This window comes from Dermochelys coriacea, chromosome 17, assembly GCF_009764565.3.
Source record: "Dermochelys coriacea isolate rDerCor1 chromosome 17, rDerCor1.pri.v4, whole genome shotgun sequence".
Taxonomy (NCBI): domain Eukaryota; kingdom Metazoa; phylum Chordata; order Testudines; family Dermochelyidae; genus Dermochelys; species Dermochelys coriacea.
In genome coordinates, this window is record NC_050084.1 from 741,436 (window position 1) to 882,765 (window position 141,330).

Here is a 141,330-nt window from a genome sequence, read left to right on the forward strand (position 1 = left end):
AGAGCACTTGGTTGACAAAGGATGTAATACACAATGGAATTGCCTTCTAGAGGCAACATGTACATCTTAGAGAGAAAAGATACTAAAAATACAATTATGGTTTTAGACCAGGCATAGTCTGTTCTAATATAATTCATCTCAGAATCCTTGGTGCCTGCCGCACCCAAATCATTTACAAATCATTAGCATCTCTTATGCTGACATTTCTCTCCAATATAATAGGAGTTACACGGAGACTTACAAAAAATTAATAAAGTTCTTCTCTTCTTCATTCTCCCACTGAGAGCTTTGATTTCCAGCGTATGAAACGAAATAACCAACATAACAACATTCTGAGACTTCTAAGGGACAGTGCCAGATGCATTCAGCTGCTATTGGTTATAGTGTGTAGGACGTGAGGGAGCTATTTCAGTTCACAGATTATTTGTTCTGGCTGCATTGGACATCCCTTTAGTGGAGGTTTAGAGCCCTGTAGACAGAAAAGTTTGGATAGGAGTTGGAACAGAGAGGACTAGATGAGTAACCTATTTTTACCTCTTTCTGGGACTGTTCCTGTCATTACCCAGGAACTTTGTTCTAAAAAATATATGCTCAAGCCCCCCTCCCTCCCTCCTTGAAAGGTATCCCAGCTCCTTTGCCTCTTCAATGTGTGAGGCAAGCAGGAGACTCTGCACTTGTTTATTAAATCTCTAGATGCCTGACTTCAAGACTGAATGGTGAATCCTTGGAACTGCATAGACTTTTTTTTCTCCCAGAACAATTTGATTCAGGGGTTTCTCTTTCCAGTTCCAGGGACGTCTATGAACATCTCTACCCAAAAGGGACCTACTATATTTAATAGGAAGTTCTCACTACTGAAGTGTAAATAGCCCCCCCCCCCACACACACACACACACTCTCGCACCAAACATCTCAGGTGGAGGGCAGGCTGATCATAACTGGGTACCTTGCAGTAAGATGCCTCCAGAAGGATAGATATGGAACATGAGTTATCCCTAGTAGGCTAACGATTTAGAGAACAGGAATTTTCCTGAGGTTTCAGTGAGTCAGTGCATCCTTGCTCAACCAGTTGGTTACATGCTAGAAAATGAGCTGTTTCCTTAGCACTGTTGTCTGGCTCCAAACATCAGCTACAGGCCAGACATGTGTCACTGCAGCTGGAGTATTGTTAGGAAATGAAAAACAGGCTTTGCTTGTCCAAGATAATTTTATTTTCCTCTTTTCATTAACTTCAGTGTTAGTTTCTTCTCACATATCCACTCTGACAGGGAATTAATGTGTGCTGTTTGTGTTACATCTAGACATCATCTCTGGCCAATAACACTGCCATCTCCACCATATACCAGCCTGAACCAGACCAGAACACATGACCCCCTTCCCCAGCACTCCAGCTTCAGGGTTACTGCCAGTGGGTCAGGACAGAGGTTAGATGGGCAGGCAGACCTGCTCCTTCTACCCCTCCCTTCCACAGCTCCCTTTGTATGGCTGCCTTATACATTTTTTCTATCATGGATGAAAGTCCTGGGCACTCTGTTCCTTACAGGCGCTTATCAGATTCCCAGTTAATTGTTTGCATCCCCTTTCTGAGTCTCCCATGATATCTGTTCCTTTTTAAGGAGCACCACTTCCCAGGTTGTCAGGACTATCTCTGGAGTCCCTACACTACTCCACCACTTGAGTGAAAACCTTAGGCCAGCTATAAAGGTCCTCACACGGCTAACACTGTTGGGAACTGCTTCTCACTCTTGCTAGAAACATCTGCTCTGGCCTCATGGTGCTTTCTAGGAGTCAAAGCTGTATAGCTGTGTATGTTTGGTCTGAATGTTTCTAATTAATCCCTTTCTTCCTGGCATGTGCCAGGTTAGAAATTAGGTCACAAGAGTGAGTTTTGACTCTTCAGATATGGATTTTGTTACATTGCATACAAAAAATCCCCCCAAATCTAGTGCTCTAAATTGCTAAGAACATTGGTCCATTGTGGTTCCCCCAACACACACTGAGCCTGATGGATGACAGCCCTTCATCTATGGGCACTGCTGCCAGTTGTTTTCTAGAGAAAATCATATGCTGTTCTTCTGCTATAAATGCAACAATACAATCCTTAAATCTGAAGATATAGTTTCCATATAGTTTATAAACATAAGACATACATATGGATAATTGAGGGGAAGGGATCCTGTGCATTTGTTTATTTTATATGTGAACACAGTTACAAAAAACGCACCTTCTGTAGGAATCTTATTTTTTTTAAGTTTTAATATCCACCTCTAATAAGTCTTTCCTTTGGTAGTTGGCTACTCCTAGCCTAGCAGGCAAGCCCTGTTCTGCTATGTGCCTGAGATATACAGGGTTTTGAGATTGTCTTCCAAGAGAATTCTGGCCAGCTTTGGCCTGTGGGTTTGGAGCCAAAAGGGCTAAAGTGTGGGCGAACCAATGTCCTTATTATACATTTTGTAAGTGTCTTTGCACACCGTTTCAGATAAATGGTGTAGGCTTAATTGGTGATCATTTTTACAGCAATTATGTTCCCTTCAGTAATCACAGGGTCTTTCAGAGCTCTCTCAAATTAACAGGATTTCACACAGAGCACAGCTACTGTCCGTGTTTGTCCAGTTGTTACTAATGAAGGCTTAGCTCCTTTTTCGTTATGTTGGCTTTTCTGTAGGTGCTCAGTTGGGGCTGTTTGTGACAAGCATGTGATAATGCCTTTAATCCACTCCTGCTGTGCGCATTCTGTACAGTTCATGTTTATAATCCACTCGTCCATGTATGGAGACCATCGAAATCCTAAACAACATTCTTTCCTTCACAAGGCAAATCCTCCATGTACGAAAAAAGAAGAAGAAAAGAAACTCTGGTCCTTTGTAGATTGGTGGCAGTGCAGACACTATCAGTCACAGCCAGCTCAGCGTATTATGACCACTAATACCATTATAAAAACTAGACGAGAGGCCCTGATCACCGAGCTCCCAGCTGCCTGCTGTACTCCACTGGGGGGTCTGATGGGTGTCCGCCGGGTGCACTTACCCTTCCGCTTGGGTGGTGCTGAAGGCATCATGCCAAAGCTGAATTTGTGCTGGTAATCAGGCACATAGTCCTGAGCTTCATGAATGCTTTTCCGTGGCCCCAGAGACACTGGCTTAGAGGTTCGGTTGCGGCTTTTGTGGCTGGTGCAGTTCTTGCTCGGCTTTCTGTAACCTGGACGTGAACCGGGAGGTGCTGCTGGTTGACTGCTGTGTAAACTGTGCTCAACCCCTCTCTCTTTATCCTTCTCCTTGGAGGAGTGGTGTGGGTGGTGGTCTTTGGAGACTCCTCTGTCTGCTGTGGAGAAAGTGTGTGTTTTGATCTGATGGAGGGACTCAGACCCAGAACAGTTCCTGTAGTCCTCTGCTTTTAGCACCTTTAAGTCCTTGCCATGCATCTGCTCAGGAGACTCACAGATCACGCTGGAACTTGAACCTCTGAATCTGTGCAACCAATCCCAGAGTGACCTGGATTTGCAGTCACAGCTCCAAGGGTTGCCATTCAGCCTGAGAAACTCCAGGGCTCCCAGGTGGGCGAGACATTCACCCTGGAGCTCAGAGAGGCTGTTATTGAACAGGAAAAGGGTGGTCAATCTTCGGAGATCATGAAAAGCACGTCTGTGGACCCACTGGAGTTGATTTTGATGAATGAGTAACCTATCCAAGTTTATTAGTCCCCTAAATGTGTTCTGATGAAGGCTCCACAGCTTGTTTCCATGAAGAAAAAGATGGCTGAGGTTGACCAGGTCAACAAAAATATCATCCTGAAGGAACTCTATGTGGTTATCTTGTAGATAAAGATATTGTAGATTGTGGAGGCCACCAAATATCCCACTGGGTAAAGAGCTCAACCCACATTTGTACAGGTACAAGGCATGGAGCTTCACCAGCCCTTGGAAGGTCTCAGCTGCTAAAGCCCTTAAATAGCGATTATCCCCCAAATCCAGCTCTTCTAGATTAACAAACCCATCAAAGGTGTCTGGGTCTATGAAGGTGATGTTATTGGAATAGATCCACAAGGTGACCATTGATGGGCTAAAGTGACCTCGCAGAAGCAATGTGATTTGGTTGTTCTGGAGGAAAATCCTCTCGCTGTTTTCTGGTATCCCTTCTGGAATTGATGCAAAGTTGTGGGCTTGGCAGCTGACAGTCATAGGTGATGGGTAACATACACAGTCAATGGGGCAGCATGCAGTGAAGTGAATCTCAAGCCCCAACAGCATCAGGAGCAGCTCCACATAACCCCCTGTTCAAAAAAGCAAGAGAACAAGGTCAGTTGAATTATGATGTCTTGTAAATCATTCAAAATCACCTGCCTAGTAATTATAGCTGTGAGGATTATTCCTAGTGAAAAATGTATCCAATTAACTCAACCACTTTTTCTGTCCATAAATTATCCACAAACAATTGTGATGAGTAGGTTAGTTATTTGTAGTTGTCCAAACTTATTTCAGCCTATGGGGAGTTTGCCAACTGTTTTCTTTTTAATATTCCCTGGTGGTTGTTTGTGGTCTGAGACTGACCACCTTTATTACATGATGGTGTGGCTGCCCTCTGATTGGTCAACTGAAACTGTATAAATAGGGTAAAGACTTGGAGTGCAAAGAGCGAGTTCCTTGCTTTTTGTCAAAATGCAGCAGTATTTACCTGAAGCGCAATCATTCAAAATGTTCATATGCTTAAAGCCCTCTTGTAAGTTTGTGGCAAAGCAAACAGAAAGGATAGCAAGTGTGACAGAAGTGCTCACAAATAACTCTTCGCACTGTTCATCCAGCTCTTCTAGTCCTGATGAGAGACAGTGTCCGAGCCCCCTTCAGTTATACCAAGGGGAATGAGGGATTTCCCCAACTCAGGCTGCTTTGTACACACGAGGCATCTGATTTACAGAAGCACCGAGTGTTTGTATTTTCCACTGATTCAGCTGGAATTTGGGTGCTCAGCACCTTTAGAAACCAGGCCCTAAATCTCTTGAAAGGAAAGAACACTCTAATTAGAATAGTCCTTTTTTACTGAGTTGTAACAGTCAAGGTCTTTTAAACAGCAACATACATATTTAAAGAACAAGAGACTCGCAGGAAATATGATTTTATCAGCAGTCAGTGGAGAAGGTGCTGAGTTGAAAACTCAATTTGGAAGTGGGTGCTCAAACTTATTTAAATAGATCTCCTATGGTGTAACACATTACAGCTTCTGATATCACACAAAGTACTTCTGATCAGGGCTTATTACAGCAGAGAATAAAGGTGTTTTAAAAAAAAAGAGCAGTAACTATCATTCCCGGTGGTCAACCTTTGTATTGCTAGCCTCACCATCTTGTGCATTTCCTTCTCACACTCCTATCTTCCTGCTTTCTTTCAGGTCATCCCCTCTCAAACTCACTGCACAAAGCTCTCATTTCTCATTCAAATTCCACTTCTTCTGTTACATCCACAAACACTCACCCATGTCTAATGCATTCTGCACTGGACGTAACAGGAAACGGGCATCAGATCAGAGTAACATACATCTGCATGTGCCACCTGTCAATTAAACCCTAGCATGTCAGATGGATTATAATATTCCTAAAAAGACTGAAAAGAGAAGTTCACCAGTATTGGTGCCAGGCTATTACAAGACATCTGGTGACATTCAGGGCCATCTGGGCTTTTATGAGCCCCTTTTCCAGTACTCAGAAATGAATCAAGGGTTCAGTATTTAGACCACATGTCGGGAAGAGAGTAGAAACTTCCCTGTTTTTTATTCTGTTCCTTTAAAAGTGTAATTCTGCAGTTGGCTTCTCATGTAGTGTAGTGTGAGATATCACTACATAGCTAATTGTGAGTGACCTGTCCATCTGGTTCCATTCTTTGAATGCAAAGTTATAATTGCACCACAAAGACTGTCAATAAATCACCAGCAAAGGACACTTATATCTGAAAGCGCTGTTAATAAAAATTACTATGCCTTAAAGTAGTTTGGCCACACAGTCAGATTCCTGTATAATGAGGGTAGCAGAACTTCTGTTGAGCCATGCCCTTCAAAAGTTACAGGTTTGCATTTGCAGATGTGGGTGGTTTCCCATTTTTGCACCACTGCCAGAAAAGGGCCTTGTGTCAGGAATACCTAATATATAAAAAATGTATGATTACTGATGTTTGTTATTAGAAGCATTTTTGAAGTCACTAACATGACATCTGGCTTTGCTGTTGTGTGTTTGATTTCAAGAGGGAGAGGATTCTGGCCCCTTTAGACCTACTCATTGCAAGTCTCCTCACACTGACTTTGACTTCTTAGTGGTCCTTGCCCACTAAGGAACCATCTCCACAATCAGCAGTGGTAGCTGTGGTCTCAAAAACGCTGATACCCAAAAGTGCCAGTCACCAAGTCCTTCCAATTCCCAGCTGCGAACATGTAAAAAAAAAACAACACTTTGCACATGGTTATAAAAATAAGGTTGAGGACTTTTCATCCATGGATCAAAAAGCACTTTACATGTGTGTATCAGTATTATTAATCCCATTTTACAGATAGGGAAGCTAAAGTACAGAGATTGATACTTGTTAGCAAAATCTCCCCAGGCACAGATCACTGGGATGTTCCCTCTTTACATGAAGCCTGTTATCACAAATGCCTAAACAGAATGGCCTGAATCAATAAACCATCTCCCACTTCTGAGCAGCATAGAGGAAGTGTGCGCAGTGCCCACCACCAATAGTTCAACATACTGTTCCATGACCCATTCGTCACCATGATAACAGGATAGCTGATGAGAATGTGTAAGCTGGTAGAGGTCTTACGATTTGGGTGATTTACATGTACATGGTGATAATGACACAGGTTACTGTTATCAACACACAGTGACAATGGACACATTGGGCCTGCTTCTTCCCTGCTCTGCACAGATGCCGAATGGCAGTGTTTCACACTCACTCTGCAGAGGGTGAATGACTGCACAAGCTGCAGGGCATGGGAGAATCAGGCCCCTGCTTGTAATTAACAAACGCGTGAGTTAATGTTGTCTGACATTACTATCTGAAGGCGAAATTTGTGTCTCAGGCTGAAATGGAAGGTGGTTATGATATGGATTATTATTGTTGTGTTACCAGTTCAGCTTCCCAGGAATACAATGGTGAAATTGCCACAGTGAGGAGTTTCTGTCTTTGTTCTGATATCCAGGCATGAAGGGAATTTTGTGTGGGGTTGGCAATGAACACAGTATAAATACCAACCTAAATGAATATTTTGGGTGAGGGGATTGGTAAAGCAGAAGAAACTAGGCAACTCTCTAGTGACACCACACAATACTCTAGCCAAGGATGTGAGTAACTTCCGCCGATAAAATTTGCTGATTATCTACCACTTTGAGATGTTATGTTGAGGGATAGTCTCAGTTTTGGTCAGTTTGCAGGTTCTCTCTCATATACAGATCCAGAGGTGTGGATGGCCCAATACCACTGGAGCTGAAATTTAGAACAAAAGCCACTTAGTCTTATCAATACTGCCAGGCCGGGGTGACCTGCAGTATGACTCTATTTGTATCATGTAATCCTGAGCGTTTTAGTCCTCCTTGAGTTTGAAGGGGCATAGCTCAGCAAAACTGAGCCCCCCAGCCTTCCAAGAGCTTCTGTTTGGAAACCAGGGGTCCTCACTGGGGAACTGTGGGCCCAGCCTACTGTCCTCATTAGAGAGCCAGAAATTGATGAATGTGCTGAAAAATCTTATATTATCTCCAGCACAAAGCTTTCGATTTCATCCAGCCAAGGCTGGAGGCAGATGGAGTGTCATTGGTACATGTGTCAGAACTGACCAGGGAGGGAGAGTTTCAAAAGCTGAATAGAAAAATGCTGGTGAGAGCCTTTTAATTAATTGCGTTAAGAAGATACAACACTGTTGACATTTGGTAAAGATGCCAAGGATCCTGTTAGCGCTTCACACTCCTGTTATTACACATGGGTAAGGCATTGTTTCCTCCCTACCCTCCCTTCATGGGGTCATTCTGCATTCATTTGGTTTTCAATGTGTTCTTACTGACTGGAGTGAATTCACTGGGCTGTCCGAATTATTTCCCATGTAGCATCTTTCTAATTGGGCATTAATTAGACATTAGTTAATGCCTGCTTGAAATAATTTCTCTTTGGACGTGTCCAGCTTGCAGTGTTACTTATATCAGCATTATACTCATTATTAGACTAACATCATTATAAATGATCTTCATTACCTGCTAGTTTCCAACATATCAGCCTTGTTATTGGAAGTGAAAATCACTCCTCCTGAATGCATTATTAATGAATAAGGACTGTCTTTATGCAGCACAGGATTATTGTTATACACTATTACATCGTTAGTGTTAAGCCTGAACTAGTGCTGGAGCTGAAGCACTCAGAAGGATTTGGGTTCCAGGGGACAGAGTCTGTGCACTTACCCAGACAAAATGGATGTTTTCCTTCCTGTCCATTTTAGAACAGATTATCCCTGTGGTGGCACCAGCACAGGGATAGCATAGGGAAAAGGGAAAATCCCCCACCTTGACCCTCACCCCACGGCCACCCCCATCTTTGCTATAGGTTCTCATCTGGGCTAAACATCCAGAATCTGGATTTGGGACTGGTGAATCTAGGTGTACACCTTTTGTCGGCAGCAGGGCGAATGCTTAGGGCTCAAATGGGCGGAAGAATGCTAATATGGATCAAAAGCCATCAAGTGCCTGGCAGAGGACCCTTCTTGGACAACAGCAGGAGCCACATTGCCAAGTTAGCAGGCTCTGCAGGGCAGACGCAGCACCCTTCAACCATCGAGCCTCAGCTCTCCTTTGGGTAAAGATTGCAGCGTCCTAGAGCATGCACCCTGCTACTACACACCGCAGGTTGCACGTCAAACTATTCTGCACGGACAATCTAGGGCTGCAGGGGTCAGTGTGTCCCCCTGCGTTAGGGGGCTTTGTAGGGGTCAGGTCTGCCTGCAGCCATGCCCTGGATGCCCTTTGTGCTTGGGGTTACTGTAGAAGGTAGGGGAAGAGCAGGGAGAGCCAGTGCTGCACCAGGCCATGGGGGCTCCTGTGCCAAGATTTCCTTGCACATAAAGTAGGATATTTTAACTCTACTTCAGGAGATGGGCAGCAATATATTGATTTGGGAATGTGAATTACTATTGTTAGTTATGTTCATGAGACAGGCCACGTCCTGAAATTGAGTTTAGGGAAAAAGTTGTTTATGCAAGAAGAATGAATGTCCTTCTCAGTTGATCTGCAGTGTAGTTGTAGCTGTGTCGGTCCCAGGCTATTAGAGGGACCAGGTGAGGTAATATCTTCTATTAGCCCAGCTTCTGTTGGTGAGAGATCAGCTTTTGAGCCACACAGAGCTCTTCTTCAGCTCTGTGCAAACACAAAAGCTGGTCTCTCACCAATAGAAGTTGGTCCATTAGAAGATAGCTCCAACTGAGAGAGGTAATATCTGCATGGCTGTTCTGCTTGACTCCCATTTTGATTTTTACTGCTGTAAAACCCCCTGTATAGCTACTACATAATATAAATAATATTTAATCACAGCAGGATACAACTGGGAGCAAAAGCCCCTGGCCCCTGTTTGCCATCAGCATTATCAAGCAGGTAGAAGCTTGGTCATCACTCACTCCTGAGGCCAAATTCACACCTGGTCCAACTCCACAGACTGACTGTAATGGAGCTGCCCTAATAACACCCTGTTTCTATCAATCTAAGCTTCCTGCATCAAGCCCATGTGAGACAGAGGCACAAAGACAAAGCTAAAAACCCAGGGGGCATTTACTTTGAACCTTGGGAACTAACTCAGAATGTCACATTTGCACACTGGTAGATGGAAGTTGCTTTTTAGCAGGAAAAAACAATCTGTTACAGAACATTACAATTCCACATGCTATCCGAGAGGCCGCAAAGGGCAGACTGAGCGGCAGTGGCAACTTGTCTTGGGAAACAAGGAGTTACATTTCAGATCAGAGGTAGGATGTTTCAGCAAGTCAGTATCTCAGGTCACTAACCCCGGTCTATCTGTGCTGTGTAGAGGAGAAAGCAAACAAACCTGTGCTAGATCAGCACACAGACTACATTTCCCAGCAACCACTGCTTTGTGTTTGGCCTCCACAGAGCAGCAACAGATGCCTCTTTAGGATGAGAGCAAAGGAACAGCCTTGCACCACATAACCCCTATTTCTCAAGGGGTGTGAGGCCTGCAGCTGCTGCTAGAAGGCCAGCAGCCTCGGCTCATTCACTCCCTGCAGCCATCTGTTTTCAGTGCTTGGATGCCGGCGCCAATTCTGGGAGCGTGTGCTCTCTGTGTGGTGAGCCTGCTGCCGCTGCGATTCAGCCAGGGAGTGCCAGCCACCCATCCACCTTCATCATTTCCTGCAAACGGTGTTATAAATAATTGACAGATCCCAGCTGTTTAGAATTATGGTTTCTGATAGAGTGACAGCTGCTTCCTATTCCCTAGTAATCACTCCAGCAGTTCTGGAACATTTCAGGAACATAAAAATCATTGGAGATAATTTTGTTTTTGCCTAATTTGGTGAGGCAAGCTGTGATTTAATAGCTATTATGACCTCGAAGGCAGATGATGACCTGGAAGGCCACTGTCTCCACACAGCTTTGGGGGTATGGTGCCAGGGGGACCGTCAAAGCTATTCTGGGGGAAGGAGGGACAAGAGGAAACCCCTTTTACCAACTACTCAAAACTGCACATTTTAGCACTATTCTAACTGAGGTCCTTGTCCATTTACAAGTGAGAATTCTCTTCCCAGAGGCAGTAGCCCACAAGGGGATGCAGAAGGAACGTTGCTGTGGAAAACACTGGGAAGAAATGGTATAAAACAATGCATGTGGTGGAAGTACCTTCTACAGAAGTCAGGAGAAGAACTGGGGTCATGACAACAGTTGTAGCCTAGTAACCTCCAGGATCCCTCAGTAACACCCCTATTCCATTCTGGTAACACCTGTGAGTCTCCCTTCAGTGAGCTCTGATGCTGCTTCAGTAACACAATTAAATATATGTAAATAAAAAATACAACTCCCCAGATGTAACAAGCACAAGAGTGAATTGGTGCATGGGATCATTATCGCCTCTCTGCACACATACATGCTTCCTCCTTCTTTAGTGTTGTCTTGTGCCCTCCCACCGCACTGAGTTCCTCTGGCTCTAAAGTGAAATGCCTCCCATCCTGTGTTCCTGCAGCAGTCTCCTATGCACCCAGAGTTCCTGAGCCTGTTTATTTTCTTGCTTGCTTGCACCAGTGCCATGAATGCTTCTCCCTGCTGTAAGTGACAACAGCTAAGCCTTCTGGGGTGCATTACTGTTAGTCCAGTAAATGAAAAAGAAGCAGATTCAAGAGCTCTGAGGACATTAGTGGTGGTTCTGGCAGGAGGTTCAAATTCTACTGAACAGCAGGAGAGAGACTGACTTTGCTCATGGGTATGGGGCAGCTCAAACTGTATTGGGCACATACCCCCACCGCCTGTGTGTTTCCTTTGGGAATAGCCTGCTTGGAGTTTGCCTGAAGGTAAAACCATTTCGTCTGCAAATATTAATGTGGACAGACTCCTGTGATCAGCCGTATGCCTGGGACATGTAATCTAGGCATAAATTCCAGGGTCCCCCTGCATATGGGGTGGAGGAGGCATTTACCCTCCTCTCCCCTTCTCAGGGTCAAACCCAAGGTCATTGGGAAGTTTTTGGAACTTGTACATTTCCTCTTATTGCCGTTTTCAATCAGAGGCCTATAAATTTCTTAGTGTAATAATGCAAAAATCAATAGCTCTCTTTGGAACAATAGCTTTATCTTTCATTTCAGCAGGGCCCAATGCCTCCCCACAGACTCCATCCCTCTGAATCAGACACATTACTAACATGGGAGAGTTTGTGGGCTGCTGCCCCTCACCACATGTGGGGGCTTCTCAGTGATGTGGGACTTATTTATTTATTCCCAGTGCTGTAAAATTCTAAGACAATATAGGACAGATTCCTCTGTAGGGAGCGGTCTTATGCTCAGTCTCTTCTCTGACATTCATTCCAAACATGAATCCTTCAGGCTTTCTGTGCCAGCACAGGGGCTCCTAATAGCTCAGGAATCCCAGAGTCTCCACTCTGAACTCCCTGCCTTTAAAAAAGCACAGGTTGCACGTTACCGTGCCCCTCCAAGTGGCTTAGAGAAGTCAAGGAGAGGTGAGGCTGCCAATCTAGTGCCCATGAAAATGCCTTTTTGCCCTCCCGGTTCAAACACTCTGACCAGCAGTCTAACAATGAAATAGAAGTTATGTATTTGTATTGCAGTAACAGCTAGAGACCAGAGCTCCACTGTGCTAGATGCAGTACAAACAAATAACAAGGAGGTGGTCCCTGCCCCAATATTGCTTACATTCTCAGTTTAAAATTAGAGACAGCAGCTGGATATGACAAACAATGGCACAAGTTATCAGTGTAATCTTGCAAGAGTGCAAGAACAATTTCAATCAATGTGATAAGCAGCAGTCACAGCACAAGTGTAGTTGAAGCTTTTTCCTGCAAGATTTCAGTGCCACTGTATTCTGAATCCAGCTGAAATAAAATATAGCATCCTCAGCATACATAGCTAAAGCACTTTGAGCACAAAGATGCTAGTGGGAGGGAGCTCATACACTTGAGCCCTTCTGGGCACTACAAGGCCACTGCTGGGAGAAGGCTCACAGCTGTAATTCTTCTGGACATTGTCAAGGTGCTAACATAAAGAGCCCGCTGCCTCTAGACACATGGACAAAAAGATCAAAACATGCATTTCTGAAGGTGGGTGGCATAAATGTATCTGGTATGTAAATTAAAGTCCAGTGTCCCTGGCACTGATTCTTCACATTTGGCATACTGGACAGGAACATCTGGTCTCACTCACTGGTTTATTTTCCACTGTTTGCCATCACACTGGCTTGAAATATGCATTGAAAGGCAGGATTGTCTTTCACATGTTCCTGGATGTGTGATCCTCAGAAACAAATTAGAACCGATTCACTTCTATATAGAGTACAGCCATCAGGGAATCACTCCCAAATTCACAGTGAAAGAAAGCAATAATGCTTCCAGCACACTAATCCATTTGAAGAGCAGCTCCTGACCCTTCACCTCATGCTGGGGGCTCCATTAGGAATGACAAACTGCATTGAAAAATAATAAATAACTACAGAAATTGACAAGGTGGCTGGAGGTCCAAAGGATTTGTACCCAAATGTGGAACTCCCTGTTTAACTAGCGCTCCTCTCTGTCCATGTGGCTCTGGCTCTCTCTCTCTCACACTCTCTATTCAAGCTAAAGTAAATAGAAAAAAATAAACCCAATGGCAACAGCGGCTGTGGGATTGGAAACTCAGATATGGAAACTTATTTAAATACGTATATCAGTACTAATGTAAGCAGAGAATGGAGGGAATGCAAACTGTTTTTTCTTCATCTAGTCTGCTCTCTTCATTTAACCCCATTTTGGAATACACCTTAGAATCATAGAATCATAGAATCATAGAATATCAGGGTTGGAAGGGACCCCAGAAGGTCATCTAGTCCAACCCCCTGCTCAAAGCAGGACCAAGTCCCAGTTAAATCATCCCAGCCAGGGCTTTGTCAAGCCTGACCTTAAAAACCTCTAAGGAAGGAGATTCTACCACCTCCCTAGGTAACGCATTCCAGTGTTTCACCACCCTCTTAGTGAAAAAGTTTTTCCTAATATCCAATCTAAACCTCCCCCATTGCAACTTGAGACCATTACTCCTCGTTCTGTCATCTGCTACCATTGAGAACAGTCTAGAGCCATCCTCTTTGAAACCCCCTTTCAGGTAGTTGAAAGCAGCTATCAAATCCCCCCTCATTCTTCTCTTCTGCAGACTAAACAATCCCAGCTCCCTCAGCCTCTCCTCATAAGTCATGTGCTCTAGACCCCTAATCATTTTCGTTGCCCTTCGTTGTACTCTTTCCAATTTATCCACATCCTTCCTGTAGTGTGGGGCCCAAAACTGGACACAGTACTCCAGATGAGGCCTCACCAGTGTCGAATAGAGGGGAACGATCACGTCCCTCGATCTGCTCGCTATGCCCCTACTTATACATCCCAAAATGCCATTGGCCTTCTTGGCAACAAGGGCACACTGCTGACTCATATCCAGCTTCTCGTCCACTGTCACCCCTAGGTCCTTTTCCGCAGAAAAAGGACCTTCTGCTACAAGGGTGCACTTGTGAGAACACAGAAACTACTTCAGTCAATGCAGAGTTCAGATAGTGCCTACTCTACCCCTGGCTTCAACAGCAGCCCTAACAGCTTTACAGATAAAGGTTGGTGCTGACCAATCAGACTCCATCTGTATGAGAAGCTGGCCAGCTGGTTGGGGGCAGAATGGGACTGGGAGGCACATCTCCACCTGTGTTCACTCCAGTGAACGCCTTCCCCTGGAAAAGCTATGGGGGAGACCATTGCAGCTCTCAGACTCATCCCATCATTGGGGTAGGCAGTTGAAGATCCTCCTTGTCAAATGCTGTTTGGACTCTCTTGGAACAAAAGCACAGTGGAGGGATATGCAGAGTGTTTGGGGTTATGGACAGGCAGATCATTCCATCCTGACCTGACTGCAATCCTGTGTGCTTAGGAGGACAAAGCTGCTTCCTCATCACTTGCCCCACTGTCTCTGGTGAGGATGGCATTGCCAAGAGAATGCCCTGGGTCCTTCCTGCACGCTGCCCTTGCCTCTGTCTCCCTCTGTCTCTGTCTCCCTTTCCTGCAGGGTTAGGATTCCACATGAGAGCAGAGAGGTAGTCAGAAGGCAGGCGGTGAGCAATGCAGGCATCTGTGAGACTCAGAATGGGCTTGGTGACACCAGCGTGAATTGCAACCTGCTTTCAACCAGTTAAAGTAAAGCTCTTGATCCTTAGTGACTGGAGAGTCAAAGCAGAAGCCAATCCATAGCTGGGACAGCATCCAACTAGCAGATTGAACCGTAATTCAGATATGCTTCTCAACGTCCTAAATTAAGAAGCTTTGTAAAGTGCAGAGAGCAGCTAAGAAGGTTTTTCTTAATGGCATGAGGAAGGGACACATCCAGAGATATGGTCAACAGGAGACAATCCCAGCTCCACGGGAAAACAAACATTCTATATTAAGGTTTCAGAGTAGCAGCCGTGTTAGTCTGTATCCGCAAAAAGAAAAGGAATTCTAGTAAGCTACTTCTGGGCTTTTTGGCAGGTCTGAGTTAGTCTTTACCTGAGCACAACTGTGTAAGAGGAATTGACAACAAACATATTGTCTTTCTCCAGGTAGCATCTGCTGTGCAGAGCTGCCAAAATGCTGTGCAGATTCTAATGACACTTCACACACCCCCGGGAGAGGGCAATTATAATCATCCCCATTTTATAGATGGGAGAAACTGAGGCACAGCAGACATGTGACTCACCTAAAGTCAAACAGTGAGTCTGTGGCAGAACCAGAAATAGAACCCAGGAGTCCAGACGCCCAGTGTACAGCTCTAAGCATGCGCATACAAACCAGTGTTTCAGATGGTGACTTCCAAGCAGCTGGTGTTTGGGAGTCCTGGGCCATCGTGCTGGGAGGGCTGAGGTGGCCCAGTGTGTTCTGCCATAAGAGGAGGCAAAGTCCCGGTGTTTAGCAGCCCAACTTGCCAGCTGAGGCCAGAACAGACGGGGCCCAGGAGGCCCCGTTTACAGCCCTCAGCAGAAGAAAGTTCCCTGCAATGCTAGGTTGAGAATGAAGTAAAGGGAAATGGCTGAGGATGGGGAGATCCTCAGGTCCTCAAGGGAAGGCTAGAAATTATGATCCCCCTGCATGGGAGAGAAATATAGTAAGAAGACAAGTGTAATTGATCATCTGGATCGTCTGTCTGTCTCTTACAGTGAAATCATCAGATACTTTGATTCTCTTTTGTCCTGAGGTTACAAGTTCTTCCTGAGGTTTCAGAGTAGCAGCCATGTTAGTCTGTATCCGCAAAAAGAAAAGGAGTACTTGTGGCACCGTAGAGAGTAACAAATGTATTTGAGCGTAAGCTTTCGTGAGCTACAAGTCACTTATGCTCAAATACATTTGTTAGTCTCTAAGGTGCCACAAGTACTCCCTTTTTTTTTGTAAGTCCTTCCTCGCTATTCACAGAAATGCAAAGAAGTTCGTTCATAATAGCAATAATGATTTTTTTCTTTATAAAGCAACCATCCACCAAAGTCTCCCAAGCACTTTGCAGTAAACAATCACATATGAAATGACAAAAATCATCCAAGATTCACACAAGTCAGATCAATGTCAGGCACTGAATAAGCTAAGATGTGAAAAAAGCAGAGATTCACCAACTCATTTTTTGGACCAGACACTAGCTGGGGATTCCCAAATTTCTTCTGTTTGGTTAGAAACATTTTCAGAGTGGAAGAAAGCACAAGGTCTGAGAGCAAAGCTCCAGTCTCCTGTGTTTAAGAGTTGCATACACTGCTGTGCTCCTTGCACTATGAGCAGAGATCTTGCCATTGTAGCTCAGACCAGCGGACCACTGATTCTAGTATTCCATCTCAAACTGGCAAATGCTTCAGAAAACTGAACAAGTGTGGAATAACCTGCCGCCAAGTGAAGATTTTCCTAGTCCCATCTGTTAGTGAGTGACTTGTGCTCTGAAGCAGGAGCGTTTTAGTCCTTATACATGGGTTTTTAGCCTATTTAATGTAATTAATAATGAGATCATTATCTCAATAAATGTCTGATCCTGCAAAGGTCCTGACCTCAACAGTGTATTGTGTCAGGGAGTTCCACAGGGTAATTATATGCTGCATAAATATGCATTTGTTTTTTCTGCCTTTCAATTTTATTAAATATCCTTGTGTTAGTATGATGAGAAGGCAAATAGGAGAGTACAGTCTACCTTCTCCACCATTCAGCAGTGTCCAGCTCTGTCTACAATGAGGGTGAAGGAGAGTGGTGTGCTGGGCATCAAAGCATCAATCTTGGTTACATCTTCCTTCCTCAGAAAGAGCTTGTGTCATTTAGAGAGAATCTGTCAAGCTGTTAGCTCAGACTGGAATCCCAAGTCTCTTTCTCATCCAGGCCCTGAATGGATGGCACATTCTTTCCCCTACTCCTTTGGTCCACTTTGAATGGTAGTGTATGATGCCATAACAGAGTGCGAAACATGAGTCCATCTGGTCAATGAGAAGGAGCCAGCCCAGCACTGTACGACAGTTAGCAAATCCCATGGCAGAGAAGTGACAGTCTCAGACATCAGCAAAAGACCAGGCTGCAGCAGAGGTATTTGTTCACTCAGATAATTTTGTGTTAGAACCGTGAATCTTGGGTGGCCACTCCTGATCCTGACACCAGCTTTGGAGAAGGCGACAGGGTGTCCATCTTCATTTATACAGCACTTATCTCCACAGAATATAAGCACATGTATGAGGCCTCTGTTTGTATTGCACTCAACTTCAAAGCAAAAGGAAGTCTCAGAGAAGTGTTATGTTACAAAGCAAAGGGATACTAACAGCTGTCCCCTGTGCTCTTTCTGTGACCTACAGAATAGGGATAATACTCCTGAGCTCACAGGGCTGTTGTGAGGTTTAATTAACTAGTGCGAGCATGTAACGTGCTAGATGAGTGCTAAGTATCATTATGATTACTTGGTGCTGTGAGAAGTGGGCACGAGGAGACATGATGCCCTGTAGATAAATACCTGTATATTGCACAGCCAGTGGGATGTAAATTCGGTTCAAAATCCCTGAATTCTGTGATGGGCTAGAGATTCTGCAGCAGCTTTAGATAAATTAAAAAATGGAGGAGTATAGTGAATTAAATACGAAAATGATTAACATAATCAGTACAGTAATGCTGGTGTCAATATTAAATTCAGTTTTCAGAGTAGCAACCTTTTGTTACATTACACAAAGTAAAACTATTTCCCCATTTTATTTCTCCCCCCACCCCACCCCCCACTGTTACAGCCTTTTGTTACATTACACAAAGTAAAACTATTTCCCCATGTTATTTCTCCCTCCCATCCCACCCCCCACTGTTCCTCAGATGTTCTTGTTAACTGCTGGAAATGGCCTATCTTGCTCGTCACCATGAAAGGTTTTCATCCTTTCCCCACCCGCTGCTGGTGATTGCTCATCTTAAGTGATCACTCTCCTTACATTTGTGTATGATAAAACCCATTGTTTCATGTTCTCTGTATGTGTATATAAATCTCCCTACTGTATTTTCCACCAAATGCATCCGATGAAGTGAGCTGTAGCTCACGAAAGCTTATGCTCAAATAAATTTGTTTGTCTCTAAGGTACCACAAGTACTCCATTAAATTCAGTGTATTTTTTGTAGTGACTGATAGCTGCATCATAGCAGTAAGGAGAAGCTGGAGATTTGGCATCTGGGACTTTTGGCACCTGGGATCATGGGAGGCAGCTTGGGATAAGCACATTAGGAGACTGTTTCTGTTAAAATGATAAGCAGCAAAATGGTTAACAAGACTGAAATTTGTATTCGGGGCATTAGGTTTCAGAATGAACGAACCATTAAGATAGATAGTCACTTCATCCCTCTCAGAACTTTGGTTTCAGGCTGTCTGCAGACTCAAGCAGGCATCACTTTACACTCTATTCTCCATAGCCATATGGGCTTGACATTTCTTTTTTTTAAATGAAAGCGTAGGTTGTGGAGTACAGTTTGGAAGGGTGGGGATTTCCCAGCAAATTCTACAGACAAGGAATCTTGCGACACAGGGATCCTGCCTGTAGGCATTTAGGGCATAGTGCAGGGGTTCAACCCCGGGCAAATCTCCAGCTAGGTGCATACAGTAATAGGTAATGGCTCATTTTACAGCTAGAATTGTCCTACCTGTACAGTATAGAGTGTCTTTCTTAACCTCCACCCTCTGCATGAGTCCCAGAGCCTGGCTTTCTCACACCAGTTGTACAATGGTGAATTTCCTCTGACTTCTGATTGAGCCTGGTGGAAGTGAGAGGAGAATCAAGCCACCACCTTCATACAGAGCTTTGGGAGGGCAGCATGTACCAGGCAGCAAATTATCCAATGAGAAATTGGCACTTCTGATTGCTACATTAGAACTTTCAGCATTTCCCACCTAATGCTTCTGTCATGTGAGTGACTGTCATTATGCATCTCAGAAACTGTCACTTTCTTCTAGCACTGCACAAGGATCTATGGGACAGACACACAGTGACACTATGGCTATGTTTCACTGCCAAAAATGGTGTTTTTAACCAGGATAGCTAGCTAGTATACATTAGTTCACTGTAAAATCCTAGAGGCAAGAAACCACACGTAGCTTTTACCCCGATGTAAGTAGGAATGGGAGGTATAGTGTTGACCTTGCCTGGATACCCTCACGGTAAAAGCTACCTGTGCCTTATCTCCAGCATGGGCTAGATACCTGAGTAATTACCCAGGGTCCCGCATGGTCTTGTGTAGCCCGTGATGCCACCGTTTCACTGCCCTGGTACTTGAGCTACTTAGCTTAATCCTAGCTGGAGTACGTCCACACAAGGTCCAGTCACCCTGTGAGTGCACTGTGCACATATCCTGAGTTTCATTTGCGCTACCCTGGCAGTGTAATGAGGCTGTAAGTGGATGTATGGTGTAAATGAGAATCAGCCCTGTGTTAGAAAAAAGAATAGCGTTATCATTAAAACTACTCTGTGTCCCTGCTTGCCTGTGACCTTCCCCAGCCCTCTCCTGTCTGGCTTCCTGCTGCCATTCTAAAGAAGCCCCAAACAGAGGCCTTGTCTTTGTTAGGAGTCAGGTTGCCCCTTTCCACAGGGGTGCCTTTCCTGGAGGTGCCATGTATCCCCCAGGTTTCTCACACACACACACACAATTATGGCATGACATAGATGTGTAAAAAGGTAATAAAACCAGCCTGTTCTTTAACTTCCAAATCTATCACTGTCTCATGAGCTGCCTGCTGCTGTGAACCCTCTTCCCTGTGTTTAGGAGAACACACTGGCCTGTGGTTAAGTCACAGGTCAAGCTGTTAGGAGACCTGGGCTCAGTTCTCAGCTCTGTTTAAAAGCTTCCCATGTGGCTCTAGGTAAACCACTTCTTTCTGTGCCTGTTTTCTCAGCTGTGAAATGGGGATAATGCCACTTCCCTAACTCACTGGGACATTGAGGCTAAATTTGATTTAGTTGGGGTTGGTCCTGCTTTGAACAGGGGGTGGGACTAGATGACCTCCTGAGGTCCCTTCCAACCCTGAGATTCTATGATTCTGTGGTTCTATGAATTAATGAATGCTTGCAAATGGGGTGGAAATCCTGGGATTGTACCATTGTTATTTGTTGTTGTTATTGATGGTTGGGCAGCTGCTGTGCTGTGATACTGTTTATTGGGCTGTTCTGAATGGTCTCACTGGTAACTAAGGCTTTCCTGTCTCTGTTGCACCCACCTGCTGTCTCTCATCTCAGACTGTAAACTCTTTTGGGCAGGGATCGTCTTTTTATGTGCTTATACAGCACTCAGTACAATGGGGCCTCAGCCCCGGACCTCAGTGGGAGTAGGACTGGGCCCATAAACAAGGGCCTGCACTGAGAGAGACATCAGGGACCCAGGTGGTATGTAACCTCCTGGATGATGCGGAAAATGGCACTTTAGGCAGTTTTAACTAGGTAGAAAAGAGGGAGAAGGGGAACTTTTCCCAAACTTGCACAATCTGACATGCACTCCACAAAGAGAAGATAGCATTGCTCTGAATCAACAGCAGAAGGTTAAGAAAAGTATTAATATACTGAAGGGTCTGTACACAAATGAAGGTGCTAGAAATGACAGTGACCTAGTCGGCACCACCAAAGCCTGGACTGATGATTCTTATAGCTTGCAGCACCACTGAAAAGTACTCCTTGCAGTTTACGTACTGGCTGCCAAGGTGCTCCGGTGCCAAGATAGGGATATGGGTTCCGTCTATCGCCCCACCACAGTTAGGGAATCCCATTGCAGCAAAGCCAACCACTATGACCTGCACATTTCCCAGGGTCACTACCCTTGATAGCAGCAGCTCAGTGATTGCGTTGGCTACTTGGATCACAGCAGCCCACACAGTAGATTTGCCCACTCCAAATTGATTCCCAACTGATCGGTAGCTCTCTGGCGTTGAAAGCTTCCACAGAGCTATCGCCACTCGCTTGTGAACTGTGATGGCTGCTCTCAATTGGGTATTCTTGCACTTCAGGGTAGGGGAAAGCAAGTCACAAAGTTCCATGAAAGTGCCCTTACGCATGAGAAAGTTTTGCAGCCACTGGGAATCATCCCAGACCTGCAACACTATACGGTCCCAACAGTCTGTGCTTTTTTCCCGGGCCCAGAATCAGTGTTCCATGGCATGAGCCTGCCCCATTGCCACCAGGATGGCCAAATTGCTGAGACCCGTGCTTTGAGAAAAGTCTGTGTCCATGTCCTCATCACTCTCGTCACCGCGCTGCTGTTGCCTCCTTGCCTGCTTTTGCAGGTTCTGGTTCTGCACATACTGCAAGATAATGTGCAAGGTGTTTACAATGCTCATAACTGCAGCGGTGAGCTGAGCGGGCTCCATGCTTGCCATAGTACGGCGTCTGCAGGAGACGAGAGTTGCAGCGGAAGCAGTGGCTGATGACGGATGCCACGAGAATAGATATTTATAGAGAACGACAAGAGGACTTGCAAGGTGGATTAGTGAGAGCAGAGTTGCAGCAGAAGCGGTGGATGACGATGGTTAGCACCGCACACATTTTCCGAGGAATAACACACATACCCGGGAGCCCAGGACAGACAACATGGAGAAATTTGTTATTGAGACAATAGCAGCAGAGCAGAGTTCCAGGGGAAGCGATGGATGACGACGATGATGGTTAGCAGTCCTACTGCACCGTCTGCTGAAAGCAGTATGGCATCCGCACGGAAAAAAGGTGTGAAACAATTGTCTGCCGTTGCTTTCATGGAGGGAGGAGCGACTGACGACATGTATGCAAAACCACCCACAACAATGTTTTTGCCCCATCAGGCATTGGGAGCTTAACCTAGAATTCCAATGGGCAGCGTAGACTGCAGGAACTGTGGGATAGCTACCCACAGTACACCGCTCCGTAAGTCGATGCTAGCCAAGGTAGTGAGGATGCACTCCGCCAATTTAATGCGCTTAGTGTGGACATACGCAATCGACTGTATAAAATGGATTTATAAAAATCGACTTCTATAATATTGACCTAATTTTGTAGTGTAGACATACCCTTAGACACTGGCTGAATCCCTGAAATAGAAGGTTCCATGTCCTTTCCAAAATTGTATTAGCCTTAACTATTATAATCTGGGCTCTCTTGTTATCCATATAAATGTCCAATCCCTTTTTGAATATCACTGTGTTCTCTGAATATCTCAATGACTTCTTGTGGCAATGAGTTCCACAGTCTAATTACACATTGTGTGACAAAGTATTTTCTTTTATCAGTTTTGAATTTGCCACCTTTTAATTTCATTGAATGTCCCCTTGTTCTTGTGCTATGAGAGGGAGAATGGAAGTTCCTGATCTACCTTCTCTATCCCATTAATTATTTTATATACTTTTATCATGTTATCTCTTATTTATCTCCTTTCTAAGATGGCAATCCCCGTCTTTCAAGCTCTCTCTTTATATTAGAGCTTTCCAGGCTCTGGATCATTTTTGTTGCCCTTCTCTGAACCTCCTCCAGTTCTACAGTATCCCTTTGGAGATGGGGTGACTATCCACCAGGAAAAGGATCTCTCCATTTCAGCAATAATTAATTTCCCCAGGAAATGTAAGTGCTTGGGAAATGATGTTCAGCCTGTCTTCTCCCTAAAACAGAGGTGGGCAAACTACGGTCCGCGGGCCACATCCAGTCCGTGGGACTGTCCTGCCTGGCCTCTGAGCTCCCGGCCAGGGAGGCTAACCCCCAGCCCCTCCCCTGCTTTCCCCCCTCCCCTGCAGCCATGCCGCCACGTGGGCAGTGCTCTGGGCGGCGGAGCTGTGCCCTTCTGCCAGGCAGAGTGGCAGCGTGTCTAGCTCTGGCCCAGCAGCACGGCTGCCAGACATGCTGTTCTGAGTGGCATGATAAGAGGGCTGGGGCTGGGGGGGTTGGATAAGGGGCAGAGGGTCCTGGGGGGCAGTGAGGGGGACAGGGATCAGGGGGCGGTTGGATAGGGCAGAGGTTCTGGGGGGGCAGGGGATGGGGAACATGGTGGGGTTAGATGGGGGTGGGGTCCTGGGGGGCAGTTAGGGGCAGGGTCCCGGGAGGGGGCATTCGGGGAGAAGGAGCAAGGCGGGGGGTGGATGAGAGGGGCTTTTTGAGGGGGGCAGTCAGGGGGCAGGAAGTGGGAGGGGTCAGATAGGGGGTGGGGGCCAGGCTGTTTGGGGACATGTTCACAGCCTTCTCTACCTGGCCCTCCATACAGTTTTGCACCCCGACATGGACCCTGGGGCCAAAAGTTTGCCCACTCCTGCCCTAAAATCACAGCCCAGCACTGAACTCTGTGATTCCCATGCAGTCCCCCAGAACCCCTGCCCTGCGGTGGGACTGTCTGTGGACTAGATGGCTGAGGGCGAATCCTCTCCCTTCCCTGCTGTCTTGTTGCAGGACTGTGTGTGACTGAGAGCTAATGCCAGCCAACCTGATGTGCTGTCTGCCATGGCCGTGCCTGTCAGAGGGTTTGTGGTGCAGATTACAGAGTAGGCCTAATAGCCCTGCACTCCCCATCTAGTACCAACTGCAACAGAAGTATATTTATGGCAACAAGCAACACCCAACACCAGGGATATTTCACCCCCAACCTCCTCACCTCCTGGTGCTTAACTTCACATTTTACAAAGTTAAAACAAATTATAAACAGCAGAAATAGTTTATTTAAAAAAGAAAGGGAAAAAACTTGGCAAAAGCAAAAAGGAAAATAACTGAAATGCTCATTAAACTGAGGGGCTCTGTTTTCCTGTCCAAGTGGCCAGAGTATCTCCAGAGGCTCTTGGGAGCTTTGAAATGCCTTGTCAGACAAAGCTTTCATCCTACCTGATGTTGGCTGAATTCACGGACCCAGATATTTTTGCTGGAAACAGAAAAGAGGGAGCAGCTCCAGTCTAACTTTTCACTTTCCATCTGATCACTGTTGATACAATTTATTCTTATGACAGCATGTGCTGCTTTCATGGTGTTTTATTCTGAAGTACAACTTGTCTTTGTTAGTCCCATTTTCAGGTCTTTTATCATTTGAGTAACCACATAAAAGGCATTTAAACACTACTGCTTATAAACAGCCTTGGTGAGAGGAGCTGGGAGTGGAAAAGCTGTGAGCTCTTTAGCCAGCGTTCCTACACTATTCTCCAGAGTGTCTCCAGATAAGAGAGGCTGGGAACAGAGTAGCTGGGAGCTCTGTCAAAGCCCATTCTCTTTAGCACCTGCTCTTGGTGGTGGTTGATTCTGAAGGTGCTAGGATGGCCCTCATGATATTCCCTTCAGAAATTTGTGGCAGACTGTCTACGCTACAAGGATCCAATGAAAAAATAGAATCGTTTATTTGTTTTTGTCTGGCAAAGCAGTTTTGCAAGAACCCTCCTTCACACAAACACACAGAGCTCATTCACAGGGCTCCCCTGGAGTGGCCCTGCACCCTGCTCCCCTGATTCAGGTGCAGACTCCGTACATTTGTTAGCCAATTCTTCTGACACTCTGGGAGGTGCAAAGTCACTCAACCCTTGGTTGACCAGACAGCAAATGTGAAAAATCGAGACAGGGGTGGGGGGTAATAGAAGCCTATATAAGAAAAAGTCCCAAAAATCGAGACATCTGGTTATCCTACTCAGCCCTGCTGATTTGTGTTTGTTCACCTGTCCCGAGAATACACTTACTGGCTTTTTATCAGTAGCTCTTTTTGCAGGGGCTTCATTACTTCCTAATTAGCCAAACCTTCCTTCCTTTGGAAAATAAATCACATGTTGTTGCTGCTGTTCAAACTTCCAGGATGTTGTTAAACATCTAGGTCCATTAACCCCCACAGCTTATCTTTGGGCATCCTCTGCCTTTGGCTTGAGGAGACTTCTCAGCTTATTGGTACTTATCAGACCTGGAAGCTAATCAGTGCTTTATCCCCAATCAGTATTAACAGATCCCACCATGAAATGTTATCTGCTAATTTACTAAAGGCACTTGGTGGTTTACAGCTACCCACAGAGAGCTACTGAAATCTAATTATAGCACCATAGTATTGCTCTAGCATGGAAGCAAATGCATTTACATTTGTGTGGAGACATCCAGTGACATCACTAGTAACCAAATCCACCAGCTGAAGCTTTGATCCTTCCTTTGAAAAAGAAATGTCTTTCTAAGGTTGTGTTTTCCCTGCCACAACCAGTGGTCCTGCCCTAATCCCTGTTGTACCTGGTGCTGGGAGATGCTAGCACAGGTATAGTTGAGCATTCTCCACTGCCAGCTTTCCTACCTCTTCTCCCTAGAGAGGCTGGGGCTGGAAGAGCTGTGAGCTGCCTCCGATAATTCCCTGCTGTGACTCATGATTCTCCACAACTATAAGGATCCATTGAAAAATCAGAATTGTTTTCATAAAAGAAGTTTTGTGAAGCCTCTGTGCACAAGCCTGCTTCCTGATTTGAAGAATAAATATGTTTTAAAGTCATCTTGTGAACAATCTGAGAACCTCTGGGGTTCACATACACCACAGAACTCATTTCACATTTTGTAATCCACATTATCAGTGTGCTGGAGCCTGTGTCATGCTAGCAGTCTGGGAGTACAGCAGTGACTGATTCCCTTGGAAAGCAGTGGAGTGCACAGGTTTGCCCATTTACTCTCTATGCTTTTGTGCTTGTGTAAACATCCTTCCGGGCTCATAGTCAACACTGGTGATAGCCACAAGCAGACTAAACAATAGCTTAGGGCCCCAAGCAGTTCAAGGGGCCCCCAATTTAGTATTACAACTCAAAATACCGCTCATCTTATTTAACATGGATTCTTTAACAACTGTATTAGCATGTGCTATGCTGGCATTTTTTGGTTTGTGAAAAGACTGCAATTAGCATTTTTACAGGATGGGTAAAGGGTGAGGGGGGCCCCTAACAATACTCTTTCTTGGGGCCCCAATGGGACAATACCACCATTGCACAGAGTCAGTACATGGACCAGTGGCTGGTGGCCCTGTCCCTCTTTCGCTTTAAATCCCCCGTGATAGTCCTCACTCCAGTAAATATTGAGCCTCTGTTATTATCAGATATGTTTGGTTCTGGTGCAGTTAAAAAGATCTCTGATGGTGCCAGTTTCCCGGGAAGGTACAGAAGAGCCATTTCTTCTGTGTAAACACTATGGCTCATCAGCATAACATTCCGGCATCAGAGATGCCTTTAACAACATGTAACCTCCTATTTCTAGCCCACTGTCTCTGCTTTCTCCATTGTCTCCCTCCCTTTTTTCACATGCTGAATTGTGTGATCACCCAAGTCTTATCCCGCAAACTCCCAAAGAACCAATCTACACTGGAAAATGTGCTGCCTCTCATTGGAACAACCTTTCAGGTTTCGTTTAGAGCCTCTCTCTTCCCACTGAACATTCTCATCCGTGAATGCTTTACTAATTGCAACTTTTAATACATTGAACTGGGAGACCACAAGATCAAACACAGCTGCTGCCATGTTGCATGTCCTTTCACTCAGCTGCAATGTAACAAGCAGAAGATGGACCTACTAGGACAAAGAGTTCCCTTCTGCTCCTTTATCCTGCTCTTTGCTCATCGAACCCAAAGGCAGAGAGGACATTGTAATTTAAGACTTTTATGGGCCATAATAAAGATTGCATCAGGAGTAACTAATGTAATCATACCCATTCTGACCAGCTGCAGCCAATGCAAACATGAGGATCTCTCCAAGAGCATGTTCAGTTCTTGTGAGGGGCATGTCAAAAAGCCAGTGCTGACATCTTTCAGAAGGGAATGAGCAGAACACCAATTCAGATCCTATAGCAGGTCCCATCTGCACAAGCAAAGATGTCAAGGTTACCCTCTCAGCACCCAGACTTAAATTAGACATTGCCAGCTGGGGAGAAAGGCCAGAGATCCCGCTGGCTATCTGAGCATGTGGCCTGCCTAGTGCTCGAGTTCACCATCCAAGCCTCACACACAGCATGGACCAAAACTGCAGAATTGGAAGAGACAGACAGGGAGGTAGATTATAAACCTGTAATTCAATCAAGGGGGTTCAGATGATGTCACAGTGAGAATAACTGTTGTTATCAATACGTACATACTGGGTATACAGTTGCCTTTCCAATCAATTATCTCCTTCCAGCCACTCTTACTGATAATAACTAGAGATGATTTAATGGAGCTAAACACTGAACTGATACTTTACTAAAAATGCCAGGAAATGGCTGCATTTTGTGCATCGGTGTCCCGAGGAAAGACAATGGGTGGACACGTCAGCCTAGAGGGGAGAGGTGTGGCGAGCCAGAAGTGGAGAAGGAGTCCCAGGTTGGAACAGGAGTCCAAACAGTGGGGGCAGCTAGAAGGAGGGTTTGGAATATATGGAGCATTAGAATATTCTCTGTGGCCAGAAACTGCTTATGTGAAATGGTCTCCACTTAAACTGAAGTGGTTTTAATCTCCTATATTCAAAACTGACAGACCACATAAAGTGGGATTCAAACTGCCCTGCGAAAGAAGGAGAAAGGTTTTCAGTTAACACAAATAATCTGGTGTGTAGTTCCAGTGTTCAAAATAAACAGAAGATGGGCTCTGGAGGACGCAAGATGAAGATTATGAAGAGTCTTAATGTATCCAAGTGTTTTTACATAAATCTACGGAGCACAGAATACAAGCAACAAGAACATGAAGTGCTGTTTAATAATTGACATTATGATCTAGTGAGCATGACTAAAACTTGGGAGGATTCTCATAATGGGAACCTTCTTTTTTACTCTTGTAAGGTGTTCAGATACCATGGTGATGAGCCTGGCACAAAAACTTAGACAGCTATTTAGATAGATAAGTATGGATGGATACAATCAATTCAGAGAGATAGAGAGGAAGGAAAATGGAGGGCTAGGACTATATATAACACCATTTGCAAGGCCACCTCCAAAAACAAAGAGGCTGGTAGTGAAAGATTCCAGTTAAGAATGTGAAGGGTTGGGGAATAAGAAAGCATTGTGGCTAACTTACAGACTCCCAGGGGAGACGGAGCATGAGAACAGACAATCCCACAGCTGGTATGCAGTATCCAGGAAAGTCTTACCTTTGACATTAAGACAACCTTGTGCCCCAGACAGTCGACTCATAGCAGAGGAGAAGCCTGACTAAAAGGAATGGGACTAGATTGGCTGGTGCCACAACAGCAACAAATTCAGTAGTTCCAAATAATGAAATGGTACGAACAGTGGCAAAGGCGTAAAACTGTTCCTAGGGTTTCTGAATTTTAAATGGAGTGAGTCAAAATATATGGGGTTTTACAGCCTTTTACGTTGGACTAACCTTACCTGGAAAACACCAGCATGAGCATTAACTTGGGAAAATCATATAACATTTTGCATAATTTCAGGAAACCTCCTCACCCAGCCAATGAACTGAAACGTGACCCTATTGACCATCCTCAATCCAGGCCAAGGTTGCCTGTAACAGGATGATTTGCTCCTTTGGGGCTGGAGGGCTGGGACTAGCTAATTCTGATTGCAGAATGAGCCACACCTCGAAGAGGTCAGGGTAACTGCCCTATAAAGAGCAGCAGGAGGCTACAATGCAGGGGGAGGGGGGCAGCGGACATGCTTCACATGGAACCCCTTGAGTGAACACTAACTTCGCCTATGAGGAGGAAAGGAACAATATACTTGAGCCTGTACGACATCATCATGAGAGAATCCACTCATGGCATTATCTTTGTGCTATGGGATGCCAATGTCACGCTGGGAGCTGATGCTAGGACAGCTTCGCCGGAAAGTGTTGGGCACTTTTTTGTGGATGTGACCACAGACAGTTACAGTGAGCGACTGCTCGAGCTTTGTGCTACAACCAGACTCCATGGTTCTGACACTGATTTCCAGGAGAACAACATATACACATGGACTTGGTATTGAAATGAGGCATGACCTGCAAAGTACTAGATCACCCATTTCCAGAGAGCCCAGTCTCCTGCCAGACCTTAGTACAGACCAGTTCACAACTGGAGGTTATGCGACGTGACTTCCGCATAACAGCCCTGGAATATGCAGATGATATGGCTGTATTCCTATCCTCACAAACTAGTCTCATCAATGCCTGAATATACTTACAGAAAAAGCAAGTAAGCTTCATCTTCAAGTCAATTGGAAAAAACCCAAACTGATGGGAGTGTCCAATGGACCTCTACTCTACCCATTGTAACTGTGATGAGCAAGAAGTTAAATTCATCAACTCATTTGAGTGTCTTGGCTCCATTGTCCCCAAGGAGGGAGGTTGCCATGCTGACATGAAACATCGAATCAGGAAGATTATGGGTGTTATGCATGCTCTTTGGAAGCTCTGTGTCATCAACACCACATATCAGGTTGGACTCAGATGGGTATTTATCTGGATATGCTCTCTGCGCTCCACAAGCCAGAGAATTAATGAATGATGAATGAGGAGGCTGCAATGAAGGGGAGGGAAGCTCAGGAAATTGTAGAGAAACTGCAGCGAGGGTGAAGGTCTCCTGCAGGGAAAACCCTGACACCAGGGGAGCAGGAAGTTCCTGTGGGGAAACCCAGATGGGGTTTCAGCCTAGAAGTTTGAGGGGCTAGAGGCCAGTTCCAGTAGGCTGAGCTCCAGCTAGCAAGAGTTGGGAGGATGGGCTGTAAGAACAGACTGGGACAGATGAAGAGCTCTGGCTGTGAGGGAAAACACCAGAGCTAAATATGGACTTCCGTGTGGTGATAGACTTCTAATGTTGTGACCCCAAGGACTGTTACGAACCATTTCTGTCATTAAACTGGCCACATGTAGGGGTGGTGATAACCCAGAGAGCCCCTGTGTGCAGTCCTTAGGGGCCTCTGAAGAGGGGGAAGCAGAAGCAGGGTGCCGCAGAAGCACCCCTGGCTGCTAGGGAGGATTCAGGAGGCAGCCAACCCTGTTATGTTCCCCAAAGGGGAAGAGGAAACAGGGAAGGAGGCTATCTGTCATTCATTTACATTGATGGGTCTGGACCTCGGCAAAGGGAAGGGGCCTTCATGGGCCAAAATGACTTTGCTTGGTTCACCAAATGTTATTTATCTTTTTGGCCTTTCCTGTCCATATGCCTATCCTCCACTTCCTTATTTTCCCTAAGTACTAAAACCCACAGTGCATGGCGACACTGAAAAGCTGTGGAATGGAGTCTTTATACCTTATATTCACAGGTATTCAGATTCACAGGCAGAATACCAGTGCATCTGACAAGCTAGAGACTCTGTTCCACAGCTCTTAGGCATTTGGTTTTGGAAATGTTGCTGCCCATAATGAATTGAGTCTTGAAGCCACCTGCCTGGCCTCTGCTCAGAGAGTTCCATTCTGAGCTTCCGGACAAGAGAGAGATGCTGAACCCTGAAGAAACAAAGTAGAGAAGGAAAAATCCAGTTGTGCATCATACCACTGCTGCAGCTGCTATTAACCTGTCTATGAACTTCTGACTCTCCATTTCTTTCCCTTTGACAGCTGGGACTGCTCTGAGCATGCTTTGGCCATAGCATAAAGGGATTTGTTTCTTCTTGCTGCAGTGGCACACCATGGAGTGACTGAATTCTGCTGCAGGCATTTCTCTGATACTTTGCCCTGGCTCCAAAATGGAGAGCTAGCTAAACATATATCTTGGTGAACTGGATATCCACAGCATGGCTTAGCTTAGCAGGATAAACTGCCACTGTTGGAAAACAGCTAGAAGCAGCAGCTTCAGGCTCCTTCAAGAGTAACTGTATTAGCAAACAAGCATGCTGTGAGCTCCATTCCATTACAGCTCCAAACATCTCAGCATATCCTGACTCATTCAGGAGACTCACAGCCCTCCTCCTGCACATTCCAGATCAGAAAGTCTTTAAAATAAGGAATGAAGACAATGTAATGAGGACATCATGCTTCTCTGGGAGGATTATACAGCCAGATGCCAAAACAAGGATACAGAGAGCAAATCCAGTGCAGATGGAATTCAACAGATAGAACAGTGTCCATCAGGGAATCAGGGGGACAGAACAGCAGAGCAGACGTGGATTTTACATTTCATGACAGACCTTTAAATGCTCTTTTAAAGGCACTTTTCCACTCCAGGTACTACATTGTTTCTAAAGACCACAGGGATCTGTCTCAGAATAAGACTTTGTTGACAGAAGGCACCAGGCATGACTACTCAGGCTATCTTTCAGAGTAGCAGCCATGTAAGTCTGTATCTGCAAAAAGAAAAGGAGGTCTTGTGGCACCTTAGAGACTAACAAATTTATTTGAGCATAAGCTTTCGTGAACTACAAATGAAGCATCCGATGAAGTGAGCTGTAGCTCACGAAACTTAGGCTCAAATAAATTTGTTAGTCTCTAAGGTGCCACAAGTCCTCCTTTTCTTTTTACTCAGGCTATGACCTTCCTATGTTAGAGAAAGTTGCACCAGTGTAACTGCATCATTGCAGTTGTTTGTATAAATTGAACGTCAATTTAACTGAGTTAGAAGGGCAAGTTCTACTAGCCAGATAAAATTGACCTAAAGGTGATAACCTGCGTCTACATGAGAAAAAAGGTGGAGTGTAGGTGGGGCTTAAATAGCATGGTTAGCTAAACCTGACCTGACCTTGACCACTTGTCTGAGTCCTGGTCCACACTTGAAAATTAGATCAACCTAGCTATGTCACTTAGGGCTGTAAAAGGCTTAGTACCCTGAGAACCATAGTTAGGTCAAACTCACTCCTGCTCTAGATGAAGGAAGGTCAATGAAAGGATTCTGCCATCAGCCTAACTACTACCTCCCAGAAAGGTTGACTAACACCATCAACAGAGAAACCGCTTCTGTCGCTGTAAGAAATGTCTGCACTCCAGTGTTACAGTAGCGTACCTGCAGCACTGGAGCTGTGCCAATGTACTGCTTGAAGTCTAAACATAGCCTGAGTCAAGACCTGAGGGTTAGCACCAGTTTAGTTACATGGATGTGCTTATACCACGGCATATTTCCCTCGTATGGCAGGACCTGTGTCAGCAATGTGCACTGGCTCCTTATATGGTCTGAATGTGCTGGCACCAAGCGAGGTTCCCCTATACAGTAGGTCTGATTCTCCACTGTCTGGCACCCTCGTGCTGTCATTTGTGCCTGTGCAAAGTAAGCGTAAAATTTTACCAACTCAGAATTCTCCACAGGCTCACACTGGCAGTGGCATTCTACACCCACTCTGGACAGGTGTAAATGATGACACGGTGCAAGGAAGGGGAGAATCAGAGCTTTGCACCAGTTGAAAGAAATGCTGCAGAATGAGGGGGTGGAAGGAGGGCTTCCCCCCCACTCACAGTGCAGTTTAGTCTCTGGTGCTGGCCACTACAATGGGGGAGAGGAGTGGCTGCCAGCTCCTAGTCCCCTCAGGCGGTGCTTGCACAGCATGGCGTCTTTTATTGTTGCCTATTTGTTATTTTCAATCTCTATGTAGCACTAACTAAAAATCAAAGGCTTGACTGTTTCCTAATTTAGACAGACTAAGAAACCCAGCAAAGATGCTTCTAAATCTCCATCTGCAGTTCTGTCTAAGCAAACGAGCCCTACAGAAGAAACAAGACACTTCTCAGCATCTGCCAATGGGGTCATAGTCAAACATTTGTTTTTTTATGGAGCTTTTTAACCATCCTTGGAGCTATTGTGGGGGTGGGGCTATCCCTCCTCAACCACAGAGTAATTCTTACCCACTCCCACAAAGGGGGCAGGGTACCTTACCCAGTGTGGCCTTAGGGGATCTGTGCCAATCCCTTATCTGAACCTCAGCTGATACAGGGAACCTGAGCCATCTCCTTTTATAATAACACTTCATTCTTCTATACTGTTTCTCATCCAGGGATCTCTCGAAGCCCTTATAGAGGTGGGTAGATGTTGTCATTCCTATTTTACAGTTAGAAAATCTACAGCACAGAGAGGTTAAGGCCAACATTCAAAAAGTGACCATTGATTGGGGATGACTTAATTTTTGGGTGCTCAACCTGAGATCCAAAAGTCCTTATCAGCTTCACCCCTTCTTGTCAACTGTTGGGAATGGGTTATATCCACCCAAATTGAATTGGCCTTGTTATCACTGACCCCACACTTGGTAAGGCAACTCCCATCTTTTCATGTGCTGTATAGTTATACCTGCTTACTGTATTTTCCACTCCATGCATCTGATGAAGTGGGTTATAGCCCACGAAAGCTTATGCCCAAATAAATGTTAGTCTTTAAGGTGCCACTGGACTCCTCGTTGTTTTTACCGATACAGACTAACATGGCTACAACTCTGAAACCAGCCTCCAAAGTGATGCCTATGGCCTGGCTTTCAAGAGGGCTCAGCACCCATTGTGTACCAGCACACACAGGTGCTGGAACTAGGGATGCTGGAGGTGCTGCCGCATCCCCTGGCTTGATGTGGTTTCCATTATTTACAGGGTTCACAGTTTGATTCAATGGCTCTCAGTCCCTCCCCTACCCCCCACAGTACACATTGTTCTAGCACCCCTGCCAGTGCATTGAGCTCTTTTGAAAATCTAATCCTTGGAGTCTGGTTTTCAGAGGTGTTGAGCTTGTGGGAGCTGCAGGTGCTCAGCTCTCTGGAAATCAGGTCCGAGGGGTCTCAGGATGGGCTCCCAGAAAGGGAGCTGCCTGAAATTAGAGACTACATTTTAAAGCAATTCCATGTGACTGGGCTAGTGAGCCAGGATCATAACTGAGACTTCCTGACTCCCAGGCCTACCTAGTAGTCAATGGACCACACTGCTTCCCTTGGATGGGGCATAGGCCTTCCCTTATATTGCTGGGCTAACACATGCCGGAGAAAGTTAGAAAGCATCTCTGTGAAACTTAAAAAGACTAGATTGCAAAGCCTGATATCTGGGGATGTTTGGAGACTTTCTGGGTCAGACTGAGACAAGCAGCCCAAAGTGGAACACATGCAGAAATAGTATATTCCATTCCTAAAACTCTCCTAAGATGACAGAGCTGTCAAAGGGCAGGTGACTGTATAATCATAGCTGGTGCTGTTTAGCCTGCAGCCTCAAACAAACCACTTCTTGGGACAGGAAGTGGGAGGAGCAATCTGAGAAATCATGCCCTGAGAGAGAGGTGACTGTGGGGCTGCCTGTGTTATTGCTTGGTTTCAGAGTAGCAGCCGTGCTAGTCAGTATTCGCAAAAGAAAAGGAGTACTTGTGGTACCTTAGAGACTAACAAATTCTCTATGTATATAAATCTCCCCACTGTATTTTCCACTGAATGCATCCGATGAAGTGAGCTGTAGCTCACGAAAGCTTATGCTCAAATAAATTTGTTAGTCTCTAAGGTGCCACAAGTACTCCTGTTCTTTTGTGTTATTGCTTGTGACTCCTGCAGAAGTCACCTAGCACCAGAGATCCCTCATTGCTGTGGGAGAGGATTAAATTGAATTAACCTGACAGGGAAAGGAGGACAGAAGAGGAATGGGAGAAAGAGGAGAGGAAGAGTAACAAGCCCCATCAGTCACATCGTTTCTCTGCATTCCAACTCCGTTTGCAGATTTATTAAATCAAGAGCCAATTTCAACATCATTTCTTTCAAGCAGCTCCACCTCACAGGTGTGTGGAATTTATTTGAGATAAAGAAAACCATTACGGAGAGACGGCAATCTTCAAAGACCACCTCGGAGGCCTGAGAGAAATAAAAACACTAGCCCATGCAAATGTGCAATTAAGTTTCAAAATACTTGTGCTCCATGAAAAATGCTTTCCCTGCAGAGAACAGGCCTCTGAGGCAATTTTCCCAAACCCCATGCAGCATTCACTCAAAATGCCTTTTAAAAATAACATATGATTTTCCTCCCTCTCCGTCCAATACTCTCTCTCTCTCTCTCTCTCGCTTGCTCACTCTCTTCCAGATAGGAGATGGCTCCAGTGCAAGAAATGTATTCTCTCGTTTTGGTGGGAGATAGACTGCACTTCCAGAGGAAGAAACACAGGCCATTTAAAGGAGACGATGTGAATCAGACTCAATTCAGAATTCGATTAAGGCTTTCCAAGGCAAGAGTGCCAGCTCCAGAGACTCCCTGGGCACTATAGCCTGAGACGGAGTCTTGAGAAGGGCTTGGGGGAACAATTCACAACTAATAGTTTATTCAACTAATGTAGCCCCTTTTTCTGTTCATGAATTATCCACAGACTAGGATTTTTACGAGTGTGTTTGTCATTCAGTGACTGACTTGTGCCAATATAGTCCTGGCTGTGGACTGCTCACCCACTCTTCACAGTAATTGTAGCTTTGAATATGTTCTTCATTAGTCACTATTTGTGCCGTCCGACTAACCACAATGCAAAATTAACCTGTGGAACTCACTGCCACAGGGTATCATTGAGACCAAGAGTTTAGCAGGAGTCAAGAAAGGATTATACATTAATATGGATCATGAGAATATCTCCAGTTACTTTAGCCCAGATAAAATTACAGATAATAATTCTCATGTCAGGTCATGAGACAGCCTCTAACTGCTAGAAGCAAGGAAAATATTTCCCATTAGCCCATTATTCCATAATTATCTATTACAGGGTTTCTTCCTCTGAAGCATTATGACTGTCCACTCTCAGGGACAACACTGAACTATATGGACCCCTGCTGATCCATTTTAATAAGTCCTTTGCTCATCTAAGTCTCATGATATTATTTCTGCTCTCCAGTTGGATCATTCCCAAAACTGACAGAACTTCCAAGACAGCCATGTTCTAACCACCCCCTTTTGGTCTTAAATCCACCATTTCACGATTAGCACTAACTAATGTCTGTGCAACGCTTTGGAAATAGAATGTGCCGGTGTGCACAAGGGCAGAGGATTATCGTCATCATCTCTGAGACATTTTAAAAATCTCCAACCCTCATTCCGGTGTGACCCAGAGAGACACAATGTTGGTGCATCCCTTGCTGCTCAGCATCCCAGACACTGTCTCTGGTGTGGGCCATGGGGCTGAAGCAGGCCACTGGGCTCCTTCTGGAGTGGGAACCGCCTGGGAAAAGGGTACCATGTTTCCAAGTTGGGGAGAGGGTCACTGGAAGTGCAATGCTGTTGCTGAGCCTTGGAGGGGGGCAGCGCCAAGAGGGTATGAGACCCTCCGGTGCCTGGCTACCGCACTGTCACCATTGCCTGGCAACCCACAGGTGTAGCTATCCAGTAAAAAGGGCTCTAAGTGAGCCGACCAAAGCTACAAGCTGAGTGACTTGAGCCATCTCACCAAACTGGCCAGCTTCATTTATTCCAGGTCCTCCACCTGCCACTGCCCTCCCTGTCCTGGGCCCAGGGGTACTGGAACAATGTGTATAGTGGGGATGCTGAGAGCCATTAAACCAAACTGTAAACCCTGTATGTGATGGAAACTGCTTCCAGTCAGGGCATGCTGGAGCACCCCCGCACCCCTAGTTCCAGCACCTATGCCTGGTCCCTATTTGGTTAATCTCTCTCCAACCCCTGGCCTGCTCCCCAGGAGGGAGAAGCTGCACTGCTTCATCCTTAGCCTCCAGAGTGCGAATGGGGCCTGCTGGGCCGAGTTTAATCTCACTGTCACACTTTGCCTCTGCACGCTCTGGCCTGCTGTGAAATCAGTGGCCAACAGCACTGAATATTTTAAGAGCAGCAATACGGGAATGGCTGTGCAGCAGAGCGGTTTCTGCGAGCAGCAAAGGAGCCTGGGTATTGGGCTGCTCCCCCAGCCCCCCAAACAACCCATTAGCACAGTTCAGGGAAACCTAAAAAATTCAAGAGACACTGAAATATGCAGCATGTTGCTCTCTCTGGCAAATGACGCGCTCCGCTTCCCAGAGTAGGGGGTTGTAAATAAACGGCTTTATAGCACAGGAGGAGTTGCTATAAGGCTGCAGATTTCTGCATCATGAAGATTGACTCAACACTCCCAGTCCTGCCATCTCATGCGTTTGCTGCCCGGACCTCTCACAGGAAGGTTCAAGCAGTAGAGCGCTCAGCTCAGCTTGGGGACAGCCCAGTGTCAACGTGACATCACATCGCCAACCTGCATCCAGGCCATTAGCACATTTGCAAAGATAGCAGGGTGTCAAAGGAAGCTGAAAGAGGCAGCATGACCTTCCTCCCTTTCTTTCCTTTGGCCCTAGCTCACTTTCCCTGATCCCCTTCTCCCTACTTTCTCTCCCTTGCGTCCCTTTTCCCAGCTCTGTCTCCCTTCCCCCTCTTTGTCCCTGTTGCCCCTCCCCACAAACACATTCTCTCTCTCTCTACTCCCCCCGGCTTGGAAGCCACGCAGATGGCTTGTGTTCATGTACTGCAAGACCCTGCACAAATGTCCCTCTTCAGCACTTTTCCTATTTGGGGCACAACAGACCGGGAGCAGAAAGGAAGTGAAAATCCTCATTTGCATAAACCTCCTGAAAGCTCCAAGAGGCTGGCTCCTGTGTGGCCACTGCGGCTCAGCTGCTGTCACAAGGAGCAGCTGCCTGCAGGCCCCAGCAGCGCATGGGCAGCACCCTGTGAGAGGGAAGCGCCTTTGTGTTTCCTGTGTCCTTTTAGTCCCAGGCACTCTCTGGAAGGACAGTGGCATTTCTGGCAGTTCTTCCCAAGGAGAAGGGGCAGCAAAAGTGCCTGGAAGGTCCCTTACTGTGTCAGCCAAATCTATCAGCAGTTGTGTGTGTCTCTGGAGGGGACCTAATGCAAGACTCATCTGAGCACCTGACCTTGGAAAACCTGTGCCAAGCTTTCTGTCTTTCCCACTGGAATAATTGATCAGTTGCTGTCCAGTGGGATGCAGAACAAAGCCCCTCACCCCATCCCACCCCCGCCCCAGCTATGTCAGCACTGCACATTCAAATGGAAGACAGAGGGGAAACTGTCAAAGTCCTCTTAGCTAACAATTATCAGCTGCTGGGGTTAGAGGGTATCTTCAGTCAGTGTTCTCCATACCCAGGGATTCAAGCTCTTGGTGGGAAACCTCCTTCAGGAATTCCTGGGACTTCCCTGCCAAAGCAGGAGCATGGAACTGCCCTGCTCTGCCATTCATTCATCCCTCCCTTTCCTCTCTCATTCACCACTGTGTGCAATCACACCACAAATGTCCCTGCAAAGGAAGTACTGGGCACATACTGCAAGGAGACCTAAGAGCCTGAGTGTGGAACTCTGATCAGACTGGAGAGCAGTTACTCAGACCAGGATCCCTTGGAAGTCAGTGAGACTGCTCACGTGAGCATGTGCTCACCACTGTGAGTAAGGGCTCCAGAGTCCAGCCTTCAGGTATCTCATGCATAGACAGACTGCACCAAACCACTATAAATACAGCAGGTGGTGGTGGTAACACTGCGGAAGGAGAGGAGTATTTGAAAGTGGTGCCAAGGGGCGGAACTGGAGTAATTGGATGAAATTAAAAAAGGGAAAACTTTGGCTCAAAGCCAGGAGACCCTACCTGACAGTGAGAAGTATTGGACTATGCTCCCGTTTCCACAGGGAAGAGATGGAAGCCCCATTGCTGGAGACAACAAGACTTGACAATAGACTGAAGGGAACAATCCTGCCCTGCCACCTATGGTGTGAGTGAGAAGAGGAGGCCTCAGAGATTTCCCTCATTCTGACCTAGAATACCCTGCACTTTGTCACAACCCAGTCTGCTGGCAGGGCAGTGCTGCTGGCTCTGGTAGCCTTTTCACTTCAGAAACTTGTAGATAAATCTCTTTGTTAAAAAAATTAAACAGACAGCTCACAGCCACTGTTGGATCAGCTGTGTGAATTCTTGCCAGTGGGTTGGTGGAACGCCCTGGCTTGGAAGTGGAACTATAGGAATAGTTATATGAACCAGAGAGCATGTGGCAATGAGCACTGAACCACATTTGCATCCTCCCGATTCTGGGGCCATCCAGCCACTGGGCCAGTCTTTGGCATAAAGGAAAGCAGCCTCAGGGCTGCTCTGCTTTACACCTAGTTTCCTAGAGCCAACGAGGTCCATTCTAACAGCCAGAGATCACTGGAGCATTGTGATGTCCTGGCCATGCCCTTTTTCCCTCATAGCACCTCCTACACTGGGGGCAAAGAGCAGGGTCATTTCCACCCCAGAGGAATCCTTAAGAAGCTGGCTAAGTCAGATTCATGGCTGCTTTATGCTGGTACAGCAGGCCTGAGGATCAGCCCATTGTCTTCTATGTCCATGGTCTGTATTGCCCTACGCATCTCTGAAGAGCTACCCAGATCTATGTCTCTGCCAGGTGTAGCATCGATGATGCTCACCTTGTGGCTCACTCACATCTGTCTCAGACTTTAGACCCAACAGAAACATAAAGTGCCTGAAATTCAAGGCCAAATTCTGCTGTCAGTGACTTGGGTGTAAATCTGGAGTAACTGCTGAAGTCAGAGGGTTTACACTGGTGTAACAGAGTGTAGAATTTTCCCTTTGAGTGCAAGACCCTCAGCTGCCATGCTGATTGCTTTACTCCAGATTCCCAGAGTGACATTGCACAGGTTTGCATTCCAGTCTAAAAGGGCAGATTAATCGTCTTGTGCTGGTTCTGTCACATGCAGGGATATATTTTCTTGTTGGAATTTACAAGTAGTTCCATCTGAGAAATAAACAACCAGAGATAAAAATTACATTGTCACAGTGCAGGTGTGATAGATGTAAGCGACAAGCCATCCCAGTCTCCAAGGCAGCACCTGGCTGACAGACTCCGCTAAATGAGACCTGGAAGAGCCCCAGACCAGGGGAATGCGCTAGCTGCTGGTGGGATCTGCACAAGGAGAGCGTGGAAACTTGGCAATTGTCACTGAGTCACTGTAAAGCACAGAATGCTCTACGTGCCTGCCCCGCTCCTGAGGGAACCACACAGTGTGATCCCAGGCATACTACAGCCAGCTGAGAGGACAAGCACTGAGCCTAAGGCCCAGGGATGAATCGGGAGATGTGCTCACCTCTAGACTGGCCAGAGTGAATTAGCAGGAGAGGAAACCAGTGTGAGCAGAGACAGCTCCACCATCACCCCCTGAGAACCATGCCCTTGCTGGGCCTTCAGAGGAAAGATGGCACCTCCTCAGAGTTCACTGAGACGGAGCCTGGTGATCGGGTTATTGTGTCACTAGTTATATCATGACTGCATTTCAGATCTCACTTCCGACCTCAGATTTGACTGGAGAGATCGATGGGCAGTGGTGGAGTCACTACATTTCCCATCATTAAGCTCCATTGCACAGGGCGAGCTGACTTTATGACATGGAGTGGGCCAGGAAATGGAGTCTCACAGCCGGGACCCTCACGAGAGCAAGCAGGTGACAGAGCAAACGCTGCCTATACTTGTCACTCAGGTAGGGAAGAGAAGCCTGATCCCCCTGCCCTCTGGAAAGACAATGTCAAAGGAGCAGTCTTCATCCCCCTTCCTCTTAAGACATCCCTGCAGCTGGTGTTGGCAAACAAGACCCTGGAGACAAGGAAACAGACCCCACCCAGGTAATCTTTCCATAAGGCTCTGTGCTGCTGTGAAGGGTTCTCTTGCTCCCCAGCCTGGCAAAAGCTGCACACATACTCTGGGAGAGGAAAGAATTCCCACGGTGCTGGGGAGGCCAGGGACCCTCTGCCCTGGGACAGCAGGATCTAGTCTCTTATGAAACACTGTGTCTGGGTTCTGAGAGCTTGGAGCCACAAATGGTTCTAATCAGCCTCTGTCTTCTCATTCCATGTTTTCCTCTCTTTGTGGGACACTGACATGGTTGAGCATTGCATGCAACAGCCTGGCTAAGTCTTTGTAGGGCCCGGTATGTTCCTGGCAAGCCTTCTAGGCAAAGTGGTAAGAAGGATTAAGGTTATTTACCCTGGGCCCCTTCTCAGTTAGTTTACTCCTTCATCTTTATCTGTTTCCCCGACTCTGTTTTCCTTGGTGTGTCTGTATCACTGAGCAGATCTACAGACTGGGTCACTGCTGTTCATTGTGGAGGGACAGAAATTTAAAACTGTACTGAAACCTGTAAAAAAAAAAGGGGAGGGGGATCTAAAATGGCTGAATGGATTCTCCCACCTGCCCTCAGAATCCTACCAGCAGGATGTGGGTCGACAGGTGCTGCGGCAGTGCCATGCCTCCCTGAGGGTCACTTGAGGCCCCACACCAGGGCAGGTCTCATTACTCCACACTTTGAGGCTGACAGCAGCACCCCAAATTACTTTCAGTCTATTAATAAACCTGGAAGCAGCTGCTGGAGTCCCTTCTGTGCCAGTCAGGATTTATCCACATTGCTCTGCCTTATCAGGTCTGCTTTTCACAAGCACTTAAATTCATGGGGAAAGGAAAAAGTGAAATCAGATAGAAATGCGGGTCTGTTTGCTGTTTTCTTCAATGAAATGTTTCTGGGTAAACAGCAGATGCCTTTGATGAAATCCCAGCAGGATTAAACAATAAAGCTGGTTACAAACTCAATCTGGTGCAGATATCAGATCTGAAATTGTTTCAAAAAACATGTCAACATTTTCTAACGCTGCTGCAAAACTTCCTCAGAGCCCTGCCACAAACCTGCAGCTGTGGCTCAGGGCCTGCACTGCCATCCCCATGCCCATCCCTCAGCTGGTGTCCAGAATGAATTCCCACCAAAGAATCTTGTGCCCAGATTACTCGTCTTCTCTATCTGCACAGATAGCACCTGCAGTGCAAGACAGTGGCAAATATCATCTTGGAGAGACAAAGCAATCTCTTGAAGTTAGCAAGGATGACCTTGCCAAACTGTGGCATAACATGTGACCTCAGAAAGCAGCTATTCCTTTCCCAGCATGTTCTGCATTTCCTTACCTCTCACCTTAACCACCTTTACTTCCATTTTTAATAATCTCAGAACAAAGCCTCTTCTAGTGTTTCATGTACAGACCTCACTTGCATGCAACTACCAGGAGTGTAGTGCTGCTGGAGCGATCTGGAGTGTTGCTCTAGAACCTGAAATCCAGGGTAGAGAAGTGCTTTGGCACTTCACCTGGTGCATGAGGTTGCAGTGCCACTCAAATGTGGCCCAGCCGCCTCTCTGTTATAACTGAGGGGTGGCAGCCTGGGCCAAACCTGAGTGGCACTGCAACCCTGCATGCCAGGTCACAATGCCACTCATCACTCAAATTTGGCCCAACTGTGTGAGTGCAGGGTGGGTGATGTTAGCGAGGGAACTGTTGTCCTTGCCCAGGATGGGAGCAAAGTGCTGAGCTGGGGTGGGCAGGAAGATCCCAGAGGTGCTGAATGAGGGACTGTGGGTGAGTTGTTGATGGGCTATGGGGTGACTGGGGACTGTTGGTGGACTTGGAGTCTGGGGTTGCAGGATGTTGGGGAGCAGTAGGGTTGGGGGCCAGGATATTGGGGGTCATCATCAGCATAGCTTATCACTCCAACATGGCAGCCAAGACCTGGTGTTATCATTTCTCTCGAATAATTTCTTGGGAGTACAGGATGTTGAAAAGGGACACCATGTCAGTCTTACCTAGGCTCCCCACGTTCACATTTGGGGTTATTCCTCAGTTTCTACATGGTCATTTTGTCACCAGTCTTGGTCACCCCAGCTCCTGCTCAATCTAGAGTACACCAGTGTTTTCATTTGAGGTCAGTGACTAAAGGGAGTTGTTCTGAAGGAACCAGGTTTTCCAGGATCATCAGCATTTCCCACCATGTTGTTACTCTGTAGCCTTCCACAGTGGTATTTTGGGGTAAGAGATTTTCAGAGGCAAAGCTTTTTCTGAACTTCAGTGCCCTGGGTGGTGGAATGTGTCCCTGCTGTGTGTGTTTGGATCATGCACCTGTTTTTGTCTCTCATTTTTACTGAAAGTATCGCATCACTGAGGGAGGTGTGATCCTGGCCAGGCAGTCTAGCGACAGGTTGGGAGTCAGTTTCAAGGTCCCAGTGGTGATCCTTCAGGAGTGATTAAATTCAGTATCGATTTCGTATGCATGTTTTGAATGTGACCATACTAGGGCACAGCACTTCACGGTTGAGTACACAGCAAGATTGGTTGCTCAGAGTGTTTTGGGGTTAGCTCCCCATTTTGAGTTGGCCAGTTTCTTGAGTACACAATTCCTGGAGTTCAGTGTTCAATCTAATGTGATCCCAAGCTACACCAGATATTCATAATGTTCAAGGATTGTACCATCCCACAATATCTGGAGTTTTTGCTTGGCCTGACAGTGTTTGAGATGGAAGGGGCAAACTTGTATCTCACTGGGGTTGGCATTCAGGAAGCATGTGCGATAATATTCTCCGAGTATATTCAGGGAACCAGTTAGAATATGCTTCATGTCCTCAGATCTTTCTGACTGGATGTCAGTGCAAAGATCATCTGCATAAATGAATTTTTGCGTGTTGGGGAATTCTGGTTGGTCATTTGCATAGACATTAAACAGCAATTATGATAGCACTAAACCTTGGAACAATGCATTCTGTTGAGTACATCATCAACTTTTCTGATTGTTTGTCTTAACAAAGAAATGTTGATTTTCAAGCAAGGATTAGATGATTTGGACCATCTTGCTATTTCTCAAAATTCTTGCCAGTTTCAGAAGTGCATGATGGTAGAGTAACATAAGCAGCCAACAGATCAACAAACACATCCCCTATAATTTTGCAGGTTGCAAATCTCTCTTTGATGTACTGAGTTCAGTTTACAACTTGACCACATCATGAATGTCCTGGGAGGAAACCAGGCTGGTCATCAATCAGCTGCCCTTTCACTATTGGCGCTACTCGTTATCCCCTCATCTAGTTTGTAGCTTGAGCAGAGTAAGGATATTGGCTGGTAGCTCTTTGCAGAGTTAGGGTATTTATGTGGTTTGAGTAGTGCAACCACTTTGGCCTGTCTCAACTGCCTGGGTGTCTGCATTGTTTCCAGGCAAGAATTCAAGAAATTAAGTAGCCACTTTTGTGTTCTTGCCCAGAAGTGTAGCAATTGTTCATTACGTGTGCCTTCAAGTCCAGCTGCCTTTCCGCTTTCCAGGAGTTTCATGACTATTGTCAGCTCCTCCACATTAAGCTGCTCATTGTGGACTTTGCCATCCTGGGGAGTGAGCAAAGTTCCTGCTTAACTTGTTTTGTTTTGCACTTTGTGGACTGGTTTGCCATTGAGGATGAGTAGGCGTGCGACTTGGCTGGGACACACTGTGGCACTGTGCTTTGGATGTTGTCCATCAGGGTTCATCAGGCCCAGGCTTTTTTGCTATTGTGGCATAGGTTAGGTATTTCAATCCGCCCCTTTCTGTAGTCACATTGCTCATCTCTCTCATAAGCATTTCCCTGATCCAGTGATTCCTTCACTGAAGGGATGCAGGTCAAGCAGTTCTGAATAGCTCTTATATTGTTGGCTTGTCTGTTCTGAAAGCCCAAGTATATATAAGGTCTGACATCCCCTAGGGACATGCTTTGGGGCAGTCTTCCACACCAGAGATACATTCTCCATAGTGCTGTGTCAAAGCAATATTATGGATGGATTCATCCAATTCAGAGGTCAGGCCTTCCCACTCAGCCTTTCCGAAGTTGGATGTTGACAGGTGCTGTGTATTCTTGGGTTGTACTGCAGCCTGTACTGTCACTTGCACTGGCCTGCCCTGCAATTTGGGATTGCTGCCATGACCTCCCTCCTGACGTTGCCTGCATTTTCAGAGGTGACAAAGACTACCTCAGGGTTGTACCCCTTGCTCCATTGTGCACTTTGGAAGGTACATTTATCTTTGAAGACTCAGAGCAAGGTCAAGTTGTTTGCTGCCACCCTTTTCTCAACTTGTTCCCCATTGTTGTCATTGATGGGGTATCCCCAGATGGGTTGTGACTGTTGAAGTCACAAGGCAAGTTTTTTTTCTGGTCATGCAAATTGTTCACCTGGTGGTTTGTAAACAGGAACTACTGCCATTTGATCAAGTTCAGCCAGGATAGGTTCCATTGTACCATTGTGTTTCTAACCAATTGTTTGTTACGTACAGCTAACGGACTACCATAGGTGTTGCTTTCAATGTTCACATCAATATGCATGCCAGGGATGTTTGGTACTGTTGTCTCTCTGTGTGTTTCTTGCAGGCACATGATGTCTGCTTCATGCTAGACAGACCATTAGCCTTCTTTGCCAAGAATCCCTCCACTGCTGATTTAAAATACTGTACTGTCTTTGGCCAAGGCCCTACAAGGGGCCATTTGTGTCAATGTCTGTCTAGACTCTAGATCGTCTACTGTGGTCTCTGTGCATATGTTGTGGGTGAGTGGGGGATGTTGGAGGCTGTGGCCAGTGGGGCTGAGGTGTTGGGGGCTGTGGTGAGTGGCATGTATGTCAGGGTTGCTAGGATACTGTCAGGCTCATTGGGAGCAGGTGGAAAACCGTTGTCAACCTGGTCTGATCTGCCAGTTTAACTGGGTTTATGGAATGGCCCCAAAGTAGTTGGAGCATCCCAGTGAATCTTGCCCTTGTTTGAAGTTTGTAGGGAATATTAATGTTGTAAAAACAATATATTATGCACGGCTAATGGGCTTTTTGACTAACTACATGTGTGCTTTGGATGTGCCTTGCTACTTAGTTTAAAGTTTGGCATATAAAAGCTGAGTTATGCATGTTTTCTGTTGTATCAGGTACAATATGTGTATTTATTACTAACGTGCAAAGTATCATAATTGCTGTTGTGCAGCTTTTCAATTAGATAAATTGAAATGGTAAAATGTTAGCTGGGTTTTGAATATGAATGCTTCATCTCATGGTGACATCACACAGAAGATAGATTTTGGAGACTATCTCATGTGTTAATGAATTACTAACGTGAGATCTCTGTTATAGGGAGTAGTGCTACATCCCTGGCAGCTACGCCACCCTCACACACTCTAACACACACTCACGCCACACACCTCTCCTTGAAAGGCTTGCATCCATATTTACACTTGCCTCAGTGCAATGCCAGCTAAATGATGGAGGCTCCACTAGCACCTTCCTAGTTAAGGCTGTGTTAATATTTACATGTAAAGCAGGACTAAAATCCCTCTGTTTCACTTTCATTATTGTATTTGGTCTCCAGATTTGGCACAATCACTTCAGTGGACAACTGGCGTTTCCATGTACATTTTTGGAAAAATATTGACTAACTTTTGCAGAAGAAACATTTATAAATGCTCCTTTAGGAAATTTTACTTTGACAGTATCACAGTTTGAAGTTCCTCTAGGAAACAGACACAATCCCTACAAACTCCACACTTCACAACCACCCACTTGCAGTGTTAACTCTGGCCATCAGTACAATACACTATTGCACACACAGATGGAGAGTTCAGTTCTGTAACTTCTGTACAGAAATCAATGCCAAATTAAGAGCCATCACTAGCGACATAGCTCATCCATTCACATAATGCTTCCTAAACATTGCAGAAATACATCTTGCAGTGGCACTACCTCACTTATTTACATGGCCCAACACACAACCATGTAGAGAATTATGTGCCCTGTACAGTATAGAAACCACACCAACCTATGGTCATTACCAAAGCATGGGAAGATGTACCAAATGCTCATGTTGGAGTTCGAGGGTGCTTGCTGGTTCTTCGGAAGGGTGACAATACTTGTGCTGTGGCTGGGCATAAGAAGAATTGTTGTGTGGAGCACAGCTGGGGTGTGAACAGACTTGGGCTTTGTCTTGACTAGGAAGAGTGCATGAAGATAGGTCAGGGATAGCTAACAAGTACTAGCTAAACCCGACCTCAACTCCACCATTTGCCTACTGTAGAAGCAGTGTAAATCCTCTAGTTCAATTTTAACTGCTTATGTTATAGCCTAGGGTGTTCCCAGGCTTGGACACAACTAGCTAAAATGGAACTAGAGGTGTTACCCGGCCTCTACAGTTTGGAAACGGTGGGGCTTAGCTAGCATGGGTTAGCTAAACCTGACTTATCCTCACCCTCTCTTTCTAGTCATGACAAAGTCATAGCTACTATTTCCTTGCTTTGGACATTGTACGTTGGGGGGATATGCAGTCTGGCAATCTCCAGTTAACAAAGCTTTTTGTGTGAGAATATATATCAGTGAAGAGCAAATGCCCCAATATTTGGATTGGGGGTGGGAGGGGAAGTTATTTGCATTCAGAAAAACATTGTTTGGAAATAGGGTAAAATTACAACTAGAAACAGGCAGGCAGATTCTGAATGGTTGTGGTGTGGTTTCTGAGCTTCTGGAGACTGGTGTTTTGAGCACACTGTTTGGAAGCATTCAGTTTTCCAAATGAGGCTGGTATTCAGGCTCTTTGGACACTTATTATTATGGGTGGCACATCCCTAACATGGATACTGTAGGGGTGTGTGTGTGGAGATGCAACTGGAAGGGCTTTAATGCTTAACTCAAAGGGATGGTTTTCCTTGGTTTAATATTTTGCATGCACCATGTGCAGCTCTGGGTGCACACCCAGGAATTAAATGATACCACAGACTGCTCATTCAAGTGGCACAACCTGGCCCAGACCCGTGCTCTGGACAGACACAAGTCTGTTGTGAGTGGACACAACAACTGGATCCACAAGCTTCTAACACCCTAGGTCTGGGTAGTGGCTGGTCACTGTGCCTAGCTCAGGGTCTCTCAGGCACACTTGCAGGTTCAGACCAGGTGTCTGACACCCTTCTTGGGCAGTGGGACACCACAATCCAGCTGCCTCAATTCTGGATCAGTCCCGCTGCTCTCCCAAGCCCCCAGTCACGTAGACACATTTCCCCAGAATCCAGGAGCTCTGGTTTCTCATTAACCCCAACAACCCCAGGAAAACAAGGAGTGCAGAGGTATCAAGGGTTTTTCTTAACCAAAGACACTCTACTCTTGAAACAGCTCTGAAAAACAAAATCCTGGACACCCCCCCCCCCAGATCTAATCTCTGTCCTTCTCTGTGTCCTGGGGTTGACCAGCATCCACAGGCTAGGACCCTTCCTGCTTTCACCTGACCTTCTTGCACGTGGCAGTGGTCTGCCCTTCTTCACAGGGAGCTTTCCACCTTAAATATAGTCTCTGATCCCCTTTCTGCCCATGTGCTTCAGCCAGGGGAATTGCAGGCTCCAGTCCCACCCTTATCAGCTCTCATTGTCCCAGTAGGAAGGAATCATTCGATGCTGATGGCTCTTGATGGCTCTGTCACAGCTCCTAAGACACAGTCTTTCTACTAGTTACAAAATGGCTGTTCTTGTCACAAAAGAGGTTACAATACAAAGTAGAGACCCTGATACACAGTGGGGTTCACCATTAGAGCCAGGCATATCCCCAGCCTGTCACATCTCACCGCTATCAAAGATGAAAGGATCAGAGGCACCCCCTAAGCACCCTAGGGAAGTTCTCATATCTCCCTCTGTCCTGCCTGTATTTCTCTATTGCTCCCTATTGATTTAAACCCATATGTTCATACTGTGAACATCCTATCACCAAGCCAAGAGGCAGTATTCAGACATCATTACAGAGCAGCTCCCAATCCATTACCTTTCCACATTTAGATCACACTGAATGGGTACCTGGGGAGTTTCACATGCCCTCATCTGCCCCCGTGACCTCAAAGAATTGGAGGGGCTGAGGCTAGGACCTGACCCTGTCACTTCCTTCTCCCATTTGCCCACTAGGAAGTGAGGCAGGCAGTCGTACTGTGTGCTGCCAAGGCTGCACACTCCAGGTGGTGCGGTGAGAGCAGCACCCTCTTGAGTAGTTTGAGTGGTCAGGACAGGCCTGGCCCCCTGCAGAGCTGCTCTTATCCAAGCTGTAACTCCTGGGCTCTGGTTCCCAGTGTCGGGGAGAAAGGGATTCAGGCCCCCACTCTGGCATGCCTTCTCAGGGTGTCTTTCCCCACCCCAGCTTCAAGTGTCTGTGAGGAAACCATTTCCTTCTTTGGGGACATCCTTTGTCCCCTGTCCAGAGACAGATCCCTCTCTCTGCCTCTGTACAATATCAACAGGAATATCCTCTAACATTCCTGCCACCAGAACTCGTGAGCCCTTCTGGTCATAAAGTGTGGGGACAATAGCAAGCAGGGAGGGGCTGCAAATGCTTTGGGGACAGGATTAACATTCAAAATGATCTGGACAAACTGGAGAAATGGTCTGAGGTAAATAGGATGAAATTCAATAAGCACAAATGCAAAGTACTCCACTTAGGAAGAAACAGTCAGCTGCACACATACAAAATGGGAAATGACTGCTTAGGAAGGAGTACTGTGGAAAGGAATCTGGGGGTCATAGTGAATGACAAGTTAAATATGAGTCAACAGTGTAATGCTGTTGCAAAAAAAGCAAACATCATCTGGGATCAGAGTAGCAGTCGTGTTAGTCTATATTCGCAAAAAGAAAAGGAGTACCCGTGGCACCTTAGAGACTAACAAATTTATTAGAGCATAAGCTTTCGTGAGCTACAGCTCACTTCATCATCTGGGATGTATTAGCAGGAGTGTTGTAAGCAAGACACGAGGAGTAATTCTTCTGCTCTACTCTGCTCTGATTTGGCCTCAGCTGAAGTATTGTGTCAAGTTCTGGGCGCCACATTTCAGGGAAGATGTGGACAAATTGGAGAAAGTCCAGAGAAGAGCAACAAAATGATTAAAGGTCTAGAAACATGACGTATGAGGGAAGATTGAAAAAATTGGGTTTGTTTAGTTTGGAGAAGAGAAGACTGAGAGGGGACGTGATAATAGTTTTCAAGTACATAAAAGGTTGTTACAAGGTGGACGGAGAAAAGAGTTCTTGTTAACCTTTGAGGACAGGAAAAGAAGCAATGGGCTTGAATTGCAGCAAGGGCGGTTTAGCTTGGTCATTAGAAAAAATTTCCTAACTCTCAGGGTGGTTAAGCACTGGAATAAATTGCTGAGGTTGTGGAATCTCCATCATTGGAGATTTTAAAGAGCAAGTTAGACAAACACTTGTCAAGGATGGGGTAGATAATACTTAGTTCTGCCATGAGTGCAGGGAACTACACTAGACAACCCCTTGAAGCCCCTTCCAGTCCTATGAGTCTATGATTCCATGGCTTCAGTAATTCAGCGAGTGGTTAAGGGTCTATTACAGGAGAGGGTGGGTGAGGTTCTGTGGCCTATGATGTGCAGAAGGTCAGACTTGGCCAGTCCAGGCGCAAAAGGGGAACAGATCCTTAATTCAATGGATGCCTCCACTGAAATTCCTGGGAAATATGTGCTGGGGTAAGCAGGGAGGTGAGGGCAGGGCCGTCACTACCCATACGCAAAGTACGCAGCTGCGTAGGGCACCAGGAAATTTGGGGCACCACATTTCCTGATGCTCTGCGCAGCTGCGTGCTGCTCCAGCCCCTGCTTCGCCTCTTCTCCATGGCCCCGCCCCTGCTTTGCCCAGCCCCGCCTCTTCCCACCCCTGCTCAGCCCCACCCCCACCCCCACTCTGCTGAGGGCTCTAGCAGGGGTCGGGCCTGCACTCACCGGGCAGCAGGAAGTGGAGCAACCTGGCCCCAGCCTGCTCCACTCTGCTGGCATCCAGCTGTGCCACCGGCGAGTGCTGGGGGGCAGTTCCCCCCTGTACCCCAAAGCTGGGAGCCAGGGGAGCAGAGCGGAGTGGGCTGGGGCCGGGGGGTGATTTCCCCTCTGCCCCCCAGTTTCCTGCCACGGAGACCTGGAGTCACCCCCCTGCCACAAAGGCCTGGGGCCCCATACAGTGGGGGCTGCGTAGGGCACCAAAATGGTAAGGATGGCCCTGGGTGAGGGAGAGAGAAGGAGGGATAGAACCTGAGAGACGGCAACCAAGACAAAAGCAAACATAAGAACGGCCATACTGGGTCAGACTAGTGGTCCATCTAGCTCAGTATCCTGTCTTCTGACAGTAGCCAGTGCCAGACGCTTCAGGGGGAATGAACAGAACAATGCAATTATTGAGTGATCCATCCCTTGTCGTCTTCTCCCAGCTTCTGGCAGCCAGAGGTTTAGGGACACCCAGAGCATGGGGTTGCATTCCTGACCATCTTAGCTAATAGCCATTGATGTACCATCCTCCTTGAACGTATCTAATTCTTTTTTGAGCCCAGTTATACTTTTGACCTTCACAACATCCTCTGGCAACAAGTTCTACAGGTTGTGTGTTATGTGAAGAAATACTTCCTTCTGTTCGTTTTAAACCTGCTACCTATTAATTTCATTGGGTGACCCCTAGTTCTTGTCTTATGAGAAGGAGTAAACAACACTTCCCTATTCACTTGTTCCAAACCAGTCATGATTTTATAGACCTTTATTATATTCCTCCTTAGTCATCTCTTTCTAAGTGAACAGTCCCACTCCTTTTAATCTCTACTCATACAGAAGCTATTCCCTACCCCTAATCATTTTTGTTGCCCTTCTCTGAACCTTTTCCAATTCCAATAGATCTTTTTTGAGATGGAGTGACCACATCTGCACACAGTATGCAAGATGTGGGCGTATCATGTATTTATATAGAGGCAACATGATATTTTCTGTCTTATTTTCTATCCCTTTCTTAATGGTTCCCAACATTCTGTTTGCTTTTTTGATTGCCGCTGCACATTGAGCGGATGTTTTCAGAGAACTATCCATGAATAGAAGATAGAAAGCAAGAGAAGGGAGAAGAGAGCGAATGCAGGGAGAAGGAGCCAGACCCTGAGGGGAGAGACCCGGGGCCTTGTTGCCAGCTGACATATGCTGGTATCACTAGCTCCACTGACTCCTGGTGGGCACTGGTGCTAGGTGGACAAGGCAGTCCTAGGGGATGGAAGACTGCTAACTAGGAATGACAGTGAGAGAGAGGGGATGGTGAGCATGGGCTCCATCAGCAGGGCAGGTGCTGAGGACGTGGCAGGAGCTGACCCCTTCACTGACGTTGGGTTTGCTATCGATTCCCGCTGCACTCAGCCTCATTATCGCTGATGAGCTGCTGCGAGTGGCTGGCAGAGGAGACGGATGGGGAAACGGGGGAGTGTTCTCCTTGGCTCTCTTGGTCATATTAAATATTTACTGGGTTTGGTTTTGTTTTGTTTTGTTCCCTGGCGTATTGATCAGAGAGCTGGAGAGGAGATGCTGGGTAGGCCGGCTGGAGAGGAATAGCAGGGAAAAAATGCTGAGCAGCAACACAAAGTGCTGGGGATACTGCAGCTTTAAGGGCTCTCCCAGACTCTTCTGCCCACCCGCATTTACAGCTCTTGCATGTGAGTGAAGCCACCTCCCTGGGCCCCTTCTCTGCCCCCCTGGGACAAGTGCAGGGAGGGATGTCAGAGGAGCAGAGTTTACAGGCAGGGACTGAACTGGGCTGTGTCCAATTTCATTAGATGGGGCAATCAGGTGCTTCCATCCATCCCTGTTTGGCTCAGACAGGGCCCCCACCTGCAAGCACATTGGGCCCTGGCACAAAGCATGCAGGGAGGGAGGTGGCCACCCCAGCTCAGGGCTCACAGACCCATGGGAAGGGCCACATGCACAGGATCATGAGGGGCTCGCTGTGGCCTCTGTGTCTCTCCAGGGGAAAGGATGGGCAATGCCCCAGTGGACAGCTGGGCACAGGGGAGACTGGTGCAGCCAACTCAGTTTCTATTTAAAGAGATGCTCCACTGGAAAAGGAACAAAAGCTGAAAGAAGCTATAAATAGCATCCTCCTTCACACTGGCTCCTCTCACTCTAATACCCTGGCTCTGCTGCTGCTACCACTCTAGGCTGAGCAGCCGCACTCCCCTAGGAAGAGGCAGAGGCTCCTGCGCTAGCTGGGGTTGCCCCCCATGTGGCTATCACAGAGCTCTTCCTTACCAGACAGCTTCAAGGGTGTCTGTCGCAACAAGCAGCTCAGGTCTGTGTCAGAGAACACCTGAAGCAGAGAGCTGTCCAGACGGATCTGGCTGCAGATGGGGAATGAACAGCAAGAGCAGATGAGACTCTTGAGATCCTATTTTCATGCCGATGTCCGTAGGAGTAAAGAGCCGGGGAACAGAAAGTCCAGCAATATGTCCAGCCCGAACAGCTCTGTCTCTACACAGAATGTTTTTCCCCAAGAAAGTTTCCTCCGGGGACGAGCAGCTCTGAGGGTGCGCAGCCTGCGGCGCACATAGCGGGGATCCCTCTCTATACAGCTGCGGTAGGATGGGACAAAGGTTCACCAGAATGCAGCAGCTTTAAGCTTCCAGCTTCTGGAAACTGGACCAATTCACTGTTCCTGCATCACTTCCAAGGCCAGATGGGGCTGGGGGCCAGTAGTGCCCCCAGCACACTGTTCAGCAGTAAGCCTTCGAATCTGGCACAGATGTTTTTAGTACGTTTTATGGCAGAGGTGCGTGAATGAAACGATAAATCACGGAAAGAAGAGCAAGCCCACCCTTCACTTACTCCGCAGGGGGGTCCTGCTGCCGGGGGGGGGCGGGGGAGCTCCCTGCTCCAGGCCTGGCACACATGGTCACAGCAGAGGTGGAGATGGAGGGGTGGCCGGCCCAGACCTGAGTGCCCCTGGAATTACATGGGCCAGGTCACAGTGCCACTTGGTTTCATGGACTTTATTGAATAGCCCTACTCATCAACAATGAAAGCTCCACTCACCAGCAGAGAGCACCCTCCATGCCTCTGCAGGACGTTTCCAGTGCGCAGGTTGTATTATAATAACAATATTGACGCGGTTTCCCAGCACAGGGGTTTTATTAACTAGTATAATTCCCTCCTCTCCTGCCTCCAACTACTACCAGGTTCTTCCAACACAAGCAGCCAATCCCTGTGGGCAATCCCTGCCCTTTTTCAGTGCCGATTCAATGCGTCTCAACAAGTTGGCAGAGTGGCAGTGCATGGAAGAGAGAGGAGGCCCCACTTCATAATCCCCCCTACCCAGAGTGTGCTTTTCCCCTGCTTCAGGGGCTAGGCCCTGTCAGGAGTGAAGTCAGAGCAGCACCACTGCTGCAAAACTTGGTTGGGGGAGAACTGGGCCCAGATCTCTTCTCTCCCTCCATCTCTCCTTCTCTGTCTCCCCTCTCCTCTCTGCATCTCTCTCCGTCTCTGTCTGTCCTCCCATTTCTCTCCACTTCTTCCTACTCTGCAGTGGGGTTTCTGACACTTTGTGTGGGCCCCTCCCTTGCCCTGGAAGAGGATCACTGGATGCAAGAGGGAGTGAGCAGAGGAGTTTCAGGCAGACCTACTTTCAAGGCTTTAATCCTTTTTGCTTAAAGGATTTTGTTTTTTGCTCAGCAAAGATGCGGTCTGATCAGAGGAGAGACACAGAGAGCTGACAAGCTGCAGAAGGTGGAAAAAAAGGAGAAAGAAATACATATTTATTACCCTCAATTATTAAAAAAATAGAAAGCAGCAGATCTTAGGCCCTAGCAGAGGCACTGCAGAGTCATTTGTGTGAGAACTATTTTGTTTTTTAAAACCCATTGAAATTATAATATTATGGGCTTGATAGCAGAAACACCCAGCAAATTCTTGCAGAAAGAGGGACCGTGATGGAAGAAGTGTAGAACCCTGATACCCAGAGAATTACTGATCCCTCCAGATCCTGTTCTAGACAGTGGTAGGGAAAATCTACTGCCTTGTCCATCCACAGGGTGAAAGAGTGGACCGCTAGAAGTCCCATCCTGAATTCAGCAGGGGCTGCGAAACCAGCTTCTGCCACCCTCAGCCAAACAGAGAGCGAAGGACCTGTTCTGGGAAAAGAACTGATTTAGTCCGTCACAAAAGGGCAAAGATCGAAATGCTCAGACTCCAGGTGTGCTAACTTATACTGCACCCAGGCTGCTCATATAGGACAGACAGGGATATGCTCTATGAAGTCCCTGGAGTTACTCTGGATTTACACCAGGGACACTGAGCAGGATCTGCCCACAAGTAAACAAATCTCCAGACCTTGCTGCTGATTTGTGTCCTGCTACAAGAAGCTCTCATATTTCCAGGGTGAAGGTTTGTTCTATTAATTACCCTACTGATCTCACAGGTTCCCTCTTTCACTGCCTCCAGGGAGCTGCTGTGGCAAAAGACACAGGGAATTCCTAGCCCCTGGTGCAGAACTCAACCAGAAACCATTTTCTGGTTTGATGAGGTGAGGGCTAAAACCTGCCAAGGTGATTGTTGCCAATGGCAAATGCTGCATGGCTGTGGCAGAGCGGATAGGAGGTCTCCACACTCATCAGTGGCACCCTTAGAGCCACCAAGGAGAGCTCCCTCTTGTGGAGAAGTGAAAAAGGGACCCAGTATGCATGCAGATGGTGAAGGGGGAGTGACAAGAGGCTAAAGCTCAGACCTCTGTCCTCCAGAGACCTGGGCTTACATCTAAAAACCTCCTATAAGAGGCGAGTTTATGGACTCAGCCTATTCCCTAGTGCAGCGGCTGTTAATGTTCTCCTGGTGCGGGCCAGTTCTTAAGACAGAGACTTCCCGTTTCTGTAGTTTCCCTGTGGCATATCTAATGCTTGGTTACATAAAGTCATGTTAGGACAGATCAAAATAAACAGCCTCGCTGTGCTGAGTGCAGCTGGTTGGCTACGTGCCCCTGTTCTGGGTCTGAGCTGTTTATTTCCACTCCCTGGCTGCAGGTCCAAGTCTCCCCTCATTACTCGCAGCTCTTCCACTCGAGTCTCTCTGGGTCCTTTTGCAGTCGGGTTTTGCCACTTGTGTGTTTGCTACCTCCTCCACTTTGCAGTTGTCAGCAAATCTGATCAGTTAAATTTACACCAAAGAGATGCCCAATAAAGAAAGTGTCTCATTAACAGACTTCTATGCCTTTTCAGGAACCCAGACAGGCAGGGGAACACAAGGGAGTCCGGCAGGTGGGCAGGGAGCTCTGCCTGAAGACTGGCACATGCACAACTGAAATAGTCTAGCAGGGCAGGACTGTCTCTTGTTTCTATTGCACATGCTTCACCACTGTGACAAAGATAGCTAGAGTCCCACCACCACCACCACCAAGTGCTGCTCCACAGACCCCACACTGAGGTCCGCCAACCTACGGCATGGTTGTATTAATCACAGAATGACTGCACAGCTCAGCAAGAGCTGCTGCGCAGAATGGGATGGCCAGTTACAACCGGGGGTGTGGCAGTACAGAACTGGGGTGCGCTGACTGAGCAGTGCTAGGGAGCCAGAGAAGCTGCAGGTCATAATGGAGGTGATTAACAGAGCTGTGCATGGGGTTGCTCAGCATCTGCCTGAGGTCTGTCACTTCCATGAGTATCACAATTCACTCAATAATTATAAAACAAAGACACAAACCTGTGTGTCCGTGAAATCACGTGTCTCTCCTTTGCTAAGTTCAACAACAAGGGAACCTGCTCCCCTGAGCCAGTAGCACTGCAGTGAAGGGGAGTCCAAGCCTGCTCCAGTACCCAGGGTGCTTCTCCCTTGGTGTGATTGCCACCTGATAACCCCAGTGTGCAAGTTCACATTTTGCCTTGGGACCTACAGGTAGATTTATCTGGGTTTCTGGCTACACTTATCACCATGGTATCTCAGCGCTCACTCCCAAATAAGTGAGGAATTACTACAAGGTCCACAACACTGCCAGAGGCTTTCACCTTCCACTGGGTCGATGAAGTGAACTGGATTCTATAAAAATAAGACCAGCAAAACCAAAACTCCAAACTGACTTGCTATTTCTGCCACTAATACAGTCCTGGCCTGCTCAGGTGTCTAACAGTGCCGAAGTTCTTAAAGGTTTCAGAGTAGCAGCCATGTTAGTCTGTATTCACAAAAAGGAGTACTCGTAGCACCTTAGAGACTAACAAATTTATTTGAGCATAAGCTTTCGTGAGCTACAGCTCACTTCATCGGATGCATTCGGTGGAAAAAGTTCTCAAACTGCAGCCTATACAACACGTGTTGTGTACCCACAGAAAGGAGGCAGATCACATGGGTCTGGCTTCTCCTTCTTGTTTCCAAATGCTACTTCACATTAAAAGAAGCTAAAACTCTTTAAATACTTCCCTAATATTAACTTCCCATGTAAACTACTGCTGTAGTTGCCACAGGGATGTTATGACATCACGAATGGAGGCAAGTGGTCCATATACTTAAAGGTTTGAGAACCTCTAACTAGAGGCTTAAAAACAGTGTCTGGTTTAAGGGGATGAACTCGCCTACAGCTGCTGGACATTGTACCTGATGAGCATGCAGGACTCAGTTGGTATCGCCACTCTCTAAATACAAAGCAGTGCTGGAGAGATGCTATTCTTCCTAGAGTCCTTCCTTCAGACAGCCATTGCTGGCTGGGACAATGCCTGCACTACACACACTTATATGGACACGATCAGTGCCTCTGCACTGATAAACCTCCACTCTAGCACACAGAAGGAGTAGACAGGGTCTCCTAGTTGATGACCTGAACAAATGCCCCCTGCAGTCCGATGGCAGGAACCAAATAGGCCTCAAGGGTTTGTCTGCTCCATTTTAAAACCAACAAGCCTCTCTACTGCCCAACAGCCAAGCCTGCTCACCTACATTGAGCTCCCCATTGATGGACCAGTGATGCAGCCCCACGCTTACCCCCCTAACAGTGCTGGGAATCTGGTGGCAGGAGAACAGCCCTCCCAGCTTCATTGGCAAGAGTCATTAGAAGCTGCTTGTGAAGCCAAAGCAAGCTCAGAAACATCAGCTAGGCCAAGTAGACCATTTCCAGAGCCCGTGATGCAGATGCACAAACAGGGAAGCAAATAGAAAACAGCTGTAAGTGCTTAAAAATACAGGGAGCAAAAAAGAGGCTTTCTGCACCAAATGGAGCATTTTCTGTTTAATAACTTTTCAATCCTACTCTGCATAAAGAAGATTCTCTTCTAATATCTCCCTGCCACTGCTGCCCTGCATCTGCCACTCACGTCATACCCATCCATAAGCATTCTGCACCAGCACTGAGGACTGCCCAGATCAGCATTCTGCTGGCCTGGCCTCACCCTGCCGTCCACATGGGCAAGCCATCCCATGAACAGAACAAAACCCAGCTGCTTGGCAGAGCTATGCATACCCAGGACCAGGCTCCCGGCCTGGATCAGCAATGGAACCTCAGCTTCCTAGTCACTTGTGATCAGCGAATAGTATATTCTTGAGAGTGTCCATCTGACCCTAGGGGCATCACGCACAGGATGGTGAGTTTCCATGAAGACCTTCTTAACTGGGAATCTTGCTGGGGTGGTTCCTTTGGAGGCACAATCCAGCATGAAAATCCACATTTAGGCACCTTTCCAGCATGCACTGTGAGATCATGGCTACTCAGAGGCTCCCTCTCTGGAGTCATGTATGGAACAAACGGAGCTGTTACAAGAAGTGGTGCTAACCTGCCCTCTGAGCTTACCCTTAGTGATGTGGGCTGTCCAATACCACCGGGTTTGCATTTACTGTGACGTGTCAGTCTGCCTATTGTACATGCCTGTGAAAACCCTTGGCCAGTGCTCCAGCTATGTATACACATCCTTCTGCACAAGCTCAGTACATTGCAACAACTATGCTCGCAGTGGGTGTGTTACACTAGTATACCACTCTATGCAGACCTTTCCCATCAGCACCAAGGCACATGCACACTCACACACACTACGCCAAAATCCTTACTCAGCAGCTGTTTTTCTAAACAAACTATAACTTGGGTGGCTTCAGTTTCGCTTCTCCATGGACTCAGAGTGATTAGACAATAAAATCACCAGGCTGTGCAGTTTGCTTGTGCAGCTATTCCTATAACTGTTGCCCTCTTCCTCCCTCCCACGCTGATACACCCACTTGTTGCATCTTGTCTTAAATTAGACTGTAACCTTTTTAGGGCAGGGACTGTTTGTATTTGTGTTTCTAAAGCACCTAGCGCACCAGGGCCCCAATCCTCAATACAAATGAATACAATATAATAATGAACTGTGCACTCTATCACAGGTCCATCACTGCGCCAGTGCCATCCACTGATCGATCACACATCTGGAAAGAAAAAATCTCTAGTTGATAATCGTATATAGTTTCTAAATTTCAAGTTGACAACCCTAGTTGATTTATATGTTTAATAATATTAAACACTTTGTACAGCTCTTCACAAACACTGACAAATTCTCAGCTCCTTTGTGTGTCAGGTAAAGTAATTGTTACTATCCTTATTTCACAGAGGTGGCAAATGGAAGGTTCAGTGCTTTACCCAAGGCCCCCCATTAAATCAATGTCAGAGCTGGAACTAGAATTTTGGAGTTGCTGGCTCAGTGCAGTGCTCAGACCAATGGTGTTCATACCAGGTACCTCAGACAATGTGCTCCGACCATGGTGCCTGTTTACATTGGTAGAAATCAGAACTGGTTGAAACAATCAGTGCTTCCATAGGGCAAGACACAAACCAGTTACCATGTTATAAACACTGTGTAGAAACTCAGAATCCTGAGCAGGTAGGTCAGAATGATTATCCCCATTTTACAGACTAAGAGACGGGCATTAAGCGATTTGCCCAAGGTCACAGAGCAAGGGGGGCAAAGGCAGAATGAGAACTCAGGTACCCTGGCTCCCAGCAAAGTGCTCATTCCTACAGACTACACTGCTTGTTCCTTTGTTCAGTTTTTTATTTCATTCCCTTCTTTTAAAGAATTTTTTTTTCACTGTGATATTCAGGAGCAAGCTGTTTACACAGAGATAAGTCTCGTAACCTTGGGACACTAAACATGTAGTCTAGGCTGATGATTTCTTCCCACATTTCAGCTGAGTGCCTTGGGTGGGCACCCTATAGCTGGTTAGGCAGTGAAGGAGGATATCTAACAATCAAGTCTGCACACAGGATGGCTCAGGGGATTGATAATGGGTTATAGCTCCAGCTTTTTAACTCCAGCTTTTCAATTCCAGCTCTCTGCTTCAAATGTGGCTCAAGTTCTTAGCTGTCAAAAGCTGTTATCATTCAAAGGCTGTTCAGTGGCTTGTGTAAGAGGAAGTCCCAATGCAGTTCCTAGTGGACAAATGTCCACCTCAAAACTGGCACACTTCACAGAATCATAGCAATGTAGGAAGGGATCTCAAAAGATCATCAAGTCCAGACCCCTGCTCTGAGGCAGGATCAAATAAACCCAGACCTTCCCTGACAGGAGTCTGTCCAATCTTATTCTTAAAAACCTCCAGGGATGGTGATTCCATACCTCCTTTGGTAACCAATTCCAATATCTCACTACCCTTAGAGTTAGGAAGTTTTTCCTCAAATCTAACCTAAAACTCCCTTGCTGCAGATTAAGACCATTTCTTCTTGTCCTACCTTCAGTGGATATGGAGAACACGTAATCATTATCCTCTTTATAACAACACTTAGCTTATGTGAAGATTGGTATCAGGTCCCCCCTCCATCTTCTTGTCTCAAGACTAAACATCCCCAGATTTATGAACCTTTCCTCATCAGTCAGGTTTTGTAAACCTTAATCATTTGTGTTGCTCTCCTCTGGATTCTCTCCAATTTGTCTACATCTTTTCTAAAGTTTGGCACCCAAAATCGGACACAGGACACCAACTGAAGCCTCACCAGTGCCGAGTAGAGCGGAACAATTATCTCCCATGTCTTACATACGATACTCTTGTTAATACGGCTGAAAATTATATTAGCCTTGTTTGCAACTCATGTTCAATTTGTAATCCACTTTCCCCCCCCCGATTCTTTCCAACATATTATCACCTAGCTAGTTATTCCCAATTTTGTAATTGTGCATTTTATTTTTCCTTCCTAAGTGGAGTACTTTGCACTTGTCTTTATTGAATTTCATCTTGTTGATTTCAGACTAATTCTCTAATTTATCAAGGTCATTTTGAATTCTAGTTCAGTCCTCCAAAGTGCTCCTAACCCCTTCCAGCTTGGCGTCATCCTCAAATGTTATGAGAACGCTCTCCACTCCATTTTCCATGTCATGAATGAAAATATTGAATAGTACCAAACCCAGGACTGACCCTATAGGACCCCACCAGATACGTCCTCCCAGTTTGACTGCAAACCATTGCAACTACTCTTTGAGTATGGTCTTTCAACCAGTTGTGCATCCACCTAGCCACATCTCTGCAGAAGAGCTAGAGATTGAGTGGATCGGACAGAGACTATACTCCCTCGTACACCTGACAGGGCCATGAGGGAGGGTTGCTCCTCCAATACCCATGCTGTACCTACTCCATGGATAATAGGAGTTGATTCTCCAAGACCAGCATGCTAGGGAAAGGTGTATTGAAAATCACTTGGAAGCAAAGAGTAAAGCATACCTCTAAAAGAGAGAAGCAGTTCTCTGGCCTGGGGTGGGTTCTATTTTGATGTATTTTTAATGTAGCTCTTTGATCGCACTCAGAAGTTTGGAATGTTTGAAATAGTCTTGCAGTAATGGCTGAGTGGGCTGAGTGCAGGTGAAATGGCCGTGGGTACACACTCTGCATAATCTAGCAAATGGATCTTGCTGCAAAATAGGTGATCTACCGAGATACAGATACATTCGGTCTGCAGGACAGTGGGCCTTTGTTCCAAGCAGCCTATGCTCTGCAGGGCAAATGGCTGCAGATTCTTCTTAGTGTAAGGGCCGTGGTGGGAACCGGCTGGTGCCATGTACCACATCTAGGGAGGAGACACAAAATGCAGCTGAGGGACTACTTTTAGAATACAGGTATGCCTAGAAATGAGCAGAGTGTTGCTGCTGCCCTGTAGCACTAGCTATCCACATCCCAAGAGTCAATTCTCTGTTCTCTCTCATACTCACCTAAGCTCTACCCTTAAACTTCTTGGCCACTTCACAGTGATGATCCTCCACTCTGCACATTCTGACACCTCTAATGACTCCCACCTGACAAGCTTCAACCTGCATTGAACAAATAAAGCTGTGGCTTCCTCTCAACTCCCATCACAGAACTGACCTCTCCGAGGCAGAAAGATCTCTTAGATCTTTGGTACAGGAACCATATTTTAATAGCTGTTTTTCCAAGGCCCAGCTCAATGGGTCCCCGATCCCAAATGAGGCCTATGTTCTAATCTGATGAAAATGTTGTTATTAAATAAGGTCCCAGGCAAGAAAATAGCTCCTGATCTCAGCTCCGTCTCTCTCCCCTCCTTGAGGAAAACTACCCAGGATTACCCCTTTTCCTTCAGCATCAGTCTCTTTACACCTGAAGCTGGATGTAAAGAGAAACTGCCTAAAATGTCTGGTCCCTTCCCCTTTGCAGCCAGGCCCTCTGATGGAGAATGAACAAGGATTGATTCTAGTCAGTTTCTCTTTTCAAGTTATTAACAAAAAGAGCCTTCTGCAAAGGGAAATGGGCAGAAGTTCAGATTGGCCCCTTTATCTCCTTCCCTACCCCAGCAACTCCATCCTGCTTGTCTTCTTGGCTCCCTTCCAAGTACCAGCTGAGCAACAACATGAAATTAACTTAATGTCATTTTGCTGCTCATCTGGCGCATGAAGCTTTCAGCTAAGCAGAAGAGGCGCTAAAAAGACATGTCAGTGGACTGAACGAGCCACATGGACAACTTCAACCCCTAGACTCTGTTGTCCATGATCTTGGCATCCTCCTTGACCTTGAACTCACCTTCTCTTCCCCAATCTCCTAGTCTGCACATCTGACTATTGCCACCTCTGGAAGAACGCATGGGTACAGCATGGCTTTTGCTCCACTTCTCCTGACATGCTCATCCAGGCCTTCATTATTTTGTTACTATGATTGAGTCCTGCAGTGCCTAGCCCTTTACAGACTGATAAAGCTATCAATGTCCCTACTCCATAAAGCTCGCAAGCATTGGGACACCATGGTGAAGACAGCAGTGCAGATGCTCAGAGAGATTAGCTCTCCTCTTGCCATGACAATTGTAACTCCTTGCTCTGTAGCCTCCCCACATCCCAGCTCTGCAAGCTCTGGTCTGTGCAGAATGCTGCCACCCACTGGGGTGCTGGAACTAAGAGTGCAGGGGTGCTGCCCCTCCCCCACAAAGCTTGCAGTGGTTTCATCATACACAGGGTTGTCAGTTTGGTTCAATGGCTCTCAACACCCCCACTATACACACTGACCCACCTACTCATGTATGTGCAGTCACATGACATAGCATCCCTTCCTCAGATCTCTCCACTGGCTCCTGCTCACTGTAAGAGCCAGCTGAAAATCTCTCTTTGAGTGTTTAAAACCCTCCATAGGATTGTGTCAGCCCATCCCCTCACCCATCTCTCCCCTAGCATTGGCCTCCTCAGTGTCCCTGCCCACAGTCTGGCCAGCATGGGGAGAACCTTCTCTCTGCTCTTCCTGCTCCTGGTATCCCCTGTGTCTCTTCTGCTGCATCTCAGCTGGAAACCTTCATCCCTCCCCAGTCTGCCCCAGGCTGTTCTCAACAAGGCATCTGGGAGGTACAGTTTGTAATAGGACAGTCTGCACAGTAGTGCTAGACTGGGGGGCATTGCCATGGACTGGAATAAAGTCCCTCCCAGGGATTTCCACCCTGGCATCCCCATGGGACCCCAGCAGTGACAAACCAGCTCTAACATGATGGAGGCAAAACAAAAAGCCACAGTTTAATCCTCTTCACTCACAAGGGAAACTGCCCAAGCACATGTCTCCTGGCCCCTGAAATGGCCTCCAGAAACCTCTCTGCCCCTGGCCACAGCCTGCTGGCTGCTCCCTGAGACATCCCATGGAGTGGGTATGGGGAGCCCAGAGGAGGCCACAGCCCACACCAGTAGGAATTTCTCTAAGCTCCAAATTGCCATGTTCCTCTGACATGGAGCATGACCAGCTCACAGCTGCATTGAAGCTCTAGGGAAATGAGCGTGGCTCTAGTGCTCCGCAGAAAGTTCCTTGCTTCCCTCAGCCATTCCCCACAGAGAGGGAGAGCCTGGGAGTCTGCCTCCTCACTCCCTCTTGCTGTGGGGAAGGACAGACTGGCCCCTCCTGTGCACTGCGCACACACTCCCAGCATGTCTCGTGGGTTCTGTTTGTTTTCACTGGGGAAGCACTTGGGACTGTACCCATGTACCAGCCTGACTGTGCCATAGCACTGCATACTTGCCAAGGAATTGGGCCTATTCAAGCTGCCATACAGGGACCATCTGGCTACAGAAACTCAGAGAATGGAATGCATCTTGTAGGAATGCAGGCCTTAATCTAGCTGCTTGTTGAATTATTCAGAGATGGCATTAACTTATAAATGAGTGTGTTTCACTGATTTTGTGGTTGATGTACAGATAAATTCTAATGAAAGACAGCTACAAGATTTTAAATTATTAATTAGACTGCCACTTAACAAAGCCTATTTGGCACTCTATTTCTTTGCTTAACAAGACAAAAACTTTAAGAATAGGTTCTGTATTAGCCCAGAGGCTGTTGATTTGCATTTTGTTTTTCTAGCTCTGAAAATGAGAGCAGTAGATCTTGACCTTAACAGGCTAGTCCTGGTGAAATGAAACCCTTTTACCAGACCTTCCTTCCTGTTTGCGGGGAGCCGCTCCACCTAGTCTCTGCATCTCATTTCCTTTCCTTTTTTCAGACCAGGGCAATGCTTTTGCTATCCTCAGGAGTGCCTGGGTGATGGAGGGGCTGGAAACCAAGGCAGCTGCTACTTCTCTCTGCTCTGAGCATTGTCAGCAGCTCTGGGACACTTGGGATTCTGAGCAAGTTTTGTTTTCTGATGGGGTCCATTTGCAGGGATGGTGCTCGCCAGAGGACACAGCATACTGAGCACCTAGCCCCAGGGGCAACAACAAACTTGTTTTGACTAATGAGCTGCACAAAGTCCACTGGAAGTCAGAGGAACTAAGACTCGAAACCCAAGGCCCTGCAGCTGTCTTTATTCCCCAGCAGAGAAACTCCTTTCCGTGCTCCAGGCTCTCCAAGCGGGATCCCGAGTTCTCGCCTGTACATCATTCCAGGAAGTCCTCACCCTGGGAAAGCTTTAGTATTGGTGCCGCCAGCTATGCATTGAGAGACAGGCCTAGTGTCCTTTACTCCTCATGCCCCGGGCTCACATCAAGCCTATAAATCAGATCCTGGGCACCTGAACTGAATTCAGCACCTCGAGAGGCTGGCACAGACCATCCCTCAGTGCGAGCCTGTGGAGGAAGTGCCAGTCCTCCTGGTGCCACTTCCCTGGCCTGTTCCACACTCACCCTGCATTGGACAGGGTAGGCGAGAGTGCCTAGTGCATAGTGGAAGGGCTCAATCTCTCAGCATGGGCCAGCTGCAGCTGAGAACTTCCAGAAGAGGGAACCAACAGGAGGGAGTGGAGCCACAGCCACTGGAAACCTCTTCAGGTCCCCAGGATGCCTCAGTGGCCACCCATGGCCTGGGGGTTCAGAGCCTCAGGGCTCAGTGTGGGGGAGGTTTAGGTTGGATATTAGGAAAAACTTTTTCCCTAGGAGGGTGGTGAAACACTGGAATGCGTTACCTAGGGAGGTGGTGGAATCTCCTTCCTTAGAAGTTTTTAAAGTCAGGCTTGACAAAGCCCTGGCTGGGATGATTTAGTTGGGGATTGGTCCTGCTTTGAGCAGGGGGTTGGACTAGATGACCTCCTGAGGTCCCTGCCAACCCTGATATTCTATGACTTTGACCAGCTCCTGGCCTCTGGGCTACCAAGTCTTGGCCTGCCCCAGGACTCTACAGAGCCACACAGCCTTCCCAACCATTGCTTTCTGCATAGCCAGTGGCTGGCATTGGTGCATGTGTGAGGAGGGAGAGGACCCAGACTTTGGCTTCTTCCTTTGTAGTGATGTCAAAAATCTTGGCCTATGATGTCCTAGTTTGCCATGGAAATAGTTGTGATGTCACCTGCCCAGAGTTGTGACAATTGCAGGATCACACAGGCACAGAGGGGTGCAGCTGTGGGGGAACTCTTGGGACATGTGAGGGGGGCTGAGACTTTTCCTTGAATAACGCCAAACTTTAGCTTAGCTCGCTGCCCCGCAGCTCACTGCCTGTCCCTGAAGCCCCCTTCTTACAACAGACCCCCCCCTTGGCCTTCTCTTCCTGTGCTTTTATTGCCCTCCTCCTGGGCCAGTCATTAGGAATTAAAAACCAGCCTGCGCCAAGGATCCGCACAGCTCTGCCAAGCAATCCGCCAGCCCCGCGGCGCCCAGGCTGGCCTCTAGCAGAGCCCTCTCCCCTGCTCCCCCGGGCCCTGGCGGCACCGCCTGCCCGAGGGGAAGAGGAGCGGACCTAGGGTGTGCTGAGAGCAGCGCCCCTTCCCCTCCTGCAGAGCAGGAGCTCCAGCAGCGCCGTGCCCAGGCGCCGAGCGCCTCGCCCAGCGCCCGGGGAATTACATCACCAGCGGCTCGCAGGAGCCCAGCAGCTCTCCATGGGGAAAGAGCATCTTGGGGAAGCGCCCGGCAGGTGGGGAGCGCAGCCCGGCTCCCGGCGCCGCAGGGGTTAACGAGAAAAGACCCAACTCTCCAGCCTTTGGAAAATTAATGAGCTACCCTGGCAAGTCCTATAATCACCGCGTCTGGGGCTGTGAAATATCGATTCTGCTCCCGGCCTCCCAGGGGGCTTGGATCAGAACATCCAGCTTCGGGCAGAGCCGAGCGGGGAGCGGGGCCGGGGCAGGAGAGGAGCTGGGGGGGCAGCGGGGACACAGAGACAGCGAGGAACAAAGGGGACGAGACAAAGCCCGCGAGTTCCCAACCCCAGCTCGGTCCCGCGAGCTCCCCCCCCAACTCTTCCTTGCATTAAAGTTTGAGGCAGGGGCGATGCGCCCCCTGGTCCCCCAGCCCGGGCGTCTCTTTCGCGCCGGCAGAGCGCAGCTGGCTGGGGCTCGGTCCCCCCGGCGCTGGCGCCGCTGGACCCTGAGCGCCGTGGCCGGCACCAGCACCCTGGACAGCGGACCGGAGCCCTGGCGAGTCCCCGCCAGCTCCCGCCACGGCTCCTAAGTTTGGCGACACGGAGCCAAGTGCCAAAGTTGAGGGCGCCGCGGTCGGGCGCCAGGCGCGGCCCCGGCCCCTCCGGAGCGCGTTGCCCCGCGCAGCCCCTGCCCAGCGGCCCCGAGCCCGGACTCACCTTTGCGGAGCATCTTGGAGCCGGTGCCGCTGGGAAGGACGCTGCGAAACCTCCCGGCGCGGCGCCGATCAGAGCCCGGGGCCGGCTTGCGGGCGGCGGCGGCAGCTAATCCGAGAGCGCGGAGCCGGATCCCGGGGCCGCTGCCCCTGCAGGGGCATCGCGAGCGGGCAGCAGAGCCGGAGTCCGGGCTGCGGAGCGCGCAAGGCGGCGGCGCGGTGCTGGCTGCCTCCTTCCCTCCCCTGTGCCTGGCGCTCGCTCCCCTCGGCGGCTTTTAGGGGGGGAGCCGCCCCCCTCTCGGCTGGGCGCCGCTGCCGCCCCCCACCCCCTCGGGCTGCGCCAATAAAGGGCCCTCGGCGCGCGGGTCCCTCTCCCCGCTCCTCCTGCGGCGGCGGGTTGGGCTGGGCTGGGCGAGCCCGGCCGCTCCCCTCCCGTCGCTCCCGCCTCCCATCCAACATTTGTGAAAGTGCTTCGCTGCCCAGCTGCCACATCCGCCCGGCCCAGCCCGCTCCCGGGGCCACCGGCCCCTGCCCCCGCCCCGGGCTCTGGACATGCGGGCTCGGCCGCGGCCCGGGGGTGGCCCTGCCCCCACTTGCCCGAGGGGACCGTGCTCTAGGTGCCCTGGGCTGTTCCTCTGCCTCCCTACGGGGGGGCTTCGGGCGCCAGCTGCCCCTCGCCCTTGGGGAGGCCCGGGCTGGGCAGGCTCCGTCTGCCCGGCAACGAGACACGAGTCCCCGCGCCGAGCGCCGGGACAGGGGCCGGCTCGGGCCCTTGGCCCCAGCGAGCCCAGCGGACAGGATGGGGAGGGGGCTGGCCGGGGGCGCTCCTCGCGCTGACAGGCAGCTGCTGTAACTATGACAACGTGCCAGGCAAGACCCCCTCCCCATTGCTATGACAACGCAAGGAGCCGACTCCCCCGGCACGCAGGATGCACGGGCAATGGGGCCGCCGGGGGAGCCCGGCGCAGGTCGCCGGCCGGCTGGCCAGGGCTGTCTGCACCCGGTGCCTGGAGCCCCGGCGGCCCCATTGCCCGTGAGCCGCCGCGGTGCCCCCAGGCCCTCGGCGCGACAGGCTGCGGAGCCGCGGTGCCGCCCGGGACGGGCCCCGGGCGCTGGCCAGGTGCTGGTGGGAGCCCGGGGCGGGCGGGCCGCTCCCCTCAGGCCAGCGGGGCTGCTGGGCAGGCCGGGGCTGGCAGGGCTCCGGGGGCTGCTCCAAGGCACGAGCCAGGCCCGTTTCAAACAGCCGAAGTGCGGGACTTGGGTCTGGGGCGGCCGCAGGGGCTGCCTCCGGCAGCAGAGACAGACGGGGGGGCAGAGAAGGGAAGCCCCTGGGCAGGTGATCTGCACCCTTCAGGAAAACCAGAGCTGCGGAGGGAGGGGAGCGGATGGGGCTAAACACCCTGAGCGCCCCCCAGGTACCTCCAGTACCTGGCATTTCCTTCCCCTGGCTGCAGGGAAACCTGCCCAGGGGAGGAGGCCCCGGAGCCTGCACCACCTGCGGGCATACAGCAGCTAAGTGCTAAGCCAGGAATCCGCCTGGCGGCATCTGCGCCCTCCCTGCATCCCTGTCACTGCGTGTAGGCTGGGCCCAATGTCACCTGCCCCTGCTGGTCCCTGAATCCAGCTGGGAGCCAGGCTCCAGTCTGCATGTCTGCAGGGAAAGGCTCATGGGAGTGTCACCTGGGTAGATCTCTCTGTGCCACCCTTCCCCATCTCCTTCGCTATGGCTTTCTCTCATCCCTTGTTCTCTTTCCCTCTCTTTGGCCCCTTCCCCACTGCTCTGTCTCCGCCTCTCCTTTTCTCCACACTACTTTCTAATCACATGTGAGAGCCAACCAGAGTCAGCAGTCTGGGCTGTGACCAGTGATAGCACAGGGCACATTCCTGCCAGCTTCAGTCCACCATTGGGAGGCTGCAAGTCAGCCAGTTCTCACAGAGGCATTTTTGCACTTGAGTATTGGAGCAAGTTCACTCTGAAGCCAAGAGAGTGGGGAGCATCGCAGAGCCTCTCTCTGCTCCCAGCTGGGAATCCCCCCGCCCCCCAATGGGATGCTGTCAGGGGCCTCCCAGACGGAGATATCTGAGCGCACAGACACCAAAGAATGAAAGATAGATTTGGGCCTCAGGTTGGAGGCTGTAAGTCATGAATGATTCTCTCCACCAAGGGCCTGCTGTGGAGAATGGTGGGGAGCCAGGCCGGCAGAGTAGAGTTTGGGAGCTTCATAAAGTCTCTGTCAACCCAAAAGCTAAGAGAGGTTTTGGTGGACTAGTTTGGTGGATTTGCCTTCTATTCGGCTTTGATGGTGGACAAACTGGAAAGAGTCCAAACAAGAGCAACAAAAATGACCCAGCGTGTAGAAAACCTGACCTGTGAGGAAAGAGTGAGACAACTGAGCATGTTTAGTTTCGAGAAAAGACGCCAGAGCCTGAAACAGTCTTCAGATATGTGCAGGGCTGTTTTAAAGAGCACTGTGCTCAGTTGTTCTCCATGGCCAGGGAAGGCAGGACAGGAAGTCATGAGCTTAATCTGCAGCAAAGGAGATTTAGGTTAGATTTGAGGAAGCACTTGTAACTCTGGAGCTGAGCTCTGGGACAGGTTATCGAGAGAGGCTGTGGAATTCTCATCGTTGCGGGGTTTCAGAACAGGTTGGACAAACACCGATCAGGGATGATCTAGGGTTACTTGGTTCTGCCTCAGCACAGAGGCTACACTAGATGATTTCTCGAGGTCCCTTCCAGCCCCACATTTCTCTGAGCCTGAGATGTGAACATCAAGAGTGTGGTTACTGTTCTTTCCACACACACCTGGAATGCACCGAGCAGCCCAGTGACTGTACTTGCCTGGAATGTATAAACCCCTCCGCAGCCCTCAGAGAATGAGGGGACTGGGCACATTGGTGGGATGGTGTGAAAGGGGGGTGTGAGATGAGCCCACTGTTGGACGAAGTCTGTCCAGAGTGAAGCAGGCACTGATTACTCAAGAGCTGAGTAAGACAGAGTGCAGAGGGAAGGGAGTGTGTGGTGCAGCTGTCAGTCAACCTGTGTAGGGGAGAAAAGGTCTAATTTAATTAGTTCGTAATCAAATGTCTGAGAAGTCCAAATGCAGCAGCAAGTGTGTCAGTGTGTGACGCCAGCAAGAGGCATCAGGCCTGCGGGGATCCAACCTCAGCAGGGAGACCCCTAGGACAGCTGTGCTCCTCTGGGGCAGTGAAGCCTCAGGTGCCAGGCTGAGAGCCAGAGAGAAGGCCCTTCACCTGTGCAGTTACCAGGCAGGGGAGAGGAAGCTGAGCCTGAGTGTCCTCAGAGTGCACTGCTGGCCCAGCACATAGGCACCCCTGACTGATGATGATTTGCAGGAGAGAGAAGCCTACGGACCTAGGAGAGGCAAAGAGTAGAGCCCACTGGGGCCCCTTTATGAGAACTGTAATTCCTGTCCCTGGTGCTCCAAGACTAAAGTGAGGCAGTCATGGAGGAGCTGCTTTCCCTTCAGATGGAGCTGGGACTGAGGACAGGCCATGAGGATGTTTAGTGCTGTGGAGAGAAGCTAAAGGAACAGGCAGCCTTGTCTACGCAGCTTACACAACTTGTTTTGAAAACACAAAGAGCCCTGAGAGCAAGTAGGTCCTGGCACATGCTTTGGATCAGGACTCAAGGGCAGGTATGAAGAGAGACTTGTATGGTGAAGGAAAGCTGCAGCCCCATGTAAGGGAGGGGGCCCCTGTAGGCAGTATTTGGTCACCCATTACATCCCATTTTTGGGTGCTTGGGAACTGGTAGCTCGTGCGGGGGAACCTCAGTCACCCATTAGAGGTGGTCCCTTTCAGGTAACCTGCCATGTGGCCCATCCTTGGAGAGAGGATTGGCAGAGGGGAATCCATTCACTGCGAGGGAGCCACTGGAAAAGCCATTGTTTTTTGTGGAGATGGGAGGCCCACTCCGGGATGGAGCATGCAGGAGAGGGGCTGCTGGAATTATTACAACTGTGGCACAGAACCCTCTCTGTCAATGCATGGTGCCAAGTGTACAGCAGGATTGTTCCTCTGTCAAACAGCTAAACCAGGCTGGAGTGATCATTGGAGGTAAATCTCTCAGCAGGGCCTTGAGAGCCAGACCCTCTGAAGGTGTTGTCATTGCCATCCCTGTTAATGGTTCCTTTGGCCTTATGGACACGCATCCCCTCAGAGAGTGGGGAGAAAGCACCATTATAAAACCACCTGCACGACTACACCTCCAACAAAGCATTGGCCATGTTGGCTACCAAGTTTCTGGAGTCCCAGGAAGTGCTAGTCGCAAAGGCTTGGGCACGCTACTCTAGGGAAGCCAAGGTAACCTGCGGCTTCAGAAGTCTCTGGAAACTAACTCCTGTAACACATTATGAACATCTTCATTGAGGTGATCATCTGGCACATGTGAAATGCTGCACAACCTTGACTTCATACTACACCACTCTGCGAAAATGCCCTGTGTCAGTGTCACCCGGGCCCCATGGCTCCCCACCCGGACAATGCCCCATGTCAACCTCACCCAGGCCCCCTGCTCCCCACCCCTGCTCTGTCTCCTGGCAGCTGATGGCCTGGGCCCTTCCCCCCTGCAAGGTGATAGCTAAAGGGTTGGAGAACAAAGGAATCCGGTGACCTCCTGGCCCGGGAAAGGGACAAAGCCCAGAGGAAGAGGGGCTGGAGAGAGTTTCACTGCCCCGTGTCAGCCTCACCCGGGCCCCCCTGTTCCTTACCTGAACACTACCCTGTGTCAGCGTCACCCAGGCCCCCTGCTCCCCACCCGAACACTACCCTGTGTCAGCATCACCCGGGCCCCCCTGCTCCTTACCCAGACACTGCCTCATGTCAGCGTCACCGAGGCCCCCTGCTCCCTACCCGGACACTGACCCATGTCAGCATCACCCAGGCCCTCCTGCTCCTTACCCAGACACTGCCCCATGTCAGCATCACCGAGGCCTCCTGCTCCCCACCCGGACGCTGCCCCATGTCAGCCTCACCTGGGCCCCCCTGTTCCTTACCTGGACATTGCCCCATGTCAGTGTCACCCAGGCCTCCCTGCTTCCCACCCGGACACTGCCCCATGTCAGCATCACCCGGGCCCCCCGTTCCTTACCTGGACGCTGCCCCATGTCAGCGTCACCGAGGCCCCCTGCTCCCCACCCGGACACTGCCCCATGTCAGCGTCACCTGAGCCCCCCTGTTCCTTACCAGTACACTTCCCTGTGTCAGCGTCACCCGGGCCCCCTGTTCCTTACCTGGACGCTGCCCCATGTCAGCGTCACCAAGGCTCCCTGCTCCCCACCCGGACACTGCCCCATGTCAGCATCACCTGAGCCCCCCTGTTCCTTACCAGTACACTGCCCTGTGTCAGCGTCACCCGGGCCTCCCTGCTCCCCACCTGGACACTGCCCCATGTCAGCCTCACCCAGGTCCCCCTGCTGCCTCCCCAGACACTGCCCCGTGTCAGCCTTAGCTGGGCTTCCCTGCTGCCCACTCAGATGCAGTATCTTCTTGGCAAGAACCCATCTGATTTTTTTTCTCTCTCCTTCCTGTTTTGAAGCCATTTCACCTTTTTTAGCTTTCTGAGGGGTACTGGGTGTCAGTCCTGTCCCTGAGACGTCTAGCTCCTACTTCTCAGTGTCTGTACATGGCAAGTCCATGGAGAGGGGAAGTGGCCAGGAGTGCAATGGGCAGGGGGCACATATGGGGAGTGTGACGGGTCACACTCGCCCCGCATTGGTCGGGAAGGGTTAACCCTACACTGTGGGCTGAGGAAACCGTGCCCCCTTGACTCTACTAGGCCTCTCCAGGTGCACTGGTATAAAAGGGAGCAGCTTAGCTCATTTGGGGACTGACCACCAGGGAGGGATGCCTACCTGCATGCACACGCAAACGCACTCACGCCCACATGCCCACACTCTGGCCCACTCACACGCCTGCTGGCTCCATCCAAGTATCAGCCGAAGCCCGAGGCTGTGGGAGCTGGAGATGCTGTAACCCAGGCAGATGCCAAGGTACCTACAGAGACCTTGTTGAGTCTGGAGTCACCGGGGACAGCACAGACTAGAGAACCCAAAGATAACAGATGCCCAGACCGTGACAGTGGAAACTACAGTAGGAAGCAGCCCAGGAGTATTTGATAGGGACCCAGTTTGTGAACCGGAAATTTGAGTCAGTGTGTTTTGGTCGGAACTGCCTCCTCCCCTGTTGACTCAGTGGCACATGCCCCTGCCACCACCAGGGCCGTGGGCTGGGGTCCGGTGCAGAGGGAGTGCCCGGACCCCCTACCCAGGCTTCAGAGTAGCAGCCGTGTTAGTCTGTATCCACAAAAAGAAAAGGAATACTTGTGGCACCTTAGAGACTAACACATTTATTTGAGCATAAGCTTTCGTGAGCTACGGCTCACTTCATCGGATGCATTCAGTGGAAAATACAGTGGGGAGATGTTATATACACACACAGAGAACCTGAAACAATGAGTGTTACCATACATACTGTAACCAGAGTGATCACTTAAGATGAGCTATTACCAGCGGAGGTGGGGGAGAAAACCTTTGGAGTGATAACCAAGGTGGGCCATTTCCAGCAGTTGACAAGAACGTCTGAGAAACAGTGGGGGGTTGGGTGGAACCCAGAGTGCCACCCCCTTTCTTGTGCGTGATGGCCCCCATCCTGACTGACTCTGGCTGCTAGGTCTTCCTGCTGACAAGGGTGACTTTGCTGACTTTGGCCAGTCTGCCTTACTGCCCCACCAAGAGGGGCGAATCTCTTGAGTCTGGCTGCTAGGCCTTATGGCCTGTCTCACTGGGGCAAATTGACTGTAGCTGTTATGCCACACTGCCCCACCAAGACGAAATCAAATTGCCTGAGTGGGAGTCAGAGGTAATGAAGGTGGTAATTGATCATATAACAAGTTGCAGTGTGGGCAAATAGAGGAAGAAGTAAAGATGATTGGGCCTGAACCAAGACCTCAGTGCCAATATAAATACCCACAAGCTGCTCAGGACTGACTGAGAGAAACCATTGCAGCACTGACAGACCAAGGAATGCTGGTAGAGATGTCAGATGCATTACATGCACTAATCTGGCCGGTACTCAAGGCAGATAAAGCACACTTGGCGATAAACTGTGGATTATCGAGAACTCAACCAAGTGACACCTAGGCTTTCTTATTGCCATGATTTCCTGGTATCTGGCAATCTCACCAGGAGCGCAGTGGTACTGAACACCTTCTTCTCTATCACCCCGAATCATGATACAAGTTCACATTCACCTTTGATAACAAGCAATATACCTTTAGCTATGTTCCCAAAGGGTTCCACAATGCATCCTCCATCTACCACAAGTGTCACAAGAATGTGGAACACCATTCCAGAGAAGCATAAAATAATTAGCTATGTCAATGACATCCTTACTGCGACATCAACCATGGAAGAAAATCTAAAACTGTTAAATGTAGTCCTGGAAAAAGTAAAGACTGCATGATTTCTAATAAATCCTATAAAGGCCTCACAAAAAGTGACTTACTGAGGAGTGGAACTTGGAGTAGAGGGTAGAAGACCTGATGTCCAATACATACAGCTTATATGTAAGCTCCCCGCCCCACAAGATATCTTGGCTCTGAGATCCTTTCTTGGACTCCTGGGCTTTCTCCCAGGATTTCATGGAGAACTACTGAGAGATCGCCCACCCACTCTACCAACTGCTGTGAAAAGGACAAGAGTGGAAATGGAATGAAGAACACATGGAGTCCTTCAACAAACATAATCAGGCTCTAACTAAGCACCAGCACTCACTTATCACAGATGGGACAAACCATTCCAGCTATAGTTAGCCAAGACTGAAAGGATTAAGTGCTGGGCTTCTTCAAGATAATGGGAATGAACCCAAATCAGTGGCGCATGGGTCAAAAGTATCTGAGTGACATTGTGAGTGTCAGGTATTGGCACTGATCTGGGCCATGCACCATTGGGAGTACTTGCTAGGCATGTCACCAGTGATGCTCAAGACAACACATACTTTAAAGGTATATGTTCTATCCAGACAGATTAATGATGGAAGGGTATCCAACCTCAGGTTGGCAGGGTGGACCCTAAATGTACTGAACAAAAATACTGAAGTCAGCAAAAGACCATGAGTGCCCTTTGCCCCTCGAGGACATGCAAGAAGTTCACTCCCCATTCAAAACTGGTTTCACATATGCAGAAGCAAAAAGATGGACATTTGGGTGGTTAACGGGAGTTGTCTGTATCAAGATGGTAAACCTGGCACAGGCTTTGCTTCTATACAGCTGAGAACAGGTGAAGTCTTGCAAGGGACAGTGTTGCCTCACTGCGCCTAAGCAGCAGAGGTGGTGGCTGTCCTAGCCACATTGGATGCAGCTGCCTCAGAAGCTTGCTCGTTTATTTGTTCACACTTTGACTGGGTGGTCAAGGCACTTACCAAATGGATGCCCATTTGGATCACCTAGGGATATGACTTCAGCAGACAGCAAGCCAATAGCACATACCAAATACCTGAAGCATGCATGACAATTAGCAACAACCAGAAAGGGGGATATTTACCTGTTCAAGGTGAAAACCCATAAGAAAGATCAAGAAGTATCCAAATTAAACAACAAATTCAACAGACTTGCTAAACAGCTGCATTGCAAGGTATTGGGCAACTGTGGACCAAATCCGATCTAAAGGCATATCAAATTCAAGAACAAAATATGAAATAGAAGATCAAAAGGACATCGTTGCACTGCAGAAACAGGACAAAGACTTGCAAGATCTCTTAGTCAAGGAAGAGCATCAAAATTACAGCATCTTTCAGAACAAAGATGAACTAACACTGGCTTTAAGAAAAGACCTAAACAACCTAAACCCAGTTGTAGTAGTTCCTGTATGCATAAGGAAAGAACTCACTGCATTATCTCACAGTCAAGGCCATTTTGATTTAGAGAAGATGGTGAGGAGACTGTCTGTGGATTTGGTGGCCCAGTTTAACCAGAGATGTGGAGAAGCACCTGCAAAATTGCCTGAATTGCGCAGAGAATAATCCAGATCATAAAATCGATAAGGGTTCAGTGCTCCATCAAAAGATCCTGGGCCCATGGTCCTGACTACAGATTTTATAGGACTGCTGCCATGCACTGGGAGTGGCAATAAATACTGCCTAGTGGTAATGGATTCATTCTCCAAATGGATAGAAGCGTATCCTACTAAGTATAATACGACCACCACCACCACAAGAGATTTACTCGAACAAACTTTCTCAAGGTTTGGACTGCCCGACGAGATCGACTCAGATCAAGGCCCCTGTGCTGAAGTGGGACTGTTCTTAATGTTTCCTCTGAATACGAGAGGGGTGCCTCAGTTTCCCATAGGCATTTCTTAAGTCTCTAGGTGGTGGGATAAGGGGGTGTAATTGTTGCAGAGCAAAGGGCCAGGGTACATAAATGGCCGACACTCTGTCTCCTGGCAACTGATGGCCTGGGCCCTTCCCCCCTGCAAGGTGATAGCTAAACGGTTGGAGAACAAAGGAATCCGGTGACCTCCTGGCCCGGGAAAGGGACAAAGCCCAGAGGAGGAGGGACTGGAGAGAGTTTCAGTTTGGGGCTGGCTGGGGACATGGAGTGAAGTGCAGACGGGGTTGTCTGGCTCACTGCCCCCAAAATGGACCCGGCTGAGGGGTCCTGTTCTCTGCACCTACAAGCTCTGTGTTAGACCATGTTCCTGTCGTCTAATAAACCTTCTGTTTTACTGGTTGGCTGAGAGTCACGTCTGACTGTGGAGTTGGGGTGCAGGACCCTCTGGCTTCCCCAGGACCCTGCCTGGGTGGACTCACTGTGGGAAGCGCACAGAGGGGCAGAGGATGCTGAATGCTCCGAGGTCAGACCCAGGAAGGTGGAAGCCGGGTGAGCTTCTTCCCCTGGGGACAGGCTGCTCCCAGAGAGGAGACTTCACCAGAGTCCTGCCTGGCTTCATAGGGAGCAGTTCCAGAGCATCGCCCGGGGACTCTGTGACAGCCCCCACTTCATGGGAGAAGTAATGAGGTGTCTTTGCCAAACATTCAATATCAGGCAACGATTCCACATCACAGGCCACCCCCAGAGCTCCGGCCTGGTGGAAAGAAAGAACCGAACTCTAAAGATTGCCCTGTGTTATATTGTGATGCCTCTGGCTAAGACTGGGACAAGAAGCTGCCCATAATCCTCATGGCAGTAAGGGCTACAGTGGCAACTCATGACTTTACCCCGGGGGTTCTCAAACTGGGGGTTGTGACCCCTCAGGGGGTCACGGTTATTACATGGGGGGGTCGCGAGCTATCAGCCTCCCCCCATCCCCAAGCCCCTCTTGTCTCCAGCATTTATAATAGTGTTAAATACAAAAAAAGTGTTTTTAATTTATACGGGAGGGTCGTGCTCATAAGTTTGCTGTGTGAAAGGGGTCACCAGTACAAAAGTATGAGAAACACTGCTTTACTCCACATGAGGTGCTTACAGGAAGAGTCATGTGTATACCTGAGCAATGGTGGTTGCAGGAGAGCTCCCCTTGACGATTACCAACCTTGAGTATTAATGGATCAATTTATCAGTATGCTGCTACATAACATCAGCACGATCCAAAAGCAAGTAGTGCTACAATTAAAGAGCAATGCTAAATTCATGGACAAGAGGTTGAGGGAGACTCTAAAAATCCAAGAGTGGGATGTTGGGGACCAAATCCTGTATAGGTACTACTCATACAAAGGGCATGTCCTCATCCCCAAATGGGTACTCCAGTAACCATAACCAACAAGGCTAGCCCAACTGTATACCAAGTCGAGCTGAAAGGAAAGAGGAGGAAAACCCTTAAGTGGTTCCATTCCTCTGAGCTCAAAAATTGGAAAGGAGCTGGAACTTGAGCAACCAGAATGTACAGTATCTTTTTATTTGTTTGTTTCCTTTCAGGACCAGCACATTAATCATGCAATGGATATTATATTTTATTTGTATACATGGATTGCTAAATGTGCTCTGCTACACATAAAAGAGGGAGAGCACTATTTTTGTAACATAGGGAAAGAAGTAAATGTTACTGGAAATAGGTTATGGGAGGGCATGGATTTCTTGTCACCACATTATGTAGTGAGGCCACATCACCATCTATGCCTACGAAAAAGGTCTCTACTGCTCCCTTGTAGGGAAGGAGGATGTAGGAAATGTCTCAATGGTGGCGTTGGCAGAGGCCAATAGCACTTATATGGTAATAGCTGACAAAAACACTGACCAGACAAGCTTTGTTCACAAATGGGAAAAGGCTTGCAAGTGGGAGTTTAATGATGACCACTTGGGCAATTGTTCAGAGGCGCTAAGAGTGCGAGGTGAATCCAGATGTGTCAGCATCAATTCAAACATTCCCTTGTATTAAAGATGGGAATGTTTAAGGTAAAGATAACCATGCAAGTGCAATTTGTGGTAAGGGCTTTAAATATAAAGATACATACTTCCTCAAATGTGTGTATAGTATAAGTCTGCATTGTTACAATAACACCAAGGGCATGTTTAATTCATTTAGTAATTAGTTTCTGTAATGTAGTAATGTACAATGTGCAACTGTTGCGGTACCAGCGATATGAGTGTCAATGTACAGGACACAGGCAGATGGGTTGTAATTGGTATATATGGAGCCAGAGAGGTCAAACAAGTGGCCGTGGTACCGGATCCTTATATAAGCAATGTAGGTCCTGTGATAGTAAAGGGGAATTCCAAAGGCTATTGCTCATTGAGCCAGTCTATTCTCCAAAGATCACTATGCCTTTGCAAGTGGCAGTAAGCAGCATTGAACCTACGTGTGCACCGTATGTTCAAACACTGATCTCGGGATGGGAAGCTTGGGTAAAAAGCATCTTGCCCATGCCAAATAGAGTCAAAGGGGATGCAGTGGCAAAGGTGTTAGAAGGAGTGGGTATTTTAAATTCAATTGATTCCAGCATCCTGGCTGGAAAAATCAGTAGTATGGGGCCTGATGGGGCCTCGCTGAGCCAGCCAGTGACCTCCTCATTAAACTTCTTGAACAGTCTGGACTATTAAATTGTTAAGACGCAACTGAAATGGTTTGGTTTGCAAGAGGAGGATCATAAACTAATTATAGATGCTGTAGGGGTGTTGCAGAGCAACCTCTCATGGGCTTTAACTTGTGTTCAAGCCCAATCCTGGCTGCTAACTATGTCTAGGAAAGGATGGATTCAATGGAACCATCCCTTCAGAGCTGAGCACCTACTGCTAAGAAATGTTAGCTCTTTTGAAGTGATCCATCAGGCAGGGTGGAAGGCTGTCAATTTCTCATGACCTGGAAACCCACATAACCACCACACGAATACTAACTATATTCACTGCCAGTGAAAGGTGGGTCCCAATAGGCCTAAATGTCAACAACTCTGTTCTCATCCCTATGGACATACCTAAATGGGTGCATAGAGATGATGCAGGATATAGAGGTATCAACCTAAATTCCTGAAACTGGGAATCGGGTATTGGCTATACATGTACCACAAGTTTTACTGAGGGTCCACAAAGCTATTTAAATTTGGACCAAGGAAAGTGTCACTAGTCTCTAGCCAAGTAGCCATAATAGCTCAGCCGTTGTTTAGGTAAATAACCCCAGCAGATCTGTTCAAAGCTGGTGTACCCGTTTCTGATTAATTCCTTTTATACTGTCCGTCATAATCCTCATGTCAATTTGGTTGTGTCATGTATACTCTATACAGGGGTGTAACATTGACTTTGTGTTTCAAAATATTTCTGTGCAAGCTGTTCATGTTGCCTACATGTTATATAAACATGGGGATCCAATCATTTTGGGGGTAAATACATCTGTGTTAAACCAGTTAATAGAGCACTGAAGTTTAAGACAGTACCTTAAAAAGTGGAGGCTGTGACGCAGCAGGGAGGGGGGAGTGTTGACCTGGGAATGTGGCAGAGGAGTTTCACTCCCTGCGTTGAAAGAAGAAAAGGAGTACTTGTGGCACCTTAGAGACTAACAAATTTATTAGAGCATAAGCTTTCGTGAGCTACAGCTCACTTCATCGGATGCATTCCTGAGAGCCTGTAACCTGACCCAGGAGGGGGAGGGGGAGATAACACCTCTGCCCTGGGAATGTGGACAAAAGGCTGCAGGAGGGAGCCTGCTGAGGGGGGTTTTAGTTTCAGTTTTGTGCTGGGTGGTGGAATGCAGGGAATCCCAGGGCTGGGGTCTAAGCTCCCTGCCCCACAGAAGGACTTGACTGAGGGGTCCTGGTTATACCCCCAAGCTGTGTTTTAGACTGTGTTCCTATTGTCCAATAAACCTTCTGTTTTACTGGCTGTCTGAGAGTCACAGTGAATCTCAGGAAGAGGGGTGCAGGCCCTGGACTCCCCCACACTCCATGACAGAGGCACAAGGTAAAAATGCACCACTCCACTAAAAAGATAGAAAAGCTTTTCAAAAGGGTGCAAAGGGGTACATCTTTCTCACACTGGTGGGAAAGCTTGTTTTTCAGTCCCACCAACTTCAAGGAAGCGTGGAGTGTGTTGATTCACCCATTTGTCTTATTTTAATAATACAGTTTGGTTTGTTGCGATTGTTGGGACTATCTGTTGGATAAAGAGAAAGTTAAAAATCCTCTAGAGAATCCAAAGGTATATATCATGCCAATGGTGTAACAAAAGACTCAGTATCGACTGTCTTTGCTCTTCCTTTGGCGGGAAGGTCTGGGGGTGAGGAAGGGGATTGCACCAGTGATCAGATACGGACCAAGGGTACCTGTAGTAAGGAGGGAGGGGGAATTATATCCTGGCTTCTCTTCCAACCCATTGTGGGTTTAACACTCCCTCCCACACTTACTGGTACTGCATGGTCTCCTTCTTATTCCTCCAATTGATAATCTCCAGGGAGCAGAAATCCAGACCCCAGATGCAGAGGTCCCCCTGGCTGCAGGCGCACGCACAGGGGCTGGGGGACAGGTGCAGTGGGCTCAGCCATGCTGGCTTGCTGCTGGGACAGCATGGTGCCCATCACAAGAAGGGGGTGGGCCTGGCAGCCTGGTGAGAAAAGGGGGGTTAGAGGGACAGTGACGGGGGCTTCCTCCCCACTCCACCTCCTCCCACTGGGCTCCCCAACCTAGGCTGTGTGGGTGAAACTGCTGCCCCCAGCCATGGAGACCCACCCCACAAGCTGCTCTCTGCCCCATGGCCCCCCTGCAGCTCTCGGCTTCCCAGCCCTCCTTGAGCTCCCTCTCATCCCCCTCCAGGCCCCTGCTTCCCCCCTTCCCTATGCCTTGCTCCTCTCTGTTTCCTCCATGTGAGCGCTGGTGGGGTCTTGGGGGGAAGAGGCTAAGCAGGGGCAGGGTCTTGGGGTGAAGCATGGGTGGCAGAGCCACAGTCCAGGTGCCAGGGCCCACAAAAGATTAATCTGGCCCTGCACAGTACGCTAGGGCCAAGGTCTGGCTGGGCTTCCACTGAAGAGGAGGGCAGCTGCACCCTGGTCCAGTTTATGCCAGTAAATCTGGCCTTGGAGTTCCTGGCTCAGTGCCTGCATGGGAGGCTCTGCCCAGACACAGTTCTGTGTTTACTTTGCCCACCACCCACGTTGCTTAACCTGACGCTGCTCACATGGGCTGAGTCGGATGTTATTGCTACGACCCTTGCAAACTGCAGGACAAACCTGCCCCTGTGTGCCATGGCGGGAAAATTACAGTAAGGGGGGTGTTATGCAGGGGGCGGGAGCAGGCAGGTGTTATATAGCGGGTGTTATGCAGGGAATCCAGGGAGCAGGGGGGTGTTATACAGGGGGCACCCCGGCGGAAGGAGCAGGAGGGGTGTTATATGGGGGCACCCTGGGGGCAGGAGAATGGGGGTGTTATATAGGGGGCACCCTGGGGCAGGAGAACGGGGGTGTTATACAGGGGGAACCCCGGGGGCACGAGCAGGGGAGGTGTTATACAGGGGGTGTTCTGCAGGGACTCCAGGGGGCAGGAGCAGGGGGTGTTATTCGGGGGCACCCCAGGGACAGAAGCAGGAGCGGGGGGCGTTATGCAGGGCGCTCAGCGCTGTTCAAGCCCCACACACTGTTGTGATGCAGGAGGAGCAAAGCCTCCCCCCATGGTGGGCTCGAGTGGGGAAAGCCCGGGGCAGGGAGTTCCAGAGGCCCCGCTCCCCTACAGCCGTCGCCTGTGCTCGATTGCTCGGTCGGCGTCTGCTCCTGTCTAGGATCTGGCGGCTCACACGTGGCTCTATTGGCGCTGCCTTTCCGGCCTCCACGTGGGTTTGTTTGCGATGGCGGCCCGGGAGCAGCTGGCGCGGGGCGAGCCCCCGGCTTCGGCGCCAGGTGGGACCCTGGTGTGTGGGGCGCGGGGGATCCCGCCCGCTGCGGGCCAGGGGACGGGACGGGCCTTTCCCGGGGGGGCTGGTTCCAATCCGGCCCCAGCCCAGCCCAGCTCCCCCTGGCTGGGGACCGGCCTAAAGAGCAAGTGCCCCGGATCCGTTCCCCGACCTCCCCTCCCCGGCCAGGGGAGCGGATCGGGGCCTTTACCGCCCCGCGTGAGCTCCGCCGGCCAGGTGAGGGGACGCGCTTGTCTGTCAGCAGAGGGTGTCGGCGCGTCCCCGGCCTGCAGCCGGTCCCGAGACCCCGCCGTGGGCTGGCCCCTCCTTTCATCAACTGTTCCGTGTTTTGGCCCTTTGGGGCAGTGGCTGCTCGGCCCGTTTCTCCCGGCCATGCTGCGCACCGGCCCTTCCCCCTCTGACGTGCCAGTCAGGACGGTCTGAGGGGTGCCAACTTTGGTTGGATGGTTTCCTGGAGGTTTCCTCTCATGACATAATCTTTAATTCCTGGAGGGTCGGCAACCCTATGTGACGAGTGCTTTTCCCAGGAGCTAGGCCTGCACCGTATCGCCATGCGGCTCTGGCTTCTGGGCCTGATCGTAAGGAGGTGAGGCACCCTGTGTGGCGCAGAGATGCGCTCTGCAGAGGATGCTGGCTAGTCTGAAGGGAGGCTCTGCCGAGAGTGGCTGCCGTGGGACTATTAATTTTGCCTGGAGTGAGGAGAGTGGGTCCATCAGCCTTGAGCTGTGCTCTGAATACCTTCTCTGACTCCAGCGTCTCCTTGGTCTCCCATCTATCCCACGCTCCAGTAACCCGCTAGCAGTCACCTCTGACTGCTGCTCACTTGGTGGACAGAACGGTCAGCAGGGGCTTTTCCTGCCTGGCGTGTCTGATACGAAACCAGTCAGCCATAGGGACTTCTGTGTCCTAATTGTGGCACCTTAGAGACTAACAAATTTATTTGAGTATAAGCTTTCGTGAGCTACAGCTCACTTTATCGGATGCATGAGCTGTAGCTCACGAAAGCTTATGCTCAAATAAATTTGTTAGTCTCTAAGGTGCCACAAGTCCTCCTTTTCTTTTTGCGAATACAGACTAACACGGCTGCTATTCTGAAACTTGTGTCCTAATTGTTTAAGTTACTTTGTGGCATTTAATTTATCAGGGCAGTTTGCTTCACAGGAGCCTGGATAACTCATTTGGTGAGTGGGCAAAGCAGCTCGTGAGTCACCTGGCTTTCAGACAGCAACAAACACCTGTTCGCCATGAGGCACTGTCATGAAAGGGCCCTTTGCGAGCATAAATAAAGCAGCCCTTACACTGCATCAGCTCATCTGGCAGCATTCGGATTGCTGACAGCCTTTCTGATTCACAGAGCCCCACAAAAGGGTCTCGAGCAGTCATGGTAAAACAGGAATAGAAACCTGCCCTTTACAGCTCCCGTCACTAGTCAAGTGAGATACTAGAGAAGTAACACCTGCCCTTCCCTTGCGAGAGCACTGCCCCTCCAGGAGTGCCAGCCAGCAGCCGCCCCTTTCATGAGGCGTCGTGGACACACTGGGGACAGTGCTGGCTCTGGGCCAATTGGTGGGACCCTGGTAGTGGTGGGATGGGGAGCTCCTGTGGAGTCCTGGCTGGGAAAGGAGGAGGAGTCCTTGTGGGGGCAGAGGACCATCAGGGAGAGGGGGAGCTCTCTTGAGGCAGGGTCTGGCTCAAGGCCTGAGGATACGAGCAGGGGACACAGGCTTTAGTGTCCATGTGTGCGAAGCGTTTGGCAGGCAGTGTGCGCTAGGGCTGCTCAGCCTTAACCTGAGACTCCCTTGGGGCCAAGTTGTGAATTAGGGGCTCAGGGCAGCCGTTATGCGAGAGGCCACCCTATCCTGGCTCTGCTAGGGGCTGGAGGGGCTGCAGGTGGAGCTGGTTCTGGTGGGCTTGCTGGACTCTGGGCAGCAGGATTTTGAGTGACTCCTTGCTGCTGAGGGGGCACTGCGGCTCGAGCTTGTGTGTGGTGACCCAGTGTGTGGGACCTTCCTACCTGCATATGGGCCCTTCATGGTGGTCACCTTTAAACTTGCCAGCTGCCTGAGAGAACAAAAGACTTCTCCGCATTCTGTGGATAGCAGCCGGCAGGCACTGTCTGGGGACACAGGGCAGCTGGCAAGCGGAAGAGGCCTCTGCACAGAAGCCTTTCTAGGCCTCATGTAGCTGGGGTGATAGGGTCATGCTGTAACAGGCACCAGCACCTCAGTGGTCGCTCGCTGGATTCTTGCTCTCCGGGGAGTCGTTGTTGTCCTTCCCCTGAACTCGTTTTCGAGTGACTGGCTGCTTCCTCTCCTGGAAGGTGGTCCTGCCTCTAATTGATCAGGAGCTTTCCCTGCTGGGTTACTGGCACTGAGCAGCCCCTGGGCAGTGGGTTTCTGGCTCTGGGCAAAGCCCCCCATCTCTGCGCATGTCAGTGAGGTGGGGGCTATGGCCAAGCCTCTCTCAGTTAATTCTGTTCGGAGTTTCTAATCTGGGCTCAGTGTATGTTCCGACAGCTGCCCTTTGCCCCCTCCAGTCACTCCATTGCTCCCGAGTCACTCAGCAAGATTGAATGTAATTGCACAGCTTTCATGATCTCATTTCCTTGCCTTTAATATTAGTTTATTGAGGGATTGGAGCATGAAGTTACTCTGTGCCCTCCCCCCCAGGCTGTGCTAGATAAGCAGGCCTGGTGCCTCCCTGCATTATTGAGCGTGGTTGCTGGGGGGTGGAAACCTCCTCCCCTTGTCCTGCACCCAGTCAGTTGTCTCTGGTTGGCGGGGCTGGAGTGGGGACTGCTGTGGTTCTCTGCCTTGCGGGAGTGGGTCCCCCGTGCTCTCAGGCGAGCAGAGGGGTCTGAGCTGTGGCTCTAGATTCGTTTGAGTGAGTTGGTATCTCCCGATGGATGCTGAATCATCAGGCCTCTGGAGACAATAGGTGGTTCCCTTGGAGTGACACATCCAGCGTGTTTCACCGTGCCTCCCAGCCAGTCCTTGCTGCTGACTGGACGGAGCCAGGCTTTCCCCCTGGTTCTGCTGGTGTGATGGCCTGTCTCCCTGTGGCAGTGGGAGCCAGGTGTCAAATCCTGTGGTAGCTAACGGAGTCAGGTGCGGCACATGCGGCTGGTGGGTGGCCAGCGGCTCAGTGCCTTCCCACTCTTCACGGATCCTTTGGCTCCTTGCAATTCTGTATAAGAAGCTCCTTGGCTCTCCTTGCAGGCCGAGGACCCCAGCGCCGACGGGTGGCTATGCAGATCCCCGAGGCAATTCTCACCAATAAGGAGCTACAGGAGGCAGTTGGAGCCCTCCCCAGCAACTATAACTTTGAGATCTACAAGACAGTCTGGAGAATTCAGCAGGCTAAGGCAAAGAAAGGTAAGTGGCCGCTTGAGGCCATGTTGCGCTCTTAGCATCCAGGCTAGAACTGAGTCTGGGAATGGAGCTGCTGGGCTTCATGCACCAGCTCACATCCTGGGCTGCGTGGGGGCTAGTTCCCATTGAACCCTGTTGTTGCAGCCCCGGCCCCTGGCCCCTCCTCAGGCAGAACGTGCATGGCCCTCGCCAGTGTGTGGGTCCCATTCGGTCCGGAGAGGGTGTGTTGTAAGGCATATGGGCCAGGGGCTGGGCTTAGAGCACTTGGGGCTGGGTTATCTAGGGGAATTACTGGTGGATGCTGGCTGTGCCAAGCTGTCAGTCAGGCTGGGAAGCATCTGCCATGCTGCCGGCATTTAACGTCACGGGGAGCTGGCCATAACGCTTCCGATGATTTAGTGTATTTGTATCTCAGGTTTATAATCACATTAGACAGGACGGGCTGAGTCGCATGTAGCTGTCATCCTGCTGGAGACTGGACTGGGATGCTGGCCAGGGCTCCAGTTACAGCTCTCTCTTTCCTCTTTCCCTGTGCTTCCTGGCTGAGCCTTTGAGGATTGGCGGGTACACCCACATGAGCGAGTGCCCAGGTGGAATATGGGTGAAGGGCAAAGCCCCCCAGGGGTGGGGGGCAGCACTGGGGTCTTCGAAAGCAGTTCCATTGATACACAGGGAGGAGGGTCAGGCATAGGCATGAGCTCCTGACTGTGTGGGCTGGGTGTTTCCAGGCTCGGGGAGAGGAAGGCGCAGGTTCCCTGGTCTCTGCTGGGGTACCTCTGACTTGAGGTGGTTTCAGCTGGTGGCAGCTGCTTTATTTCCCCCTTGGCTTCAGCTGCTGAAGAGTAAATGCCCCGGCCCTCTCCTTGTTTGGGGTCGCTGGCCACAGCCCGCTCAGCCCTGTTCCTTGTGAGCTGCCAGTGCAGAGAATAATGCATCAGACTCCTGATCCTCACTGGGCCACACATGCCTTGGATGAAACGAGCAGACACCCGTGGGTGCTGGCAAGGGAAAGGGTGCTTGGTGTTACTGCAGGCTGTGCTGGTGGGGGGCAGGTGAACACAGGCTGTCACAGGTGATGGGCTGGGGAAGGGCTCATGAGTGGGGTCTGTGACATGATCGTGCGGACAGGGCCCCCCATAGTGTGCCCTGTCTGCCCTCAGCACTGTTCAGGTTTCTGGAAGCTGGTGTGTGTGTGGAGGGCCTGAGTAGCTGCAGTTTGTGACTGGCTGGGGGTCCTGGCAGGCAGCAGCGTCAAGCCTGGAATGTTTGATCGGGCCAGGAGAGCCTTTGCCAGCTGATGGCGCCTTGGCAAGCAGCACAGGGAGCAACAGGTGTCACCGATGGGATGCTCTTGTGACCATAGAGGGGAAGGATCCCAGGGGTTAGGGTACCTGCCCAGGACCCAGTTTGGCTCCCTGCCCTGCTGCAGGCTCCCCGTGGGACCATGAACAAGTTCCTGGCCTGCCTCGGTTCCCATCAGTAATGTGGGGACGGCAGCCCAGCCGTGGGAGGGTCACTGCGGATTGTGAGGTGCTGGGGCCGTTGAGCACCTTAGAGTGAGAGATCTGAGTAAGTGTCCCTCCTGTCTTGGCTCGGTCACCATCGAGGCCCAGACCGTCATGCCCTGTCCCCCGGAGGTGCTCAGGTTGGGAAGAGGCAGTGGGGGAGTGCGTGGCTGTTCTGGCCAAGGCGCTGCCTGGGCTCCCCAGTGCTGTGTGTTTTGTTCTATGAAATGCGAACTTGCAGCCTGGATTTAGGTTTTAGCCTCTCGGGCAATACTGGAAGCTGAACTCATCAGCTGGGATGGGATCTCAAATGTACATGTGCAGAGGCCAGCATGTGGCTCGCTGGCAAGGGACTGCAGCTGGACCCGAGAGGGCAGAAGTTCGGGGCAAGGCTTCCCTATGCCAGCGCCTGGTGGGGAGGGGATGTGATGGGCTGGAGGTGTGTATCTGGGCCTGGGTCATAGCAGAGAGGCCAGCAGAGAGCCACTGGCCACAGAGGGCAGGTGCTGTGCTAACCGAGGGGAAGCTGGCTGTCCTATGCTTCCCCCACCCTCTCCTGGCGCCTTGGCAAACCACAGGCCTCACTTGGGAAGGCAAGTCTGTTTTCTGGCCAGCAGCCCAGGGCCCAGGGCTGGAGCTGATTCCATCCCAGGGGGAGGAAGGATTCGGAGTCCCTCAAGCTAGCTATGCCGAGCCCTGGGCACTCTCTGCCCCGGTGGGATGAGTAAAGTGCTGCAAGTTGGACTCCTTGGAGCTCTGCCACCTGCCCTGGGCACTGAAATATCTGGGCTGGGGACTGTGAAGTGCCTCTTGCCTGGTGTGTGCTGGGCTCTCTGCTCCTTATCTGGGAAGCAGGGCTGTCGATTAATCGCAGTTACCTCACGCCATTAACTCAAAAAAATTAACTGTGAATAAAAAAATTAATCACGATTAATCACACTATTAAAACAATAGAATACCAATTGAAATTTATTAAATATTTTGGATGCTTTTCTGCATTTTCAAATATATCTATTTCTGTTACAACACAGATTACAAAGTGTACAGTGCTCACTTTATATTATTTTTGATTATAAATATTTGTGCTGTAAAAATGATAAAAGAAATAGTATTTTTCAGTTCACTTCATACAAGTACTGTAGTGCAATCTTTATCATGAAAGTGTAACATACAAATGTAGATTTATTTTTTTTGTTACATAACTGCACTCAAAAACAAAACAATGTAAAACTTTAGAACCTACAAGTCCACTCAGGCCTACTTCTTGTTCAGCCAATCGCTAAGACAAACAAGTTTGTTTACATTTACGGGAGATACAGCAGCCTGCTTCTTATTTACAGTGTCACCTGAAAGTGAAAACAGGTGTTCGCATGGCACTTTTGTAGCCGGCGTTGCAAGGTATTTACATGCCAGATATGCTAAACATTCATATGTCCCTTCATGCTTCGGCCTCCATTCTAGAGGACATGCTTCCATGCTGATGATGTTAGTTCAAAAAATAATGCATTCATTAAATTTGTGACTGAACTCCTTGGGAGAGAATTGAATGTCTCCTGTTCTCTTTTACCCACATTCTGCCATAGATTTCATATTTATAGTAGTCTTGGATGATGACCCAGCACATGTTCATTTTAAGAACACCTTCACTGCAGATTTGGCAAAATGCAAAGGAGGTACCAATGTGAGATTTCTAAGGACAGATACAGCTCTCGACCCAAGGTTTAAGCATCTGAAGTGCCGTCCAAAATCTGAGAGGGACAAGGTGTGAAGAGTGCTTTCAGAAGTCTTAAAAGAGGCACACACCAATGTGGAAACTACAAAACCTGAACCACCAAAAAAGAAAATCAACCTTCTGCTGATGGCATCTGACTCAGATGACGAAAATGAATATGTGTCAGTCTGCTCTTTTTGGATTGTTATCAAGCAGAACCCGTTTTCAGCATGGACACGTCCTCTGGAATGGTGGTTGAAGCATGAAGGGACATATGAATCTTTAGTGCATCTGGCATGTAAATATCTTGCAATGCTGTCTACAACAATGGCATGTGAACACCTGTTCTCACTTTCAGGTGACATTGTAAACGAGAAGCAGGCAGCATTATCTCCTGCATATTGTAACCAAACTTGTTTGTGTAAGCGATTGGCTGAAGTAGGACTGCGTGGACTTTTAGGTTCTAAAGTTTTACGTTGTTTTATTTTTGAAAGCAGTTATTTTTTGTATGTAATTCTACATTTATAAGTTCAACTTTCATGATAAAGAGATTGCACTACAGTACTTGTATTGAGTGAATTGAAATGTACTATTTCTTTTGTTTTCTACAGTCAAATATTTGTAATAAAAATAAATATGAAGTGAGCACTGTACACTTGATATTCTGTGTTGTAATTGAAATCAATATATTTGAAAATGTAGAAAACATCTACAGATATTTAAATCAATGGTATTCTATTACTGTTTAACAGTGCGATTAATCACGATTAATTGTTCTAATTGCTTGAGAGCCCTACTGGGAAGGGCTGTCAGATGTGGCCCATGCTGTTTTCCAGACATCCCAGGACAGCAGAGGCTGGCTGGGGAGGAAGCGGCGCTCTGGGACCCCTCCTGAGGTGCCTGAAGCCAGATTTCCCTGGCTGGGTAAGCCAAGTACTTAGCCTTCAAAGAGCTTTGTGAGTCTGGGAAGCTGGAGATTAACGTGATTGCAACCAATTGGCCTAAAACAATGTCTTTAAATAGAGCTGGTGTTTGCCCGGGCATGGTTCAGTATCCTGGGGATTTCTGTCAGCCAGGGATTTGGGGAGGGAAACCATGGGTAAATGTCATGAAGGCTGGGATGCGTTAGTGGGATCTAGAGTTAAGAGAATAACGGGATTAATGGGACCTGCAGCTGGAGTTAAAGGCCACAGTCCCGGCGCTAGGTCCCCACCCCCACAGGGAACAGCCCAGCATGGGGACCTTCCCTCGCCTTTCAGAGGATCTGGAGGGCAGTAAAGGAGATTGAGTCCCAGTCTGACTGTTAGCATAAGAACAGCCACACTGGGTCAGAGCAATGGCCCACCTGCCCCAGGATCTCGTCTTCCAACAGTGCCAGTGCCAGGTGCTTCAGAGGGAGGGAACAGAACAGGGCAACTGTCAAGTGATCCAGCCCCTGGCGTCCATTCCCAGCTTCCAGCAGTCAGAAGTTTAGGGATATCTGGAGCGTGGGTTGTGTCTCTGCCCAGCCTGGCCAACGGCCAACGATGGACCAAGCCTTGTTCTGTTTGGGATCCATTTTACTTCTGGCCTTTGTGACATCCCCTGGCAGTGAGCTCCACTGGCCGGCTGTGTGTGTGGGAAGAAGCACTTCCTGCTGTTTGCTTTAAACCTGCTGCCTGTCACCTGGGCCAGCACCTGGCTCATTGCTGGGCTGCAGCATGTGGCCTGGGCACAGAGGTGATGGCTTAAAACCCTGAGCCCTGGTGCTTGGCCTGCACCTTGGGGCCATGGTCCTCACTGTGCTGGGCAGGTTCAGCACCCAGCTGCAGGGAGTTCTCCAGCTCTCCCCTTCCTGCGTCATTGTCATGTTGTGACTCCTCCCCAGAATGGCCAGGGAGCGGAGAGTGTTGCAGCTGCCTCATTGCAGAAGGCTCGTGACTCCCTCCCCTTAGGAAGTGCTCAGGAGTTCCTGAAGCAAGCAGGAGCCTGGGTGTCATAGGCTAAGTGTGCCAGTGTCCCAGCATGCTGTGGGGCAGTTCTGGCTCAGAGGAGCTCTGGGGTGGATGCAGAAGGCGGATGGGCTGAGCTCCATGTGGGTTGGGTCTGGCTCAGTGTGTGCAGGGGTGTCGTCAGGTTTGTACTAAGGTGTTTGCTTTACGGAGGAAATGACCTGCTCGGTGCATCCTAACCCTGGGGATCTCTCTCTCCTAGTGGCTCTGCAGATGCCCGAAGGCCTCCTCATGTTCGCGTGCACCATCGCTGACATCATTGAAAGGTGAGCGAAAGACGTAGGCTCTTTGCCCTTGGAGGGGTGTCTGCCCTCGCCACACACTCTGGCATATCACCAGACGGGTCCCCTGGGCAGAAAAGTAATGCCTCGCAGCAAACAGCTTTGCTAAAGCATTGATCTGCCTGTTCCGTGGCCCTGCCTTCCATCACGGAGCCGCCTGTGGTGCCTGTAGTTGGTATCTCCTGCGTTAGGTAGTGCCCAGCTGTACAGTGCTGCAGGCAGGGTGGGGCGGCCGGGCAACGTTCACTCGGCGCAGTCCTGGCTTCCCAGCCATAGCGGCTGTTTGTGGTTGAATTTATGTGGCCATGTGAGTGGTGAGAGACGACCATGCTGTCGGGCTGATCTCGCTGCCTGGCTCTGCTCCCCACCCCTTGGCGCGTTCGAGCCAGCAACCGACAAGCTCAGCATGTCCTGGCCCTCGTCGGGGTCACGGTGCCCGTGTTAACAACTGGCTGACCTGAGCTTGGAGCCTGTGTGCCGAGGAGCGCTCTGGGCTGCAGTGAGGGCAGGGCCTGGTGGCAGTAGGTGAGCTGTAAGAGGCTGGTGCTTCCAGGCACTCTCCATTCAGTGCCCTGCTGCTTTGGGAGGGAAAGGGGCCCCCCTCGAGCTCCTCCGTGCCCCTGCCTTGCTGGCCATGGCCTCTGCACCAAGCTCATCCTGGGCTCCAGGGGAAAGGCCCTGCTGCCCATTTACCCTGGCATCTCGTCCCCTCGCTCCTTGGGGCAGAGAGGGCAGCTGTGATTGGCAGGCATCTGCAGGGCTGTGGGCACGGGTCTGGGCATGTGAGTTCTCCCGGCTGCTCACAGTGGCTCACAGAGAGGCAGGGGGGACCCCTGTCCCCATGCTGCTTCCCTCCCGATTTGCTCCGCGCCCCAGAGAAAGCAGAAGTGGAGGGTGAAGTGCTGAGAGGCCACTGGGAGCTGAGCAGAGCATTCGGCTATGCAGGAGCAGCAGATTGAGGCACCTTGCAGAATTTAGACTAATCTCTTTTCCCCCTGTGCATGCTCCCCGTTCCCCCCCGTACCCACTTCCCTGCTCTGCTCCCTCCCCAGCTCCCTCTGTTTGCCCACGGTGAGTGAGAGCCAAGAGTAGGCGGAGGGGTCATGACACTCACTAGCATATTGTCTGCCTGGTGCAATGGGGCTGGGGATGGTTTCCCTTCCCACCTGCCCTTAGCCAAACAGCTGCTAATGCAGTGCTTGGCAGACAGGGTCAGAGCAGGGCACCCTCCCAGCTCCACCAGTAACCCCCCTGCCCCGCTCCCCTGCACAATAGGAGCAATATCACTGCCCCGGCTGGGAAGGCTGCGGCGTGGCTGGGTGATTAGCCCCTCTGCCCCCCAGCGTGCTGTGCTCTGCTGGTGGCTTGGGCTGTGTAGGTGCCAGCTGGGCTTGTTGGCAGCATCGTTCCCCAGCAGGCTGGTGGCTGCTCTGTGGCCATCAGCCCTGCCCTGCCCTCTGAGCCCGCGCTAGTGCCCCAGGTGCTGCGCGCTTGGCCATACGGGTGGGAGCAGGGGGAGCTGGCTGAGTGTCTCGCTGTCTCCTGCTGGCCTCTGGCACCTGGGGAGCACTGGGCTGGGCCCCAGTCTCAGCCTGTCTGGGAGCTGCCAGGGCCCCGGGCCTGTAAGAGACTGTCTGTGCTGCGCAGCAGGGAGCTGCTTTCATGGCCCAGCCTCAAAGGCAGCGGATTACGGGGATTCTTTTATCTGAGTGAACGTGAGCCTGAGCCCCGGTGCACGGCGCAGCCTGCCCGCCCTGTAGGGGGGGCTCCTGCCTCCCAGCAAGCCCAGCTGGGGCCTCCAGGGTGGGGCTGCAAATGGAGGGGAGGAGAGAGGGTTGTGGGGGGGAGCTGTGGGCCGGGGGGGAAATCTGTGTGTATATGTGGGGGGGTATAGGTGGGGGCTGTGTGCTGGGGGGGTTCTGTGTGTATATGTGGGGGGTGCCCACGGGTGGGAGCTGTGTGCTGGGGGGTTCTGTGTGTATATGTGGGGGAGCACCCACGGGTGGGAGCTGTGTGCCGGGGGGGTTTTGTGTGTACAGAGGTGTGTGCCCATGGGTGGGGGATCTGTGGGGGGAGGGCAGTTGCAAAGTAGCAGTAAACACGGGAGATGCGCGGCGATGTGAGGGTTGCTGCGAGGCTGTTTGGGGTGGGGGAGAGGCCGGGTGGGCAGCGGTGCTGGATGGGGGAGAGGGGAGCAGTGACACATGGTGTGCAGGGGTCACTGAGCTGTGACGCTTCCTGCCCAGACGGGGCCCACGCTGGGGGCGGCGTGGCCTGGCTCTAGTCACTGAGGTGCTGGAGCTTGTGGCCAAAGCCTGAGCGGGGCCTCTGATAGAACCAGGGGCTGGGATGACGGAGGAGGTGGCTGAGTGTCCATGACAGCCCCTGGCCTGCAGTTTGGGAAGCGCTGGTGCTGGCCAGGATTGGGGCTTGTTGGTGCCCCTGGTGCCACGCTGGCCCTGAGCCCCCGGGCGCCTCCCCCTCCCCCCAGTGCCATGCTGGCCCTGAGCACCCCTCCTTGTGCTCTGCCAGCCTATTGGGTGTAACTCTGAAGATACCAGCTGGGAGTCTGAGGCCTGGTCTACACTTGAGACAAGTTGGCGTGGCTACACATGGAAAACGTCCTGCCTTCTGTGCGTCGTCAGGGCGAATGACCCCCGGAGCTGCAGCCCGGGCGTGGTTAGGAGCCTTCCGGCTGACTCTCGGCCGCAGCCCTTGCAGTGTAGACACTGCCTGAGTCTGTGCTGCTCAGTGTGAAACCCTGGACCCCCCCCCGGCCCCGCCTCGCTCCCCGAGGACCCCGCCCCCACCCCTTCCTCACTCCCCAAGATGCTCCTGTGAGTCAGGAGAAAACTGCATTAGGTGAGGGGTTAGAGCGACAGGCAGCTGTTCCTGGCCTCATTAGTGCCTGGCTCCTCATGCCATTAATATTTATAGTTTGGTGCTAATGTGGAAGCTTAGCTTGGCCGCTGCTTTGGCTGGCCCTTTTCACCTAGCTGCCTCGGCTCCGGACGTGACAGAAATCGCTCCTTCTGCCTGCGCCAGGCCGGCGAGCTCCCTGCCCGCGCGTGGGTCCAGCGCCAGACCGGCGAGTCCCAGTCACACGGGGAGCCTGTTCGAAGCCTGTCCCATGCCCAGGACAGACGAGATCCTAGACAAGTTGGGGGCCCCATTACCTCACCAAGGACTACTGGCCAGCACCTTTGGAGCCAGATGCTGGTTTGAAATCTGTATTCATTGCCCCTTTGGGGCTCTGTGAGTTCCTGGTCCTGCCTTTCGGCCTCAATGAGGCACCTGCCAACATGGGGTGGGTAAGTTACAGAGGGGGAGGGAGCACTTGGCCCTGGCGTCCATTGATGACATCTGTGTCTTTAGCCAGACTGGAGAGGAGTCTGTGTCCCAGGTGAGGAGGGGGCTGGGGCGCCTCCAGGAGGCCGGACTGACTGTAAAGGCTGGGAAGTGCAAGGTGGGGATAGCAGAAGTGTCATACCTGGGCCACAAGGTGGGAAGCAGCCACCCAAAGCCAGAGCCAGCCAAGCTGGAGACTGACCTGCTCCCCAAACCAAGAAGCAGGTCCAGGCCTTTATGGCTGGGGCACTACTGGTGCTTTGTACCCCATGTGACGAAGCAGGACTGTTCTTAATGTTTCCTCTGAATATTGTGGGGGTGCCTCAGTTTCCCCTATGCAGTTCTTGTAATGGAGTCCCTGGACAATGCTCTGGAACTGCTCCCTACGAAGCCAGGCAGGACTCTGGGGAAGTCTCCTCTCTGGGAGCAGCCTGTCTGCAGGGCAAAAAGCTCACCCGGCTTCCACCTTCCTGGGTCTGACCTCGGAGCATTCAGCATCCTCTGCCCCGCCATGCGCTTCCCACAGCGAGTCCGCCCAGGCGGGTCCTGGAGAAGCCAGAGGGTCCTGCCCCCCAACTCTGCAGTCAGACGTGACTCTCAGCCAGCCAGTAAAACAGAAGGTTTATTAGATGACAGGGACATGGTCTAATACAGAGCTTGTAGGTGCAGAGAACAGGACCCCTCAGCCGGGTCCATTTTGAGGGGCAGTGAGCCAGACAACCCCGTCTGCACTTCACTCCATGTCCCCAGCCATCCCCAAACTGAAACTCTCTCCAGCCCTCCTCCTCTGGGCTTTGTTCCTTTCCCGGGCCAGGAGGTCACAGGATTCCTTTGTTCTCCAACCCCTTTAGCTCTCATCTTGCAGGGGGGAAGGGCCAGGCCAGGAAACAGGGTGTCAGCCATTCTCTGTGTCCAGACCCCTGCACTCACCTGCCCTCTAGGGCTCTGCAATGATCATACACCCTTGCCCCACCACCGAGGTACTTAAGAACTGCCTAGGGGAAACTGAGGCACCTCCACACTATTCAGAGGAAACATTAAGAACAGTCCCACTTCATCACAGTTATTAGCTGTGTGAGCTGTGTATCCTGCAGACAGGCTGCTCACAGAAAGGATACTTCCCCAGAGTCCTGACTGGCTTTGTAGGGAGCAGTTCCAGAGCATCGCCCAGGGCTCTGTGACACCCCACTTTAACTCCATAGTAGCCCCATCACGAAGCTATGTAAGAAGGGCAAGGTAGTCTGGACCAAGCAGTGCCAGGGGGCTCTCTGGGCTCTGAAGGAAGCTCTCTCTAGTCAAGGGCCCAGTGCTGGTAAATCCAGACTTTGACAAGCCTTCGTGGTGTTCACAGATGCTCTAGATGCAGGGCTGGGCGCGGTGCTGATGCAAGCTAATGTGAAGGGGGAGAGACACCCCATTGTGTACCTAAGCAGGAAGCTTTGTTGCCCCGGGAGCAGAACGATGCGGCCATAGAGAAGCAATGTCTGGCCATGGGGTGGGTGCTTAAAAAGCTGCAGTCGTATCTATTTGGGAGACACTTTACTGTGTATACTGATCACGCTCCTCTGATGGGCTGCACCAATGAAAGGGGCTAATGCTGAGCTCCTGCAATGGAGTCTGACCCTCCAGGATTATGAGATGGTGGTCCATGGGAATGGGAATGCACATGTTATAGCTGATGTTTTGTCCTGGAAAGGGGGACCTGCACTTCCCCAGGCCATTAGCTGAAGGGACCCTGCTCAGTTCGGACTCGAAGGGGGGCGGGATGTGACGAAGTGGGGAGTTTTCGTAATGTTTCATATGGTTATTGTGTGTACCTCAGTTTCCCTGTGAACTGCATGTCTAACCAGGCAGGGGAAGGAAAGGTGTTGATCTTTGCCGAGATCTCTAGAGGATCAGATGTGACTGTCGCTGGCTACCTGAGCCTAGCCAATGGCCAGACAGTTTGTGACTTCTGTCACTTGGGCAGGGGGAGGGAGGGGTTAGAACATTCACACCCCTGAGCGACATCGGTTTTACTGACATAGGCTACACTTGAGACAGGTTGGCCTGGCTACACATGGAAAACGTCCTGCCTTCTGTGCTACAAAGTAGATGTGGCCTAAGCCAGGGGAGGTGGCGGTGGCAGGAAGATTGTGGCCTGTAGCCACCCCTTCTCAGGCTTGAGAGCTGACAAAGCAGGGCTTGGCTCGGGAGCCTGGCTAGCACAGGGAGTAGTGCTGGGGATGCCCTTCCTCTTGGAGTCTGGACTGAGTCAGGGCCCTAGCATGGTGCATACTGGGAGGGAGCATCCTAGGGCTGCCAACTGGCTGGCTGGGCATGTGGCTAGCAGGGCCTCGCACTGAGCAAAGGGCCAGGAGTTGTGAGACATAGTTCTTCCATTAACACGGGCTTGCTGGGTGGCTTCAGACGTCACCGTCCTTGTGGGCTTGGGGTCTGGGTTGTACTCTTGTCCATGAAGGAGGGACACAAACATGCTGTTTAGCAAACCCCACACCCCCAGCGTGGCTCTGCCTTCCCACCCGGCAGGGAGCATCTTGCACTGTCCTTGGCAGGGTTTGCAGGGGAGAGGCTCGGGAAAGCTCCCACTCTGTTGTGCACAGAGCTAGCCCTCCAGTTAATTGCTAAGCAGAAGCATGCCCAGGGACCGCGAGTGCTGGCAGTGCGCGGGCTGGCTCGCTTTCCATGCCTTGAATACAAGGATTATAATTCAGGGAAGTGCTCCAGTTATGCTGGGATCCCAGGTCCCTTTCTTCCGGCACTGCTTGCATGCCCCACATCTTTGCTTCAGGTTTATCTCTGTTGTGGAGCTGACATCTGTTAAAGGAGTCACTCTGCGCCCGGCTGCATTAGTGAAAGGAACAGCCAAGTGCCCATAGTCACTACAAATGCACCACCACGAGGAGCCCAGGGCCCCTGTCTGTCTGTCTGTCTCTCATGTGGTGCATCTGTCTGTCTGCTCTGCAGCCATGCTGTGAGGGACGGGGTGGTTCTCAGATACTTCTGTTACCCACATCCTTTTCATGGCTGGGGCTCCTAGCCCCTTGAAAAGTCCCTTAGTCTCTCCCCCAGCAGGTGAGCAGGGGGCATTCCCTGTCCCTCTTTGTGACCAGCACCACTTGTTCCTGTGCCCAGCGCTTACCCTGCCATGGCTGAGCCCCTGGGGCAGCTCCCAGCATGGCAGGAGAGGGCCCCTCGGGCCCCCAAGGGCTCTCTCCTGTGACAGCGTGGATACTTAGTGAGCTGGGAGCTGCTGCTGGGGTGGGCGGGGAGCAGCTTGCAGAGCACAAGAGGGAAAGAAGCTGACAGCATGGAGCCCTGCAGGAGGGCCATGTGCTGTGGCCCACAGCCCCTGCCCTTTGGGGTGAACAGCTAGGGTCAGCCCCGTAAAGGGGTCTAGGAACTGGTACTGAGAGGGTGATGCAGAGTCGTAAGGGGCAGGTCCTGGGGTACCTGAGCCGTGCTGCCTTCTGGGGGCTGGATGGGGCTAGTGTGCCAGGGGTTGGCAGACAGGGGAGGTCCCCCTCAGCTGCGGCGCTCTTTGGACTGGATGTGACTCAGGGGGCTGGATCCCGGGCTCCCTTTGAGCAGACTCAGATCCAACGCTGTGTGGGGACTCTGGTGCCCTGAGCCTCAGGCTGCGGTGGTGGCAGGGAGTGGGGAGCATGTGAACTGGAGGACTTGGAGTCGTCTGCATGGATCAAAGGCTTCTCTCCTGAGACAGTTTGAACACAGACGCTGAATGCTAATCATGGTGACTGATAGGCAAAGTTAACCAGGAGCCCAAACAAACCAGTGCAGGGGGTCCTGCGTGGGGCAGCATGCAGCATGGGGCACTGGGCCATGGAGCAGTGGATGGGCCCCTCTGAGCTTTCAGCCACCACAGGGCTGTCGTGGGGGCTGCCGTGGTAAGGGCTAACTGCATTATTGCCCAATCAGTCTGCATGCATCCCCTCCAGGGCACTGGCCCTGAGCCTCTCCCGTCTGACTGGGCACAGTGCCCTACAAATGCCCAGCCTGGATTGCGCGGCCCTGTGAGACTCCCCTGCGAGCGCCATGAGCAACAGCACCAAACAGCTCATCAGTACAACACCCCAACCCCGAGGAGCACCGCAGAGGGCTGTTATCGCAGCACGACTCTGTGTCCATAGCCAGGTAGGGCCATCTTATCCAGACACCATGCTGGGCTTGGGGGAGCAGCCTGCACCCCAGCCTCCCTCCTCCCTACCTGCTCTTCAAAGGTTGCCCTTGTTATCTCCCTTGAAGCTCCTGGTCTGCCGGGATCTCCAGACCCTGCTTAAACCAGAGTATGTCCCCATGGGGGAAATGGACTGATAGATTATAAAGCCAGAAGGGAACATTGGTGGTGTAGTCTGACCTCTTGCCAACACAGAACAGAGAATGTCCTGAATTCATTGGTGTGTCCTTCAGAAAAACTCCCAGTCTTGATTTGAAAATAGCCAGGGTTGCAGAATCCCCCAAGACTCTTGGGAAATTGTTCCAGTGACTAATCACCCTCACTGCTAAAATCTTACACCTTATTCTAGTCTAAACACATCCGGCTTCAACGTCCAGCCATTGGCTTGGGTTAGATCTTCCTCTGCTGGATCGCAGAGCCCATAATCTATGTTTGTTCCCCATGTTAGTACTTAGAGACCGGGATCATCACCCCTGAACCTTCTTTCCAAGTTAAAAGATTGAGCTCCTTGAGTCTGTCATGATACGGCAGGTTTTCTAATCCTTGAATCTTCTCATGGCTCTTCTCTGACCCCTCTCCAATTTATCAATGTCCTCTGTGAACTGTGGGCACTGGAACTGGACTCGGGATTCCAGCAGTGGTTGCACCAGTGCCAAACACAGAGGTAAAATAATCTCTCTGCTCCTTGAGATTCCCCTATATGTGCTTCCAAGGATCAAATTAACCTTTTTGGTTACAATGTTGCCTGTGGAGCTCATGTTCAGCAACTGTCTGGTGTGACTCCCACGTCTATTTCAGAGTCCCTGCTTCCCAGGAGAGAGCCCCCCAGCCTATGAATATGGCCTGTATTTAGATGTAGGACTTCACATTCAACCATAGTGAAACTCAGATTCCCGAGTGATCCTGATCACTCCATTATTGCCCAATCCCCCAGTCCTTGTCTCAGCTGCAAACTTTTTCAGCAAGGAGTTTGTTGTCTTCCATGTCACTGATGAAAATGTTAAATAGCATAAGATCAAGAACCCATTCCTATGGGGCCCACTAGCAACACACCCGCTTGATGTTGGGGCCCTATTTACAGTTCCATTTTGAGACCGATCAGTCAGCCAGGGTTTAATCCGTTTAACGAGGGCCATGTCAGGTTTGTATCATTCTACTTTTTTAATCAAAATGTTGTGTGTTACCAAGTCCAAGTGGTACCTTTACCCAGCAAACCAATCAGCCCAGGGCAGCAAGGGGCAGGGCCTTGTCTACAGACCCAGCCTCATGCTACAGTGCTGAAAATAGCCATGGAGACATTCCAGCTGGAGCTGGGGCTCTGAAGCCCCAGGAGGGAGGGTGGCTTTCAGACCTTGAGCCCCCCCATTCCCATAGCTGAGTCTGTATACCTGGGATCAGAGATGTATGGGTGGCTATCGGAGGGGGCTGCCTGAGTTCCACCCTCCTGTCCTGGCCATCCCTGTTGAAATTGCTCTCTCTGTCATCATGCGGCAGCCGGCATGCACAGTCTGACGGAGGAACGTACGGTATCCTCACAATACAGGCTGATCCGGGAAGGAACGACTTCCCCCGGGAAAAGCCAGAAGCAAAGGGCAGCACATTGGGGTGCCCAGAAAGCTGCAATAGCCCCAGTGTTGAGACACTGGAGCACGTGGCCATGGGAGATGTCCCAGGCATGGACTCTGCCCCGGTGCAGGGCTGCTTCTGCCACCCACAGCCAGAGGCATCTGCTCTAAGCCACTGCTCCCTGCTCCAGCATAGCCGTTCTGGTAGCATGAGTGCTGTGGGGGCAGGATGGAGACCCCCTAGCCTTCGCCATCCTCAAGGCTATCTGGAGGGGCCTGCACTATCGTGGGGGCAGTGGATGTCCGAGGCACTGGCCGGCCCCGCTCTCCCAGTGCCAGCTGTGGGGAAGGGCCCAAGTGTGAGAGATGAACGTGAGGGGCTGTAGGGAGAAAGGGGCTGGTGGCTCAGACTGGGCAGCATGGCAGTGAGAGGCTGTGCCATGGCTGTGGGATCCCTCCCTGCAGTGTGAAGGGGAGGGAGCTTGCTTCTCTTCCTATGGGCTGGGACTCTGAGATCAGGCTGCAGCTGTCTGTCTTGTGGCCCCAGTGCTTGGCCCATTAGGGCTTGGCTGTGCCCAGGGGGACCGTGAGTGAAATGAAGACACAGTTAGCCCAGTACTGCGGCTGCCTCATGACAGCCTGAGCATAGAGCTTTGAAATGTACAGCACGCTTACAGAATTGATCGGTGCAAGGCCTCGTTAATTAGTCTTAATAGGTTTGTCTTTATCTACTTCCTAACAAACTGCACTTCTCAGTGCAAGGAACAGGAGCTTCACCCTGAATGGCTGGAGCAAGAGCAGAGCCTGCAGGGCTCAGCACCCTGGAGACCGGCTTAAATGCAGGCACCATCTCTGGTCTCAGGGCTGGGTCGTGACCCTGCTGCGTTAGGCCAGGCCCAGGGGTGAGGCTGTGGGATGCTGGCTCTGCTGGGCTTGGCCATGACCCCGCTGGGCCGGGCTGCCCGTAGTGCTGTGAACGCCATGCGGCTGTGGCTGAGTCGAGGTCTCTGTCGGTCGCAGGCCGGGCCATGCTCTGAGCACCCTTGGGAGCTGCGGTTCCTCAGCTCGCTGCTGCCCTGCGTGGGAGCTGTGTGCTGTGGCACTGTTCCCGCGGAGCTGGCAGGGGTGCTGCCTGCTGGAAATCGCATCATGATGTTATCTCGGAAAGTTCCAAATTGGCTCCGTTGATCAGGGCTGATGTGATTTGGCTGAGGGGAGCTATCCCTGGAGTGGCGTGTGGGGGGAGCGTGCGAGTCAGCCCTGCAGGAGCTTGGCCAGGCAGCTGCTGGAGAGACGAGTACAGTCGAACCCTGCCCGGGTCCCCACTCAGGCTGGCGGGTGCAGTTGCCAACCAGGGTCTGTTCACAGGAGCCCCTTCAGCTGGGCGTGATTCTACCCAGCCAGCCCCCAGCTGGATCAGCCCCTGCACTGCTTAGAACAGGTCTGCTGTGCCATATGGAGCTGTGTGCCCAGGCGTGAGTGACTGGAGAGCCAGCTCCCTGCTCGGGGGGCCAGTGTGGGCTCTGGCCGGGGGCTGGAGCAGGCTCATCAGCTGGGCTCTTGATTCCTTGTTAATAAGCTCCAAATGTTAGGGGCTGCGGTGGCTAATCCCTGTCTCTTCTCTGTGTGACCAGCTCCTGGTAATCACAGGGGACCCCAGCAGCCCTGACAGGAACCTGGGTTCCCCAACTCCCTCCCTGCACCCTGGCCATCTCTCCTAACACACTGGCCTCTCTGAGCAGGCAGGAGACTTGCTGCAGCTGCAGATTCTGCTCTGGCGCTGGGGAACTCTATGAGCCTGCGAAGTTCCCATTCACCACTGTCCTGGGAAGGGTGGCCCAGCCTTGCTGCTCCCTGTGTTGCTGAGGTAGCTCGGGGGGTGCAGGTGGGCTGCCAGCTGATGCTCCTACTGTCTCAGCCCTGAGGGGAGAGGGCCCCAAGGGCTCTGCATGGGCAGAGTAAGCCCTTTGTCCTGCGGCAGAGCACCCATGCAGCACAATCTGTGGAGCAGCCCAAATGTTTCCTGATGGCCCCCTGAGCCCTGGATTGTAATGGACTCTGCCCCATAGTGCCCCCCACAGCTTGTCGGACTGCAGGGTGGAGGGAGGCAGCAGCTGGGAGTGCATGTTGTGTGTTAGCAGTTGGAGGGTCGGGCGGGGCGGGCAGCTCGCTGGCCTTGGGCGGCGTGAGCCTGGGGCAGGGAGCTCATGCATCTTGATGGGCATTGTAAGGGACTCCGGAAGACTTTGTTACGGCCTAGCTAGGGAACTTTCGCTTTCTCGAGCCAAGAGGTTACTGTGGGGTATAGATAGCTGCTTTGTTATTGTAGAAGATAGTTCTTGAAGGACACAGCTGCTGTGTTATTGCAGGATATAGATAGTTCTTGAAGAACATAGCTGCTTTGCATGGCCCTTCGCAGGTAGTAGAAAGCCCCCCTTTAAGAAGCACCTAATTCTATATTCATGAGCTGTTTTTGTGTAGTGCTTATTAACGCTGACTGTCTGCCCCTCGGTTGGACTCCATGCCAGGCAAAGCTCCGGTGTGCTGGGTTCCCCGCTTCCATGACTGCGACGCTTGGAGTCCCCGTTGCGGGTGGGTCACTAACCTTCAGCAAAGCCAATAACTCACAGCTGTGTGTAAGCCTCATTTTTCTCAGAATACACCTGCCAGGCCTGTGGTGCTTCGAACACCGTGGCCCAAAACAGGCATCCACTGTGAAAATCCAGGGCCTGTTGTTGTCCCCATGCACTGGCTGGAGACTCCAAGGGGCCAAGCGAAGTTGCGTTGTACTGGGTGGGCAGGGAAGAGTTAAGCAGGGTCTGCGCTTGCTGGGAACGTGGCCTGGCTGGTGCGTGCGGAGCGGCAAATGGCTCTGGCGCAGCTTGAAAGACCCTGTAAACCAGAAAAGGGAGATAATGGGGAGCAAAAAAGCTTCTGATAACTGGCTTGCATCTGATATTCTCCAAGATGCCTCAGCCAGTCATTTTGGGTCCTGGGTCCCGTCGGCCCTCCCAGCCCGGGGCTCTGTGTCAGATACCAAGGCAGATGTGCTGGGGCAGAGGTGGCTTCCCACCCACCCAGGCGGGGCCAGGGCTGAGCAAGCATCCTGAGCTCACCAGCTTGGCCAGGGAGTTACTCTAGGGCCAGGGCGCCTGGCTGGAGAGGGGCTGGAGGGATTTTCTGGGGCAGTCCCCCACTTCTCCCTGGCCCAGGAGCTGACGGCAGCTCCTGCCCCTGCAAGGTGTCCCTATGATGGCCCTGCTGTGTCACCCAGTGGTGTCCTGTTGCCCAGGCCCAAAGTAGAGCTTGCTGGTGGCCCTGAACTGTTCCCTGCATGGTGCAGGGGACTTTAATAACCGTCATTAACCGCACAACAGCATCGTTAAGAGAGAATGAAGTTCTCGCTTCACTGGAGATGCTGCAGACTCCTGTGCAGGGAGTGATGGTGCAGGAAGGGGATCATACCCGGGGGGTGGGGGTCAAATCCCGCCCGGTGCCATGGGCTCTGGAACCACCAAGCCCTGACACTGGCATTGCGGTGAGAGCTTGCTCCCACTCGGGGCAGATCAGTTCTAATCACACACACAAACACCCCCATCGGCCCCCAGGGTTCCCCAGACTCTCCTCTTCCTCAACCTCTGGCCATCAGGAGCCACCTGCAGACCCCCCCCCCACCCTGCACGCTGCCCCTAGAGCTTCTCTGTGTTCCCCTCACAGGACTTGTCTTCCACTGTGGCTGGCTGGCTGGGAGCAGGACATGGGGCCCTGCCCCGCCCCCAAGGAGTTGGGTGCCGCTGAACTGCTGCAACTCCCAGGGTGAGGGGCTAGGCCGGGGCTTGGAGGGTTGGTCCTGGGGAGGGCACAGACCTAGGTGGCTGTGGGACTCTCCAATCCCCTCATGGACACTGGGCCTGGGGGCTCCTGCACACATTAGAAATGGTAAAGGCTTCTCTGGCCCAGCTCGGCCCAGTGCGGGCTCACCCTGTGTGTTGAGGTTGGTGTCCGCCGTGCAAATACCTGAGAGGGGTCCCCGTGTAGGAACCAGAGGAGCGACCCCCCCACATACAGCCCCCAACCTTCCTCCCCACACAGGGGGTAAGTGAGAGGGTGATGGGGTGGGGGTTCTGAGCCAGAGTTCTTTCGCCTGCAGGGCGAGCGATGGGGTCGTGCCAGCAGGACTACGGGCGGCCCCGTCTCGCAGCGAGACCCACTTGCAGCCTGCAGATGCTCTGGGGCCATCTCGGTCCCAGGCTCTGCGCACAGACTGTAATTGCCCAGCTGCAGCAGCGCTGTTCCAAAGCCATTTGCAGTAAAATTGCAAGCTCATTATTTTAATTACGTGCAGCCTGCCTGTGCTAATGAAGTTGGAAACCCGTTAACGTGGCTTGGTGACTAGTTCCACCCTAATTAAATGCATTTTTCTCTGGTTCTCCAGTACGGAATCCCCTGCCCAGGACCTTCCAGCCAGCACGCTCCCCGGGGTGGGAGCTGACACGGGCTGCGGGGCTCTGGGGAAGGGGTTCCATGGGGGCTGGAACCTGGGGCCCTGCTGGAGGAGGCTGTGCCATGTCTCTGGGGGGCGGGGGGAGACCCCAGTGAGGTGTTCACACCCTGGAGCCCATCACACCTGAGCTCCCATGCACGTGGGGCCTGTCGGGCTCCCCACGCCCGTCGTGTCTCAGTGCCAGTTCCTGGACCTCGTTCTGCTGCTGGTTGAGGCAGTATTTAAACGGACACCTCCTGGCTGGGGAGATGGCAGGGAAACCGCCACTGCCCAGCAGCCTAGCCCCAGGCCTTGCCCTCGTGCCCAGCTCTCCCCTGCTGTGGGGTTCAGCCCCCCCCACTTGCTGTGCCCGGACGCCCCAGGCCGGGTAAATGGGCTTGTACCTTGCAATCAGCCACTAACCCACCATATACCCTGGTCAGGTGTGTTAGTTCCCCAGAGCCTCTGCTCCCTGCCCTCCCCACTTCCCCATGCTGTCAGCTCCTGCACCCGCAGAGCTCTCGGTGTTTGGCCTGGCCTGGCTTCCTGCGCTCCCTGTCCGGCTGCGGTGCTGGCTCGCTCTGCAGTGGCTGGGCCCAGTCGCTCTGAGCCTACCCGGCACAGCACAGTGGTGTTAGTACATGGAGGGAGAGGCCCAGGGCACAGGGGGAGCAGGACGGATTCCAGACCCCCCACCCCAGCCTGCAGTGCCCTGTCCTCCCTTTCTGGCCTGGCCCTTGTGAGGCCTGGGCCCCAGTCGCTCTCAATGCTCCCAGCCTGCCTGAGCAGCAGAGCCCAGTGCCCCTGACTAGCATCAGTTACAGTGAAACACAGAGACGCTCGTTAGAGCTCAGCTCCAGCCGCCCTGGGCACCGCTGAGAGAGACGTGCCAGGTTGAGGGTGCACGCTCGCTGGTGGGGGTGGTGCTGGCTGCTGGGGAGTGGTGGAGGAGAGGGGGCCATGCCAGGGCAGGCTGCTGAGAAGGGATGGGGGAGCGGTGCCTTTGGCGTGGGATGGGGAGCTGGTCCATACCCAGTCAGCACTAGGGGGGCAGGAGTTTCCAGCCAGTCCGTCGGTTCTGGGGCCAGGATGGGCTGACTAATTTCTCGGCCCTGCTGTGTGACCAACTTTCCAACCATGCACAACCGAACACCCTTGCCCCGCCCCTTCTCTGAGATCCCACCCTGCTCACTCCATCCCCCCTCCCTCCGTTGTTCGCTCTCCCCACCCTCACTCACTTGCTCATTGTTACTGGGCTGGGGAGGGTCCGTTTGAAAACTGGACACTTGGCAACCCTAGCCAGGCCTGGCACAGGGCTGTGTTGGCCGAGTGGCTGCAGGCTGCACATCGCCACCAGCCCAGGACTCTGGGTATCTGTTGTGTGCTCTGGTTAAACCTCTTTTCTGCCTGTGTTTGTTGGGTTGGGTGGCTGCTTCATGGCTCTGCCTATTCACCCCTCTGCTCCCAAGAATGCACTGAAGTTCACCCGGCCGTGCTGGCCCCAGGGGGGCACCCAGCCTCTGTCAGCCAAGGGATCAGGAGCTGCTTTGGGGACTGGTGTGAAAAGCAAAACTGCAGTCAGAGTAGCGTGGTAATGAAAACCCAGTGAGCAACAGCAGCGTGCCAGAGCTAGTGGCCGGCCCTGGCAGCAGGGTGGGCTGGCCCTGTCCCAGTGCATGTAGCTCTGAGCTCCCCCTTCTCCTCTGCCTGGAAATCAACCTGGCTGCCCTCTAGGCGGGGCGCTGGGCAGCATCCCCTGAGTTTGGGGTTGTGGTGCTGTTGCCCCCAGGCCCATGTTTGGGCGTATCTGGGGGGCTGATGGGGGCAGGTCTGTCTGTGCTGAATGGGGCACCTAGCAGATGGCCTTTGGGAGGAGATAGGGACTGAGGGGGAAGAGGAGAGAAATGAGGTTTTTACACACTGAGCTGGAAGATGAATAACCTCCCCGAGTGTTCAATATTCATGAGCTCCCTGCTGAGGGGGTGGGAGAGGTTGTGCTGGAGGGGGTGGAGTGACTGCTGTATAATTCAGGGCAAAGCTGCTGTTGTGGCCCCAAAGCAGTAGGTTCCTGGCAGGTAGGTTGACACTCTGTGGAGTGCCCTGGCCCACTGCCCTCAGCCCCAGGCCTGGCATAAAGCAGGTGGTGCTGGCGCCGGTCGGAGGGCGTGAGGCGGGTCTGCTCTGCACTGGGTCAGTTCAGGTGGATGCTAATTGAAGTTTCCTTTCTCTGTAGCTGGATGAAAGGCTTGGGCAGATGGTAGCAGCACCGCGGTGATTGAAACAGCCAGGGGAGCCTCTGGCCCTCGCTGGGATCTGTCTTGGGAGATGGTTATTGCTGTTCCCTGGCTCCAGCCACCAGCAGGGAGCCAACGCAACCGCTGTTGCTGCAGCTCCCCGCTGGGCCAGGGCATAGGGTGTCTGCTGCAGGAGCACAAGCATGGGGCTCGGGACCGGCAGGGTCCTGCTCCCCTCCCACTCTGAGCACAGGTGGGCAAGGCTGGCCTCTCCTACCTTGCTGGGCCATGTGCCCCCTCCTTCCTCTTCCCTGCACCCCTGGCCCCATAACTGTGTCCTGCTCCCAGGCTGGGGCAGTCGCAGAGCCAAGGGGGGCGGGGGGGGAGGCTGGGGACCTGCCCTGAGCTCCCCCCCACAGTTCTCTGGGAGTCACAGAGCCAGGGCTGGGCGGAGGCTGGGTACTCAGGGCAGGTCCCCAGCCTGCTTCTTCCGCCCCGCCCCCCCGCTGTTTCACTTTCGTGCTCTGTGACCCCAGGGACTTTCTCTGGGGCTTGGGCCAATTTACATACATTTTAATCTATAAAAAAATCAAGCAGTGCTGGCTGCTGCTCTGAGTCAGTCCTCCCCAACCGGAATCTTAAGGAAATGAATAATTTCCCACTCTCCCCGTCCGTCCACGAAGTGGAGTTTGATTCATGTTAATTTCATCCCTGCTTATTAGAGAAGGGGCTATGGGTCCGGATTCGCTGGGGGTCGAGAGCCGCGCTCTGGAATCTCCGAGGCTTCCTTGGAGTCAGAGGCAGCCACTTGCTGGGTGCCCCTTGCCCGGTGTCCCTTGTGCGCGCTGTGGGGGAGGGTGGCAGGTGTTGCCCTGGGTCTGGAAGGCCGCAGTCCCCTTGCTGCGGGAGCTGGATGTTTCAGGGCAGGGGAGCTGCCTGGAGTCTGGACCTTCCCAGTATGACACTGTGTGTCATTGTCCTTCTACAGACTGGTTTGAGGGTGTTAGCATCCTGCCAGGCCATTCTGGGCCTGGGGCTGCTGTGTGCCAGCCAGTGGAGGTGGCACCTCCATCAGCACAGGAGCTGGGAAGTTCCCTGCAGAGGGGTGTTTGTCCCCCGAGCAGGAGGAAGGGCTGACCCACGCCTGGGGGCTGCTGCGTGCAGGGAAGGTCTTGCTAAAGATGCAATCCCTTTCCCTGCCCCGGCACTGACGCATGCGATTGAGCTGTTAATATTCAGCACGCTCTGCAATTTCTCCCCCCGCCATCTGGCCGGATCTGCCCACAGTTTCTATTCTCGAGTGGTACGTAGCACCCTGCCCCGCTCTCCAGGCGGCGTTGGCAGTGTGGCATCATGCTGGGGAGCTCTGCCCTAGCAGCCTGGGGGCCGGTCCCTGCATGAGTTTGATGGGAGTCATCCGTGAGTTACTCTGCTCCAGAGAGCTGGGCACTCAGCACCCGATAGCCCCCATGCTGTGGCCTGTGCCAGCGGATGTAGCAGTGCAGGGGAGCCCCGCGGGGACATCCTTGGGAGCTGGTCCCATGGAGCATTGGCCTGGAAACCAAGCCAAGGGTTGGATGAGACAGCAAGAGGCACCCTGGTTCCTGCGCCGAGTGCAGACTGGCCCTTCGCTGCGTCGTCCTCACCCACCCGGGGCTGGATGACTCGGAGACTGTGCCACTTCTGCCTGCACTGCCCCTTGTGGGGCATGGGCTGCCAGCCCTGGGAATGGCCCAGAGGGCTGGACTGGGCTGTCGGGCCCTTCCCCTTGGCCGCTGCTGGACTCAGCTCGGGCTGGTACTGCCTGGGAGTGGGTCCCACTGGAGCAAGGGGTCTCGGGCCATCTCGCAGGAAGCACCGCAGCTGGCCCCTTGCTGCGCAGACTGAGCCCCTCACTGTGAGATGGGCCCTCCCTGGGCAAGCAGGGCCATGCCTGGGCCCTCCCGATCCATCTCCTTTCCCAGCACGGACTGCTGAGCCCTGTCTGGGGGAAGCCAGCTCGCTGCGCTCCAGCCCCTTGCGGGAGGCAAGGCAGGAGGGTGGTGCAGTGAGATAGGGCCCAGATAATAGGAGGAGAGTGGATCCTGCAAGTGCTCAGTGACACCTGGATGTAAATAAGGAATTAGCATATGGTTTAACCAGCCCCTTCAGGCAGGAGCTTTGTCATTACAATACCTGCTTTCCTAATTAAAATACCACAGCAGCTCCCTGGGCATGCGGCCAAGCTAATAATCCCTGGACTGGTGCAATAAAATACCTTCAGAGGTGGTGCCTTTAAATCACAGACCAGCCTCTGCCTCTGGCACCAGGCCTGTCACAAGCCACCCCACCCTGGCCTCGTGGGTGCCAGCAGGATGGCTGCACTTCCTAGCGGATTCTGGCTCTGCTCCGGCTGTGTGGGACCAGGAGCTGGGCACGCTTTCCCTCCGCTGAGGCTCGTTCCAGGACCAGAAGGCGGGCGCTGACGGGGAGCTGTGTGACTCATATTTCTCTCCAGGTGCCACCTAAGCAACAAATGCTCCTCTAATGGTCCAGTGCCACATGTGGACCAGTGCCTGGAACCCTCTAAGGGCCCCAGTCTGCTCCCCACAGAGCAGAGTGAGGTGCCATGGGCATGCTGGATGCAGGGGACGCGGGGAGCCTTGGGTATGCAGGCTGAGCAGGGATGGCGTTCAGACCCTTTTAGCAGTGCCAGGCTTGAGGTGGGCACAGTTGACAGGACCTATGTGTGATGAAGCAGGACTGTTCTTAATGTTTCCTCTGAGTATTGTAGGGGTGCCTCAGTTTCCCCTAGGCAGTTCTTAAGTACCTCGGTGGTGGGGCAAGGGTGTATGATCATTGCAGAGCCCTAGAGGGCAGGTGTGTGCAGGGGTCTGGACACAGAGAATGGCCGACACACAGTTTCCTGGCAGCTGATGGCCTGGTCCTTCCCCCCTGCAAGGTGAGAGCTAAAGGGTTGGAGAACAAAGGAATCAGGTGCCCTCCTGGCCCGGGAAAGGGACAAAGCCCAGAGGAGGAGGGGCTGGAGAGAGTTTCAGTTTGGGGCTGGCTGGGGACATGGAGCGAAGTGCAGACGTGGTTGTCTGACTCACTGCCCCCCAAAATGGAGCCAGCTGAGGGGTCCTGTTCTCTGCACCTACAAGCTCTGTATTAGACCATGTCCCTGTCATCTAATAAACCTCTGTTTTACTGGCTGACTGAGAGTCACGTCTGACTGCGGAGTTGGGGGGCAGGACCCTCTGGCTTCCCCAGGACCCCGCCTGGGCGGACTCGCTGTGGGAAGCGCAGGGAGGGGCAGAGGATGCTGAATGCTCTGAGGTCAGACCCAGGAAGGGGGGAGCCGGTGAGCTGTGTGTCCTGCAGACAGGCTGCTCCCAGAGAGGAGACTCCCCCAGAGTCCTGACTAGCTTCATAGGGAGCAGTTCCAGAGCATTGCCCGGGGACTCCGTGACACCATGCAGAGGTGAAGCCAGCACTGCTCCCTCAGACACATGGGCTTGATCAAATCTGAGCCCCTGCTCCAAGTGGGGCTGTGGCCTGGCTGGAGTGCTGGTGGGAAGGGATAGAGGGGGCCAGGGCTTGGATCCTGGGAGCAGCTCTCCCACGTGAATGGGGATCTGTCATTTCCCACTTGGGCTCACTGGGGGCGCTGGTTGGCTCTTGGTGCGCTTGTTCCAGTAGCTGCAGCGTGCAGTAGGCTCGCGTGTCCTCAGGATATGCTGGCAGGAGACTGACCGTGCCTTGCCCCTCTCCCCCTCCTGGTACATTGGGAAGTTGGCAGCGTAATATCTGATGAGCAGATAATCCCCTGAATTGCAAACAGCTTTACCCAATTGAAGGGGCGCATTACCTCTCTCCAGTGTAATCATGGTGCCGTCTTGGGGAGTAGCTGGTGCCTGTCCTGGTCCCCACCTGGGACGGGATTGCAGCAGCTGCACTCCATGGCAGGACATGTGGGAGCCTGCACCAGGGGATCGGTGGCAGCAGTGCCGGTCAGGGAATGGCCATGGGGAGACGCTCGCCTGGAGCAGGCTCTGCTAGGGTCTGCTGGGCTCCGACGCTCCTGTGGGCCCAGACCTCTGGGCCGTGCAACACGCAACGCTCACGCCTTAGCACCTGACCCCAGCTCCCCTTGTGTGGCCCCAAGTGCCTGAGCCCCTCCCCATCCTGCTGCCAGGAGCCAAGCGCTGGGGTCAGGAGGGGCCCCTTTCTCATCCTGCTGTTGCTGTTCTCCTTGGCTCGGGGCTGAGGGGAGTGGCTCCCTGTGGGGAGGGTCCGTGCGCCAAGCTGGGGCAGTGGAGTTAACGGACAGGCCATGGCACACGTTTGTAGTTTCCTGTGGCTCGCTGAGGCTGGCTCTGCAATCGGACTAGGCTGAAAACGAGCCTCCAGCCAGGGGGTATCGCTCCAGCCCTGAGGCAAGGGCAGGAGGGTTTGGCCCTGGCCAAGCAGCCCGTTTGATCTCCCCCGCAGCGAGGCCTCCGTGGCAGCAGAGCCCCGGGCCTCCTGGTGCCCCTCTCCCTGCCACTAGCCCAGCGCTGGCCTCACGCTCCCCCTTCTGCTTTCCACAGGTTCACCGGTGCCGAGGCGGTGGTGATGGGAGACGTGACCTACGGTGCGTGCTGTGTGGATGACTTCACGGCCAGGGCCCTTGGGGCCGACTTCATGGTTCACTACGGACACAGCTGCCTGGGTACGGACCCTGCCAGCAGAGACCGGGGCTCTGGCTCCAGTAAAGGGGGATCTGGGGTGTCTGGTTGCTGGTGCCTGGGAGTGTCTGGGTCAGGATCAGTAAGAGGGAAAAGCCAGTGTAAAACCGACCAACCTTCGCGCCACTGACCGCCAGGCCCCAGGCTGATCTCCCCCAACCTTCCCAGGCCCCAGGCCAATCCCCTCCAGGCCCAACCCCCAGTCCCCAGGTCGATCCCTGTCCAATCCTCCCAAACCCCAGTCCCCAAGCCAACCCCCCCAACCCTCCCAAACCCCAGTCCGATCCCCTCCCCCCCACTTCCAAACCCCAGGCCCCAGGCCAACCCCCCCCAACCCTCCCAAACCCCAGTCCGATCCCCTCCCCCCCACTTCCAAACCCCAGGCCAGCCCCCCCAACCCTCCCAAACCCCAGTCCGATCCCCTCCCCCCCACTTCCAAACCCCAGGCCCCAGGCCAACCCCCCCAGCCCCTGACCCCAGTCCCCAGGCTGACCCCCCCAATCCTCCAAACCCCAGTCCCCAGGCCAACCCCCACCAATCCCAGTCTCCAGGCCAACCCCCCCGCCCAACCCTCCCAAACCCCAGGCCGATCCCCTTCCCCACCACTTCCCAAACCCCAGTCCTCAGGCCAATCCCCCGCAGCCCCTGACCCCCGTCCCCAGGCCGATCTCCCCCACAGTCCCTGACCTGCAATCCGCAGGGCAATCCCTCCCAACCCTACTACCTGAAAGGGGGTTTCAAAGAGGATGGCTCTAGACTGTTCTCAATGGTAGCAGATGACAGAACGAGGAGTAATGGTCTCAAGTTGCAATGGGGGAGGTTTAGATTGGATATTAGGAAAAACTTTTTCACTAAGAGGGTGGTGAAACACTGGAATGCGTTACCTAGGGAGGTGGTAGAATCTCCTTCCTTAGAGGTTTTTAAGGTCAGGCTTGACAAAGCCCTAGCTGGGATGATTTAACTGGGACTTGGTCCTGCTTTGAGCAGGGGGTTGGACTAGATGACCTTCTGGGGTCCCTTCCAACCCTGATATTCTATGATTCTATGATTCTATGATTCTAACCCCTCTCGGAGCCAGTCCCAGGCTTAGTGGAGAGTCCATAATCTCCTGAAGAGGGAATCTCTCTGCTCTGGCCCAGAGCAGCTTTGTTGTTTGTTCGGCCACCAAGCTCCCTGTTCTCTGGACACGGTTCAGGCTGCATGGGAGGAACCTTTGCTACTCCCTGCTGCTCTCCACTGCCCCTGCTCTGCGGCTGGGGCCTTCTGGCTCAGAGGCTGTGCCGATGCCCAGCAAAGCCGGGCCATGGAGGGCCTGGCAGGCGCTGTGTAGATGCCTGCGAGTGCAATGCTGGTAATGACGATTCTATCTCGGGTTCTCCCTCGAGCCCCGTGCCACAGCAGCCAGGCTGGTGTGTCCAGGAGGCGTTAGGACAGTGAGGGGTCTATCCTTAGCGTGTGCCACGGCATCCGTGTGGACAAGCATCGGGGTGCTGGCTCCCCAGCAGCTCCTCCTGCGGCAGCCCGGGGACGAAACATCCCCGCTGCGCCCTCAGGCTACCCGGGTTGGGGAGCGTGGAGGGTGGGTGGCCTGCCTCACCCACTCCTGAGCCTTACGAGCCTGGATTCTCTGGGCTCCTTCGGAGCCTCAGCCTGCTCAGCCCTGTCTGGCCTTGCCACCGGGCTGCAGCATGGCTGCAAACCCTGCTGTGTGCAGGGCCTCCAGGCTGCTGGGGCCCTGCGGAAAGCCCAGCCTTGCAGGTCCGAGCTGTGGCTGTCTGTCGCTCGCTCCCATGAGCACTGGGCTGTAGTGCCTGCCAGGAGGCTGTGCTGTGCCCTTGGGTGCACTCGGCCAGCTTGTGAGCTCCCTCTGGCCATGTATTGAACTGGGGCTCCCGCTCTTTGGGGAGGTGGTTGCTGCCCGACAGGCAGGTTCTGTGAACAAGATGGCCAGCTCTGCCCAGGCGAGCTGCAAGCAGCGCCGTGTGCTCCATGGCTGGTGGAGGGGCCCAAATCAGCCAGGCACACCGAGGGGAGGAGCTCCCAGCTGGAAAACACCGGTACCACTCATATGGAGACATTTGCTGTAGCCTCTTCTGGACCAGCACCAGGAGGAGGCTCCTGTCACTTTGTCTCAAGTTGGGGAGAGTGGATATGGCCCCCCAATGGGATCCAAATGCCTCCCAGGGGAGGGAGAGAGAGGGGGTCACGCCTCCCTCCTGGGCTTCTGCCCTCCATGGCACAGGGACCCCTTGGAGACAGCATTGCCCAGTCAGTCCTCCTCCCCACCTCTAGCTCTCTTTGCCCCCCCGCCTGTTGCTGGCCTCGCACTCCCTGCTCATGGTGGCCTTTGCCTCTCCAGTGTTTAGCTTCCATGGTGCAGCGCACGGTCTGAGACAGACCAGTCCCCACCTGCTGCTGCCATTAACAGTGGTCCTGATGAGGGGGCTGCATGCCCCAGGGCAGTCCCTGGCATGATGGCATTACAGCCACTCTCCTGTCACAGGGTCTTAGTACCGGAGTGATCCCCAGGCGGTTCCCGAGATCCGAGCCAGCCCTGCAGCACTGTTCCCTGCTGCATGTGCCAGACACATGGGCCTGGGCAGGTCCTTTAGATACTGAATGCCCAGGCATGGGGCGAAGGCTGCATGGCAGACAAAGGAAGCCTCTGGGCGGCGCTGCCCTGTCCCCAAGGAGCTGTGCTGGGCCCTCCGGCTGCTGCTCAGAAAATGCCTTCTCGCTTCCTGCTTGGAGGAAAGGGGGAGCTTCCCCACACCTGTGTGGGGGGCACGCTCTGCCAGCCCTGTCCCGCTCCTGGGGCACGGGGTATTGCTTTCAGTGTGCTTCTGTGTGTCCAGGCTTTGGAACAGTGAGACCACTGGCCTGCAGTGCCTTGGTCCAGGACAGGGACTGGGGTGGAAACTCACCACGGCCTGACCCTGGTGCTCTCGCCCCCTTCCCTGCACGGCTTGCTGCACATTGATCAGTGACCCCTCCCCTCCCCGGCCCGGCAGGCAGGTCAGTGCTCTCCCCATGGGACGAGGGGGAAGGGCCGGGGCTCGGGCAGGATTAGAACCCAAAAGTCCTGAGTACCTGTCATGTGCCCATTCTCTGTCTCCAGAGGCACTGGTACGGGAAGCTCCACATGCAGCGGGGCTCCCTCAGTCCCAGGCACTGGGGAGAGGAGTGGGAGGTGCTGTGCTTGTGAGCAGGTGCCGGGGGGTCTCATGGAAGCCAGAGCAGAAGGGGGGGGGCTGAATGAGACCTAGGGGAGCAGAAGAGGCAGGTCTGGCTGGGGCTCCCCTGCTCTGGGGCCTGTGCTAGCCCTGGTCTGGTGGCAGCGGGGCCGTAAGGGCTGGTTTAAAGGGCAGGCGAGGAGGCGGCTCTGTGCTCCCTAGGCGGAAGGGTACTCTGGTTTCAGTTGCCATGGAAACTGCGCTGCTGTCCCAGATGCTGCTAACTTTGAAGTCCACCCAGGGCGGAATCAGCCCAAAAATAACAATAAGACACTTCGGGTTTTAAGGTGGCTCTGTGGAATTTTTGCCCCGGGTAATGGAGGGCAGGGCAAGCCTGGGGCAGACGAAGGCATCCCCCAGCCCGGCTGCAGGTGGCCATCTCCTGGCTCGGGGTGGGTGGATTGTGCGGCCCCTACCCCACTGAGATTGGCCTGGGGCCTGACAGTGTCCCTGCTGATGTGGCCAGAGCGCACCTGCCTGCCTGGAGGCGTGCTATGTGACCCAGGTGCTTGACCACAAAGAGCTCATGGGACACACGCTCCTTGGGCATTTACAGTGGACAGCAGAGCACCCCCGTCCATTGGGCACTTCAGCATCAGTCACCCAGGACCCTCCCTTTGTGTCCTTGGCATCAGCGGGCATGGGGAGGCCTGTCTGTGCTTTCCAGAGGCTCAGGCACCGTGCTGTGGGAGCTGGGGTCTGGCTGAGTCCTGGAGCCAGTTCTAAGCCCCATCGCCTACTCCTCTGGCTCCCTGGGACCGTCTTCCTCGCTCCCAGACAGCTCTGGAGTCCAGTCCCCACCGGTGGGAGTTCATGCAGATCAGCCCAGGCGCCCTGCCAGGGGTGGGTCTGTCATCTGTCTCTGCATCATGGGCCCCAGATGGGGAAGCTCCGCTAGGGGGTGAATTTATAGGGCATGGAAATGACTTTTAGTAATCACATTTCTTATAGAATATTGCAAGGTTGAAAAGCGAGGGTCCCAACCCACATCCGGGCGAGTAGCCACAACTATCAATGTCCATCACTGCACTATAGGAGCAAGGGTCAGAGGGAGACAGGGTCAATAGCCTGGGGACGTAAGAACTCCTGGTCTGTCCCAGCTGTTAGATTAATGAAGGGCAAAAAGAGAAGTGCTCGGGAGCAGGAGCTCACACGATGCTGCTGCCTGCCTGAAGGGACCAGAGTAATATCCCTCCAGGGGCATATCTCCAGTATGGGTGGGAGCTGCTTTATGCACTGGGCTCTCCTGATGAAGGTCCCAAGCCCTTTCCAGGAAATGCAGTCACTGCTGGCAGGGAGCACTTCTTCCTGGGCAAGCAGCTCTGCACAAGAGCTGAAGGGAAGGGACTGACTAACAGTCTGCCTGATCCGGCCAGTGCTGGGGCGGCTGTGCCAGAGCCCGCACATGTACCAGACATGGCCACAATTTGAGAAGAGTGCTGGGGGCCTTTACAACCTCTCTGAAAGGCAGCACCTCCACCTGGGCCACTCTGATGTAGAGGGGATCACCCTCTGCTGAGCTACCAGCCAAATAGTGCCCCAGCCTGGCGCTGCGTGGCAAGATGAGGCCTGTGGGGTTCTGACTGCAGCCTCAGAGCCGGGAGGCACAAAGGTGCCGTGTCTCCCACAATGGCTCACATGGTGCAGGCCTGCACAATTCTGCCAGCCCCGCTGGAGCTGGGCCCACCCATGGCGGGATTCCCTCGGAGCCTAAGGCAGGCTGTGGCGGGATTGCAGGGAAACCGGAGGGGCGTGCGAAGCGCCCCCCCACCATGCTGCAGCTGTGGCACTCGGGTGTTAGTCCCCAGAGGTGCGGGGAGGGGCAGGCGCTCTGTGTCCAGCACTGCAAGGCAGTGGCCTGGTCCCCGCGAGGAGCCAGCGGTGCTGTCTGTGCAGTGCAGCTGCTGGCCATTCATCCCGCGTTGCATTCCCTGTTGATTGGCCGGCGGCTGCCCTGGCTGTTCTGAGCAGAGCTCCTGTGGTCGGGTGATGCTACGTAGCAGGCTGGTTACAGTTACAGCGAGCTCTCCCTGGCGTTTGGGCCCAGGCCTTTGTGCCATGCCCCGTGCTCTGTGAAGGACAAGGGCACAACTCCCTCTGTGGGCGTGCAGCCCCTCTACACTCCCCCAGGAGCGAGTAATTTGGCACTTAATTGTGCTCAGGTGAATGGCACTGAAATGGGCATGTAGTGCGGCGTTTTGGGTCGATGCGGACCCCGTGTTCTTTAATTAGTCACTTAATTGTGATGACATGGGCTCCTTAGCATGGAGGGTAATTAGAGTTGTGTTCTTCCATTCCCTGGGTGGCTGTTACCCGGAGAGAAATGACCGAGTGCTGCTTTCTTTTGACTGCTGCACTCAGCTCACCGTGCTGTCCCAGCTGTGTGCTACAAGCCCTGACCTGGCCATGGCCGGCTGGCGCTGCCAGGCTGAGGGATTCGCGCATCATCTCTGGGCGAGCTCCACGACTGAGCCTGGGAGCCCTGCCTGTGAAATGTTCCTCGGTGTAAATAGATGACATGAAACAGCACTGACCAGCGCACAGCAAGCCGGGAGCCTCTGAAAATGGGGGCAGGGGCTGCCTGATGGCTTCGGCAAGCCAGTGTGTTGTCACTGAGGGGGCTGGCCCCTCTCCTTACATAATGGCTGCATGCAGGCTCCGGGGGGACGGTTCAGCAGTTGGACTCAAGCCCCTCTCTTGCTGCTTCCCCAGCCGGTGCCTGTGTGTGGGCTGGGAGGTGCTGCATTAGGGATGCTCCACTCCGGCCGTGCTGGGGGCAGCCAGCTGACCTCACACCTCTCTCTCCTTGGCCCTAGTTCCCATTGACGCCACGCAGGGGGTAAAGATGCTCTATGTGTTTGTGGATATCAAGATCGACACGTCCCACTTCATGGAGACCATCCACTTCAACTTCCCCAAGGGCGCCTGCCTGGCTCTTGTCAGCACCATCCAGTTTGTCTCCGCTTTGCAGGTGAGATGGCCGTGGGGCCGGGCTGGCTCTTGGGCCTTGGGCCTCACACCACTAAAAGCATGGGAGCCCCAGCCCCTTGCCGCCTTGCCGGCTGGGGGCTCTTTTATTCCCCGCAAGCAGCTGCCTCCCAGTGCCTGTGAATGCAGATAAGCAACAACTTCCCGGAGCCAGCGCCTGGTGGCTTCCGGGTCACCCTGCTCCAATGCTGGGTCCTCTTCAGGGAGCCATGCCAGAAAATATTGGCGCACCGCCTGGTACCTGCAAATCCTGGGCTCCCAGAGCTAATGGGACCGAGTGGGTTTATAAGGAGCACAGCAGGGATGGTGAACATCCCGCAATCAACAGCTCACTCGCACGCTTCTCTCCTTGGCAGTTGCATTTGTATCAAGATCCATGTTCAGCCTGGAAATCAGGCAGTTGTGGGGGCCTCCATGCTGGGGTTCTGCAGGTCAGGGGGTGGGGGCTCCTGTGCTGAGGCTGGGGCTCATGGGCTCGGCACTGGGATGAAGGGAGGGGAGGGGGAAGAACTTGCTCTTTGCAAACCATTTTACCCTGAAAGGCCCTAAAACTGCAGGGTGTGCAGAGAGCCGGCCCTCCCTCCCTGCTGGGCTGCAGTCCCCTCCGGTCTGAGCTGTGGAGCACAACGCTGCATGTGGCGGGGCAGGGTGTACACATCTATGTGCTGGGTAGGGTGCACACCTCTCTATGGGGGGGGTGCGCTGGGCAGGGTGTACACCTCTGTGGGTGAGGGGACACGAGGTGCTGGGCAGGGTGCACACCTCTGTGTGTGTGTGTTGGTGTGGGGTGGGTGCTGGGCAGGGTGCACACCTGTCAGGGGTGTGTGTGTAGGGTGCACAACTGTGTGTTTAGTGGTATCTCTCTTTCCAGCCTCGGCGATTGCTCAGAGCCGCCGGTTCCCCTCTAATGAGTAGCTGCAATAATATTCTCCTGCCATAATGTTGATCAAGTGCTCTGTAAGAACTCTGATCAATGTTTCATGACCATGCCCCCCATCCCGAGGAGCCGGCCCTGTAAATGTCAGGGCAGGCAGCAGAGCACTTGGCATTTTGCTGCCACGCTGGTAGTGGCAGGGGAAGTTCCAGCAGGCGCTGGCAGGTCTGGTTGTGGATTAGCTGCTCCTGGTGAACGGCCGGCTCAGCAGGACGGGAGAGATGAATGAGCCTCTTGAGCCGTGTCTGTCTAAACATGGGGTCATTGAAGCATTAAACATTTTCTCTTGTATTTTAATTGATGCGTCTGCTAGTGGCTCCCAGCGTCTGCCTCAGGTTCCCTCACCGAGGCAGTGCCAGTTCACTCGGCCAGGCGAGTTCTCGCTGCTCTGGCCGGCCACTGCCCTGCCTGGAGGAGAGCTCGCCTCCGCCACACACCCCACCCTCCATCCCAGGGCCCCTCAGCTGTACCCTGGATCCACTCAGAATGCGCTGCCCTCTCCTTTGCCCTGGGCTGGGGGAGCCTGCTGTTGGGGGCTGGCCCGGGCCCCGGCGCTGGGGCCAGGGACACAGAGTCTGAGGGCGGAGGTGTGATGAGATGGCCTGGGAACGCCCTGTGCTGCCCTGTGCAGTCAGTCAGGGGCTGTATTCCAAGCACAGACCTCTCTGCCGCCCCATCCCTCTCCACCTCCCTCGGCCTCTGGGGCAGTTTGTTCTCAGCCCAGCCCACCCTGAAGCCCTGTCCTCCACGTTTGCTCTCTGATCCCTTGCCTCTTCCCCACAGGCAGCATCCCAGGTCCTGCGCTCCGAGTACAAGGTCAGCATCCCGCAGTGCAAGCCGCTCTCGCCAGGCGAGATCCTGGGCTGCACGTCTCCCCGGCTGGGGCCGGACACAGACGCCATTGTGTAAGTACCAGGGATTATATAGCACTCCTTCATCGCAAACACTTCCCCTTTCTGTTTATATTGCTCTGGTCTCCTTCAGCAGGGGGCTGTGGGGAGAGCTCCTGGCTACAGCAGCCCTGGCCTCTCCCAGCAGGGGGTGCTGTGGGGAGTGGGGCAGGGCACTGGCTGTGGGGGGAGCTCCTGGCTACTCAAGTCCCGCAGCTCTCTGCAGGGAGGAGGGACTCTGCTGTACTTTGGGCTGTGCCACCCATTCTGCCCACGAGATGCCACAGCCTGGCTCATTGAGAGGGTCTCGCTCAGCTGTGGAGCACAGTCCAGAGCTCCTGGAAATAGGGATCTGCCCTGAGGGCCCTGGCTTCCCTATGCTCTGGATCATGTCCTCTGCCTTTCTGTCCTTTTGCCTGTCACCGCCCCTTTGCACCTCTGCCTTCAGCCCAGCTCTCTGCTTAGCTCTGCCCTCTGCGGGCTGCGAATAGCTAAGGGCTGAGCAACACTTGAACGATGGGCGGTTTTAGGTCCTCTAGTTCAGGCAATACAAAACCTATGTATAGAGCAGGCCTCTTCCCCCATTTGTACAGTCCCATGCCTGTCGAGGGAGCTACAGAAACCTCAGCGGAGCCTGGGATTTCCTGCGCTCCAGGGTGCGGGGGTGGAATCTGGCAGAGGTGGGTCCCTGTGCTCCAGACCTGGGGGAGACAGGACCTACCTGTCAGGCTCTGCACAGAGTGGCTTGTGCTTGTAGCGCAGAAGGAATAATTGAGTCGTAGATCAGACTAAATAATAGATGGAAAGGCGAGCAGATAATTGGAGAAGACAAATGGCCGGGCCCCAACATCACAGCACCATTAATTTTATTTAAGGACAGCAAATTAGAGGGAGCACTTCGCTTCCTATCACCTAATTATTTTAGGTAATGGAAATGCTTAATGTACTGTGAATACGGTGAGCTGCAGAATAAATAAACAAACAACCCCACCCAGGGGGAGCCCAGGCAGAGCTGTGCTGGCCGTGCCCTCGGGGGCGGCCCGTGTGCGGGGCAAGTGACCCACAGCTCACGCTGCCCCTTGAGCCCGCTTGGGAGCTTGAAGTGGGATGGGGTGATACCCACCCGCTTGGGTTAGCATGCCCAGTGATTTGAACGGCCTGAGTCAGGGTCGTTGGCCCATTGTGCTGGGAGGAGGGTGACTCTTGGGATGTAACAGAGGACATGTTCCTGGAGGCCAGCTTGGTGTGTCTCACCCCAGCCCACTGGGGGATGCTGGCCCTTCAGTGCACGGTGCATGGGATCCTGCTGACAGCGCAGGTGTGTGGGGATGGGAGGACCCCGCACACACACCCCGTCATTCCACACTGCTCTCTGGCAGGAGCCCAAGCTGGACCTGCTGCTCTTCCCCATTCAAGTTCACCTCTGGCAGGCCCCAGCCTCCCTTCCTCCTGCCCGGCCTGGCCTAGGCTCCAGGCTCCGCTCTGTTGGGCTGCTCTCTCCCCAGAGCCTCGGGAGCGCCTGATGCCTGTGCTTGGATCTAACGCCACAAAGCCGGCACAGAGCCATTAGATGTTTTCTCCAGATCTCCTGTGACTGAGTGATGGGCCCCTCCGGCTCGCTGTGTTGCAGCTGCCCTAACTCCGGGCTGGCACGGCACTGGGTACATTGGGTACAGGGTGGCACAGCAGGGGCTGCTCTGGTGGGTGCTGTAGACACAGCATGGTGAGAGGCACACAAGTATGGCAAGTGCCGCCCAGAGGGGCTTCCTTTAGCCCAGTCACCGACTCCCAAGGAGGCAACAAGAACCGTCCCCCCAGGGGACAGCTGAAGAGTGGCATGGCCACATGGTATGGGGAGGACACACGCAATTGGCTTCATTTCCTGAAGAGGGCTTGACCTTGGAAAGTCTGGGGCACACTGCATAAGGGGGTGTCCCCCACGCCTCCTCAGCCAGTGGGCATCTCAGGCCCTGGCTCAAGGGTTTGGAGCTGTCCAGTAAATCCTCATTCTGCCTAAAGAAACTAGCCATGTAAATACCTGATTCCTACTGCAGTCCTGCTGAGCTCCTGCTCCCAATCATGTCTTGTGGCAGTGAGTTCCACAGGTCAATCATGGGTTTCCTTCGATCAATATTAAATGTGTTTCCTTCCAATTTCCCACCCTCCCAACCCTCTCGGGGAGGGGGATTCAGGCTCCATGCCATGTTCATGTAGACAGGGGCCTTTCAAGACCAACTCCTTTCTCTGGCCCTGCCCTCTCCTAGTGATGAGAGAAACTCCAGTGGGTGCAGCTTGTGGGCTCTTGTTCCATTGCTGATGTGGGTGTCCAGCTGCTGCAGGTGAGTCCCAGCTGTGGCACTGGCTGCTGTTCCTGCACGACTCCACAGGCTCCTTTCTGAGTTGTTATTTTCTTACTGAGCCCCCTCTCTGGGGCTAACTTTTGCAGACAAATTAGCTTTGATCTTCCGAAATGTCATTCTCCAATTAAGGGCAAAATCTAGTCAAGTTTTACGTCTGAATTCATTTTCCAGGCCCTCACTCCATTAGGGCAGCTGAATGAAAGGCTTTGAAATGTAATTGCTGACTTGAAATCTGATTAGAAATGGAAGCAGAAATGTCTCTAAGCAGACACTGCTATTGAGCAACTTGGAGGTGCACATTGACTCACCCTCTCTGCTCCGGTCCAGCAGCAGGAATCCATTTTTGGGTGGAGAATGGATGCCTCTCCTGGCTCCAGCAGGGGGCGCTCACCCAGGCAGCAGGTGCGGCATGTGCTGGCGGGGGGGGGAGATCCCCAGGTGGAGTGGTGAGAATGGAAATTGGGTTGTTTAAAATACGCTCCTGACTCATTTCCCTACCTGTGGTACCCAGGAGATGGTTCAGTGCCCAGGGCTGCAGTCTCACTTGTGCCCAGGTGCCAGCCGCTGGGTGTACAAGGGGGGACAGCTTAACATGGCTGGGTTCTGTTCGCTCTGGAGACCTGGTCTATAATTAAAATGTAGGTCAACATAGCTACGTCACTCAGGGCTGTGAAGAATCCACACCCCGAGCACCTAAGCCCCAGAGTGGACGCTTCCATTGAGCTGGCTGCCAGTGCTCAGAAAGGTGGTGTTCCTAGAGCGACGGAAAACCCCCGCCATTGGTTTAGGCTGTGTTTACACTCCGGGGTTAAAGCACCGCAGCTCTGCTGGCCTGGCCCCTGGAATCTAGCTATGGGCTGGGCCAGGAGTTGTGATGAGGGCCAGCCCCATTGCTGTGCAGGTGGGTGTGTTACACATGGAGAGGCCTGGCACAGTCACAGCAAACCATTCCCCACCAGTGGAAGCAAGTGCAAAGCCCCGACCTTAACTCGGGGACCCCAGAGCTCGTCCCCCATGCAGGCTCCCAGAGCCACGTCCTCTGGTCTTTCACGGTCTGCAGGTGAGGCTGTTAAGGCAAAGGAGGTAGCAGCCAAGTGCGCTCACCCTGTAAAGGCCCACGACGCTCCTCATCCTGCTCACTCCGGGGGCTGTATGAGCTCCACTTATAAGTCAGCCAAAAGGAGGGTGGCCTGCCCTACTGTGATGCGCACCAGGGAGGAGCCAGCTGCGTGCGTGGAGAGAAGTTTCTCTGACTGATGCCAGCGTGGGCTGGTTCTCCCCTGCCCACTGGCGCCGACGGGTCCCCATGTGGCCTCACAGGCTTTGTTTGCAAGTCCCAGAGTGCCGGGCTGCTTGAACCCAGCCCTGAGTCGGTTGCTTCACCTGCTCTATGCCTGTTGTGTGCAGCAGGGGCCGGCGTGGGCTCCTGTACCCAGCGCTCAGATGCAGCAGCAGCAGCCACCGGGCAGTCAGACCGCGGCTGAACCAAACTCTGGAGTCAGCTGGCTCCTGAGCAGCCGCCCTGAGCTTTTCTCTCCCGGTTACAGGTACCTGGGGGATGGGCGCTTCCACCTGGAATCTGTCATGATTGCCAACCCCAGAGTTCCCGCCTACAGGTACTGGAGCCAGCCAGGCTGCAGGGGTGGAGGGGACGGGTCACCAGCATTCACACTGTAGGGTTGAGCCGCACTGCGGGCGTTGCTGGGGAGGGGATATGGGATTTCCTGCCATGGGCATAGTCAGACACACATAGCTCAGACCCAGCTCCCCTCCCATTTCTAGCTGGGCATCCCGTCTCTCCTTCCCCTGGTTGTCACTCAGATCCGGCTCCCTTCCCACTGGCTTTTGCCTGGCGACCCCCCTCCCCCCCCGGGAGCCCGTGGCAGGGATGCTGGGGAGTGTCTAACAGTTTTTTAGCTTTGTAATACAATTTGTTGCCAGAGCGGAGGTGGGGAAGCCAGCAGCCAGCTCTCTGCAAACCACCACTGGCCCATGGTGCAGTGTGGCTGGGTGAGGAGAGAGGCAGTGGGGCCAGAACTTGCTATCAAGAGCAACCTGTTCATGGGTCTCTCAGGCTCTGTCTCCACTACAGGTTAGGTCGTATAACCCCCACCGAGCAACATACATTACACTGACACGAGTGCTTGTGTGCACAGAGAGCTCCCGCCAGCACAGCTTCTGCTGCTTGCGGGGGTGCTTTTATGACACCAGTGGGACAGCTCTCCTGTTGGCATAGAGCGTCTTCACCAGACGCGCTGCAGGGGCCCAGCTGTACCGGTACAGCCGTGCCACTGCTGCGCTGGACAGGCAGACAGGGCCTCAGTCAGCTGTTGCTCATGGAGCGGAACCAGGCCCCGGGCCTTCACCCTCCAGGTCCAAGCAGCACAGGCTGGCTTCCTTCAGGGTGTTGGGCACTCAGGCGGACTTCGCTGGCAGAGGAGACGTCAAACAGGGAGCAAGCACAAGCAGCTCCAGGGCTGAGGGAGAGGTGCAGAGGGGAGCTGGGCTTGTTGAGATGAACACCAGCCATTTACTCAGGCTGAATATAAACATTTTGACAAGTACCTGTGAAAGCTCTTTGAGGTGCAGCCATTAAACTCCTCGGTTGCTGCAGGCTGAGACCATAAAATGTGATGATGAGGCTGCTGAAAGCAGATGAAATATCAGGAGCGAAAGGCGGGCCCATTTTGTGAAATCTGAATTTCTTAGTAGGTCGTTTGTTACTAACGGGAGATGCACGTCAGGTTTATGGGGCTGGGGAAGCTGTTGCAGCCCAAGTGGGATTTGATTAAAATTCTCTTCGTCAAACAAAGCAACAAATCAAAGATTTCTTCATGATTGATGAGGGGGAAGAATGACAGAGCAGGAGGAGAGCGAGTGGCCTGGCCTGCGTGCATGGCAGCCTTTGGCCGGGCTGAAGCAGGGGTTGAGCAAAGAGGAGCCGGATCTCTGTTCACACATGCCCTCCTCTGCCCTGCACTGGGAGCTGGGCCAGAGCGCCACGGGGCTGCTGGCTGGGAACGTTCTCATTCCCATTCCCACAGTGTGTGGGCTCATTCCCCCTCTAATGCAGGTGGTAGGAAAGGCTCAGTCTTACACCACAGGGCCTGCTGGGTCTAATGAACTGTCCAGGCAGGCTCCTGTATCTGGGCCAGGCCAGAGGGCACCGTCCCCAGACGGTCCTCACCTGGCAGGGAGAGGCTGGCCTGAGGTGGCTGCCGCAGGGCGGGGGACACGATGTTGTGGCACCTCCAGGAGTCCTGTCAACTCAAGCAGGTGGCGCCAGGAGAGCAAAGAGCCCTGGCCTTGCCCCACCTGGCTTCTCAGGCCGGGAGCCGAGTCATAGGAGAGCCGTCAGTGCTGCTGGAGGGGAGAGGGGGTTTGGCAGGGCTGTGGGTCTGTGCTGCCCCCCATGGGGTGTGGAGGAGGGACAGTTAGCCGGTACCCCTCTCCTCCCAGCATGCGGTCAGAGGGGAGCCCAGTGACCTGTGACTGACAGGAATGGCTGTGGTTTGGGCTGCCTGCAGAGAGCTCTCATCTCAGAGCAGCGAGAGAACCTGTGCTTGTGTCCAGGCCCCTCCCTGCCAGAACAGGGGCTCAGCCCCCCTCCCTGCAGAGAGATCCCACCCAGAATGTTGTGTCAGTTATGGGCAGCTGTGAATGCAGCGCCCTGGCGGTCCCGATCCCCCCCAGGATCTGAACTACTGGGCACTGCCAGCCGTGCCTGCTCTCACTCTGTGTCTTCTGCGCAGGTACGACCCCTACAGCAAAGTCTTCTCCATGGAGCACTACGCCCATGAGCGCATGCAGCATGCCCGGCAGGAGGCCATCTGCACCGCTGCCCACGCCCGGAGCTGGGGACTCATTCTCGGGACCCTGGGGCGCCAGGGCTCCAACTCTATCCTGCAGGTACCTCTAGAGATGTGCCTGTCCCACAGCCAGCTTGGCCTGGGGATCAGGCTTCCCCCAGCCCTGCTCTGTGGAGGCAGATCCTCCGAAGGGCTCGATTAAGCACGCTTCGCTGCGCCCCAGGAACAGGGAAAGAGAAACTGGCTTTTTCTCTGAATCCATCACCCCTTCTGGAACCCACAGCTGTCCCCTTTTCCCTGCTGTCCAGGAGCCACCTCTGTCCCACTCAGGACCACTTGTTGAGGTCTGCAGTACTTCCCCCCCTCCCCTGAGCCTGCTGCTGCCCTGGCACTTGCCTGGGTGTGCCTCCCTTGTGGCTGGCTGCATGGATGAGTGGCTGCCTATCATCCCCCTGGCCTCACTGTGCAGTGGGGCAAGGAGGGGATCTCACCTGGCCAGTGACTGGCCTTGTGGCCCTGGCTCATACCCATTGATCGCATCGACCAGGATTTCTTCAGCTTGGGAGCAGAGCTGGCAGGACAATTAGCAGGAGATGAGAGGGAGCCAGTGCCGAGGCCTCATTAAACGGGCCCCTCGCAGTAGAGAGCCGGCCCCGCGAGCCCACGCTGGCCGCACAGCAATTAATTCTCAGCTATTTTTAGTTTAGTGATGTGAACTTGGGATTGGTTTTGCTTCCCCTGTCCTGGCCCAGTGCCAAGGGCCAGGCGGGGCTGGGGCTCTGCAGTGCCGCATCCTTGCTGAGTTCAAGGCCTGGCAGCAGCTCCCTGAGCCTAGGACTCCCATCTCCTGCCCTCTCCTTTGTCCTGCCGCTGCTGCCCCGGCTTGGCCTTATCCATGTCCCCCTGGCCCCTGCCCGACGCGTCCCAGGACGCCCGGGACAGCACGTAGCTGCTCCACAGCTGGCTACAGCTGCAGTGACGTGATGGGAGAGAGGCACCTGCTGCGTCCCTGGGTGCCCCCCCATCTCCCCATGCAGCCTGGGGTCACGCCCAGAGCGCCGCTCCCCCCAGCGCTTCCATCACACGGGAGACAAGTGGGGGGTTCACTCGAGTCCAAGGCACAAAACCGCCCCCCAGCTTGGCACAAGAAGCAGGCTGCTCTTGGGCCAGCGGGGCAGTGGGGGAGCTGCAGGGCTAGACTAGCCAGGGGTTCTGGGGTCAGAGGGGAGGTGCATCAGCACTGCAGGGGCAGCTTGGTAGGGGGCAGTGCTGAAGTAACTGGGGGAGCCAGGGGTTGCTCTGAGTCAGAGGGCAGGGCCTGACATGGGGGGTGCTCTGGGTCAGGGAGGGCCCAGGGCTGGCATGGGGGGTGCTTTGGGTCAGGGAGGGCCCAGGGCTGGCATGGGGGGTGCTCTGGGTCAGGGGACAGGGCACTGGCAGTGCTGGGGATGGGAAGTGTGTACAGCCCCATGCCCGGCTCAGCTCTCGGCCTGCTCCCTTGGCGCTGGCTTGTAGCTGCTCCCTGTTGGGCCAATGCAGCCAGAGCAGCTGCAGGCTTTGCTGAGCCTTTCAGCTGAGGATGCCAGGAAGAGCAGACCTGGGGCCTGCAGGAGCTTGAGCTTGAGCTCTCACAGGTCAAGACAGAGGATGATGCTGCCAGCGGCTTCTCCCTGGCTGCTGTGGCAAAGGGCCATGACAGCCAGAAGGCAGGAGGCAGGACAGAGGCATCTTGGGAGCTGCAGAATGATCAGTGATGGCTGGGCTGGGATGGGATGGAGGGGAGCCTGCTGCAGGCAGCGGAGGAGAAGGCTGCTGCTAATGAGAACAGATTGTTGTCATTGTACAGTAATTACTTCATTAGGCTCCGCTGCAAGCATTGAGGGTGGAGCTGAGTGAAGCTGCTGTTTGGGGCTGATGGGGTCTGGGCTCCAGCTGTTCTGCTGCAGCTGTGTCCCCCATGTGCTGTATGGGGGCTGTTCCTAGGAACTGACAGTCCTGCAGAGAGGCCAGAGAATGGGTGGGTTCTGGGAAAGAGCCCCGGGAGAGGCAGCTTGTCTTGCTCCTGTGCTGGGCAGAGAGAAGCCCCCTCTCTGGGGCTCCAGATAGGGCTCAGGTGAGACCACTCCAGCCTCCTGTCTAATGGGCCCTGTCCCATCCCCCAGTAGCTCCCTGCTGCAGCAGTGATCTCTGGAGGGACTGGGGGCTTCCAGAGCTTTATGGTATCGACTACCCCACCCCCTCCCATCCCAGGGGTCAGGCCCCCATGCTCCCGAGGGCCTTCCCTGTTGTACTGGGCACCCCTTTGCTCTGGCAGGGCCTTGCCTAGCATACCTATTCCTGTCAGGGGCAGCAGAAGTTGGATCGCCCATGTTCCCCACCTACCTGATGAGCATTGCCGCACGGGGCCTCCTGAGCTCCGAACACACTGGGCCGAGTTGGGGCTCTTCTAACACTCCCTATGTCTCGTTCCCCACAGCACCTGGAGGCGCGGCTCCAAGCCCTGGGCCTCCCGTTCGTCAGGGTGCTGCTCTCGGAAATCTTCCCTAGCAAGCTGCAGCTGTTCCCCAATGTGGACGCGTGAGTGTGGGCCCTGGGTCTGACCTGTCCCCTCTGCATCGTTCCCCCGGGCCCTCTGGATCCTCTCAGCTGGCCTCCTCCCACAGCCTCCATCACATCCCCTGCTCCTGCGCTGTCCCAGGGGATCGCTTGCTCCCCTCCCTGCTGGACCCTGCTCTCTGGTGCGGGTGACTCCTCCTCAGACCTGAGCTCTGGCCTGTCTCCTCTGCTGTGGGAGAAGAAGAATAACCCTGAAACTGCTCTTCCCAAGGCAGGTCCCAGTCTGGCCCTCTGCACGGTGGGAGGCGGGCCCAGGCCGGAGCGCGTGTGTGGCCCGCAGGGGCCCAGGCCGGAGTCCTCGTGCAGGTGCACACATGTAGGAGGCACCATCCTTCACGTGTGCCAGATGTCCAGAGTATTCCCCCGTCCAGTCCATGGGAGTATTCCCCCTGTCTAGCTAGGCAGACCCCCTGTGCCAGTCTTAACCCCAGCCTGGCGCTGCCCCTCTGCACATTGTGGCTGGGCATGGTGGTCTCATACGAGGGCCCTGTGGCCTCCTGAGGCACTCTCTGTGCCAGTGGCATGTTGGCACATCTCTCTGTGGGAGCTTAGAGGCAGGCGCACTCTGCGATGTGTTGGGCTCCTCCCTGCCGTGGGGCCCTCAGGGACTGGGAATGGGCTTAATTTACATCCAGTCTCTTGTTTACTGGGAACAGGGGTCTCTCCCGGTGGGCCACGGGGCAGGAGGGGAGCTGGGGGCAGGGGTGAGTCCCAGTGATCTCAGTAGGGTGCTGGAGCACTGATGCTCCGTGGTGCTGAGGAGTGGCGAGATACCAAGCATGCGCTCCAGTAAGGTCTGGCATGTGTGTGTGTGTGTCCCCCGCCCCAGTAGCTGGAGATGCCTGGGGGGATCAGAGGGGCGACCCCCAGGGGACTCAAACAGGATCCCATGAAGTAAAAGGAGAGAGCCATCTGGGTTCCTGTGGCCATGAGCCCCTCCCCACCCTAGTTCAGCAAGACATATTCATGTGGAGCCACCCACCCTGCTCCCAGCATGGCCTGTCTTGGAGCACCTGCCCACTGCGTTCTGTGGGGCAGGCTCTGCATTTGTCGGTCCTCCCCAGGGTCATCTTCGCTGCATTGCTATTCTCCAGGACTTGTCCAGGCACCGTCCAGTCCCGTCCTCTCCCACGCGAGTGTCTGCAGAGGCCCCCCTCGCCTTCCAGTGGGCCCTGGCATGGCTGCAGAAGCAGGTCACCCCCTTTCTCCTGGCTGTGGGCCCCCAGGGTTAGTGACCTGCAGGGAATGAGCACCACTGCCCAGTGAGAGGTGCCTGTGAATCTCCCTTGCTCTGTGGCCTCTGTAGTTTCAGAGCTCCCTTGTGTCCGCCAGGCCCCTCTTCCTCCCTCTGCCCTGAATGGCCAAGCTCCTGACCCTGGCAGCAGCACCTCAGATGTGGGGTGGCTGTAAAGGTAGCCACTAAAGGTCCCCAAAGCCTCCAGCTTTGTTGCTACTCAGGGCACAATGTAGCGCCCTCCCCAGCAAATGCAGCCTATGCCCTCACACACACTGGGGATTCGCCTGCCTGAGGGAGCTAAGAGGGACCCTCACCGGGGGAGACCAAGCTATGCCAGCAACAACAGTGCTCACGGGTGACCCCCATCCCTGCTGCGTTGTTCCGAGCCCCTGGAATCGCCTGGCAGCATATGAGCAAGTCTTCCATTGCTGCTGCGCGAGGCCCCTGCCCAACGGGTTGGTGGGAGGGAGTAGACTCTGTCTGCAGCTCTGGCCTGAACTAAATGGGTAATGTGGCCCCTGTGCTTCCCTTCCAGGTGGGTGCAGGTGGCTTGTCCCCGGCTCTCCATTGACTGGGGAGGAGCCTTCAGCAAGCCACTGCTCACACCCTATGAGGTAAGAAGCTCCCGGCACCCTCTGTCTCGCCTTGTCAGAGGTGGGACAGGGACTCGCCCCGGTGCCCAGCACTGCAGGGAGAGGAGTCGGTGGACCCCGACGGACAAGGCTCAGGGCCCAGCATGGACATTCCCTTGGCTGAACTTGTTCCATAGCACAGATCAGCTGCACCTCCAGCCCACCCCGGCCAGCCCCAAGCTCCCCAAATGCCTCCTGCTCCTCCCCCAGCTGCCTGGCCCATGGCAGGTGAGCTGGGAGGAAGGCAGAGTGTCACGGAGTCCCCGGGCGATGCTCTGGAATTGCTCCCTACGAAGCCAGTCTGGACTCTGGGGAAGTCTCCTCTCTGGGAGCAGCCTGTCTGCAGGACACACATTTCACCCGGCTTCCCCCTTCCTGGGTCTGACCTCGGAGCATTCAGCATCCTCTGCCCCTCCCTGCGCTTCCCCCAGCAAGTCCGCCCAGGCGGGGTCCTGGGGAAGCCAGAGGGTCCTGCCCCCCAACTTCGCAGTCAGACGTGACTATCAGCCAGCCAGTAAAACAGAGATTTATTAGATGACAGGGACATGGTCTAGAACGGAGCTTGTAGGTGCAGAGAACAGGACCCCTCAGCTGGGTCCATTTTGGGGGGCAGTGAGCCAGACAACCCCGTCCATGTCCCCAGCCAGCCCCAAACTGAAACTCTCTCCAGCCCCTCCTCCTCTGGGCTTTGTCCCTTTCCCGGGCCAGGAGGGCACCTGATTCCTTTGTTCTCCAACACTTTAGCTCTCACCTTGCAGGGGGGGAGGGCCCAGGCCCCGTTGCCAGGAAACTGTGTGTCGGCCATTCTCTGTGTCCAGACCCCTGCACACACCTGCCCTCTAGGGCTCTGCAGCGATCATACCCCCTTATCCCACCACCTAGATACTTAAGAATTGCAAAGGGAAACTGAGGCATCCCCAAAATTTTCAGAGGAAACATTAAGAACAATCTCACTTCGTCACACACAGGCTCCAGGAGCCAGGCACAGGCAAATAACAGCATGGGAACTTTGTGCCTGGTTGTGACTAGGCCACCCCTATCGGTACAGACAGAGACTAAGGGGCCAGCAGCACTTTATTTTAGGGAAGATTGATGGACACATTTGTAATTCTCTGCCTGGTCTGCGTGTCCCATTGGGTGAGAGGGCCAATCACAGCCGCACGCCACACCACACAGAGTGCTGCAGGGTCGTTCTCCGTGTGCTCCCAGTCGTCTCTGCTCCCCCCACCACATCAAAGCGAGCACCTGGATTGTTCCTAATGCTCTGTCATCATTTAATATGCAGTGCAGCCCCAGTGCTACGAGCTTCCCCGCAGCAATGCCCAGCCAGGGACGCCAGCACTGCAAGCTTCCCCACAGCAGTGCCCTCTTAGTACCAAGCACCTCAGAAAGCTGCAGACTCTGATTGGAGTTTAATGCTCCTAGCCATTAGACTAAGTCATTAAAGTGCATGTGTGGAGCAGTCTGAGCCCCCAGCACCTGCTGAGAGGGGCTGGTACACTGGTCGTTTCTCCATGCGACTCCCCTGTGGAGGATGCTGGGTCCTTTGTTGTGGTGACATGACTTTGCACCCACAGGCTGCTGTGGCTCTGAAGGAAATTGAGTGGCAGCAGACTTACCCCATGGATTTCTACGCTGGCCAGTCCCTGGGGCCCTGGACAGTCAACCATGCCAGCCACCAGTCCCAGAGGGGTGCCAGCCAGCCCGCACAGGTGAGGGACCTGCAGTGGGGTTGCAAGGAAGAAGGGTCCCTGAGGTGACACAAGTTCTCACTGCTGCTTCCTCCTGACCCATTTCTCTTAGGGTGACGCTGGGGAACATGGCTACAAACCTGACCCAGCCAAGGCCTTGGCTCCTCCTGGGCCTCACCCCTCCCCTTTCGCCCTAGGCCAGGGATCAGCAGCCTTTGGCATGCGGCCCATGGGCTGAGGGATGTGCTGGCCGCCGCTTCCCGCAGCCCCCATTGGCCTGGAGCGGTGAACCGCGGCTAGTGAGAGCCACGATCGGCCGAACCTGCGGACTTGGCAGGTAAACAAACCGGCCCGGACCGCCAGAGGCTTTCCCTGATGAGCCCCGCACCAAAGGCTGCCGGTCCCTGCCCTAGGAAGTCAGGAGGCCTGCGGCTGTGCACAGGAGAAACACCCTGTGGTGCTGGCACCTGACCAGCAGAAGGCATCAGAGGACTGTGCAGGTGCTCAGAGCTCCGGACTCTCTCTGTACCTGTTGTGTGCGGAACAGGAAGGAGCTGGGCCCTGGCCCTGCACTTTCCCTTCCCCAGCTGGTGCCCCAGCACTCCCTAGGGATGGAGGGGACAGTGCCAGAGCCCTGGGCAACGAGACACCAGCCCTTGGGACAGGTTTAATTCCTGCTTCTCTGGGTTTCGGGTTTTCCTGTTGGTGAAAGAAGCCGCCCCTCAGCCTGCACTGCGACGCGACGTGTGCGGAGAGCACCACCCAGTGGCTCCAGCCAGTGGCTGGTGATAATGAAATGCTTGGCACTGGTCCGGCACTCAGTAGCCGGATCTGCCCCCATCCCTTGCCCTCCCCATTGGCCTGGAAAGGGGCACAGACTTTCACCTAAGGTCATGTGGCAAATGGACCCAGGACTTCCAGCCTCAAGCTCCAAATCCGAAGCCCATTCCAATGCTGGCCCCATGCTGCAGCTTTGTGTGTCAGAGGCTGTGGCAGGGATGCTTAGCAGATTTCCTTGCTGTGGCTTCCCAAGAGGCCAGCTCCCTCTGCGGTGGAGTAGGCCTGGCAGAGTCCTCTGGGGTCATTGCTTAGCCAGCTCACCCCACTAGTCAATGCTCCCGCACCCCACCATGTGGGGCAGAGTTGGATGCTCTCTGGGGTAGGCTCAGACCAGGGCTCCCAGTTCTCGCTGGGTATGTCACAATACCCCAGCACAAGGAGCTGGTGTCTAGAGGACTTTCTGGGAAGTGATTTAAGGGGCCAGCAGGACTGGAGTGGCTATGAGAAGCAGTAGTCTTCTCTGATCTGTATCGGCTGTTCCCGCTGAGATATGGGACTGGGAGCAGGCGCTCCTCTGAGTTATTGTAGCTGTTTCAGTAACAAGTGGCAGCTGCTCAGTGCCTGTCTGGAGTGTGATAAGCAGAAGCAGCACAAAGGGCTGTGTCACAGCCTGTCACTTGTTCACTGTAGGGCAATGCAGGAGCATTTATTGGTGTCATCTGCCTAGGAAATGAGAGGGGAGGCTTAGTGTGCCCATAAATCCACTCTGGGAACACAGACTTCCAGCACTTGAGCTTTCTGCAAGGGATGGAAAGGAGACCAAGATAACCTAATAGGGGCCTCAAGGGGAGTGAGGCAGGTGTGTTTCAAGTGCAGCAGCTGGGACTAGGGAGCAGGCATGGTGATAGGATGGGACTGGCAGAATCCTGGGGCTGGATCCTCTTCTGAATGGTGTCTCTCTCTCTCGGCCGTAGAGGAAGCTGTCTGAACTTTTGCTACCAGTGGATGCTGATGTGGGGAAGCAATGCACCGACTGCAGCTGTCAAGACAAGGCCCCATTGCAGCCAGAGCACCCTTGAACCCCCAAGCCATGGGGATATCGGCAGGTACAGCTCTGCAGTTACCAGTCTGGAAAAAAGTGCACCCAGCTTTGCTCTCAGGAATGGCTGTCTCTGACTTCAGAGCTGGTGAAAGGGGCCAGTTCAACAGCCCTGTAGATTGATTGACTGGCACCCAGAGTAGGCAGTGGCAGGGCCCCTCTCTCACTGCTCTGGGAAACCATCTCTCAGTATCTGGCCCATTCAGTCTGAAGTGTCTCCATGGAGGCTGCCTGAAAGGACCAGCTGTAGCAGTGGTTTCTGCGATAGGGACTGTTCCCTGGGCACTGGACTGAGATCCCCCCATTGAGGAACAGCTGTGCCCAGACCATGATTAATTTGCATTGAAATGCCCTGTGTGTACAACAGAGGTGGAAATGGCGCACGCAAAGGCCCTTCAACTCTGCTGGGTTTCGGACATAGTCTCACTAACTGGGGATGTTTAGAAGCACAAAGTTGGGAACAGCGCTGAGGTTCTGATTGCATCACGTCCCTGCTGTCTGGGGAAGATGGATTTTAGGCCAACACACTGCTCCATTCCCCTCAGTGCCTCAGCCCCCGTGTACAGACATCAAGGCTCAGCCTGGGGATGGCAGTGAACTCTGACTTGCACGCTGTGGTTACCTTGGTCAATTTGCCAGTTGCAGTGAAGGGACAGATTCTTTATCAGTTTGTGTTTCACCTTCCATAGTTTACAAAATCCTCTTTGAAACTTGGAAATAAAGTGTCCTCTAGGCCCAGAGGCCTTTCACATGTGGGCAGATATGGACTCTCCTCCTGGGACCTTGGGTCTACTCACATAGCAGCCTTCACCTGCTATTACTAGTGCCTGCCTCGGGTTGCTCCTGATTACACTGATATAAAGAAGAAGAGAAGCAAGCCCTGTGTCTCTCTCAGAGCCCATGTTAACTCGCCTCTTTTGCTTGGTTGTCTTTGCTCGGTCACCAGTGGCATTGCTGGGGGGGCGGAGGGAGATAAATGGTGCAGGGGCAAGGGATGGAGAGGGGGACAGGGCAGGCCCTGTAAACGTGCTGGTTTTCAAAAAAAAAAATTACTCTGGGAATCCAGATCTCGAAGTTGCGTTACTGCCCCTCTCTACCAACCCACAGCCCCTCGCTTCTGCACAGCTCTGCTGGCCCCTCCCTCCGGCCCCGCGGCCCCCCGGCTCTTCCCCCTGCCTGGCGCCCGGAGCGGGGCGCTGCCCAGGGCTGACAGGCCGGGCGGGGCCATGGCGTGCACCAGCCCGGGGGGGGAGCGGAGCGCGCGCCGCCAACACGGTCCGGGGGCGGGGGCGGGGCCCCCAGCCGGGGGTGCAGTTGGGGGCCCTGAGAATAATCCAGGCTCGGCCTCGACCTGGCGCAGGTGTCGCGGGGCGGGGCGGGGCTGTGCTGGGGGCTCCTGTCCCAGCCTGGCAGCCCGAGCTGGACCCCCCGGCTCCGCCTCTCTGCGCCCGCTGGCCAATGAAAACCCGCCTTCAGCTCCATGGCAACGCTAGTTCCGCCCCGAGCCCGGGGCAGAGGCATTTCCGGCAGGCGGGGCTGCCGAATTTCCTGCGTGAAAGCCGGATATCCGGCTCCGGTGGCCGCCATGTCGGGGCGGAAGCGGCCGCCGCTCCGGCTCCTGGGTCTCCATGGCTACGGCCAGAACCAGCGCAGCTTCCACGAGCGGACCGGGGCGCTGCGCAAAGCGCTGCGGGGCCGCGCGGAGCTGGTGAGCGTGAGCGCGCCCCACGCGGTCCCGGGGCCCGAGCCCGAGCCCGGTAACGCGGCGGGGCGGGGCGGGAACCGGCTCCCCGGCTGGGGGCTTCTCGGGCCGGGCGGCCCCGGAGCCCGCTGTTCTCTTTCCCCGCAGGACGCCGATCCCCGCTGCTGGTGGCTCCCCAGGCCTCGGGAGGAGACGCTCGGTGCTCGGGAGGAAGCTGCCTCTTGCGCGGGGCTGGAGGAGTCCCTGGAAGCGGTGGCCGGGGCCTTCGCGGCCCACGGGCCCTTTGACGGGCTGCTGGGCTTCAGCCAGGGCGCGGCGCTGGCGGCCCTTCTGTGCGCCCGGAAGCAGCGCGGAGACGCGCGTTTCCCCTTCGAGTTCGCCATCGTGGTTGCCGGCTTCGAGAGCCGCGCGGCCCCGCCCAGCTACTGCCAGGAGCCCATCGCCGTGCCCACGCTCCATGTGCTGGGGGAGGCGGACCGGGTCATCCCCCCAGCCCTGAGCAGAGAGCTGGCGGCCCACTTCGTTGATCCGGCAATCCTTACCCATCCCGGGGGACACTTTGTTCCTGCCTCTGCACCCCAGAAGAGAGCCTATCTTGAGTTTTTGGCCAAGTTTTTGAAATAAAAGAGGAGGGACCCGCTTTGGGTATGGCGGGAGGAGACTAAAGGAGCTCTGTTTACTTAGGTGACCCACGAGAAAGTTTGAGGGGATGCGATCAGCCCACCAGTACCTACTGGGGGAGAAGATTTCTGATGAGCAGAGAGCTCTTTAATCTAGCAGATAAACTCTAATAAGATCCAGTGATTAGAAGCTGAAGCCAGACAAATGCACATTAGAAATAAGGCACATTTTTAACACATTAACAACCATTGGACCATTTTACCTAGGGATGTGGCGGATTCTCTGGCACATGGAATCTAAATCAATACTAGATGGCTTTATAAAAGATACCCTTGAAGTTACGGGTTTGATGCAGGAATCACTGGTTGAAATTCGATGTTTTGTGTTATGCTGGAGGACAAATTAAATGATCATACTATTTCTGGTGTTAAAAATCTACAACTCTTATCATGGGTCTTGTAGCACAGAAGATGTGAGGACAGGTGGAGTTTGGTTACAGGAGATGCATGTTTGGGGATATAATAAATGGAACTCCAGTTGAGCTGTCGTCCACGTGTCTGCGCAGGCTCCAAAGGTCCCTATGTTTTCCTGCCACCTGGATGGGCTGAGAACAGGGCATTTGCTTCCTCACTTCAGATTCAGAATTTCTTTGGATAAATAACTCAGGAGGCTATTAAACCCTCCCTGCCTTCGCTCTTTACATCTTTCCCGTTTTCTGCAATCTCATTTTGTAGAGCATCAAAGCACTAGCATGAGGAGCCTTGTAATGGAAAGGCCACACAAGTCTGTGATGTAGTTTTTCTTGTGGTCTCTATGGAGACTTCTCTGGCTGCTCTGAGACACAGAATGAGGGGTTGGTGCAGAGCATTGGAGTCTTGCACAGCCTTTATGCCCCAAAGCGGTCCCCGCAAAGAAAACCAGCTACTTGGCCAAACTTGGTGCCAAAGCTGCTACTTTCTAGCTCTAGAAAAGATTCTGCCACTCTGCTGGTGCCAAGACATTTGGTACATTCCCCCTCCTAGCTAAGAAGTTCTTGGTGCACATCCAGCCCTGAGGAGCTAGATTTAATTTCACTCCTTGCAGTTTGTCCCATATCAAGTGCATTTTCTCAAAGGAAGAACTTTGGAGTTTGTGAGTCCTGCTTGCCAAACCTAGGCCAGATCTTTGGCTTAGATGTTTTACTGGAACATACAGTTCCCTTTCCTGGACCGGGGGGGGGGGGGGAGGGGAGAGGAAGGAGAGGGTTGGGGGCTCTGCTGGGCTTCTCACACTGGTTGTACTAGCCACTCTTGAAGTGGAGTCTGCTGTATCTGAGACCAAGGGTACTTGCCTGAGTCAAGAGCTTCTGTTAAAAGGATTCTCTCTGAAAACACCTCTTCCAGAACAACACAACCTGTGTCTCTCAACAAAAGAGAACTTCACAGTTATGCCTCACAGTGATGACGCTGCCGCAGTTCCCAGATGAGATTCATACCTTCTGCTAGGTCAAGGGTGGGCAAACTTTTTGGCCTGAGGGCCACATCTGGGTGTGGAAATTGCATGCATGGCCGGGGCAGGGGGTTGGGGTGTGTTTGGGAGTGGGAGGGAGTGTGGTGTACAGGAAGAGGCTCAGGGCAAGGGGTTGGGGCAGAGGAGGGGTGTGGAGTGTATGAGGGGGCTCAGGGCAGGGGGTTGGGGTGCAGGAGGTGTGTGGGGTGCAGCAGGAGGCTTAGGGCAGGGAGTTCGGGTTTGGGGTGCAGGAGGGGTTCATGCTCCAGCCTGGTGCCACTTGCCTGGAGCAGCTCTGGGGTGGCAGCGGCACACACCAGTGTGAGGGCAGGCTGCCTGCCTGCCCTGGCCCTGCACTGCTCCCGGAAGCAGCTGGCACTGCGGCCCCTGTGGGCAGGGGGCTCCATGCACTGCTCTTGCCATGCCTCCAGGTACCTCCCCTGAAGCTCCTATGGGCCACGCTTCCCTGTTCCTGGCCAATGGGAGCTGCGGGGGGTCGGTGCCTGGAGGTGAGTGTAGCGCATGGAGCCCTCTGCCCCCCGCACTAGGGGCCACAAGGACATGGTGCCAGCCGCTTCTTGCAGGCTGGATCCAAAGCCCTGAGGGGCCGGATCCGGCCTGCGGGCCATACTTTGCCCACCCCTGTGCTAGGTACTAACAGGACAGTATTGTGGTATCAGAGGTGGTATCTTGGCAGCTGTAGGGCAGGTGAAGAAATCCCAGTTGTTGCTGTAAGGGGGAGATGATAGTGTTGTCCAGGAATGATCCTTGAAGACCACACAGTACTGCTGATGTACTCGTAGATCTAGGTGAGGGTAGGAAGAGTCTAGCATAGATCTGCCTACCACCCTGATAATTGCAAAAGTGCCTTGGGTCACTGTGACAGGATTCTGGCTGATAGGAGCATTTTGCCCTCTCCTGGTAGTTTTGCTAATTGTAGGATTTAAAACTGTATCCAACATTACGTGTTTTCAGCATTTGTACCCTGACTGGTGGCCACAGTTCAGTCACTGTAGTAAATGGATAAATCACACCCCTGTGACTATAAGGAACAGACTGTGAGATGACCACTTCCACCATTGCTTGAGCTAAAAGTCATTCTCCATTATCTCCGTAGTACCAAGACATATCCTATGGGTGAGCCAAGCATGGGAGGTGAGAGAACCAGCATTTGCAGGTATGGATCTGTCTAATAGAGGATGGTGACACACTGTGGCAGGTCTGGCTTCAGCCAGCAGAGGGCCTTGGTTTTCCCAGCTCAAGATCAGGTCAAATCTATACCAGCAGTGGGCTTTGTGCACACACAACTCTGCTGTGAATGTATTGCAAGCGTTGAGCCACTGCATAGGAGGGTGTCACCCAGGTGTCAGCAGAGATGATTCAGTGAAAGGGAGACCTGCCCTTCTCCACCCCAGGCAGACAAGCTTCCACAACTTCCCCATGTTCCTTCCGAGTCAGGTTCAGCTTTCTAAAGGCTTTTGAGATGGGATGTAGGGAGTGCTGCATGCACAGTAGAAGTAGCTCTGCTCTAAGGGGGGGCTCAAACTCCTTAGTAGTCCGTATTTCAGAGTGAGACAGGTCCAGAGAGAACAGTTAGATGCTCTTTGTTTTGGTGTTGCTCATTCCACTGAGCTGTTCTTAATTATGAAAGGGGTGCAGCTGGACAAGCACTTTGCAGAAACCAAGTTTGAGTCAAGTATTTCAAAGATGTAATTTTTCACACTCTGGCTACGAGCGTCTGCAGCAGTTTTTATCGATTAATCAGTAAGGGAGTAACTCCTGCCCCCAAGCTGCAGTATAGCAACTGCCTCCTGTCTCTACTGGGTTCTCCAGACAAACACAACAGAGCTTGATATGCCTCTTTATCTTTAGCCCTGTGCTAAATAGTACAGGCTAGTGCACATCAACTCTCACCTGCAGCCCCTTACCCTACAGCTCTTGTCAGGGTGGAGCAAGGGGGACCAGGAAGAAAGCACCAAACCAACTTTCACTTGTACCCTGAACAGAACTGAACCAAAGTTGTGTGTGGTAAGGATCTGTATATGCCTCTTAGGTCTCTGGTACCTGCTTCCCTTCAAAAATATAAATCGGGCTGGTTTGTAAAGGTATTTGGGCATATGAAGATGCAATTAAGCACCTAGTAGGATTTTTTAAAGCACTACAACTCCCATTGAGTTAGGTACCACACAGGTTTTTCAAAAGTGCCTATCTGCAGCTGCCTGAACACCTTTACAGACCTGGCCCTTTATGTGAGCATAACACAATGCTTTACAAAAGGTCAGTGTCACTAACGGCAGCCTAGAAGAGGGAAGTGACTTGCCCAGGGACATACAGTGAGTCATAGCAGAATTGAAAATGGAACCCTAGAGTCCTGGCTCCCTGCTCCCTTTAACTAACTAGACAATACAACTTCAGAACTCTCTCTGTCTGATGTAAAGTAGGTATTACCTTGCTGCATGTTCATCTGTGGGCAGCAATACAAAACTGATATTAAAGACCCCTCTCCATGCATGCGGGTCGCTCTGCGGCTCAGACTCAAATCCTGAGTTTGAGTATTACTCTGGAAAGGCCTGTGTATGAGGGGAGCACAGAACAGCTTTGGGGACTGCGATTGGAAAAGAAATAGAGGCAGATCTATCCCAAAAATCACTCCCCCTGTTGACGCTAGTTTCCTGTTGGTAGAAAGTCCAAGGACTGAATGGGGCATAGCTACTGAGCTTCCCTGGCTTCTAGAGAGGGGCTCTCCGTGGCAGTATTGGGACATGGCGGTGAGGCAGAGGAGTGGGAGAAGCATACCCAGTCACCCTGTGACTGCGGGACTGTATTGCTGTCACTAGCACAGCATTCCCTGAGGAGGCCTGTTGGCATTATCCTCGGAGGAGGAGGAGGAGAGTGGGCCAGCAAGTTGTGCAATGGACTCACTAAGCTGAGTTTCAATAAGAAATGACTCAACTACTAATGCTAACGGATTCCAGACAATGATGTTTCACACACTGTCCTTTACGGTTGGACTTCCAGAGTGGTTTGGATGGCTCTGGTCTCTTGGCTGCTTGTATTTACTTCTTAATGGCCCTGGTATAATGATACCAGTGACTAATGTAAGGTTCTCTGTTGTGCGGCCCTGCTCTGCTTCCTATTCCCAGCAATAGCTTGTAACGGCTAGGTCTCTGAAGGTGGGAGCTTCCTCACAGCAGTGTCCTTGTTTATCATGGGACCAGCAGGCAATAGGTGAAAGCTCTGCATCTTTCCTCTTCTTCAGTGTGATGGCTCTGGATAGGAGAAGGGCTTGAGCATTCCTCTTACCGTTAACAGAGCTGTCATTTCAAGCCCCACTTTTGCTGTTGGGAGCAGTCTCTCTCTGCCCCTCAGCTGAACTGAGCCTATTTAAAGGTCTGCAGACTTCTCCTCCCACTAGTCAAAAGTATTGAAGGGGAAATAGGTAGGGCAGTTAGAACTTTGGCTTGAAGAGACTAATGTCCAAACCAGTGAAACCTCCCCCATCCCCTTCCAA

The 141,330-nt window shown here is 52.4% G+C and overlaps 3 protein-coding genes across 6 annotated transcripts; 2 read left to right on the forward strand and 1 right to left on the reverse strand.

Moving 5' to 3' along the window:
• Window positions 1-1,674: 1,674 nt before the first annotated feature.
• RTN4RL1 (reticulon 4 receptor like 1) lies at window positions 1,675-67,387 on the reverse strand. Its single transcript, XM_038375801.2, has 2 exons — window positions 67,003-67,387; window positions 1,675-4,269 (listed from the first exon to the last, which is right to left on the reverse strand). Exons 1-2 carry the CDS (start codon window positions 67,013-67,015, stop codon window positions 2,906-2,908), a joined length of 1,377 nt encoding a protein of 458 aa, XP_038231729.1. The 5' UTR covers window positions 67,016-67,387; the 3' UTR covers window positions 1,675-2,905.
• A 14,849-nt stretch (window positions 67,388-82,236) lies between these two features.
• DPH1 (diphthamide biosynthesis 1) lies at window positions 82,237-134,881 on the forward strand. Of its 4 annotated transcripts, XM_043499181.1 has the most exons (13): window positions 82,237-82,329; window positions 85,562-85,717; window positions 91,124-91,187; window positions 111,602-111,723; window positions 117,789-117,943; window positions 119,678-119,799; window positions 123,692-123,760; window positions 125,897-126,053; window positions 128,430-128,530; window positions 130,342-130,420; window positions 132,016-132,150; window positions 133,884-134,015; window positions 134,698-134,881. In XM_043499181.1, exons 1-12 carry the CDS (start codon window positions 82,278-82,280, stop codon window positions 133,986-133,988), a joined length of 1,317 nt encoding a protein of 438 aa, XP_043355116.1. In that variant the 5' UTR covers window positions 82,237-82,277; the 3' UTR covers window positions 133,989-134,015; window positions 134,698-134,881. The 4 variants fall into 4 exon arrangements, with proteins under 4 accessions (XP_043355116.1, XP_043355115.1, XP_043355117.1 ...); XM_043499180.1 differs by lacking the exons at window positions 133,884-134,015; window positions 134,698-134,881 and adding an exon at window positions 132,242-132,653 and having other exon boundaries at window positions 82,247-82,329; XM_043499182.1 differs by lacking the exons at window positions 82,237-82,329; window positions 133,884-134,015; window positions 134,698-134,881 and adding exons at window positions 82,427-82,855; window positions 132,242-132,652 and having other exon boundaries at window positions 85,561-85,717.
• A 666-nt stretch (window positions 134,882-135,547) lies between these two features.
• On the forward strand, window positions 135,548-136,872 carry OVCA2 (OVCA2 serine hydrolase domain containing). The gene has a single exon (XM_038375768.2). It carries the CDS (start codon window positions 135,594-135,596, stop codon window positions 136,332-136,334), a length of 741 nt encoding a protein of 246 aa, XP_038231696.2. The 5' UTR covers window positions 135,548-135,593; the 3' UTR covers window positions 136,335-136,872.
• The last annotated feature ends 4,458 nt before the right edge of the window (window positions 136,873-141,330 follow it).

Bases quoted from the DNA above. Each gene is read 5' to 3' on its own strand.
- DPH1 (XM_043499180.1), top strand. From the start codon at position 82,278: ATGGCGGCCCGGGAGCAGCTGGCGCGGGGCGAGCCCCCGGCTTCGGCG. The intron at 117,944-119,677 runs GTGAGATGGCCG...TCTTCCCCACAG, and splicing joins AGTTTGTCTCCGCTTTGCAG to GCAGCATCCCAGGTCCTGCG. The intron at 128,531-130,341 runs GTGAGTGTGGGC...CTTCCCTTCCAG, and splicing joins CTGTTCCCCAATGTGGACGC to GTGGGTGCAGGTGGCTTGTC.
- OVCA2 (XM_038375768.2), top strand. From the start codon at position 135,594: ATGTCGGGGCGGAAGCGGCCGCCGCTCCGGCTCCTGGGTCTCCATGGC.